This window comes from Strix uralensis, chromosome 7 (genome assembly GCF_047716275.1).
Source record: "Strix uralensis isolate ZFMK-TIS-50842 chromosome 7, bStrUra1, whole genome shotgun sequence".
Taxonomy (NCBI): Eukaryota; Metazoa; Chordata; class Aves; order Strigiformes; family Strigidae; genus Strix; species Strix uralensis.
Window position 1 is genome coordinate 9,536,752 of NC_133978.1, and position 144,179 is coordinate 9,680,930.

Here is a 144,179-nt window from a genome sequence, read left to right on the forward strand (position 1 = left end):
GGTAGTGCAGTTAGAGATAATGAAATCCTTACTTGCCATTAACAGAAAAATTACTGTTGTTAAAAGTCCCCTTCATAAATAATTGAGAAACCAATTATACAGTCTTGGTGACTAATTTATCCAGGAGCAATACGGACCACATTATGCCATATAATGAATGGTGCGTACGCTCCGTTACATCTCACTACAACTCGTGCCTTTATTCAGCTGCTCAACAAAGAATTAATAAAAAAGAAGAAACTAATGCACATACTAATCAGAAAATACATTATCTGGAATGAGAGATGGGCGTTAATATATCTTAATATGAAGTGGTTTTACAGACGTGTGGAGGCCTGAATTCACGTGCCATTTCGTCTCTGCGCTGTAGAGTGGGGCTGCGGGGCCAGGGCTGGGGCACCGCCACGCTCGCCCTGCCTCGGTGGGTAGGGTGACCCAAGCCCTGTCTGCCCTGTGCCCAAAACCGGGGCGATGTGAGCGGCTCCCTAAGCGTGGACAGCGAAGGGGCCTGTGGAGCCGGGAGGTACAACTCCAGGCACCGGCCTGGGGCCTCTCCTGCCCCATGCACTCCCTGCGCTCACCAGGCAGCGCTGCCCTGTGTCCAGACGTCACTTGAGAGATAGATTCTTTTAAAAACCAAGGTTTTCAGTTGTCTGAAATGCGTGTAAATGAACTCCTGGGGCTCTAGCCTTGTGCCGTGATCTGGGCGAGCCCAGGGTTTCCCCACACGGGTCACAGGTTTGAGCGACGAGCGGTTTCTCCTATATACTGAGGTAAAAAATCCAGGGTTTGCGTGCGAGCTGTTTGCCATGGATAATTTAATATTTAAACGAAGTCTTCCAGGCAGAAGCCGTGCCTTCGGGGCGTCCGAGCCGGCGCTGCAGCAGCACGAAGCGATTTTTTCCACTCTGCTGCCATGACCGGCGGCGCGGCGGCCGGCTGGCGGCGGCGCCGGCGCAGGCCGCCAGGCGGCGCTGTGGGCGGGCGGCGCGGGCGGGCGGCCCCTCTTGGCGCGCGGGGAGGCCGCGGCGCCGGCGCGCGGCGGGCGCCGCCCCCTGCTCGCCTGGCGGCGCGGCGGCGGCGGCGGGCGGGAGCGGCGGCGGCGATGGCGGACAGCGCCAGCGAGAGCGACACGGACGGCGCCGGCGGCAGCGGCGGGGGCGGCGGCCCGGCGGGGCCGCTGACGGCGGGCGGCCCGGCGGCAGGGCCCGGCTCGGGGGTGGCGGGCGGCGGCTCGGGGGGCAAGGCGGGCGGGATCGTGATCTCGCCGTTCCGGCTGGAGGAGCTGACGAACCGCTTGGCCTCGCTGCAGCAGGAGAACAAGGTGCTGAAGATCGAGCTGGAGACCTACAAGCTCAAGTGCAAGGCGCTGCAGGAGGAGAACCGCGACCTGCGCAAGGCCAGCGTCACCATCGTGAGTGCGGGCGGCGCCGCGCCGGGCCCGGCGGCGGGCGGGGGTGTGGGGGTGCCCCGCCGCGGGGGTGTCCGCGCAGGGCGGGCCCGGCCGCCGCCGCCCTCCCCTCAGCCCTGCCCCGGCCGCGGCCTTCCCGCCCCGCCGTCGGCGGGCCCCCGTTTCCCCCCGCCCCGGGGGCGGTGGTTGAGGCGAGTTTATCTCAGGCGGGCTCGGCTGTCACCGCGGGCCGTCCGGGGGGGGGGCAGGCGGGGTCACCCCGCGCCCTTCGCGCTCTCCCTGGGCCCTCAGTGGGGACGGACCGGGGGGGGTGGAAACCGGCGAGGAACCGAGGTGATTCCCCCGCCGGCCCGGAGCCGCGTGGCCAGGCCGGCTGCCCGCGGGGAAGCAGCCCGGCGCCCCGGGCGGCCAGGGCTCGGGAAGGGGCGGCGCGGCGGGGTTTTGAGGTAAGGAGCGGCAGGGGCCGTGCAGAGGAAGGGCGATGCTGGATGTTCCCTGAAGTTTCTCAAAGTCGAGATTTTCTTGAAGTAATCTGCGGAGATTACGGATTATCTCTTCAGCCACTGCGGGAGCAGCCAGTTGGAGGATAGCGTTTTAGTCATGAAGAAGCGTTTGATTTATTTGTACAGTTTTGTTAACTGTGGTATTTCAAAATATTATTTAAAAACTCATTTAAAATAAAACCCTTAAAAACAACGTGAGTAACACACACCACTCTGTCCCGGGAAGAGCTCAGCTACTGGTTTATGAGCACTGCGAGGATGATTTAGAATAACGTCATTTTATGTGATGCTGTTTGGCATCAGTCCTCAGTAAAGTACATATGAATATACAATGAATATGACGTTGTTTTCTTCGCTGTGAGTTGGGAGTTCAGGAGTTTAGATTAGGGGTGTTTTTGCTAATTCGGTGGTTAGAGTGGTGTTTAGATGCTGTAATGATCATGGCTTGCATGCAAACAAAGTAGGTGACACGTTAAAGACACTAAAGGTAACCCTGATACTTGTATATGCTTTCCTGTACATCCTTGCCAGTGCAGATAGAGGTGCCTCGAGAGGGGCTGATCCCACCTGCATGTGCTCTTTCTCTTCTTACCTGATTTTTCACAGGGGTTACTTTATTACAAGCATAATGGCTACTTTATTGATAATCATTTTTTTCATTGTTGATATATCTAGCAAAGAAATGGAGCTCGTCTGGGCAAACCTCTCATCTGTTCCCAGTCGTAAGCAGCCAGTGTCTAGCAGGATGTGGGCCGGAAGAGTGCATGAAATACAATACAGAAGTAATTTATTCAAGGATGACAAATATAGTCCTAGATGGGGAAACGTGTTCTTTGTTAATACTTTACGAGAAGAGAATGTGTCTTAATTAGGTAGCAGCGTAGTGCCTTCTAATGTTGAAAGGGGCTAAGACATCTTGTCAGTCAGACATTTTCTCTTTGCCTGTTAGAAAGGCACAGCATCTTTCTGAACCCCTGGTAGGGGTATTGTTTGTAAACAACTTGAGAAAATGTTTGTGTGCATTAAAGTTTTTAGGCGCTGTCTCAAGGGACTGATTATCTTATATTTTCATCAGATTTTAATTTACAGAAGGGAAGTAGTTTTCTTAAATCTAAAACTCAGTCTGTATGTTTTTGACATCTTGGATAGAGAAAAAGGTGTTAGACTTTTATAGCAACCTGTAGGCTGTCTGGAAAACCGGCACCTTCAGCAGACGCCCTGTCTTTGGTATGCTAAACTGTGTGCACAACTGAGTAAACCACTTCTAATTCAGCAAGCGGCGAAACAATGAATGCAAAACATAACTTTTTTTTCAGGCCACTGAGACTTTGTGCTGTGGTTTACATAGCCGGTAATGTAAACACATTTGCAGTCAAAATACTTTCTTGTGTTGCTCTAGTATACAAGTGACTGGAGATGAACTTTACTGGAACGTTGAAATGTGTGCCATTTGCATGTAAATGTAATTAAATAGAAAATTTTCTGATTTTCTCCATTGTGATTCTAAACCTTAGTCAGTTAACTCCTCCACCAGCCAGCTCAAGCTCCTCGCCGTGTTGCTGTGCTGGCAGACGGGCGCTGCATACTGGTTTCCTGTTGTAGACATTGTCACAAATCAGCTTTGATTTTTATCAAGTGTTGAGGATGAGCTGTGAAGTGCAAATTAAACTGACAGGTAGCCAAAATAGCAGGTGAAATGACTAAACCTGTGTGCTGTAGGTGAAGGTGACTCCTCGAACCACATGGCTCTTCATCTACCAGCCTTTCGCTGTCCTGTCCTTTGAGCTCTGTTGTGCGGGTGCCACAGAGACTCTTCACTTTCTCTAGCTCCACTATTGTCTTTAATGGTTTTGAATATTTTCCCTTCAAGGTGCACCAGGTAGAAAGCGGTCGTCTTCCTCCTTCCTCTTGTGTGTGTGCTGGTGTAAGTGTTAATATGACATCTTCTTCTTTGTTTCTGTGTTTGTGCGTAGTATTATTGGTGTCTGCATGGATGGGTACAGTTTGGGAGTTACTTAAACAGCTTGCCGTGTAGGATGTATTAGTCCTATTTTGTAGTTAACCCTTGTGTCATAGGGTTAAAAATAAGCATTAATTAAGCATAGGAGACCTGTGTTAATTAAGCGTAAGAGACCTATGTTAAGTTAGTTGCACTTGGAAAACTGACTGAGAAAAGGTGTTGACTTGGCAGGCTTGTATGCTCTCTAAGTTTGGATGAACTCTCATCTGAAACATGTAAAAACAGATGCTGTTTTAATACTGAAATTGGTAAAAGTAGCTTGGACTCAGTGTACGTCCAAAAAGATGTGCAAACTCTACTCCTTCCAGTAGCCTGAAATGCAACAGAATTTATGCTGTGGCTCATGTGCAGGACTGTGAAATTAAGTAAATATAAACATGATAACTTTATCTCACCTGCTATTATTGGTAACAAACTGGGAGGGAGGGAGCAAAAGCAGGGAGAAAGCTAGGTAAATTGGAAGTGTTATCTGGCAGTGCAAGAGCATTACCTTACAAGATGCAAAGTTTCAGATCAAGTGTTAGGAAGAAACAACTAAGACCATTTGACCCATTTGCAGAGAGGTAATTAATATGCATTTAGCAATCTTTAATTGTATGATCTCATGGTATGTTTCTGCAAGGGTTTTTTTAGGAAATGGAACGGATGGTGCCTAGGTTGGGAAGAATCACACATCTGAAGATCTGAGATGCTGTGTATTTGAGATGCAAAGTAGTGAGTTTGGGTTATAGTGCTGCATTACCAGAAGTGGATTTTCTGTGTGAACTTCCTTAATTTTTTGGTGGGAAAAGGTCTGCCAAGGAGATGTCATATTTAATGGACTAAGTCTGGGACAGCACAACTTCTCTAGTTAACTAGAGTACCTTCAAAACTGGGTGGTGGTGATGGGTTGACTGCTTTTCAAAAGATTGAATTGTTGCATGTGACAAAAGCTGAAGTACTTCAGCCAGGTGTAGGTATGTCTTGGCCAGGAAGTTTCTTTTGAAGTTGGTAGAACTTGGATTTCTAACTTCTTTTTTCTACTTTTCAGTGTTTGATGTAACAAAGTCATTCTATTTCAGTGAAAGCCATGTAACCTTTAACTGATACTGAAGTATTTTGATTTTCTTTGTTATTGTTTTGAACTCACAGGCCTCATACAGAGTACTTAATAACAAAAAGAGTTTTAGTCCCTGACTGTTACAAGTACATACATGCTTACTCTTGGATGTTAGATTCAGTAATTTAACTCGTGTGAATTGGCATACTATAGTCAGGCATCTTCTGTAGTGTTAGAAAATTAAAGTATAATAAGCTTTATTCTGTTGGGTTTTTTTAATCTGAGATGAAGAAAGTGTATTTGAGAAGCCTTAATTTAAAAATGTTCCTGCTCCAGAATGCTTGATGTAGCAGTTTTAATGCTTTGTAACATGGATTTCACAAGAATAGCTTCTCTGGTTTTTTTCCCCTCAGTTCCCCCTGTAGGCAAGGGAATTACCCTAGAAATCCCAATTTGTGGTGCTGTGTGGATCCCCAACAGGATCATCAATTCAGATGAGAGTGATCCAAAACACTAATGGCACAAGTAGCACTTGGATGCTGGTTTTTGTGGGCGCGCCGTGGGTTATCACTGCCTGGTAGTGACTGTATGGCACTTGCTGGCAAAGGGCGCTGGGCCGTGGGGCTGCTGTACGCTGCTGTGGGTTGCCAGTGGCAGTGTTTGACGGTGAGACCTGTGCTACCCTTGTCTCTGTAGCTACACCCTGCACCTCGGCTCTAAGCTTGACTTTTTACTCCCTGAGTGCTAGCAGAGGGCAGTTCTATCTCCTGGATTCTCGGTCTCCTCTGCGTTTCTGCGGAGCAATGCGAACAGCCTCCCACCAGTTGGGAGAAACAACGGAGGAAGAAGCCTTACTCAGCTCCTGTTTCCTCGCCCCTGCTTGCAAATCCTGGAGAAATTTGTTGCTTTTGATAACAGCCATCTCCTGAAAACAAACAGGCTTTCTGGGATTTGCAGATCGGAAAAATCCTGTGTGGTATTGTAGACTTGTTACAGTTTTCTCAGTAAACAACTAGATTTAGATGCTGGAAATAAATATGATTTTAGCATTTTGTTCTCAGGGAAGCGTGCGGTGGGATTTGTGTGTGTGAGCATGAGATTGGCTGTCATGGGTCTTCATGGAAAATGTCAGCCTGGATAGGTAGTTTCCCTGGATAGGGAAGTGAATGGGTGTGCTATATTGTCGAAAATCCACTGCAAAAATGCTTTTTAACAGCTTTTTTCTATCCTGGACTTTGCACCAGTATTTCAAAGCAGAACACCTGTTTCAGTACAGAATATGTCTATTAATAGTAGAAGAAAGGGCAGGACAGGCTAACTGAATTGAAATACGAACCTTTAAAAGGTACTCACTTAAGGGCACGGGGATGAATGAAAGAAATCGGTTAGTAGCAGCTGGAGGTAAAAAGCAAACCAAGAAGGCAAAGAGATTAATGTTTTTAAAGAGGTATCTGTAAGTCTGTTATTTACTCTTTATTTTAAAGTAGGTCTTGCTTGTGTGAAAGAGGCTGACTTGCTGTTTCGTGATGTCTTCTGTAGGTGTGGAAACTTGCTTGGGGCTTTTGTATCCAGCTGCGTTATTTGTAACTAGTTTGTAGATGGACTAAACTAAAAGTCTAACTCAAAAATAACTTATTTTAGAAATGCTTTGCTTACCTGCTTTTTAGAGTAAAGACAACATTGTTGCTAAGATTAGCAAATTCATGCACAATGAAACTCCATCCAAAATTTTTCAGGAAGAGCAGGCACATAGGAAATGAGTGTCTTGTATTTCAGTTTTACATTTGCCTTAGATTCTCAGGAAGTTTGAGCTTCTACAAAATGCCTAAAGGAAAAAGGAAACTTAGTGATGCACTTTAGTGGTAACTGTTTTGGCCCTCAGGTTGACATGGTAAAAGCAATGTTACTTGCTGCTCGGCTGGTGAACTAGTAGTAGAAAGGTATGTTATCATCTGCTTCCATTTGGTAGTTACATGCAGCCACTGGCCTGTGGAGTTCCCAGGGAAAAACATTGTTGATGTGGTGGTAACAGCACATTACCTTTTGTCTGTGTTGTAGGCCTTCTTCAATGCTTGTTAAAAAGAAAACAAAAAAACCACAGAAAAAGTGGCAATGTTTCTGAACTTGATTCAAATAGTAAACAGGAACACTTGTACTTTCAGGGATTTTGAGGCTTTGGAGGGTTACTAAATCATCTGCTTTGATTTGTGTCACATCTTCATGTTTTTCTGAGTTGTTCCTGCATTCAATCACGTAACTTGCCTTGAAATGTGTCTTTGAGGAAGGTATCCAGTTTTAATTTGAAGACTCAGAGAGGTGAACCACCATTGTGCTTGGAAGGGCTCTGTTGTCCTGCCTCTGGTTCTTCCCATCAGCTTTGTCAAGGCTAGCCGCTGGTCTCTGCTGTGCCTTTTGCCCAGGTTAATGAGCCTTCTGGATCCTCTGTTTTCTCCTTATGAGGGCACAGGCTGTAACAGGCATCTTCTAGTTTACTTTGCCAAACTGAACTAAGCTCTCAGGCTCTGAGACGCTGGAAATCTTATGTGCTGGATGAGAAATGCTGTGGGTATATGATGCACTGATCTAGTCTAAACACCCTTTCCTGCTTCAAATTTGCGCAAATGTTTCTGATAGCTTAATTTGGAACTGACTCATCCAGTGTTGTCAGTTGTCTTCCCTTGTCTTACTGGTGTGTGCTCTGGCTAATTTGACAGAAATGCAGTAGCACACATGTGCCTCTTCCAGGTCTGATTTGTACTTCTGGGCTCTCCAGAAGCACTTGATTTGGTGCTAATAATTGTGGAGCCATAGTCTCAGGAAGGGTATTTTTCCCTTTTTCTGGGATTTTTTTTGAGGCTCTCTTCTGTAAGCCCTCTGTTTTTCTTTACAAAGAGGTACCAACACCTTAAGTTTCTCTCCCCGCACCCCATTTCACCAGTGCTGTGTACAGAAGTGAAGGTGAGCTGTCGCTCTGTGGGACCTTGGGTAGCAGTCTGTGTTACAGCAACACATGTGAAGGTAGTATGGTGATGTTTGTTCCTTCTCTCCACCTCTGCTCTCTGAAAAGAATCCCGTGGTTTGTGGGGTTGGTCTTTTTTCTCAGTCGCGCAGCTTTGGTAGAATGATTTGTTTCAGATGAAACAAAATGTGAAGGTGTCTGTTCTCTATTATTTTTTTATGGTCTTGCTAATCTCAGTCTCCTGGAGTTTATCAGAAGTGACTTACTGAAGAATAATGTGCAATGAATATTTTGAACAACATCATGCTTAGTACATGTTTGTGTGAAATTTCTAATAAAATTTCCCACTGACTAGTATTTCTGAGGTCGGTAAGCCACTTTGGAAATCCTGCTGTATACTTTGATTATTTTATAACCATTTTAAAAAAATGCATGGCATGTATTACTAAATCAAAAAGTCGTATGGTTGCCATATACACATCCTACACCTTTGCGGTTATCTTTACTACAAATAGTCCTTGGTTGAAAGATGAATCTTTGCTTATCTGCCACAACTTGTTCTCTATAAAACCATGCTGAATGACCCTTTTTATGTTTCTGTCCTTTATCTAGTAAATTAATTTGTTTCCACTATTGCCATTGGGTTGATACCAAACTGTGATAACCATCTATGTCTTGCTTGCCTTTAAATATTACACAACAGCTCTACTTTTTGTATCTGTTACTTTATTGATGTTCCCATGTACAATAATGGCAGAGTGTCTTCAATCAGTAGGAATACTGGTATATTGTGCTGAATTACTTTGGGAATGAAACTGAACTAAGAACTGAGATTTTTAGAGTACATTTGGGAATTTTTAATAATACAAAGTTCTTGGTGTTTCTGTGGCTTGCTATTCAGCATAGAAAGTAATTTTGCTTTTCTCTTAAGAGAACTTTCTCACTGACGTTGTATCTTGAATTGTATGTCAGAACTGGTTTGTAGTCAGCTTTTATTTAAGAACACTGTTCAATGTCAAGTTTGAACATTTACTGAGACTAATGGCCATTCTTAGTGTATTTCCAGCGACTTAAAAACGTTTTGAAGGAGAGAGTTTTTTCTGCATGATACACCTAACAACAGGTTTGTTTCCACTGAAGAAAAAAAGTATTTGTGTATGCTACTGCTGTATATCTGCTACAAAATTTTTTATGATTTTTTTTTTCCCCACTAGTACAGTACAGGTCACTTGCCCGAATGGGTATTTCCAATACCGAGAGTTCTGCATCGTTCACATCTGCTGATTTAGATGGTAGAATAAACTGGTAAGCTTTTTAGAGGTTCTAGCACAGTTGCTAATCCCAGTATTGGAAGGCTAGTATAGCCAAGACTTCAGAATAATTTTAAAATCCTGGAAGTTCTGTATTTCATTTTAGTTGTGGTTTTGACTGTAATGGAGTTTGAATTTTATTGCTGATTTCTAAGGATGAAGGAAAGTGATTATTTATTTTTTTTCCCCCAGAGTAGGTGCATGGTCTGTGGTTTTCTTGCACTTGTTAATTCTGTTTACTTGCCCTCATTGCTTATTTCCTTCTACTGCTGATATTGTCTTCAGTTAATATTGAAGTTGTTATTTTCAAACTCCTTAGTTTTAGGTGTTGGTATACATGGGGTGTATTTTCATCTATAGACTTCAGTGCTAAAGCGCCTTACAGTAAGGAAATTATACTGGTGTGTGGCACACAGCTGTGGTGAGCAAGTTTACACATCTGCTAGGGACTTCAAGAAAAGGTTTTGTTTTTACACTGCACCTCATAAGGTGTGCTTGGGTGGGGTTTCAGGCGGGGGCTGGAAGAGCAGAAAGCGCTTGGAATGGTGACTCCACGGTGGCTGCCGCCTATGAGGCTGGTCAGGCAGCTGGACTGATGGGGAGCTGCAGGAGGATGGATTGCAGGTTCTCACAAACAGATCTTGAAATGCGATTGGAATGAAGAAACAAGACAGTGCTCTCCTCCAAAGGAGTGAAAACTGTCAGCAGTCGATATCTGATGTGTTTCAGCATAGCCTGGTAAAAGTAGTGAGAGAAAGTTGCTTTACTGCTCTTTTTTAGGCTGGAGGTTAGGAGGAAGTTGCTGAGTTTAGCAGCAGAGCAAGAGATGAATCCTTTCTGTCTTTCTCTTAAAGAAAAAAACAAAACAAAAATCAAAACTGAAGGAGGAGAATCATAGGGCCAAATATACAGATTGACTTATGCACAGGATTTGGGATCTAAACAGAGACAAAGACATGCTTTAGAAGAGAGGCAAATAAAACAGTGAAAAGCAAGTTCCCATGGATCCATAACAGAAAACATTCCTGTGATGTCTTGCTTTCAGCACAGCAGCCTGGGGACATCCAGAAGGGAACATCTCACAGAATCGTCTAGGTTGGAAAAGACCTTGAAGATCATCTATACCAACTGTCTCAAGTTCCACTTCTTCAGTTAAGTCCTTCTGTCTGACTGAAGAGGTGTCATAGTTTTAATTAGGTGGATCGTTATTGTCTGATTTCGATACATAGGATGAGAGAATGAAGTAAAAATGAAGTCAAGATACTTGAGGTGAACTATTCCACAGTAAAAATGCGTCTAAGTAGGAAACTCCATAGCACAAATTACAGATGTGCAGGTAACACATCTCTCTGTGGGGTGCAAGGAGTCCTTGATGAAAGCTAAAGCAAAATATTTACAGAAACATTGAAGCAATTTTTAATCCAGACACTTGAGTTTGTAATTTTTCCAACTTTTCAGTTAAAATACAGACATCATAGGGTAACTGTTGTCTATGGGGCCAGTCCTTTCAGGTCCTGAGCATTCTCTGTCCCTTCGTGCCTTCCATTGCAGTGATTTTGTTCTGGAAAAGAGGGTATTCCATCAGCTTATCAGCTGATATTCTCATAGACAGAGAAGCTCGTAGGATAAGGTCTTTCCTTCCCCTCTCAACTCTTAATTTGACTTTGAAATTTCATCTTCTGTGCATTAATATTACACACAATCTGTTTTTCAGTTTTGGGTGGGCTTAGTTGAAGTAGGTGAGTATGTCATCAACTTTGCTGTAGATCGAAACGGCCTAGCAGTGTTTTAGCTATCTATAAAGTTTCCTCGGATGTTTTAATTCTTTAAACTGCCTAAAAATGTGATGTTTCTGCTATTACTCTTAGTTCCTGTATTGTTGTTGATGCTAATTATATTTAAAACTCCTACCACATAGATAATTCTCACAGTGGGTCCTGAATAAAAGTATAAATGTTTCTTAACAAGTCAGACGTGATAAACCCAACAATATTTAATGGGTTGTAGTATGAACTTATGCTTCTTTCTGGGCCTTACAGTTTAATTTCTACTTTCAACAGAGGATGTTGGGAAGTTTTTTGGGTTTTTTTGGTAGTGGTAGGATTTCCACTTTGTTTCCCTTCACTTTCAAATAAATAGCAAAAGCAGTTACTACGCAAAACATACAGTTGTTTAATCACCATTTTTCCAAGAGCTTTAAATGATACGTGTTTTTCACATCTGTTAAAAATGAAGAGTAGAAATTTTGTCCTCGATAGTACTGGCAGGAATTGATTAATTAGACAAAAGCCCTGTCCTTAAGACCCTGAAATCCTGTTTTAGTCAAGAGGAGGGACACCTCCAGAGTCCTTTGTGAGAGTAGATGTAACCTGAGATGTAGATATTCAAAAAACTCTCCCTTTTCTCTGAAAATTGAGACATGCAACTGAAAGTTCTTGTTCCATGAGTGGAAAGGTGGGTAGGCATTTCCTAAAAGTTTCTCTGTATTAGACCTACTTCTCCAGTTCTGTATGGGGTGAATATTTAAGGATGGTTGTATTTCCCACACATCCTGCAAACCTCTGTTTGTAGAGATGAGAGACAGAGGGTACAGAGCAAAGGATGTGTTTTTTTCACATTCCTCATCAGATGTTCAGACACTAGATTGATAGACTCGTTTCTTGTCTTGAAAGCCTGAAAAGAGATTGCTTTTCAGAATACTGTGGTATGTACTGTAAGATGTCCAAACTGTAGAAAAGGAAAAAACAGAATACTGCTCCACTTACTGACTCCTAGGAGGGATAAGTAGAAACATTCGTTTGCTGTGATGAAGTTAGAGCTATGGTGTCTTAACAGTGGGATGAACAGTGTGGTGTTTACTTCATGAATGTGTTGGTTTGGAACAAGGTATGATTATAATCGATTACAAGCTTTGTCTCCAGCACTTGTGGATCGCTGAGAAAATGTTTCTTTAGAAAACCAATGTGTGTAAGAGGACATCAGGGGAGATTTTAAAAGGAGCGCTCTTAAGAAGTTAGTTACATTGACTAGGGACACTTTGCTACTGGGGGGAAGAACATTGCCATCCCTAATGGTTATCTAAGTTGTATTTAAACTAGTCATTTAAAATGAACAAACAAAAACTCAACCAGAAAACCAGAAGGTTTTAAAGAAAGTGAATCAAGAAATTACATGGTCGGCATCTCATGCTATAGTTTGGAAACCCCAGAACTGGATTTTGATATGGTAATCCTCCTCTCTAGTTTTAATAAATTTAAAGGAAGGCAGGTTGATCAATGTAGATATACCACAGGTTATGCACACCTGAAGGAAGGATGTACAAGTGCTGGAGGCCACTTGGTACTAGAAGAGAAGGATGATGAGTATGCAGGGTGTTTGAGCTCAGGACCCAGTCTAGAAGTGAGGAAACTTGTGGTCTTCTGCCTGGGAACAGGGAGAGCTGCTGATACTGTGGTGTGCTAGTGGCACTGCATGTGGGGTGCCATGCAGCAGCGGTCTGGCACCTTCTACCTGGAAAAGCTGGAGATAGCAGAATTATTCTTGGACTTATATACTCTGATGAAGAAAAACAACTGTTCCTTATTTGCATACTTGCAATGATTTACCTGAGCTACATAAAGTGAAGCAGGATTTTCATTAAGGTTGTTTGGTGGGGGTGACTATTAAATCTGCTCCCTGCTTTTGTTTGTGCTCTTTTGTCTTTGAACAGAGAAACAGTTGTGGCAGCAAAGCTACTTTTAACAATAGCTTGCTGTGGTTGCATTTTGAGCAGAGGTTTGTTATTTTAAAACGCAGCTTACTGCCTGTTAGCACCAACATACACATCTGAACAGAAGCTGTGTAGTAAATTAGTCACCTAATAGTCTATTTGTCTGCTGAATCTTTTGCTTTTCCTGCTCTGAAATTTTGGGAGTGTGCAGTACTGAGTTTGCTAATTGGTCAGTCCAGCAAAGTGGGCTAATTAATGGGGGGTACATCAGAGAGAAATGGGGCAGAAATCAGTGGGCAGAAAGCAGACCAAAAAAGTATTTAAAATACGTTAGCTTAAGAAGCTTTTTTGCATTAGAAATTGATATTACAGAATAATTTGGACTGATTTGCGGCAGTACTACATTCCTTGTAGGTTCTAGTACCGAGTAGTGGTGTTGCTGAGATTTAAGCTGTTGTTGATTATTAGTTTCTAAGTAGCACAACACAACCAGATTATGTTAAACTTGACTATTTTAGATACAAGTCAAACAAAACCACAGCATTTTAAAAGGATGATAATTCTAATGAACATGCAGGGTATGGAAAATAAGTTTTGGGGTTTTTTTTTGTTTTAAAAAGCCAACGAGAAAACAGTATATATTGCAACAGTAACTATAAGCAATTTGATATCTTTTTTTTCTATCTTTCATGTCCAGAAACCTGCACGTTCAAAAATTCAGGCAAACTAAATATAAAACTACAAATCTAGTTATGTGTATGTGTGCATCCTTATGGCGTTTTTCAGCAGCTTTTATACTGAGGCTGAACAAAAGCAAAACCTGTTCCATGTGCTTCTGTATACTATTTGTTTTACACTTACTGATTAACTAGCAAACAATTTACAGTACAAAAATTGACCAGTAAACCAGCATTGTCACCGGCAGTCAAAGAGTAAAGCCCAAACTTCTCTCAAGTCATCAGTAAAGGATTAATACAGAGAGGTATTTCAAACTTTGGTTCAGTGTTTGACACGACAGTGTTGTTTTATTTTCCATATTGGCTATCTTTGTCAATGTAAATCTTCAGTCAGGTACAAATTTAACAAAAATGGGGAAGACCCTAGCAAAGCACGAGTATCTTTTGCTGGAGCGATGTTGCCTCGCCTTTGTGCCGGGAATGTTCACTGGCCTCTGTGGGGCTGAGAGGGGAGCTGTGTAATATGGCGCCATTCTTAAAGCCTTCCTGGCCATGTTTGCACATGTGGTCATTACGATCCTTCTGAGGAACATTTAATGTGTATTTTGAAGAAATATTTTGCTTGTATGCAGGGAATTTGAGGACTCAGGGGAGCTGGGCTTGTTGCTTCTATGCGCTTTACTCCTTTTACACACGCATCAGAAATCTACTGCTACTGAAAATGCAAGAAGTGCAGGAAATGTATACTTTATGTGCATGTGCCGTGATGAGGTGGAGAAATGGCCTCATGAAATAGAGCCATTTGGAAAGGTCTGTGGGCTAGATTTAATTTTCCTGCTAGGTCATTCCTGCCTTGGCCTGTAACTTCTGTTGGCTCAGGTTACAGCTCTCGTGTACTGGAAGCAAAGACTCTGGCCCTGATAACCGTCTGAGAGCTTGTTCTACATGATGATGTTTAAGTGACTGAAAAATAAGTGCTATAAAGCATGTGTCTAATGAATAGTCAGATTGTTAAGGTTGTAACATCAAGTGCTCAAAATAGGAAATGTTTAATGTTTGCCTGTACAGCCTTGCTACCTTTCCTTTGTGGTGCTTTATTACCATATAGTCTTTAATTATATTAAGACTTGCATAACAGCGTGTGGTCGTGGTTAAACTGCTAATTAAAATTATTTGAGGTTTGATACATTTTTCTAGACCCTGTCTTGACATTTTCTTTGTCACAGAAAAGGTAACTTTTTCATGTGCTGCATTTGTATTGGCTATTTAATGCCAGTATTTTGATATAATAAAAACCCTTGAAGAGAATACATTCTTAATTTTTTATCTGTTTTGAAGAAAGGCATTTAAATTATTTTTTTAGTTATTTAAGCAAATTCAGGAACTGATCGTATTAATTATGAATTTCATATAGCTTGTTATACCTTGTGTGCAGTGAACCAAATGCATTAATTTTGTAAGTATTTGTGTTTGTGAAATGAGCCTGTTTTCATAACTTGCTTATTTTTCACCACTTGCGTGTTTCACTTGTGCAAGAGTCTTGCAGGTCGGCATCAAAATGCAGAGAGAGAAGCTATTTTAAGTGTTTACAAATCTGAAGTGAAATTGAATTGCATACCACCAATTTATTTCATTGCTGATGCTAAGAGATTATTTAGCATGCATGAATACTACTGAACTTCTGTGTTTAGGAAGCTGGTCAATTCTGAGGGTTCTTTCCTTGTGTGGCTTTCCAAACCACAAGGTGTATGAACCCATGTCTTGAAGGTAACTGATTTTTGAAAGAAGGTCTCATAAGGCTGCACGAGTGATGTTGCGCTGAAAACATCATGGTTAAAAGTGACTTGGGAGAAAATTGTATGTCTTGCATTGTTTGACTCAGCTCATTTCTGTAGTCCACCTGTGCCCGTTGCGGATTCATCTGGCAATATGCTGAATCACTTGGTAGACATCGAGTAAAAAACTTACTGGGACTGGAGTTAGCAGTAGGAGTGTTGTGACAGAAGCATTTTGACATGTCCAGCCAAAACCTAACTGTCCTTTTAAAAAGGAGGGGAGTGGGGGGATGAAGGGGAGAGAGAATTTCCAACTGTAAATGGAGATTAAAAGGAACTTTAACACTTTAAATAATTGCTTATCATACAGATATTCCTTCGTTATTTGAATAAAAAAGGTGTGGGCTTTTTTCCCCTCTTACAGCAGAACTCATCTACTGAATAGCTGAAATGTAATAGGAACTGTGTTTAGAGGCAGTTCTGCATTTGGCTTTAATGTTAGATGATAGGTAACATTTGGAGTAGTTGAAGTTATCAGGCTGAGGTTCAATACTGATTTTTTTTTTTTCCCTCCCTTACTGTGTTTTGGCAATAACATCTGGTAAGCATGTAAGTTGGATTTTTTTTTTAAACAAACAAAAATCCCCTTTCCTCATCTGCCAGGTTTGTGTTTAAAAAAAAAAAAAAGCATCCAACAGCTTAGGGTTCTGAAGGAAACATACCGAGGTTTTACTGCTAGTTTGTTTGTTTTCAAAAGTATAGGGCTTCTAGGAGATACTGTATACCCAAAGATAAAAACGCAGAGCTCTGCTATTTGTGTAGCTCTGCTACCCGTGAAAATGCATCTTAAAGAAGGGAAAAGGGAAAAAAAAAAAAGAAAGAAAAGAAAAAATGAAAAAAGTACTTTTAGGACAGAACTGAGGAAGTGACCCTGGGGGTTGCTGTAGATTAAACAGGAAATCATGCTACAAATCGAACCCAGAACTTTAATTCCAGCTCGCCACTTTAACCGCAAGAGCGTTCACCACTCTCTTTTCTCTGCAGACAGGCCACCCAGTTGAAAAAAGTACCTTTGCCTGGGGGGGGGAAGCTGCGCCCACGTCATACCAGGACTTCGGTGGAACTTCCATGTCCTTCAGCCCTTACAGATAGAAGTGTGCTGCTGGGCAGTCAGGACAGTTGGCAGTAGTGTGAGCCGTTACTCTGGGTTACTACTGACTTCTGTTCCTGAGCTGGTTCATGTGGTTCATGTTTCTCCTTGTCTGAAATGCACATGGCATGTGGTGTGCTCATTTCAGGTGTGACTGGAAGGTTTGAGGGAAAAAATAGCTCCAGCCTGGGAGAGCTGCAGTGTAAAAGTTCCTCCTGTAAGGGAATAGTATCAGCTCACTGGAATATTTATTGCATTTGTAGACCAGTAGTTTTCCATACCGTTTTAAACTGGTGCCAGAAAGTACAGCCAGAGCAGTAACTTGACTTAGTACTACTAGAGGAGTGTGTACTTCAGGAGAACTAGGAAACTTAGATTTTATTTTGTCCGAGAAGTGCATGTTCTAAAATCATGTCATTGCAAATTTCTGCACTTCACACCCTTTTTACGTCATCATATTTTTTTAGTAGGACTTTTGCAAAGCCTGCTTTCTGACCTGACAGCTTTAGTTTAGTGTAACATGTGCAGCAACTGAGATCATCTCTTCCCAAAGCTGCTCCAGCCTTTCGGTCTATATTCAGTAGCAAAGATTGAGTTTCTTGTGTGCAGCAACCAGAATAAACTGCTCTTCAGCTCCATCTGCAGGTTTATATTGTCCATAGGGTTCTGTCAACAGAAATTGCACCTTAAAAAGATGGATGAATGGTAAAGAGGTCATGGTAGCTACTGTCTTAAAGATGAGGGACCTTCAAGAGTGGATTAGATCAAAACAGTGCTTGGTAGGCTGTTTCCAACAAGATCCCCTGAAATTTAATGTCACCTCTACTCTGGATGCTACTGGAGATGAGTGATGCTTTGTCAGCATGGAAGCCAGGCATGCTTGGCATCTGGCTTTCAGGCGGTTGAGTGTAGGTGACTGGAGCAGTTTGTGAAACACTTCTTACTGAAATTGTGTCTGAAGTGAGAGCTGAAACTAAAACGCAGGAACTTGTTCATGTCTGATCACTGATAATATTGTATTGATAGTGATTAAGGAGTAGGTATTAATTGTGATTGTTGAACCTGCTTACTGTACAGTATCAGAAAGGTTTGTGAGCCTTTTAGAAGAACTAACTGGGGGAGAAGGGAGCATAGAGAGCAGTGATTTTATTATTATTTGACTGTTCAAGCTGATGCCTCATTGGAAATAGTGAGTTTTGCTGCTTCATAAAATAGTGCCACTAGAGCAGTGTGGTTGGGGTATGGTCCAGTGATAAAGAGAGCATCCCACTGTAAGCAGAAGCTGCTGCATGTACCAGAAGCAAGAGGACAGAGGAAAATCCAGCAGTGTGAACTTGGTCTGCTAAAGGCATATTTACAGAAGAACTGGGAGCAGGAAAAGAGTTTAACACTAAACTTTCCACAGTTTATGCTAGTATATGCAGCATGTGGAAAAATAACTTCTAATGAGATTCACTTCCTAATATGATACTCAGTTACTATATAAAGTTTAGGAGAAATGTGTTTCTTAATTCTTTTAAAATTAGCTAATTTGGATTATAAACTCACAAGGACAGGTTTTTACAATGCTTCACGTGTCAGCTCTACTAGTGATCAGGATTTCGCGTACTCCTGCAACAGAAATAATAGGATTTTTCTTCCTAGAATATATAAGAGGTTTATGTGTGTTTTATGTGCATGAGGTGCTTTTCCCCCCCTTTTCTTTCTTGATTTCTTCCAAAGTAACATGATCGTCTTTGCCATGTATGGTCTTGACCATAATAATTACAAATTTTTCTTAGTGGATGTGTCCGTGAAATGCTCTGAGTTAGCTATACGTGGAATTTTGAGACACTGGAGACAGGTAGATGTGATGTGGTTATGCAAAAAAATCTGTGATGGAAGTAGGTTGCTTGTTTCAGGTTTCCAGAGATTGACTGATCAGGTGTTATCATTTCATATCGCTCAATGCCTTAGCAATTTATTTTGTAATATGGTACACAGAACAGAGTGAATTGCTGTTAGTGGTTTTGGATGTTGAATGTGATATGGATAACAGAGAAACCCCAAGAACTCTACCCTCCTAGAAGACCTACTGTCTCTGATTTACATGCTCTGTTTCTCTTTCTTGCTGATCATATCAGAGCCTCTTTTCAAATGCAGATACTTAATAAAAAGGCAGATTATCCATATGGAAACACAATGTATAAGCATCCAGAAAAATATTGCAGTGACAGAGTCTGTGCAGGAAACACAAATTCAAAACTGATTTTTTTAATGACTGTTTTACAACATCAGTAGTTTGATTATGGGCTAAATGAATAACAGATTTCAAGCTTGTAGGCAATATTAAGGTAAACAAGAATGATTTTATTACTTAAGATAATTGAACTATCTCCAAGTAATGAGTAACAGGATGAAAGTTTCAGAAGAAATGTGAATTTAGAAGAAATATGGTCACGTGCTTTTGCACCCAGTCTTAAAAGCCGTATGATGTTTTTTGACAAAAAGTCTGTGTTGAAATTGCTGACCCTTGGGTAATTTAAGGGGACATTCACTGTATTAAATATGATGTGTGGACATCTGGAACTTACAGTTCATACTTAGATTTATAGGGTGCCTGTTGTGTGTTCAGTTGGGAAGTATATTCTTTGTGTAATGGAGGCAGATGTAACCAAAGTCAGCTTTTCCTTTGAGCCAGTTGACTGCAAGCTGGTGTCCTGTATGGTGCAGGCAGAGGGGGTTGTTGCAGAGCAGTTTAAACAGGTCTAAATTGTGGCTGTTCATTCTTAGTTTCCATGTGCCAGCACTCTGCCTGTGTGGTCGCCAGTTTAGGAAGCGGATCCAGGAAAGAAAAATGGGAGGAGGAAGGGAAAGGATTAGTTTTTGGGTGTCTCCTTCTGCCTGTGCTGGCCTGCTGCCTGGCCGCGTGAACACCCACGTGAGCACAAAGGAGGGGCATTGCAGTTTGGCTAGAAGTGGGCTGGGATCTTGGCAGCCCATGTTCACGTTGGCCTAAGGACCCATCATTAATGTAACACCAGGATCTGGCTATGAAGTGTTGTGCAGGCTCGGTGCTGTAATAATGTGATTTTAGAGCTTTTGGTGCAAAGCATGAGCAGAACAAATCTGTGCAAGTTAGAGATGAAATAAAATCAAAGTAGAAGCACCCTGATTCTTTTCTTTTTTAGAACCAAGTCCTTTGCAATTTTATTTTAGGTAAGCTTGGTCTGTGTTACTGTCTTTTATTGTCTGAACCATTGAAAAGCAGACACCAGTAGAAATTCTGTGTAGTGAAGGCGATGGAAGAGTTGATTTTGGAACAGGATGCATGAATTTTAACGATTTGAGGACAGTGAACCCTTGCAATATGACTTTACTCTGTTCCAAAATGTCTCTGAAGATATAAGATTGTTAGTAGTTCTAAGTAAAGCCACATTTATAAAGTGATAGATGATGTTATTGAGATCAGTTAGATTCCTTGGGTTTAAATCCTCTGAGATGTGAGCTGACAATTTAGCATTTCTTTAGAGCTCTTGGACAACTCTACATTGTCTTGATGTGACAGGTCATAATACCAGTGCTGAACATGCTGGTGCTGGAGTAGCAGTTCCTGCCGTTGAGATGCACAAATGTTAGAGAGGAGGTGCTGTGCAGGACCTAATAAACTGTGCCAGACCTTTCTTTTTGTTACCCTTTTTTTTTTTCAGACTGGGTTTGTGCCAGCTCTGCTGGTGACAGGGATAAGGGAGCTAGTGGCAGATAGTAAGAAAGGGCCAGGAAAGAAAGCTGTAGAGATGGGAGAAGACACACGAAGGCAGAGATAAAGATGTGAAGAGAAGGACTTGATGGAAGAAGGACTCAACTGAGAAGTTTCCAAACCACTGCTTTAGATTTTATGACACTGGGGATATCATGAGAAAAGTTTACAATTGTCCTATTGTTCCACTGAATTTAGACATTTATGTTCTTTAAGTAACTTTTCTTACAGGCCTGGAAGGTGTCTCCGTTTAAGTAATTGTCTCTTGGACTACTAGACAATTTATCATTCCAGTTAAAAGATCACTGACATAATGAAGTCTCTTGAGCATTTTCCAGTGTACAATATGTATAAAGAGATGGTTATTTTGGCACATTTTGGGCAGAAGATTATGGAAGCTAAGCTTTCAGTAAAACTGTAGTTATGCTTCTGTTTCAGTTCTTAAATTTTTCTCTACTAAATTTTACTGAAATAAAACTTACTGAATCTTTACATATTGTAAGCTGTACGCTGGTATAATTTTATTAGAATCAGGGCAGATCACAAATCTGAAGTTCAAGTGATGTGGATTTTATTGCATAGGATCAAAACACTCCTCAACACTATATTGTCTCATTTGTTAAAGGTGGTGGCTTGGGAATTCTGTGTTTCTGTCACTCTGTTGTTCCGGGCTCTGTTTGTGAAATTAAGAGTTGGCTCTACCAGTCTGTAGCTGCGATCTTTCATTTGCCCATATGAAATAGCCTTCGTGGCCTTTTAGAGCAGACTTGCAAAAGATAACTTCTGTGTTCCATTTATCAAGTTTCTAATACGTACATTAAACATGGGAACATCGGAACTGTAGGGAATGCGAGGGAGTGAACTCAGTCTAGCTTTCTGTGGAGCAGTGCCTAGGTGCTAGAGGAGAGCTGAAACTGAAATTGTCATCTTTAGTGATTCTTCATGGGGAAGATTTCCAGAGTAGCTCTCCTCTTGTGATATTTGGAAATCCTCAGAGTAAAACTACTGCATGGCATTTTTTAAAGTTGATGTATGTAGTGCAGTAACAGTTTTGAGAAGTAATATGTTTTCCTGGGCAGGTGGTTGGGTAGAAATCCTTGCGAGGAGATCTGTGCTGCCTGCAGCTCAGAAGCAGGGCATATCTGGGTGAAAGAATAAACATATTATTTGACTCCTAGACAGCAGGGCTGCAGTCTGGAAAGAAGGCAGGTGCTGAGTGCAGCAGTCTCAGAGCTGTGCTTCAGCTTGTAATGGAGAACGTTTAAGAGAGGGAGTTTGTTTTCAGGAATAGAGAAGGTAAAAGTAGGTATCTGTGAATCAGTAATGCTTTTATAAAGTTTAAAAGGTTGGGGAATTCATGCATTTGGTTGGGGGGAGGCCACTTTAAAGCACCAGTGTAGTTTCCCAAGTTGAAAGATGGGGAACAAAAGAGGAACAAAGGTGCTATAATGTCAGAAAAGGGGCTGGTAACAGCACTTAGATCCAGCCTACTGTTCTCCAGGATGATGGGCAAGATTAAAAAGAAAAGAGGTGGGGGACATTTAAAGGGGAATGGAATAATTGCAGTGTTTAATGTGGAAACTTGCTCCCTTCTTAAAAAGTATGTCTTTACTTCACAGCAAGCAAGGGCAGAGCAGGAAGAGGAATTCATCAGTAATACTCTATTTAAGAAGATTCAAGCTCTGCAGAAAGAAAAAGAAACACTTGCGGTAAACTATGAAAAGGAAGAGGAATTTCTCACTAATGAGCTCTCAAGAAAATTGATGCAGGTAATCGGTGCCTTTACTTATGTTTCTACCAGGAGCTTCAGGACCAACTGCTGGCTGAACTTTTTGTTAGTGTGACTGCAGTCAGGGGGATGTGGTCAAGTTGTAGCTGTTGTAAAGCTGACACTTGATAAAAGCGACGTGCAAGAAGTTTAGAGAGTAAGTGCTTTTTAATATGTTGCTTTAAAGTTTGCATCTGCAAACTCACAGTGAGAATCTGAAAGATTCTAGAGATCTAGAGATGCAAAGAAATGGATGTATCTTAAAGTAAATGTTAACTGTCTTACAGAAGAGAGTTACTGATTAATTTAAAATGTTAGTGAAACAGACACTTTTCTGGAGTATTTGATATTTAACAGGAGTTCTGAAATATTAAATTTATGTACAAGAATGTGCAGTGACACTTGAAGGAGACTTTTAAGTTTATCTATACTTTTAATGAAACAATTGTCTCTCTTGAATTAAAACACTTAGTCAGGTGCTAAAAGTAAAAAGTTGAAGATGCTGGGACAGTTTATGGCAGAGAAATTTCTTTTCATTATCCAAGTTGCTAATTTTTGGAAAGTGGGTAAGTATTTGTTGGAAGTGTTGCCCCTGCTTGCCCTGTTCTGATAGACTTGCCTAAATACCTGCTTTTGGCCTCTGTAGGAGACAAGGTACTAAGTTAGGTGAATGTTTGGCATGGTCCACTATGGCTTTTTTCATGCCATAAGGTTTTTCATGAAAAACTAGTCCATTTTAAGTGTCCTAATTTATATGTTGTAAGCATTTCTTATGTTCTGCAGCTTAAGACTTAAGGCCTGTTTAGCCTTGCAGTTAGGAAATAACACTGTTTGGAAACAACATTAGAGCTAATCCCATCTGATGTTTTTGTTACTGAAAACTGGGACTTCTATGGCTGTCTATTTTGGTGCCTATTATCACATAGTAAGTTAAGTATCAAGATAAACTATCCTCAATCTAGTATTACTATCTCCCTTTGCTGTTCTTGAAGACTGACAAGAATGTTTCTGAATAAGACGTATGTTTGCTTTTGAAGCGTTACATTTTTATGCAAAATAGAGAAGCAGATGGCAGTAAAATAGGGGTATTGAGTGTTCTTTTCTAATTGAAGATGTAAATATCACTATAGAGAAAGCTTTCCACTAAAGTGTCTTTGAGTAAAGGGAGAAATGGTATGTTGAGCAATGCTGTGTAATTGAAAGGGTTATGTAGAAATCGGTTACAGAACCGAGTTACCTGGGACTGTACCATACATTGTGTAGAGCAAAGTAAAACTTACATTAAAAGTAAAAGCATGAATTATACTTGATTTGGCTGAAGGGTTTTGAACTCATATAATGACCTCGCACACAAATTTTGTGCTGTCCAAGTTCTGCAGCAACTAAATTGCTGTATCTAATAATTGTTTAAAATATGCTTAGCCTTTTTCCTAGAATTCAGCTGAGATTACTTTAAACCTGTATCTTTAACAGTTCTTAAATTACTAATATTATGCAAAATAGGCTCAGACATTACAAAGAGAAATATAAGCTTCTTGTCAGCCTAAACCTTCAATTAATTTTTATTCTTTTCTGCTATGGACTTTCAGAAAGTATCCTTTGACTGTTGCCACAAATTAAGGAAAAAGGTAACAATCTGCTGTTCTCAAAATGGCCTAGGGGGTGCCTCGTTGAAGTGTATGAAATAATGCCAGGGGCAGTATGCTGTTTATCCATTGGAAACCCTTGAAGGGTGTCACTTCATTCTCACTGGTGAGAGAAAGATTCAGAGAAGCACGTCTGTCTGAAACAGAATGCAGGCATAAAACTGGTGAAGTTTTTCTCGCCTTTTGTATGGCATGTGGAGAAAATCCTGTTTTGAATTCAACATCATCATAAGTATTATCCAGCTTTCAGTAGGCAAGCTGCAAGTTTCTGCTGAAAGTAACTAACTACATAGCCATAACTGCAATAATATGAAGGTGAAATCCTGACCGCTGCCTACTTTTATTAAACAGTATCTGAGCCTGTAGCCTTACACTTCATTTCATGTGGCTTTCCTGTAAGCCTCATTTAGCATTTGCTAAACGTGGTCACATCAACCAGAAGATTGTAAAAGGTGACAATTCTTAAATGCGCCTCTGTTCCAAATTGTTAGTCCTAAAACTGTGTAATTTCTCTCAGCATCATTAGGTAGCAGTTTTTGGAAGTAAATTGTGAATTTGTCCTCTATCTAAATATTAACCTATCTTACTTGAAAAAGCAAACAGCTGTCAACATCCTGTCGATGTTGGTAGCGGTTGTGCCTGTGAAGGCCAAGTGGCATGGAATATCTTGCTTACAGGTTCACCTGTTCCCTGCAGTGCACAGAGGGTAAGGTGGTCAGGGATATATCAGAGCTCTAGTGCGAATCATATTTTAAGCTGTGGCAGAGGAATCTGCCTGGTCAGCAGCTTTTGTAGTCCAGACATCTGGATGACTTTTCATACCTTTATAGTGGCTCAAGAGTTGCAGTACAGGTGGAGGACTTGTTTGTTTTAAAGCAAACAGTTTAATATTAAAACTATTATTCTGTTTGTGTGTATGCTGAGTGCAGATCTCATTTCATAGCTCGATTATGTCTTTGATGTGATAAACTTGCTGTGAAGTGTGAAAAATGCATATTGATATAATCTCCTAAACACTAGTAACATGCTCAGCAGCTTATAAATTATACAAAGGAAATGGTCCCTTCCCCTAAAGACCTTACATGTAGAATTAGGAAACATTTGGATATTATGGTATGTTTCCATGAAATAATTTTCTATCTTTATAGTGATCATGGATTTAGTAAGTTGCTATTAGAATATTGGTGAGTTGCAGGCAGTTTTCTTAAGTAGCAAAGAACTGAAAACGAGATTGATTTTTGTTTTCCGAAAGCTTATCTGTTGTTTGGAAGTTTTGATTCTTCAATTATCAATCCTGGAAATTACACCCATGTAGACTGTCAGGTAAAAGTCTGAGAGGAGAAACTCCTGATATAACAAACTCATTTTGTGGAAAAGAGGGCATTATTAGCACACATCACATTCAACTTAGTATTTATTACAATATCTTTTCTAGTTCGGGATACTCTTCCTGCTACACAGGTGTAGTGCTGAATTCCTGACTAATGTTTTTCAGACACAAAGATAATTACAATGTACATTTTTGTTTCTTCCTGAGATTTGTGAGTACCAATACTTACAATTACCTACTAGAATGTAGCAGTTCTGTCCTTTAGAGGATGCAAGACTGATGAGACAGTTATAAGGCTAATAATGATTTGATAAATGCCCACTTCCGTTTTCGGTGTCTTTGCTCTGGAGAGAATTCCGGCTAAATTAGATGCAGACTATGGATGATGACTTAACCAGAAATACAGTAGTCTCCAGTGGAAGTGTGGGCAGTAATTGATTGCTCCACTGTTCTTTGCTATTTGGGGTTAAACTCTAAATCTCTGTGTTTGCCAGGCAACACTGGTCTGACCTGGAACTAGACTGAAAATTCATGCTGTCAGACATTGTACATCAAATTGCTTCCTGCTTTTTGTATGACTAAAGAAAAAAAAAAAAGGCATATGAATCTGTTTTGTCTTAAGACTTTGCCTTTTGGAACAGAAGGAGCAGTGTACTTCTGGTAAACTGTATATGATTTGTAGACTCTTCATTTTTCAAGTATTAACTAGTCTGTGGCTGTGTCGAAATTACTGTCATATTATTCAGTTGAAAGCCATCTAGCAGAGGGACTTTTTTCATAGTGCCTCTGTGTGTTTTGCTTTGTCAAACCTTTGTTTGTCACAGTTGTAGGGGCTTATGCATCTCATTCAGAGTGGCATCTGAAATGAGCTCCCAGAACGTTAAAATGTTTTAAATGTGAAAGCTGTCTGCCAGAGCAGGAGCTGCAGCGCTCTTCGCTAACAGACTAATAAGAATTTCTCAGTTCAGCATGATGTGCGTTAGTATTATAAAACACAGTTACATCAGGTTTTCAGTATTGTAAGAAATTAATTTTGAAACATTTTACTATATGCCAGATTGATTCCAAGCATACACAGTAGCACGTAAAAGGTGTTTTCACTGGATTAATACTGTTCCTGTTGCCAGGCTTTCTGGTGCCATACCATTGCTTGATAATACCTGTTTATAACTGTGTGGCACTAGCTTTTACTGCCTGTACAACCCAGTAAATAAGTGTATGCCTTTACTAGTTAAATTTCCTTTGTTTAGTATAATGTTTAATTTTCTAGGCTGAATGCTGCAGAGATGGAGTAGTACAGGCATCTCAACAGAGGTTCTGGAGTAAACAAAAGCTTTTCATCACATACATCCCTGACAAAGTTCTTATAATCCTTATATACATTCTCTACTTTCCCATATACTCACTCTAAGTGTTTTTTTGTCTACCTGACTACGTCTCTGGAAAGTTTGGAACAATATTTTTATACAGTCCTTGATCCTTAGTTATTATAGAATAGTAGTAATATTTTGCCGAGTATTATTTAGAAGTGCGGGCTCTGTTCTTGCAGCTGTGTGCATGGACTTGTTGAGTTAGTATTTTGAAATAAAAAGTGGTAAATCTTGAAAATTTATCTTTTGTGAAACAAGTCTGCTCAAAAGAAATTAATTTTTAATATTGTTTGAACTTAAAGTCAATTATTCCTTAAATTGTGCAGCAGTCCTTCTCAAAATCAAATACAGATTATTTTTCAGTACCCTTACATTTCTGGAAGTGCAGATTGGTCCAAGGATCTGTCCTTGAAATTAAAATGTTAGGACATACCAAGATAATAGCATGATGTGTAGTCAGGCAGATTAAGTAATTGAGAGGCTATACAGAACTGTTTCTTATGCAAGTCTGATTCTTGACAATTCTTTCAAAAATTATAAGTCTGTAAACATAAGCTATTACCCTTCCTGCTCTCCAAAATACGATGTGTCAGCTCAAGGATGCAAATGGAATTGTGCGGAGTAAACAGTCAGCTCATCTATCATTTATTTGATGAACATCTGGATATAAAGAGGAGACAAACTGCTGATACAAATTTATTAATAAATAGGACTTCCAGGATGCAGCAGAGGACGAATTGGACAACTTTTGAGGGCTGGAGTACTTAAAATAGACTGTTCAGTGCAGTGTACAAGGCCATAGTCTGGGGGATAAATGAGGGTTGTTTTTATAAGGGGAACTTCATTAGGTCCATTATTTCATAAAAACACTTTCCAATGTTTCAGAATAAGCCAGTACAGTAAGGAAGGTAAATGTTGTCCTACATTGTATCCGGAAACTTATTTCTGTAGAGAGAGGATATTACTGTAGCTGTATAGGACTTACCTGAACTAATGCATGCAGTCTTTCTGCTGCTAAGCTTTGTATTTGATAGCCCTGTTCTCACTTAAAGTATTAGCTGCCTCTCTTGCACCAAACCTGTCCCTGATCTTATGTAGCTGAAAATTCCCCCAGTACCTTTCCTACAGTTTTCATATGCAGTTCAAGGTCTATAAGACATTGTCATCAAGGTGACACATTCTAACACATTTTTTCTTCTCTTTAGCTGACAGCCATAGGTGTATCTGTAAACAGTTGTTACTATAATTGCATTTAATTAAAACCAGTTTGAAAATACTCTTACTTTACTAAATAAAGTAAACACTACCCACCAGTGTTTTTACCAGTGGATATTCTCTTATTGTTAGCAATTCTGTTCTTCGGTGTTAGGGTTTCAGCATTAACTGGTTTTTGTTTGTTTTGGATTGTTTTTGTAATCAAAGTCAACAAAATAGAAAAATTATGAGTGAAGACACCATTAAGTGTGTATTTTGGGATGTGTTATTGGTATTTTTCTCCCACTTTGAATAATGGAGTCGAAAGGATGAAGGGGAGTAGCACAATAAAGTAGGCTCATCAGAATGTCTGAGAGGGCTTTTGTATTATAATCCCTTTTAACACTCTAGGAGAAAGTGTTTGTGGGTTTCTTTTTATTCTCAGTCACTTTGCTTTCTGGTGTATTTGTTAAAATCGGAATAGAAGTTATTTCTATAACAGATCTCTCCTGGCTTCACTTGGTAGTTTTCTAATCAGCTGGAATGGTCCTTTGGCTGCAGTATGTTCACTCTCGCAAGTAAGCCTCATCAGTTCCTGTGTGATGGGAAGTCCAGCAAGCATTAAAAGGAATGATTTGACAAGCAAGATTATGCTATTGCAGCTCACTTTGTTTTAAATAATACGGTAGTTGATTTACATGAACCACACAAGATCAAGAAACAGTATTTGTTGTTAAGTTGGTTTGATGATCAGCCTGACTCACTGGACTGTCTGCAAATGCTGGCAGTCCCCAACCACACGCTTTCCATTACCAGCATCTGGCTTTAGGCTGAGTAAGAGATTCTGGCTATGTGCCTTTTCGCACAGTTTAATTTGCTAACTAAATATAAGCAGATTACAGCAACTGGCTTTGGTCTCAATTTTTAGTTAGGTGAAAAAAAAGCAAAACGAAGATCGATGAAAGTGCAGCAAATAACTTGAGCTAGGTCGTAATCCATGTGCTGCCTGCTCCTTGGGCTCTTCATCTGTCTTCAGTCTTAAACTGTAGCTGCTGTGTGGGGGTGGGGAAAGAAAGAAGAGGGGCTTATGGAGTTGTAAGACTAAATAATGGCATTTTCGTATTAAGCCTGTTTTTTTCCAACCAAGCTTTACCGCAGTACTGAAGTAAGAAACTTCAAATTTTTGATTATCAAACAACAACAGTATTTTGATTTAAAAGTGTGAATGTAAATTTCAGCCCTGTGTATTCTCACACAAGAAATGAAGCAGCTTTATTTCCAACTAGACAGTTTAACAAAATTTCCTAACCATTTGATCAAGAGCTGCTGTGCTGTCTTGGCAATTATGTTGGAGTCTAGATGGCTTCCTCAAGTGCATGGGAATTTCCATGAGCATCAGGGGGTTTAGAAAATACATTGTAATTTAGTAAGTGAAAGGAATAAATCTCGCTTTTAGTTATTATTTTGATGTTTAATTTGTGACAAATAAAATCTCAGAGTTGATAAACCCTGAAAACACAGTTAAACTGCTGACTTCTCCTGTGTGTATATTGCCAACTAGTTACTGTCTGCCTGGTGCTCTCTCCGCCCGAGCCTTTCTGTTCTGAACTCTCTTGTCAGGCTGCACTTCACAGACCATTTTGTGTCTAAATAGCAGCAAAAGGAACTGAATTAATGAACTAGCAATTTTAGCAGGTTTTAAAATCAAAGTGTTTTTCTTCACCGTGGATATCCAGCAACCTGGACTCGTGTCCATGACTGTGAGGTGTGTCTCCATTTCCTCAGATTTTCCTCACGCATTTAAACACTATGATCTTACATATTGTTATGTGATAGCCAGAAGAACTGGCATAGAAAATAAACAGGTGGAAAAAAGCGCCTGCAACTTTCAGTGGATGGCCAGAGCATGGTGTAGTTACACCATTGTCTTTTGGTGACATTTGCTTTTCCCCAAGTCAAATACACATGTTTGTACCATGGTGCCAGTCCCACTGTTTTATCCACAGGAAGACTTGGATCCCTGTCTCAGAGGAAATCCATTGTGATTTTGACTTTAATGTTATAAGTGACTCTACTTCAAGCCATAATTTGTGTTTAAAATGTGGGGTTCTTTTTGGTTTCCATCTGCTTGAGAGCTTTGAGAGTAAAGATTTTTTTCATTTGAAATATTAAGTGAAAAAGAAATTCCCTTGAGTGTTAAGAAAATTTATAACATTGATTTGAAATAACCAGTGCCATCAAAATCTTTGTATTCTTGATAGCATAGGAATAGAAATCAGATTTTTTAAAAATTTTTTTTACTATTTTGTTGCACAGCAATTTCAGTAGTATGACTTCAGTCATGATTTTAAGCTTTCAGCTGCCTGGGAGAAGAACGTGCTAAGACCTGGATCTTATTGTTTGGGTACCTCTGAGATTATGTATTTAGATTAAAATTAATGCTTTTGTGAACATTATGATAGACTTTTGACTTTTGAAATGGCTATAATTATTTTATATGAAATATGTATCCTTTGATTTGACTTTATTAAATATTTGGAAATGTGGGTTAGTTCTATCTGCTTTGTAAGTGGAACAGTTTAAAATGTTGCTCTTTGAAGGGCTGTTGGGTGGTTTCTGCATTTTGAAGTCTTTTGAGAAGAATTATCAGTAGAGAATTTAACGTGCAGTAAGAATAAATGTGTAAATAAATGTATAAGATGCACAATGTTTCATGCTTTTATTTGTGTGTTTAAAATACAATTTTTAGCTGCAACATGAGAAAGCTGAACTGGAGCAGCATTTAGAACAGGAACAGGAATTTCAAGTGAACAAACTGATGAAGAAGATTAAAAAACTGGAAAATGATACAATTTCAAAGCAGCTCACCCTGGAGCAGGTAATTTGTTATTTTCAGAAATATATAAGTGTAAGACGAGGGATTCTGAAAAAAATACTTGTTTTGTATTAGATTTGACTTGATTTTTTTAAGTATGTAAGAAACTGGCCCATATCACGAATATGGAAAAGTCAGTTTTGTTTTCAAAGCAATAAATTGTTAGCATAACTTATGAGAAACTTTGATTAATTTTTTTCATGGCCAATATAACTTTTAGTAGCCTTACTGCAGGCGTTCATGTCAGCTGGACATGACAGCCCTGAGTTTTGCCAACACAATTTATTTGTAAGTAATGCTTCTTGTTGCTGTTCATCAGCTTCCACTCTCACACTGGTAGTGAGAAAGACTGTCACTTTCTGGTAGTGGTTGAGCAGAACAGTAAACAGTATGTACCTGGTCTGCTTGTGCTCTGGGTCACCCTTTTGTGGCAGCTTGAATAGCACAGGACTCAAACTGAGTTGTCAGCTGTGTGGATGCTTAAAAAGATCTGAGATTTGGCTACATCCAAATCCCTTGCTCCCTAGACAGTTGTGAAGATTGCAGAGATAAAACACCACTTGTTTTGGTCATGTTTCCACTGGAAGTTTAGACATTGGGACAGCTCTTGTGTCTAATTTTAGGCATGTGTTTCAAAGGATCTCAGTGGTGGCATTAGTAGGACTACTTTTGACTTAAAAGGCAAACTGATGAAACATGTAGGCTTGTTAAAGATCTTCAGTTTTTCTGGCTTATGGAAGGCCAATAATTTGGATGGTATAAACATAGTACGTTATTTCTGTGATTCCCCCCCCCCCCCCCCCCCCGTTCTCATCAGATGTGGAACTTGTTGCTAGTAATCTGAATTTCTACCAGTTTTGTATAACTCTCCTATGTCTGTTGACATTCTGGATGTCTCAATGATGAAATGGGTTTTCTTGATTCTTATGCTAACATTCTATATGGAGAGCTCTGTGGAACAAACTGGAAAAAGGTAGGAAGATGTAGTTGCCAGCAGATCCTGCAGATCCTTAACCAGCATGGAAATTAACATGAGCTTGAAATAACTCTCTTAGCCACAAGGTGGTGGTGGTGGCCACTTAATCAAAATGCAAAGTAAGTTTACATAATAAGCTGGTTTAGTCTGTGAAATGTTAGCACAAGCTGTGGCTGAAATCTTAATGGTATTTATTTTCATATCATTGTTCTGGGCAGACAGACTTGTGAAATCATAAAATTTGAAACTTGTTGCTACATTTGAATATCAACAATAGATTGTTCAAAAAGCATGGATGCTCAAAGGTCTTTCTCTCAAATACCTGACCTTGAAAATTTACTTTGTTTATGAAGATGTTAAATTTGGCTGTCAGTCTTAGAAATTCCGTCTGTATTTACATGTACTGCAATGTATACCTTTGTTTTATCTTACAGTAAGGTATAGTAAATCTCAAGTTACTTTGAACTTCAGCATGCTTTTTTTCTCTTACACAAAGTTTAAAAAAAGCTTATTGTGCTAATCAGCCAGCTGAAGCAACAGCCTTTGGGGCATGTGCCATACCTAGTAAGAAGGAGCCAAAAGTTGTGAGTAGAGCAATGATACCTTTATTGTACACATAGGGAATTAAGGGAGAGATATTGTCACTACACTCAACATAACCTTTGGGAGACCTGTTAAACAGGGCTTGGAAGGAGTACTTCAGCAATGCTTTGAGCATAATCTAGGTCTGCGTTACTAGATCTATCACTGTAATCAATGAGCAGATAGTTGCACCAATATGTTCACTAAACTATTCTTTTTAAAATATGGAACATGAATTATCTATGCTTTGTGTCCTTCCTCCTTTGCTTTCTCTCATCTGAGCTGCTTATACCACAGGAGATCAATAGGTAGCCAGTTTGTATTAGTGACGGTTGCGTTATTCCTACATAAAATATCAGGTTGGATCTGAGGGTTCAAATGTGGCCTGATTTAATTTTCTTAAGTCAGCTTGAAGTGGCAGAACATTCTTCTCTGAAGGCTAATGGTGAAGAAATTTGCAACATGTGACTATTTCATTAACTGAATGTCTCAGTTAAAATGAGCAATAATGTTCTGTGTTATAGTTCAATGGTTTGATAGGAAATAAATAGCTGTCAGTTTTGTCCTACAGAGGCCAAGTTTGCGTAGTCTTGCTGTTATTTTTAATTGCTTTTCTATTTCGTACAGTACAGTGAGAAACTAGAATTGATGCAGTTAGAAGATGAGAAATAAGAACTAAACCACTAATAATCATCTCCTGTCTCCTGTTTTGAAAGGAGAAGAACATGAAATATATAAAATCTTTTGGAAATATATTCTTGAATGCAGCAAAGAATTAAAGCTACAAAGGATGAGGGACAGATGAGAGGCAGCGAAGTGAAATTTGGGATAGTGGGTTTAGGCAGAGATCATATTCAACTTTCATTGATTTGGAAGATCTCTATTTCAGGAGGGAACAGTTATTTTTGTTAGTAAGTTGGCAAGAAGACTGAAGAAGCAGTAGTCCAGGAATACACAGACAATGGATATTTTAGCTGCACTTGAAGTAAAGTAAGTGTATGCATGAAAGAGAGATAGACAGACAAGAAGAAGCACAATTGGATGGTGAGGAAGGTTAAAAGAGTTTTTTGTCTTCCTCTAAAGGGAACATTATGGTCCAAAAAAGCAAGCAATACTTCCTCATTTCCCTGTTGTGGTGGTAAAAATTAAATGATGTTTAATTGGAGTGTAAGTTTGAACCCATACAGAATGACACTAGTATTGACAGAGCTGCTGGTTTGTTCTTGAGATGTAATCCCATCCTGCTTATTTTAGTTCAGAATATTATTATGTTCCTCATAAACTCATTGACTAGAGTTAGACTACATTTCAAAGTACACCTGCAACTACCTAGTACAAAACAAATATACCTGTTCTCTGAATTCACAGCTCTGGTCAGGATGCTGCAGTCGCTTCTCCTGTAGGTTCAATTCAAGGTGTTCTTCCTCAGAACTTTAATATCCTTTCGCTGGGAGGAACTGGGACAACACTCAAGATCAGCACAGGAAGATACTTGTTTCCATTGTGTTTTCATATTGCTGAAAATGTGGAGTTTTAGATCTCTGTTTCACAACCCTGTTTTCTTTGGTGTTTCATCAGAGCATGTCTGTCAGCCTTCAGGGCACAACACAAGGCTCATTTGTGTATTGTTGCAGATGATTTGACCTTGCCATTGTGCATGCTCACCTACTTGGAGACTTGTAATTAATGGACTCTGCTGCCTTGGTGATGGTTGCTATATTACTAAATGTAATCTTAGATTTTTCAAATCCAAGGTTATAAATAATTTACTCTGTATTCAAATTCCAGTGTGCTCTTCTTCCTACCATTAAATGAAATAGATTTATTTTCAACAGTATGTTTTTGTGGGTTGATTTGGTGCTAGATCAATAATATAGTTGTAAAAAGACTATGTCAGAGCAGGTGAGTCTAAACCGTGCTGCACTGAAGTGATGCAAAAACCACAGCTGCAGAAGTAGCAATCTGCAGTCAAACCTTTTTCATCATGTGTTTATAGATAGTTATGCAGTGTAGCGAAGATCTGTGTGTTAGTAATGTAGAAGCACAGTGTGCGGATTCCCAGGGCGTTTTGTGTATTTCCTTCCCTCTGAAGGCTGTCAGCCCCAAGCACTGGCCAAACTGGCTAATGAGCAGTGCTCTAAGGCAAAGTGCCTTCTATCTCCCCGGTCTGAGCCCCTTGCCTTTGTACCACTACAGCTGCTGCTGGTGTGGGGAACTAAGTGCTGGTCAGGATCCAAATTCTCACCCCTTCTGTGAGGCTGAAGCATGTTGCTCCTGGCTTCTCTTCTATTAAAGTGTAATATACAACTGTTAATGTACATCTGGAAACTCAGGCATGGAAAGATTTACTAGAGAGTGTTTCTTCTAATTATGTTCCCTATTACTCATCAGTATATATATTTTTACTTAAAATAACTAATTCCTCTTAGCTTTAAAGAAGAACATTATAAATTCATTACATTCATTAAACTTGCACAGTTACCTGAAGTGCGTAAGTTTACATATTGTTTGGGTATCTCAATATTAATTTAGTGGTTAGCACACAGCCCTTACAGATTTAAATGCTGTAATAGCACTTCACCCAGTGATACAGTAAACGTGTGTCATTCCATTTTGTAATGTAGGATTATTTGCCCATCAGGAAAGTGATGAGTGTTAACTAGGGCTTGGCTGGGAAAAATACCTCCATGCTATTTTCCACCTTAAAGGTGTTGTTCTATTCACATATGTTTAATTACTGCTTACTTCTGGAGTTCAGCTGCCAGTGTTACTGAATAAAATCAGCTGAGCCTCTTAGTATTCTAGTGTATTTTTATTAAAATTTGCATTGTACCAAAATACTAATAGTAGACTTCCTTATATGTGGTTCTACATTGTATCTGCTTTCATTAGCTTATAGTAGAATCAAGAATGTTTGTTCACACAGTCAATGGGAATAATGTCAAGTTAAGCATTTACTTTTATAATGCCTTTGCTAAGATAAAAATAGATCTGTTTCTGCTAGAGGTGGTGGGGTGGTGCTGTATGTCAGGGACAGTTACGATTGCTTTGAGTACAAGTGTAGTGAAGACAGGATGGAGTGTCTTTGCGTTAGAATCAGGGGAAGGCCAACAGGGCAGATGTTGTAGTAGGAGTCTACTATAGGCCACCCACCCAGGACAGAGAGGTGGATGAAATATTCTATAGGCATTTAGGTGAAATCTCACGATCGCTTGCCCTTGTTCTTGTGGGAGACTTTAACTTCCCAGACATCTGCTGGAAATACAACACAGCAGAGTGGGACCGGTCCCGGAGATTCCTGGAATGCGTGGGAGATAAATTCCTGACGCAGCTGGTGAGTGAACTGACCAGAGAAGGTGCCCTGCTGGACCTCCTATTTGTGAACAAAGAAAGACTGGTGGATGATGTGGTGGTTGGAGGCTGAGTAGGGCACAACGATCATGAAATAATAGAGTTCTCTATTCTTAGAGAGGCCAGGAGAGGGGACAGCAGAACTGACATCCTGGACTTCCAAAGGGCTGACTTTGTCTTGTTTGGCACCTGCTTGACAGGATCCCTTGGGAGACAGTCCTGAAGGGTATAGAGGTCCAGGAAGGCTGGACACTCTTCAAGAAGGAAGTGTTAATGGCTCAGGAGCAGGTGGTCCCCAGGTGCTGTAAGAGAAGCTGGTGACAGAGAAGACCACCCTGGCTAAACAGGGAGCTTTGGCTGCAAGTCAGGGAGAAAAGGGGAGTTTACAGCTTTTGGAACAAGGGGCTAGCAACTCACAATGATTGCAAAGATTCTGTGAGGCTATGCAGGGCGGAAATCAGGAGGTCTAAAGCCCAGCTGGAAATTAATCTGGCTTCAGCAATCAAGGACAACAAGAAATGTTTCTATAAGTATGTGAGCAGCAAAAGAAAGACCAGGGAGAGCCTCCATCCCCTGCTAGATGCGGGAGGAAACACGGTAACAAGTGATGAGGAAAAGGCTGAGGTGCTTAATGCCTTCTTTGCCTCAGTCTTTAATAACAAGACTAGTTGTATTGAGGGAATCCAGCCTCCTCAGCCAGAAGACAGAGACTGGGAGAATGACCACCTCACATTCCAGGAGGAGATAGTCAGTGACCTACTGCATCACATAGACATACACAAGTCTATGGGACCGGATGGGATACACCCGAGGGTGCTGAAGGAGCTGGCTGGGGTGCTCGCCAAGCTGCTTTCCATCATTTACCAGCAGTCCTGGCTGACCGGGGAGGTCCTAACAGATTGGAAATTGGCCAATGTGATGCCCATCTATAAGAAGAGTCAGAAGGATGATCCAGGAAATTCAGGCCTGTCAGCTTGACTTCGGTGCCCAGGAAGCTGATGGAGCAGCTCATCCTGAGTACCATCACACAACACATGCGGGACAACCAGATGATCAGGCCCAGTCAGCACGGGTTTATGAAAGGCAGGTCCTGCTTGACAAACCTGATCTCCTTCTACGACAGGGCGACCTGCTTATTGGAAGAGGAAAAGGCTGTGGATGTTGTTTACCTTGACTTTAGTAAGGCCTTTGACACCGTTTCTCACAGCATTCTCCTGGCGAAACTGGCTGCTCACAGCTTGGATGGGCACACGCTTCGCTGGGTAAAAAACTGGCTGGATGGCCGGGCCCAAAGAGTTGTGGTGAACAGAGTTAAATCCAGTTGGCGGCCGGTCACGAGTGGTGTCCCCCAGGGCTCGGTTTTGGGGCCACTCCTGTTTAACATCTTTATTGATGACCTAGATGAGGGGATCGAGTGCACCCTCAGTAAGGTTGCAGATGGCACCAAGTTGGGTGGGAGTGTTGATCTGCTCGAGGGTAGGGAGGCTCTGCAGAGAGATCTGGACAGGCTGGAGCGATGGGCTAAGGCCAACTGCATGAGTTTCATACTCATATGTGCACTTGGGCCACAACAACCCCCAGCAGCGCTACAGGCTTGGGGAGGAGTGGCTGGAGAGCTGCCAGTCAGAGAGGGACCTGAGGGTGTTGATTGACAGCCGGCTGAACATGAGCCAGCAGTGTGCCCAGATGGCCAAGAAGGCCAATGGCATCCTGGCTTGTATCAGAAATAGCGTGGCCAGCAGGGACAGGGAAGTGATCTTGCCCCTGTACTCGGCACTGGTGAGGCCGCACCTCGATGACTGTGTTCAGTTTTGGGCCCCTCACTACAAAAAGGACATTGAATGACTCGAGCGTGTCCAGAGAAGGGCAACGAAGCTGATGAAGGGTCTGGAGCATATGTCCTACGAGGAGCGGCTGAGGGAACTGGGGTTGTTTAGTTTGGAGAAGAGGAGGCTGAGGGGAGACCTCATCGCCCTCTACAATTACCTGAAAGGAGGTTGCAGAGAGCTGGGGATGAGCCTCTTTAACCAAGTAATAAGCAATAGGACAAGAGGGAATGGCCTCAAGTTGCACCGGGGAAGGTTTAGACTGGATATTAGGAAGCATTTCTTTACAGAATGGGTTGTTAGGCGTTGGAATGGGCTGCCCAGGGAGGTGGTGGAGTCCCCATCCCTGGAGGTGTTTAAGAGTCAGGTTGACATAGCTCTGAGGGATCTGGTGTAGTTGGGAACTGTTAATGTTGGGTTGATGGTTGGACTGGATGATCTTCAAGGTCTTTTCCAACCTAGACAATTCTGTGATTCTGTGACTTCATAAAAGCATAGAATGGTTTAGGTTGGAAGGGACCTTAAAGATCATCTAGTCTCAACCCCCCTGCCATGGGCAGGGACACCTTCCACTAGACCAGGTTCCTCAAAGCCCCATCCAACCTGCCCTTGAACACTTCCAGGGAGGAGGCAGCCACAGCCTCTCTGGGCAGCCTCACCACCCTCAGAGTAGAGAATTTCTTCCTTCTATCTAATCTAAATCTACCCTCTTTCAGTTGAAAACCATTACCCCATATCCTATCCCTATACACCCTGATAAAGAGTCCCTCCACAGCTTTCCTGTAGCCCCTTTAAGTACTGGAAGGCTGCTATAAGGTCTCCCCCAAGTCCTTCTCTGCAGGGCTGCTCTCAATTCACTCCTCGCCCAGCCTGTATTTGTGCTTGGGATTGCCCCGACCCATGTGCGGGACCTTGCACTTGGCCTTGTTGCACTTCATGAGGTTTTCAGGAGCCCACCTCTCCAGCCTGTCCAGGTCCCTCTGGATGGCACATCCCTTCCCTCCAGCGTGTCGACCCCACCACACAGCTTGGTGTCAATCCCACTCAATCCCACTGTCCGTGTTGCCAACAAAGATGTTAAACAGCGCCGATCCCAACACCCACCCCTGAGGAACAGCACTCGTCACTGCTCTCCACTGGGACATTGAGCTGTTGACCACAACTCTCTGAGTGCGACCATCCAGCCAATTCCTTATCCACTGAGTGGTCCATCCATCAGTCCAGGTCTCTCCAATTTAGAGACAAGGATGTCATGCAGGACAGTGTCAGATACTTTGCACAAGTCCAGGTAGACGATGTCAGTTGCTCTTCCAGATGATGTCAGTTGCTCCCCAACTTAAGGCAGTTCACACAGTTTTTTGTTTACTATTTTTGTTATGTTGCCTCTTTATTTAACAGAAGGCAAAGATGGCTTCTTTTCCATTTCTGGCTTATTTAACTATGATTATTCCACTAAAAAAGTCTTGATTTTTCAAATCATAAATGTTGTGCAGTGGACAGTAAATTCCATTTGAACTTCAGACATGCATGGAATAGGAGACGACTTTGAATAGGCTTGTTATGTCATCAGTGACCATGTGTCCAGATTTCAAACTCCTTATTGGCCAGAGAGAACAAGTTCCGTGAGAAAAAATTCTGTTAAGGAGATGACAACTGCATCTCTTTATTTTTCACTGGCTCTATCAGTGTGTTGTGCCTGATTTTTGTCTCTTCACCTTCTCCTTGCTGTCGTAGAGCACCATGTAAAATGGTATTGTTATGACAATGATCTTTCCTAGTGACAGTTCCTTGCAAAAAATATATTGCCATAATTTTCATTGATTGTTTTTCCTCTCCAGCTAAGACGTGAGAAGATTGACCTTGAAAATACTTTGGAACAAGAACAAGAAGCACTGGTGAATCGTCTCTGGAAGAGGATGGATAAGCTTGAAGCAGAAAAACGGTTTGTGTTGTTGCAGTGTGTTTGTTACTGTGGGAGAGATATCATTTAATACATAATGTTCTGGATTAAATATGTTCATCTCTTTTTCCATAAGAATTGTTTAATCTATGAAAATCTGAAAATCTGGAAGTTACAGCAGTTGTAAAGCTCCTTGTTTACATGATGCCACATCCTTGATTGCTTAAAGTAGATGAAACTAAATGATGTAAGAAATGATCTGGGAAAGCTTAAAGGAATTAGCTGAATTTTTTTCAACTGCTGATAGACTCTTTTTAAAGCTCTTCTGGTTTAGGGTCAGCTTTATATTCATGGCCCAGAAAAATAACATGGTATTTCAGTGTATTTGTTATATGAGAAGCTCTTGTTTTTTTCCTGTCTGCTTGAAGAAAACTTCGGCTTTTTCTCAGTGGTGTGCACTCATGTCGTTGAGGCTTCCTGCTGCTTCTTCAATAGAAGTTAAGACATTGAGACTTTATATTCCTGGGAAAGCTAAGATTAAAAATATGTATTAAAGTAGTATTTTCTTTAATGCCATATTAGCAGAACTCCGTTTTGGGGGGAGTAGGGGAGAAGAGATGATTAATACCTTATTTTCTTCTACATGTTTAAGGACAGTTATGTTGGTGTGACTCTGTGAATCTTGACTGGGGCCTCAGAAAACATCTGAGCCTAGGTGAACTGCAGGTTTTGTAGTTTCCTTTTACAGAGCCCTACTGTGTGGAAGGTGCTCTGAAGAGCTACATGTGATACTCAACAGTGGTAAATCCATAGCGGGATGGGCCTTTGGTAGGATTTCTGTGCATCTTAGATTTAAAGGCCTCTTTAAGCCAAACCATTTCTGGTTTGATTTATCTCAGACTGTGTGCTGCCTTATGAGGATCTATGGTGGAGTGAGACCATGCTTTGTACCACTTTGTATGGTACACGAATACTAGGCCATGCACAGAATTGTGCTTGCGTAGTGCTGTCCCTGCTCTTCAGGGAAGAGTTGAATCTGGCCAACCAACATGTTTCTAGTCAAGAACAGTTTTGTGTTATCAGGCTGAAAAATACTTCATATGTTACTGTAAAAATCACAATTTAGAACATTTAGTATCTATCATATGCTTATTTCGTTATAAGAGAAGTTCATTACTCCTGAATTTACAATCAGTTATTTGAAATCTTGACTATATGGAATACCTTTCTGTTTGGAGATTTTAAAAAAAAAAAAAAAGGAGAAAAAGGAGACTGTTTGACTATGCTTCAGAAAATGTCTATGAAGTTTTCTCATTCAGTAACAGTGAAATGCAGAAAAGTTTGTGTTTCACCATAGACATACTTTACTCATCTTTTCATCTTGAATATGTGTTCTTCCCCTAAGAACATAAATGTAAAAAACTCATAAGAGATTAATTGGTTTTCTTAGAAGTTATTTTATTATGGAAGTTATTGTGGAATAAATAGTGTTTGAGTATAAAACTGAGGTAAGCATATATAGTCCAGAATTTGTTTTTCCTGAACTGTATGCAGAAACATTTGGGAGTGTCAATGTCTGAATATTTTAGAATATACATCCATGCTTGGACAACAAGTTTTACCTGTTTTTATTTTGAGTTAAAAAAGAAGGCATTATAAATCCTCCCAAAATTCTCTCCCCAAAGACAGTAGTTAAAATAAATATTATATACCTGTCAGAATCCTTGCAGTGGCTTTGTGAGGGATTTAAGGGGTTCTCTTCTCATTAGAATTGAAGGTAAAGTTTGAACTATTTTTCATACAGAATTTTGCAGGAGAAATTAGACCAGCCAGTATCTGCTCCACCGTCACCCAGAGACATATCAATGGAGATAGATTCTCCGGAAAATATGATGAGACATATCAGATTTTTAAAGAATGAAGTGGAGAGATTAAAGAAACAACTGAGGGCTGCACAGTTACAGCGTGAGTAAACAACTTGTTTTAAATCTTTTTAAGTTTGTGTAATGTGAGATTTTTATATATACTTTCACAAATTTGAATTTACGGTAGAAGTGGAAAAATATAGGGCAAGTTTGTATTAAAACATTTTCATAATTGCAGCATTATTGCTCGTTGATGTATTTATACTGCAGTTGGGGTTTTTTAGCTTTACTAGAAGGATGTCTGGAAGAATCACCAAATATTTCTTGAATATTTTTGGCCAGAAAAAATGTTTCTTATCTATTTTTCTGTTTTTCAGAGACTTAGCAGTATTTCAACATAAAGATTTTTCAAAACATACTTATGGCCTACTTTGTAAGAGTCTTGAATAAATTAAGAATTGCTCAGAAGAATTAACAGCTAGCAAAATAAAGTTCAGTTGTATATAAGAATTTCATTTGTTAATGATTGCAGCTACCTTTAATTGTAGCTGTGTTCGACTGAACTGTTCAGGCAGTTATTTGACTTCATAATATAGCAGAAAAAGTAATCTTATTTTATTCTTACCTATGTAAGATTGCTTTGAAGGTGGACAGGATAAATAGTTGTGTAGAAGTCCTTGTGTTTCTGTTGTGTCATGGACCCTTGACCAGAAGTGGAAAGCTTGCTTTTTGCTCTGCCATTTCAAGAGAAGAGGCTACGGCTCTGAGCACATGGTCTCAGCTGGCGGGAAGGTTGCTTGTGCCTTCCTGTGATTTTTGTAATGCCAATCCTTGATTCCTTCATGCTGAATCTAAATTTTCTATCTGAGTTCCATCAGTTCTGCATAGTTCCTAGACAGTAGCATTATATTTCAATTGATAGGTAAGTAGACACCTAACCATATAGACAGAAAAATTTGGGTGAGTGGGAAACAGGCAATATTCTCCCTCTCTAATGTGCTGGTCTTGACAGGCTCACTGGAATATTTAGAGAAATAGCTTGCCAGGGGCAGTGGCCTTCCTTAAAGACAGAGATGATGGAAGAGTGTTCTTTTGCAGAGGCCTTGTGCGCAAGTTGGTGATATTAATAATTTGTGTCAGTTAAAAGAAGATAAGGACTGCTAATCTTTGTACTTGCTTATTCTGCACTGCAGCCTTCACTTACTCAACTTCAGAACGAGAGCAAGGCCTTAGATATAATGTAATATTTGTACAAATCTAGCCTAATTAATTTCAAGTATTCTTTATTATTTTTAAGTGGTTTCCTTTTGAATTATTATGATTTAGAAGCATTTAAAGTCAAAAAAGGAGATCTAGGTTTAAAAGTACTCTTTCCCTTCGAATGGATTAAACAGAACTGCAATATGAATAGCAGTATTGACAGAAATGGTGGATGTGCTAGTGTGCAAGCAGAAGATGGAACTGAAATACAGTTTTCAATTTGGTGTTTGCAATATGTTGTCATTAGAGAACCTCTAGTATTACTCACAAATAGTAAAATCTGCTTAATAAATTCTGATACTGATATTACATTTTGTATTCCTGAAGCACTTACTTCTAGTCTGGGAATGGTTTTGGTATAATAGTAGTTTTAAATAAGTGATACTGTTATATTTAGAAGCAATTTTTTCACAGAAAAGATAAATCACATATTGCTGATAGTTTGGGAACAGGCATCTGAAACAGGAATATTCTTTTGATTGAAGGGTGCTGCATAAAGAATTGGTCACAAAATATGATGAATGGTAGTTTGTTTCTTCTTTAATATCAAGGAATTACTGTAAAATTGATCAAACATTAGAAAACCTCACAAAATACCTTGTGTCATAAGTCTTCATGTGTTCCATTGTATTTAACCTGTAAAAATGCTTTGTAGCTTTCCATAATTTGATTTTATCACTTTAAATAGCCTGTGATACCAGACTGTTTAAGTGATGTTTGTTGAATTTGTTTAGAATTGCAAACTCAAATTGCCCTTTGATGTAAACAATAAACAACTTGTTGGCTTTTAATATCGGTACATGTTCTGCTGGCCAATCTGTGATAAAATGTGTAATTGAAAGAATGCTATAGAATACATATAAGGTAGCAATTTAATACAAGTTTGAGTTTTCTGGGTTTCAGAACTTGTTTTCTGCTTCCTCCTTCTAAATGGAAATATATCTTTAAAATAATTTCTTCTATGTGTTGGAGTAAAATCTTTGTAAACGTGCAATAACACTATCTTAATGGAGCAGGAGTCATTGTATTTCTTCTTTATAGTTTTGTTTTTATTATTCATGTCTTTTTTCCTTTCAAATACATTTAAGTAAATGCTTAAAACTTTTTTGATTTTTACCTTTTATTTCCAGAATTGCTGTCAACCATTAATTTATTATAGTATCTACTGTTCTGAATTAGGCTTTGAACTAATGACTTGGAGATGAGAACTTTAAATGATCCATCTTGAGCATTTTATTCTTGAAGTACCAGAATAAAACTAAGCACAACATATTTGCCTGTCTGTGAAATTGAATTTTAATAAACTTCAACAAAATTCTGAATTTCAGATTCGGAGAAGATGGCACAATATTTAGAAGAAGAGCGACATATGAGAGAAGAAAACTTGAGACTTCAGAGAAAATTACAGAGGGAAATGGAACGTAGGGAAGCACTCTGCAGGCAACTGTCAGAAAGTGAATCCAGCTTAGAAATGGACGATGAAAGGTTTGTATTTTCTAACCATCCAGATACATTGACATTGAGCTTATTAATCAATACTCATGCTACTTTTTGAATATTATAGAATAAGTATTTATAGAAATAACCTCTATATGGGTTTAATATACATACCAAATTTCAGCATGGTCCAAGAATATCTTCAATAGAATGATATCAAACTTGTGTAGAAATTGCATTAGTTTTAACAATGAGAAAATATTTGTATCTGAAGATTGTTTAGGGTTTTCATAATTTCCATTGTGGAGTTGAGATACAGGATAATTCAATCATAGTACCTTTGTTTTCCCCCTAACTTGGTAACTGCAAGGAATTCTGTGAGGTAGGAACAATTCCTTACTTGGGGCTAATTTGTCCTTTGCAGAAAATGGAATGTGTCAAGCCAAATACAAAGGGATACTGTGTAAAGCCTTAGAGAGAGGAAGCATTTCCAGATCTGTTGGGTTGTTCTTGATGTCCAAACCATAACATCCTTCATTATTTTTCTCCAGTGCAAGCTGCGTTGTTTGCATTGACCTTCCAGATAGACTTGAGTTTTTCATGGTTTTAAATGATGCCTTTTAGTGTTTTCTCACATCATAATCATATGACAGTGTTCTATCTTGAAAGAGGCTTTTAAGTATACTTTGAATAAAACATTCTTATTTATCAAATGCTCATTATTTTGTTGTACTGTTTTACATTACTTTAGATTTGGAGTGATCCTTTAAAAAAAATAAAAGGGTTACCTTGTACTGTGTATTCTTCAGATACTGAGATTTCTTCTTGGGTCATCAGTATATTTGTTATAAGCCATAATTTACCAGAAACAAAGTACCAGGTATTTTGTTTCAAGGAGCACCCTTAAAGTTCAAGGTAGTGTTTTCATTTTAATGAAATACTGGGCAACTGACATCTGGTATTAAGTTGTAGTGAATGCTATATAAATTAAAATGTTAGAAACACACAATTCTGGTGTTTGAATCTACTTTTATTAGCCTAGTCTTTTCTGCCAGTGTTTACATTGTAATGGAAATAAGAGTCAAAATCTAAATCTATGTGCATTACCAGTATTAATCCAAAAATGCAGAGTATTCTATTAATTTTTTTTGTCCACCAGTTATAGGAAGTGGTAATCAATAAAATGCAGGGGAATTTTATTAACTATTCCATACTACTAAGAAATTTCATTGTCATGTTGATTTTCTTGGTACTACAAAGGCATGACAGAATTGCTCCAAAACAGATATTTGCAGTGTAAGTAATACAAAGTAAAGGGAAGGAAGAAGCAGGTATTAGAGTGGTTGATCTTAGGAGAACTGTGTAGACAAAATAACTGTGAAACTACATGCAGTAATGATTTTAAAATGTAGATTTTTGTCAGCTTACGTTATTTTCCTAAAAATGGTGGTGGTGAGGGATCAGATACCCAGTTTCTTCAGGTGCGTTCTGTTAGCTGATGATACTTATTTTTTGCAGCTGGGGGTAGATGTAAATACTTTACTGAATGCCAAATACACAGCTCTCCCAAAACTTCCTCTTGACTAGCAATAGCTTTGTTTTCTCAATCCTCCATCCTGTTCTCTGGAGTAGTAGAGAAATGTCTGAAACCAGGAAGCATACTAACAGTGTGCTGCTATTCCATATCACCTGATCCAGGTGCTAGGATGAATTACAGAAAATTGTCTCTGTGTAAAATATAATACGATTAAATCACAAAGACTGCTGCCTTACTGCAATACACGTACTGTCTGCATTACAAGTTACTGTGTGTTGCAGAGGTAGCCTAGTCAGTTCAGTTTTGCTAACCTTGTCACTGATAGCTCTTTAGAAAACTTATATTTAATTAAACTTTAATTTGCCAGTTTCTTAACTTTCTGCTGTTCTCTATTGCAGCTACTTTTATTACCTGATCTACCCAGATTTAAACCAACTTTGGTATTACTACAGTGTACTGACTTTGTTAGGTGTTGTGGCTTAGTAACTCTGAATATCCTGGTGAAAAATCAATAAGATGCAGTATCAAAACACATTTCTAATAGTTTATGAACTGGCTCACAGACCTCAAAGTAGTCGTCATTGTGAGTTCCATCAAATAGGAATATTTTTAAAGCTGCTCAATGTTGTGGGTGTTTTCCTGTGATCTAGAAATAAATGTAGCTACTAAGAATTTCTGAGAAGACAGTGGTAGAAGGGGAGACAAGTAAGAGTCAAAGGGCTGTTAGCTAATTTTGCCTACTGCTTTGCTGTGTCCAGAAAAGAAACACAGCTAAAAGTAGTAATATAAACCCAGGTGCACTGATACACAACCATATGTGCAGGAGAAGGTGAGCAGGGGAACCTCTAATCTAGAGAATGTCTGAAAAATCTAAGTGGAGGTTGCGTAAGCAAGTCAACCTGAAAGCTGCCAGCCTAGTGCTGTGGAAAAAATACATAAAATTACTTTTGAGATATAAACAGTAAGTGGCAAGTAGGAGCAATTGGTATGATTTTTATCTCCTTTTGTATAGCACTTGATGGCTGTGAAGAAGCTTCACTGTATGCAGTGAGTAAAGTACAAATAAATACCACTAAAATTATTACAGGTGGGGAAAAACGCCTTTCCTGAGTTTCTAATCTGTTCGGTTTATCACACTGAAGTGTGTGAGGTGTCCTGCAACACAACCTAGAAGTATCTTTAGTGGGAGACAGTCCTGGGTTCAAAATGTCTCTCTGTTCCAGTGACAAAAGACATGATGGGCAAATGGCTAAACGTTGAGACCAGAGGGATTCAAGTAGAAAACAGGGCATGTTTTAAAATGTGAGGCTGATCAGCTGTTGGAACAAATTATCAATACTTTAATGATTCCCCACACACACATACTTTGGATGATTTCAGACTAGTTCTGAATGCCTTTCTGGAAGATACGCTCCGGCTAGACAAGCTGTTGAGTTCAATGGAGAAATAATGTGTAAAGTGTAAGAATGTAGTATAGGTCAGATTGGATGGCACGATTTATACCTCTGGCCTTTATATACTATTCTAATCGTATGCAACTTATACAGTTTTCCCTGTAAATGACTAAGATAAGTCCAGCTATTTCCATTGAAAGCTAAGCCAGTATCAGCCTTCAGCAATGATGAGAGTTCCTGTCATGACTTCCTAAAGGTGACTGGTCCTTCATTAATCTAATGTGATTCTTATGGGAATTGAAAAAAACACAGTGAAACATTTAAAACATGGCACATTTTAAAAGGTTTGATCTAATTATTCTTTACCTTTTTTTGTTAGATATTTTAATGAGATGTCTGCACAAGGATTAAGACCTCGCACTGTGTCCAGTCCTATCCCTTATACACCCTCACCAAGTTCTAGCAGACCTATATCACCTGGTAAATATTTAACCCAGTTTCTAAAGTTATTGTATGCATCACATAGTAACGTGCCCTATTAATATATTTAGTTCAGTAGGCTTTCAAAGCTAGTCTGGAGAAAAAAACTGCACTATAAATGTAAGAAGAGTTTTGCCTTAGCTGTCTTCTAGTGCAATATGGTTTTGGATGGTTTTGTTTTACACTGTGAATAGATATTAAAGGTCAGTTAAGCAGCTATCACTTGAACTTTTATTTTTATTTTCTTTTTTGCTCTTTTTCTCTCTTACTGTCTCTTTTTTTTCCCCCCCCTCCATAGAAGTTGCCCAACAGGATGCATAGTTCAAACAGATTACTAGAGTTTGATGATGAACTAGTAATGAGACTGCTGTTGTGCTCTGAATCAAAACTTCTTATAGAAGTCTAATCTCTTTAGTAGAGAAATGGCTTTTGTATTTCTGCTATTTTCTATTGTAAAACAATAACTATAAAATTAACAATTCCTTTCTCTAGTACTTTGTATGGAAAAGGTTGGTTTGCTTTTGAGTTTTTAATTATTGAATATATTTTTTTAATCAAAGGAAATGTATTTGTGTTACTAACAAATTTATTGAGTGAAATTTAAAATCCCTTAAAATTGCACTTGAACGTTCATTAAAAGTTAGTGGCCAAACATGTTGTTAGCCCAAAAGTTGTTGGATGTTATACAGTGATCACAAACTCACTTGTGCATAACGAAGCAAATTCTGCATGCTCTGCTTTCTCAAGTTCACCTTTAGAACCTGTCAGACAAAGTCCTACATCAGGGGCAAATGACATGTGCTCTATATTGACACATTCTGCAAGATAGAATTGAGACATTTTATTACACGGGTCTGCTAGAACATATGAAATGTCTTTAAACTCTTTAATTTTCAAGATTGACTTTAGTTTTTCAGAAGGACTCAGTTTTCATCCAGGTGTTGCAAAAGGAGTAAGTATGTGTGAAAACTAGCTATGGCCATAAGCCACCGTACAGTGTTAGAGATGAGCATTATGGTAGAGGGTTTTGGGCTTCTGAAATGAGGCAAATCATTTGACCTTCAGTGTTCTGCAAGGTACGTTACCAAGAAAACAATATATGTTTTCTTATCCTTTTCCTGTAGCGGAGTGTACAGAAATGTAGTTATGCTAACCACTGTTCTGGAGTAACTACTGTGGACATTCATGGTTATGCATGTGCAGCCTTCATAGCAATACAATATTCAACTGCACATTTTATCTGTAGTCGACACAGTGGTTATAACTAAAAGTATGTGTAGGAAAAATTATCTGGTAACTTACACACTTACATCCTAGATTACCTAGAAATGCACCTGATTTAGATGCTGATGTGTCTGTGCAGGAGTACCCCAGCAGTTTGTTCCTACACTGGGACTGAAGCACATTCCCTGTTCCCTGTGGACTTGTCTTCCCATCAGTAGTTGATACAAGAGTGCTGCGTTCTAGTGAGAATTATATCCCACAAACAGGAGATGCTGAAATGCAGTCTGAAGCAGAGTTAAAAATAGCACAGCTGAAATGATCGTTTCTAACAGAGTTCACAATTTTGGTAATGTTGGTACAGTAAATGTTCCAGACTATCACTTCTACACAGGCAGCTATGTTACTGTCCTTCACATCTGATAAATTAATATCCACAGTTGGGGAGTTTCAGACTTAAGAAAAATAGAATCAGCAGTTTGTTAGAGAACTAATAAGATCAACAGGGAATTTTGTACAGCTCTATGGGTTTTATGAATGCAGTAATGGATGAAAACAAACAGTTTTTGAGAGTACTTTGTATCTAAAGTAGTACAGTAAAACACTGTCAAAAGTACCAGCACAGAATAATACAACAGTTATATTTTGCATCAAGTAATTGTATGACTTGGTGTCCTGATTTCGACTCAACCTATGAGTCTCCTTGCCTTTACCCCTCCAACTCTCTCTCCCATGATCCAGAGGGGTGGAGCATGAGCAAGTGGCTGCATGGCGTTTGGCTGCCAGCAGGGTTTAAACCATGATGTTTGGCATGTTTTGTTTTGGAAATGATGTGCCTGAATTTGTAGAAACATAATTTGAAACCAGCTGGAAACGCTGTAATTTCATATGGATAGACAGGCAGGTTTAATGGGTCAGATTCTGGCTCCTGAATCCCAGAGCCTTTTATGCTTGCATGGCTTGAGATGCTGCTTTTGAGGACTCTTTCAGGCCAAGATCCTGCTGAGATTTCTAGCACAATGCATGGAACTTTGAAGATTGTGGAAGTATTGCTTCCTAGGCAGCTGGGGATTAGATACTCTAATTACCAATTAGTCTTTAGTGTAGATAAACTGTTACATGCTTTGCTTCTGCAACTAGGCTAGATAGAGATTTTGGGCTGTAGAGATGAGCTACCTTGGATGTACATGCACTGCTCTGTTACCACTTCTTTGACTGCCATGTAGACTTTATAAAACTTTTGGAGCTGGTTTATCCCAAAGCAGTCCAAGATTGTGATGTTGCAAATGTGGCTTAAAGCATATTTTTTGCATTTTATTGTTCTGGGCTCTTATCTCTGACTTGCAGCACATCGTCACCTACCTGAACACTGACTTGTTTCTGTCCTTGTGCTTACAAAAGCACTTAGTTATAAAACATGTGCTGTCATGCAGATTGATTTTGTTGATCTGCATTGTTTAACTACTCTAAAGTGACAGTGATTCTATTGGAGTCGCTCGTAATTTACACCGGACATACACTGGGGATGTAGGAAAATCAAACACAGAATTGAAGGAAGCAAGGGGAATATGTTTTCTTGTATAACTTTATTAGTTCCTAAGATCCTGTCTCATCAATTGTAGGCATAAACACAGATATATGCAGTTAAGGACAAAGCTGGGTGTTGGTGCATACTGTAGCTGCAGTGGCACTGGTTTGCATTGATTGTGTTGAAGTGTGAAAACTTAAATCCAGTGTGGTGTTATAAAAGTTTAATGGACCTTTAGAAATTTTTTTGATCATAATTCTCTAAAGCAGTTGCTAGTGGCTGATACTAAACAGCTAAGTCGTGTCTCCTACCTCACTGATATGTTGTCAGAAAGCAATAATGAGCTAAAGGTTTTGGAAAATGTGCTGTTTTGAGAAATACTCAGAACACTTCAAGGTCTGAGCTTTAAGCACTTGGCAGTGGCTGTTTCTGTTTACCTTGGTTAGCTATAAAGGTAGTTTGCATTTTTATAAATTAGTTTTTACAGAAAGGAAATATTTAAATGTAAGAATTAGATATTTGCACTTCTGAATATTAGGCTTTCATTAATGGGGATAAAACAAGTTGTAATTTTAAATGTTAGTTGCTAGCCTAGTCCAGCTAGCAACTAATGCCAGAATGTTTCCACTTCACAGCCCCAAAGATCTTTGGGTCCCTGCCTACAAACACTGGGGCAAAACCGGGGGAAGCCTGGGTGTGGATCTGGTATGCCCTGGAGGAGCCACCTACATCCAGTTCCTTTGTGGAAACTTGTAGTGGCCCAGTGCTAGATGGCTTCTCCAGGCACAACCTCTCTGCTTCTTCAGACTGTATTTTGTTCAGGGAGCCATTTTGTCCTAGAGAAATGGAAGACTGGATGGAAATACTTGTGGACTAAAACTAAACTGCCAGGGGAGCCTTACACCATCAATGTTAAGTGAAAAGTTGTGTTTAAATTGTGTAATGTATGTTTTGAAACATATGGTAGTTTGCTACAGGAAAAGAAATTAATTCTACATCACGCTTTTCAGTATAAGGAACATTTTTCAGATGTCAAATCTGGCGGCAGTTAACCATTTCTTAACCTATCATTGATTCAGAAGTAAAAAATTGTAAAAAACCTCACACTTTAGTTTGTAATATAAACAAGAATGTTGATGTTGCATTGTTTTAACAATTTTTAGGTCTGTCATATGCAAGTCACACAGTTGGTTTCACACCACCAACTTCACTGACTAGAGCTGGAATGTCTTACTACAATTCCCCAGGCCTTCATGTGCAACATATGGGGCCATCCCATGGTATTACAGTAAGTATTTAAAATAGTAAATACTTGTTACCAATGTGAGTTTGGTTTTTAAAAGTTACAATTGCTTGTCCTTAAGCTTTTTTACAAAACATTTTTGTAAATGTTTGTTTTTGTCTCCTTACTCCAAGATATCTATTGCTGCTTTCTTCAACCCTGATTTTCCTCTTCACCCTCAGAAACTGATTCTTTTTGGAGAACCTTATTTTCTGCAAAAGAGTAGGATGTATTGTCATCTTAAGGACAGTAATAGGTATCATCTTATGGATCAGCAGGCAGGATGTGAGAAGTGATGTTCTAAGGTACTAAGCCTATCCCAGGAAGTAAAAACATTGCTTTCATTTTTCTCCTAGTCTCCACCATCTGACGGATGAGTCATCTGAGGTTGCTCCAAGCTCAGGTTTTCTTCAGGATGACACAATGCTACCATCATGTCACTGTAACAGGCAGTTAACTCTTATTTTCTATTCTCATTGGCAAAGAAGAAAGTTAATATAAACATTTGTTAGGGCAATTTCTCATATCTTTCAACTGGATTTATTTCCTTTTTACCTGCAATGTTTGATGCATTTCTACTTAATCATATTTCTTCTAAGTATTTGTGGAGTTTAATGAGCAAACAGAGCCTAAATATTAACCATTTGGCAAAATACCTTATAGTTGTTGTATCATACAAGGTAATTTAGATTTTTCTCAACAGGTATGGTAGTATGTAAATATCCTGCAAGGTTTTTGTGTATACATGTCATTCTCAGATGTGAAAACATGTTTCAATAGAATTTTTAGTAGAATGATAAAATATGGTTGCTTCTAAAATAGTTTAGGTGAGTGTGCAAAGGTAATTGTTAATTTCATTGAGCAAAGATTGGTGGGAACACTGCAATGGTGGGTAGAACAGGAGGGAAGCTGGAGCTCAGCAGGAAAATAGTATCCTGGTCCGGGTTTAGCCCACTGCTGTGTGTCACGAGTTAGTCACAGGAAGGTCTCTGCTTCTGGAAAACCTGGAACCTAATTTTATAAATAAGTTTTTCAAGGAATTTGTTCTGTTCAGTCTCTGTGAAACACTACTCCTTCTGAAACTGTAAATAGATTGGCGTCACATTGGGTCACTATGAAAAAGATGGTCTTCAGGACAAAATACTCATTGTTTTGAGAAAGGTGTTGACAAGTAGCTCTTGACTTTGTCTCGATACTTAAACTAAGTCCTTTCATATTATTAGACGTTTTCAAATACGCTAAATTATTTTAAGAGTTTCAGAGACATCAGTCAGTTGTCAAGAATCCCTTGGCTTTTTGCATACAGCATTGATCTGTTGTACACTGTTGTGCAGAAGAATAGATACAATATATGTTATTTGACTAAACTGCAGTTTGATTCTTGACTCGTCATTTTTCATCTCCATTATGGAATAAATTGACTTTACCTGTAGTGCATTTGGTATAGTGCTGTAATCATGCTTCTCCTCAGAGTTCACCTGTGGTTGATTATGAATTGTGGGTGGGTGCTTCATCACGCCATAAGGTTCTTGATTAATGCTAATTGGATTGGTAAGTAGTGGGCATTTTGGTTTCAAAAGTGCAAAGTTAGTGTTGTGCAGCATAATTCATATTTTCACATTGCTAACATTAAAGAAGGTTTCCCACGCCTCCACTGGTTTGTAAAGATAAAGTGGGTTTTAAGTCATTATGTTTAAATGTGCAGGTTGTTGAAAATATGTGGTTTCTGTTGAGGGGAGCTCTCTAACAACTGCTTCACTCCTGCAGCTCAAAGGGTTGTAATCTTTTTTTGTTCTCCAAAGAACAACTTGTATTATGCTTTGGTCTTGCTCCGGTGTGCAGGCTAAGAGTCTTTCAGAAAGCTGGAGCTTCTGGGCAGACTCTCGGGCATTTGAAACTTTTTCACCCATGCTCAGGTACCACGGAGTTGGACTTCATACACCAGCAGCGTAAAGTTAAAGGTTCATCAGCACCTACTGGTTGGGCAAGCACAACGGGGAGGTGCTGTCTCTACAGCATCTCTCATTTCTTTTTAGGTTGCTGGTCGTCATAGCTAAACAAATCTGCAGGACATACTTCTTGGGTTCATTTCCTGCAAGCTGACAGGAGGGAATACGTGTTCTGTTTGATGTCAGAAGTACTTCCCTTTTCCTTTGCTACTCCATTGCAGAGTAATGTTTATTTTCTGTAAAAGTTGTATTGTAATTCTTGCAATGTTTTGAAATAGATTCTTCCCACATAAGTGTTCAGATTTTTTTGTGTGGTTTTTTTCTCTTTGCCAAGCTCAATAAATTGATTAGAGGACTTGTACCTAACGTTGTTCCAGGAGTGTGTTAAACATAATTTCAATATTTGTTCTGCAGAGGCCTTCACCACGAAGAAGTAACAGCCCCGACAAATTTAAACGTCCCACTCCTCCTCCTTCTCCAAACACGCAGACCCCAGTGCAGCCACCTCCGCCACCACCTCCGCCACCTGTGCAACCTACGGTCCAATCCGCAGCATCGCAGTCAGCCACTTTTCAACATTCAGTGCATCCCTCCTCTCAGCCTTAGTGCATGTGCTCAGCAGTCTGTATGTCAGAAGTGGACTCATAACATGGAGCAGTTTACTAAAAGCCAAAGGCTTACTTGGCATATTTGGATTTGACTTATTTGCACTGAGGTTATATAGGCTTCACTGTTAATTGTGTTGTAAACGTTTGTATAAAATGCAGCCAGTGTTGTGGGTCTACAACACTAACTTAACAAAGTTTTCCATCAGTGTTTACTTGAACTACATGTATGTCCATTCTCTGGCTGGAACATTTGCTACTCTGTTTGGTAATACGGCATTATGTCGTTTTGCTTGGCTCCAAAGCTTCATTTTCCTGGCTTTTAGGTTTGTACAATTAAAGGGATACCTTTTTATATTTTTTCATGACAATTTGCAGAAAAATTAAAGGCATGATGGGCTTTATGATAAATTCTGAAATATTACAGTGTTTACCAAGCTTATGGAAAATCAGCACTACGTTTCAGTCATTTGAAATAACAGCTTCTAGTGCAAAAGTGAGTCAGACACCCTAATCAGCGCCCAAGACACATACTCTGTTGTATTATGTAGTAAATAAGCTTAATTCAGCACACAGGACACATCCATACTTCTCCTGTTTAAAAGCACCTCAAACGTATGGTACAGTCTGCATTTTATAGTGAGGGAACTGGCTTGTTGGAGTCTGTGGAATGTACAATTCGTGGACCTTAAGATTTGATGATTTCACTTGACACTTAGGTTAACCTGTAAGTTGCCCATACTGTGTGATCTGTCACGATTAACTTCCCTAAGTGTGGTCCTGCCCACAGGTTACTGATAGCTGATTAAAGTGTGCTCTTTGATTTTTTTTTTTTTTTTCTGCAGAAGGCAACGTGATTGTAGAGAACAGCTGATGATAATTTTTTTCCTGTTAAAATATATAAATTGTGATTCCCCTGAAGCAAAGTATGAACAGGTATTCTAAATGTTCAAAAGTCTGTTAGAAAATAAGAGATAAGATGAGCATATAGGAATATATTGGTGTAACAGCCAAAATGTTGTATTGCTTGATAGAAACAGAGTACAAGAAAGTAGCACAACATGGCACTAATGAATGCGTATTTAGCAGCCTAAGCCGGTACAATGTATAAAGAAATGTGTTCTGAATACATTCTTTCCATTCATTTAGCACAAATAAATTCGTTTCACTTTGCAGTGGAACAAAGTGTCACTTCTTGATATTGACATCTTACTCAGCTATGTTTTTCCCGAGGTTCCTGTTGAGTACTGAGGTTTATATATTAGTGATGATTTTAAGTGGTTTACCTCATATATATGGATATGTGGGCCATGGAAAATGACAAGAGAATGTTTATTTTATGAGAATATGTATCTGGCTATAATCAAGCAGAACATGAGTAATTTATCTTTTGTTTACAAAAGTTTGTTTGACATGCCTAATGCTTTATTAAGGGCATTTTTAAGAGGGAAGGACAGCATTCTGGTAGTATACTAACACCTGTACATATATTTTCATGTTTGCTGCTCACCTATTCAGTAAGAATTGCAAACTGGAAATCTTTATAAAATTAGTGCTCTAAATCAAAATAGTAAGTAAAAATGATGTTGTAAAAGGTTTCGCTTAAGGCAAAACTAGAATTTCTTCACTGTAGCTATGTAGTTTCAGCTCTGAGAGAATTTAGAGAAATGCATATATAGTCTATTACACTTTGTAAACCAATATGGGATCAAGTGCATTATCAAATTACATTAGTTATAGTAGTGACTCTTCAGTCAACTGATTCTCAAGATTCTGGCAGACCTAAAATTTGGCCAGTGCTTCCATCTGAAAATAATTGGTTATAGCAGATGCTCACCTTTCCATAGAGGAAACTCGGCTGTGAGCATTGTGATTACAGAGCTCCTGAATCAGTGGTAGGATTGCATGTGAGAAAATTACAGGTGGTCAGAGGTGGGACTGAGGTCAAGATAGGATTGGTTTAGTTTGATGCTTGTCCTTTTGTAAACATAAGACGAAGAAAAAAATAAATTCTTTTATAAGTAGGATGCCAGCTCAAGTATACCACTATTTGAAATGGTGCCCTTCTTTCTGAAGTGCTTTGAGAATCTTGGACATGCGGCTCTACAGAGTGCGAGCTCATAGTGGTGGTAGTATAAATGCCGGGGGGAGGGGGGAAAGCCTTTGACAGTGTTGTTTTAAGATCTTAAAATGGAAAATTGCCTAGAGTAATTTGCGCTTGAAGCATACTCCAAAACTGAATTTATGTAACCCAAGTTCAGCTGCTGTTATAAAGTGTCTTAGGGAACTCTCCTTACTATTCCAGTGGGACTGTTACCAGAGGAAAGTAAAGAACTGACAAATGTATACTAAATCTTGAAATTGTAACAAGGCGCTAAATTGGCCTTACCTAAGAACGCTGAACAAACATTTGCTTGCAATCACAAGTGTTAAACTCTATTTGTAGACTTTTTGAATAAGATGAGAAATTGTGCACAACCATCTCCTAATAAATGTAAATGGATTTTCAGTTTTCCTTGTGAATTATAGTCATGAATTATGCTTCTGCAGCTGTGATTTTTATCAGATCTATAGACTGGGGAAACTCACGTGACAGTGAGGTCCAGCTTACTAGGAGGGCTTAAGTGCTTGGCTTCTTTATCTCAGAAGCACCTGGGTGGGTTTCTATTGCCATTTTCGTTACTAATTTCTGTCAGTTGCACACTGCATCATTGCTAGTTGTATAAGGCCACGGAAGTAATTTTTAGCTGTGATGAGCATTTTGTGAGTGTACCCCTTTACAGCTAAAGGTTTAAAAAAATGTGTTTCTTCTAGCTGTTCCAGCAGTGCTTTCCTCTCTGACAATCAAGCAGCTTTCTTCTTACTTTTTCTCTCAAGGGATCTGGCTTGGATGCTGGAATGCAGCTGACACTCTGTAGAGCATTAAGAGTTTATTTTATCCGTGATTTGTTCCAGAGAAGTTCTTTGGAAGAAGAGGTGGGACTGTTCGGAGATAGTCTTCCAGCTAACAGCCAGATAAGATTGTTTTAATTACATGTACTCCTCTGAGACCATATTCCCAAGGGCAGAAAGGACTATCAAGAGTTGTTCAAGAAAGTGTCAGTGCTTTTCTGTTGGCAATCGCTGTACTAGAGCTGAACAGAACAGGATTCCTTTCCTGTTAAAATGTTCGTGTTCAGGAAACCATCTGCCTGGGTGGAATCCCTGTGCACTTCAGCTGAGTGAAAAATGTAGTCTTGGAAGCAGTGAAAATGAGAAAGCTTCCTGAGATCTGTGCGAGCTGCACTGCTGACAGGAGACAATATAGGCTCCGTATCTTTTGCTAAATAAATGGAAACGGATCATGGAGACAAAAAAAAGAGCCTTGAATACTTTGTCAATCAAAGAATGCAGTTTCTCATCCTCATCATTGATTATTGCTTACTAAGAGGATGCATCTGGGGCCTTGTTTAAGTCTTGTAGTGCTTTTTCTAATCCTAATGCTTAGTTTTACAAGCAGTATGAATTCTAATAGTGTTCAACTCTTTTTGATGTTTCCTTTTTGTTTCAGTCATGCCAGTCTATTTCTTTTTGATCCTTGGGAGTCTACAGATCATGGACTATGCAGAGCATATTTCTCCAGATCAAGCCATCTCATAAGAAACCAGAAGGTTTATGAGTGTAAGCTATAAAATTATAATACATACATGTGTTACAACAGCCTCCTTGAGGGGAAAGATCTGTCCTCTTGAAGAGAGAGAAAACAGAGCCCCTAATTACCAAATGGACTGTATGCATAGAGACAATCTGGTTTCCTCAGTTCCCTGAGGAGCTGAATTCCTCTCCCAGCCCTTTTTGGATTCAGACTAGAGTTCGTAATCTTTTAATTTTTTTTAAATTCTACATTTCACTGTAACAAGTACTCAGGATATCCTTCATACTCCTTTTGGATAATAACCACTAGTCCAGAACAAAGAGAGTTAAGTCATTGCCACTTTGTGGACTGGAGGAAGTCAGTGAACATGCCAAACCATGGCCTTTATGATGCAGTTGTAGTTCAAGCAGGAATGTGTGGTCATACCATGATTTTTTTTTTTAAGCAGCTGTTGCTGGTCTTGCATTAGTAGTGTGCCCTGAAGAGGAGATGAAACTATGGAGTTTGGCACTGCATTAACAGACAGCTGCTACATTAGGGAGAACAGTGCTTATTCCTGTTCAACTGGTTAGGCTCCAAAGAAAAGTACTACCTCATCTTTAGGTTGGGATCATGTGGCCACAGGGTCAGGAGAAACGTCGGAGCTGTGCTAGGTTTTGTTCTGCACATATTACCTGGATTAGGAGTCTTTCCTCACTGGAACTGGGCTCTGGAGGTTATAAAGCTTTTGTAGAGGAGGAGTGGGGAGTTAAGACAGATGGTTGAGGGCTGAGTTTGAGAAAACTGTGTGTCCCTGTAGTAAATTGCTGCTCAGAGTACTCTTTGGCTAGGCCTGGGAATTGCCTGTACTAAAACTACAATTTTTTTCTGTGTGGTTTTTTTTCAAAAAGTGCAGTGTTGCAGTTCTTTAAGTTCCTGGCATTGGTATCTAATTAGAAAAACAAAAAAAGCAATTGTCCTTTCCACAAAAACATTGGAAGTAGTCTATGTGCAAAGGTACAATATACAATATACATTAATACTGTATCTATAAATGAAAGTGTTTTATTCTAGTGGTAAAACCTAAGCTGTCCAAGGCACTTTAGTTTGTGATTGCTGACTTTTGTTTTGGCAGGTGTTTCAGATGAAATCTAAGCCTCCTGTGGAGGAAGAAAAAAATCACCTGACAGCTGTAGACTGTTCCTTTCCTGCAGAAATACAGCAATTTCCTCAAATGCAAGTAAAAATGGAACAAATATCCTTGAGCTTTTCTGAACCTTATATTTAATTTCAGTACCTTGGTGATTGCTCTTGTGTATTTAGAGAATCTACAAAGCCTCATTATAGGTTGGTTGGGTGTCTAGCTGGTTATTCCTGTGTTTTTCTGATCCTAGTGAAGGAAGCCTGTTCAGATGCGAATCAAATTTATAAATCCACTGGTTAACAACAATGGTCAAAGTGCAGATTTGTTGAGCATGAATCCAAGTGATGACTTTAAAAGTGTTACACTGCATTGGTGTGAATCGGAGCTTATCGTTGAAAGAACCTCAGATACAAAGAAGTGGTTTTTTAGCAGGTTACATTTTATTCCTGTATTAGCTGTATTATTGCTTTGTTGTATATCTCAAGGTGTTTACATATATTTGTAATTGTTACGATGTGTCTGTAATCAAGCTCATCTGTGCCTTCATGCAGACTTACAATAAACACTTGATTTTTTTTTGTATTTACTTGTATGGAAGACTGTGGGGTGGATGTATATTTCCTTCTATCTGTCAGCCTGTCATCACTGGGAAAAAGAGGAAGAAAATGAGAGCTAGGAATCAGAGAAAGATATGTGCTTGTCTTTATTTTTTCTGTCTCTGATACTAGGTGGGCCATTTCTGATATTTTCATTTAAATGGCCGAGTGGGGAATCTGGGTATTATCCTGTTTGCATAATAAAGTTTGCATAGGAGATGATCCTTGCTTTGGATTAGGTGAATATTCAAAGTACAGTCATGCATGCTTGACTCCATCAGTTTTGCTTCTGTCTTGGAAGAATGTAGCTATATTTCTTGAGCTATTATTGTGGGAAAATTCGAGTGTCTTTCTCTCCCTGAATTAAACATGTATGTTTAACCTTTTATAGCTGCCTTCCAGTGAGAGTTCAGGCTTTTTTTGCCACAGCAAGAACTGCAGTGTCTTAGTAGGCCTGTTTATTTTGAGGGTACTTTCTGATGATTTGGGATGTAGGAAAAGAACAAAGTTTCATCTTTTTTCCAGTTTTTCTAAGCTCACAGGGACAGAGATGTATATTTGTACAAAGTTATAAGAAAACTCATCTTAATGTGTTTTAAGTCAAAAGCAGTATACAGCAGTAAAGCTACTTTTCTAATCTGGTATTAAGTATGAGAGGAAGAGAAGGGAAAGAAATGTTCTTGCCTGTGTTAAGGGGTATATTTTGTGGTTCAGAAAAGAGTGCTTTTGCTATTTCTTTGTAGTAGTAAAGGTTATGGTATCTGGTGGTCTACTTCAGCTTTTCTTGATTTTCTTGTAATCAAACCTGATTACAGTTAAGTAGTTCTACTGCTGATGGATTCAGGTATTTTCTAATGGAGATTTGTTTTGAGAATCCACCATGATTTCTACTGTTTTGTCATCTTATTAAAACATTAATCAATTATTATATTTAATAATCAATACTGAAGCTTTAACCAATTTGAATTTATGGATATCTTTGTTAATTGTAGTGAGTGCTTTCTTGATGCTGAGACATATTAACTATCTTTGCATAGAAACAGAGGGGAGAAAAGCAGGCATAGTGTACTGTAAGGGCAGTGCTATAATTGAGTTGTAAACTATATTTACAGTTGAATTGTAAACTTTAGATGCCTAGAGACAGTGCTATGCATTTGTGAAAATTCTGTGCGTACTTTGTTGTGTCATCCCTCATGAAATCTCTGGTTTTGTCACCTTTTTATTGTATGCATTCATCACTTTAGCACAAAGCTCACCTACGTGGCATACTCAATAGCTTCTGTAAGAATTATTTGCTGTATCTGGCTGTATCGTCAAGTTTCTGGGCCTAGATCCTAAAGTGTCAGTAGCACTTTCATATGCTTGTCCTGTGTTCAGTGTCTGACTCTTGCTAAACTCATTGGTTGAATCCACTTGTCTCTGTCTCGTTGTTCAGCTGCCACTCAGGCATATCGCTGTGTCTCCACACCCTGCTCGAGTCGGCACAGGCCTCTGCATGCAATATAAAGCATGCTATTCCATCCTGACCAGTAAAATCCCTGTATTATGATGGCTGCAAGTGTCTGGGCACCAGGCCGTGAAAGTGCTTCAGTGAATGCTAATCTAGCTGATCCATGATGTTATTCTCTGTTCCTGGAACACATGCAGTTTTTCTTTAAATGCCTTTATTCTCCTGTCTCCACCGCTCCAAATGCTGAGCAATTGGTAGTTCTGCCTGTCTCCCTGTGCCTGACACTGACACAGCCGGTGGGTCTGTGAAGTGGATGAGTGAGCTGTCATTTGCTTTCTCTCCAACCTTTGTCTGAACAGAAATTAGTTGCTTAAGTATTTTCAGAAGACTGGATGAAAAGGGAGAGATGATCCATGTGATTGGTTTAATTTCAGGTTGCTTTGTCCAGGTGATCTCCCCCTTAGATGGTTCTTCTGTATTTCTTCTGGTGCCTGTACCCCTTATAAAGGAAAGCAAGTTCCCAGCATTGCAGGAGTTAACTTAGAAATTCTAGTAAACTGCTGAGAGGAGAATGCATTGCAAAGCAAGCAATTTTAATAAGTCTAATCCTTCCTGTATGTAAAGATGCTGGCTTGGATGTCAGTCGGTTTCACATGCTTTCGAGGCCATACCATACCTTTCAAGGTATATGGTATATCCTTCAGCTCAGAAGCAAGAAGAGGTTGAAGTCAGTCCTGCATTTCCCAGCTAGAGACTGAAGGTATGTATAAAGACCATTAGTTCACTTGAATGTAGAAAACACTAAATATAAGTTTTGGGGAGACTGAGATGAAAACCTTACTTTTGAGCCTCGGGGCTCTTCATGAAAACCAGCTGTGGCTTTTCTCTACTCCTGCATGGGGAAGAGCCTCTTCCTGCTCACCAGTGAACTGGTGGTGATGCCTGCTGCAACAAACCTTTTTCCTTTGGGTGTTATGGAGCAAGAGTTGGAGTATTTACAGTGAAAAATAAAAAGTGGAAGCTAGATACGGCTTGTGTTTGCAGGGTGGAACAAGATTAGTTCCAAATTCTTTGTATTAGTGAAAATGCTGTACAGTATGCCCCATATTTTTTTCTCTGAGGCTTGAACAAAATCTGTCATGTGAATTTAATGAAACTAGAACTGATCTGTGGGAGTCTCAAGTATCTTTTGTGCGACCATCTCCATCCTTCCTAACAAGGAGGGAAATACTCATGTCTAGTGGAACTGATTTAAACTTCACAGCATGAATGCTTTTCTTTGTCATACTGGGGATGAGTTGGAGACATTACAGGAACCTCACAGAACACCTGGGTGTAGCCATCTGTGTCCAGGGATCACAGCATGGTAGAGAGCATTTTCATAGCTTGAGATCCCCTCTCTAAAACATTACATGTCGCAGTGTGGAATGTATTTTTGGGGCTGAACTTCAGAAGTATACCACTCCTCACTCCTTTCTTACTCAGGCCTTATAGTCACACTCTGGCTTTTCTCCTGAAACTGAAGGCCCCTTCGATCCAGTGTGGAAAAGTAGCGTTGCAAACTGGACTCTGCCATTCTGGCTCTGAGTACATGTTGACAGTTACTGCTGAGTAAAACAGATTGTAACTCCATAGTGAATCTTAACACTGTACTGGCTGTCAACAGCAAAAAATAAGTGGAGTAGTAATAATGAGTACTTTATCTTTCTGTCTGGAGATGGAAATTTAAGATCTGCTGTGACCTGTCTTTTTTCATGCTTCCTAAAAATCATCCTGATTTTTCTCTGGCTCTTCAACATGTGCTATCTACTTTTGCTTATTTTCTAGTGAGGGAAAGAAGGAAGGTTAGTAATACGAAGTAATTTTGCAGTTCAGCTGAGATTGGTACCTGACCAATTCTTTGGAATATGCAGATTTGCTAATCTGCATCACCAAATAAGGCAAATTGTTTTGGACCACTTGTATAGGAATTTTTGCAGTCTTTGTGATATGAAAAGGGTTGGATGGTTACTTTTTTTTTTTTGTAGTGACTGCTGTCTAGGTATTGTTATTCCCCTTTCTGTACACCCGCCTGCACTGGGACAGTTGCACCATGCTTAGTTACCCCAAGGTAGACTGATGTGCTCAGGACCTTCTGAACCTTCAGGTGTCTCATGCCCCATGGGCTGGATCCAAAGCTGCGGAGGTGGCTGGGAGAGCCATGGAAGAGAGCCTTCCTCCACCCTTGTAGCTACGTGCAGAATAAGGTGGAAACTGGACTGTGCAGGAAGCACGGGCTGAGGTTGCTTTGCAGCTTTCAGCTCTGCAAACAAGCGTGCTGTTGGCCCACCAGGTTGGGTACTGTAAGGGTTGTAGCCTGCCACCCCCCTGGCTATTGGCAGCTTTATGTCTCTCCAGAACCTGAAACAGCAGGAATTTGCAGGTAAAAGGCCAGCTCAGCAGCCCTTTTCCATGGGCTGTGTTCTGCAGCTCTCTGCCGCAGCACAGTCTTGCCTGATGATCCTAAATTCTAAGAACAAACCAAAATGCCATAATGGTCAAAGAAAGCGCCTGGTGATTTCAAAATGGCACTAGACTCAATCCTATATCTAAAAGTGTGCCTAATACAGATGTGTGACACTGATAAACAACTGCAGAAGGATGTTGGGATGTCGTGCTGCCATGATAAGCAGGAGAATAGATGGACCTGGTTGAAAGGGAAGAGTGGTATTTGAGACTAATGAAGGGGCAGAGAGAAAATAGGACAGGTATTCAGATATCTTTTGTCTAGCCCTTTCTTCTCTCCCTAGCTAGGACTACAAAGCCAACTCTACTGGCTGTGAACAGCCCTAAGCTGCATAACAGTACTAGAGTCTGTTGCACTTACACAGCAGTGCTGGCACCAGAAAGAATCAGAGCAAACTCCAGTTAGATGAGAGAACTGAGAGCTGGATGAACTTTGGAGAGACTTACTTTCTGGAAAGCTAAGAGCAGACAGGAAAGTAGAGGGCAATGCCAGACAGAAAAGTGTAGAAGTACTTACCAGTAGGGAAAAGGAGGGAAGGAACCCTGTGGGAATTGCTGAGATGGTCGATTACCCTGAAAGGTCCTGAAAGTGGCAATGCAGGAGCCAGGACATTGTTCCTGAGATGTTAAAGGTTGCATATGACCCTCGGCAATGAAACAGCCTTCTTTACCTGAAATAGGTTATAATTTATGTATTGATGTATACTTGCTCAAATGGGGGAAAAAAAGATTGACAGTGAATTTTGGGGTTACTCTTTTGCTGTTGCATGTCTTGTAGATCTAGATCTACCTCTTGAGCTAATCTGTCAATTATCTAGGCCCCAAAGTAAGTAAAAAATATAGCACAACCTTGGAAGTAGAGAAATTAAAGTTCCTAAATATGATCAAATCCATAGCTGCAGTGTTACATATTGGCAAAATCTTGATTTTTCACAGAAATTGTAGCTAGAAGTGAGTTTCTGTGGATGGGTGGTTAAAATGATTAAGGCTTTTAAAGTTAATACACTCTTGTGTTGCTGTTGCTTGTCAGGACATACTTCTGTATAATTTTGAAATCATCTATTCACTTTCCCTGCACAGAGGTTTTGCAGCAGATTTAGTGAACTGTGTCATAAGTTTTATTTAAATTTATTTTCCTGGGTTTTCTTTCCAAAACAAGTGTTAGCCATGACAACATACATTTAATTCCTTAGAATTAAACCTGCTAAAACTTACTGCATTCCTCATGCTATTAAGGAACTCTAGGATTAGTCTGGCTGTTGTCTTGAGTGTTTAATTAAGGACGATTTTTATGTTGTTAGTTCCTGAAGATAATTAAATGTTTTCAAGTTAACTGTTTCATATTGTGAAAAGTCATTACATTTCTTTTAAAAGCTTCTGTGTAGACTAAAGCATCTCCTAATATTAAGTGGATATATTAGCTCTGTGTAACTGAAATTAATAACTGAATTAAGAGGGGAACCTATCTTTTTAGCTGAAACACCCCAAGAACTTCCCAGAGCTGCTCTGGGAATACTGTGCCCTTTTCCAGCAGTCTCCCTGATTTAAGGGATGATGTATTGTGAGAACAATTTGTGTGAGTCAAGATTGCACGATAAAGCTTTAACTTTTATTTTACGGTATATTTTAGAAAACCATTTAACTAAAATTATGGCCTTTTGCACTAAAATTCATGTTAACTATAATTTCAACCCAATTCTTACCTAGATTCTAGGGGAAACATGGTCTCTTGACACCAATAACCCTGATAAGCTTGTCTGGAGCATAATGATTTTTTTTTTCTAGAGAGAGATATTGCTAGGGAAATCTTCATGCATGTGCAAATGTGGTTAGAAATATTAATGTCCTGCCAGTTTTACCACCTATCTTAGCTCTATTCATCTGCCTGATCTGTAAGAGAAAGGCAAAACCAAACCCATTTTGGACTGAATACTATAGCACATTTTTAGCCCTGCCAGCGTGCAAGCTGGAGACCAGCATGGAAACTGCTCACGATAGGCTCTCGTTTCAGAGTTAAACTGGTTCAGGCTTGTTCCTATCTTTGTGTGCAAAGGGTCCGAGGGGAGAGACATACGGAAGGAAAACGGAAAGAAAAACATGAAGAAAATAATGGGCTTCTGTGAACACCATCTCCCATGTCTACAGAGAGCAAGAACCCCTGAAGGGTTTTTACACTTTGAACTTTTAACATTCAACATGGACCACTGTTTCAAGGGGAGGACTGTCAGGCAAGGAAAGAAAGACTTTGTTTCTGTTCTGGTGTTTAACAGCTTAACTACCCTACATTTTACAGAATGTTGATCTGAATAATGAAACAAGTCATTATGAGCAACACATGAAAACAGTTTGGATGTGCCAGGGGAATAACAAGGGCTAAGAGTGCACAAAGTGAACAGAATCTTGCCTTTGCGTTAGCTAATAACTGAGTGAGGGGGAAATCCAGCTTGTTTTTTAACAGGCAGTGGACCAGATTTCAGTACTCTTACTAGTTATATAGCTTGATTTTCCAAATACTTTCACTTTACTCAGTCTTTACAGAACTCTGTTCTTTTGAAGTATTCAGAATATTCTGATTCTGAAACTTTTGCTCAGTTTCAGGTTTCTGTTAAATGTAAGAAAGTATCTCCACTTTTCGTGGATAACCTCTTTGAAGAAAACTGTAAAAGTAAGCTACTTTCTTTCCTAATGAGTCCTAATGTTTAATTGATCAGAGTCAGGATGCCTCATGATAGTAATAAAATTTGCTCAAGATTTGCTAAAGATTTACTAGGTCAGGCCATTAAATGTTGAATAAACTATACACTGTTAGAACTGATTGTGACTGAGAGTGTCTTTCAGGCTACAAAATTCACATCCTGAATAGTTTATACTGGCACAAGCAGCCAAAATTGTAGCCCGGTATTTTTTTGTGTGTGTGTGCGGTATAATGAAAATATATTTAAACCTCTTACCTTCATTATTCGGTTTGGGTGGTTTCGGGTTTTTTTATTTTGGTTTGGTTTTCTTTCGGTTAATATGCTACCAGTTTTATTTGCCCGCTACTTGCTTCTCTTGCAAATCTTGCTCTTTGGTCCGTACTGCATTTTAGCAATCCTCTATAATTGCTGGGGCAGCTTTCCTTTACCACTGCAGAACTATATTTTAGAGTTTTTCCTTTAATGATACAAATGTCCTACAATTTACAGATGATAATGAACCTGCCAGGCTTAACTGTCATGCTATCATAGTCTCACCTGCTGCTGACAGTAAAACTTCCATGTTCTCACATGCTTTTCAGTTATTTCCTATCTTTCAAATGCTTTTCTTTTTTTACAGCACTGCCACTTCCATTTATGAGTTGCCACCTGATCTTATTTAAAATGTATTAATGCAAGAAATCTTTTAACATGTAATTGAGCAAACATCAATGAACCTTTGATCAGTTCCCCAAAATACTTGGATTTGTTGAGGGCTGAAATTGGCACTTACCTAGATATTGTGGGTCAGCTGTTGTTCTTGCTCACACTGATGAAATAACTAAAGTGAGGTTATTTTGAACTTAGACAAGCAGAAATGAGAACTGAGTTTCGTTGCAAATTCTAAATGGATGAGTGGGCTTTGAAATTAGCTTTGACGTCTTCTACACCTTCCTGAAAGTTTTAGAGTGGTTTCTAAACTGAACGCTTCCTCCAAGCCTCAGATCTCAGAGCTCGATGAAAGGCACAGCAACGTTATTCCCACAGGGGCAAAAGGAGCCAGGGCACTGTTCTCTTGACATTTATGCCCTAATATTAAAGTTGCTCACATGATGCTGAGGCTCCTCCACTTTCTTCCTCTGCAACAAATCCCAAAAAATAGAGCAGACAATAAAAGCCTGACACTTGCTACAGCTTTCCCATCCAAATTGGCCTAAGGCTGAGGTGGGGGGAAGTCTCAGCAAAGAGCAGAGGCTTTTTTGTTTGTTTTCCCCTCCCAAGTGCTCTGCTCAGAGGCAGGGTTCCTGGCTGCCCTCTTCTGTTTCCAGAGCAGTTACATAATTACTGCAGGACTTCAAAGATAGGTTAAAGGAAGCCATTAAGGATGTTTTCCATCTCTGGACTGGAGAAACTTAAGGTGGTTTGTCAGCCTACCCTAAAGCAGAAAACTTCCCTTTAAGCAAAATTATTTTCTGCAGATGCAGCTTTGATTCACTGTTGACCTGTTCAAATTTAAAATTAATCTCTTTTTACCTGTTTTACTTCAACTCTTTTAACTAGGGTAAATCTGCTCTAAGATTATTCTCCTTAGTGGTGGATATATAAAATAATATTTTTTTTAAAAATACTACTGCAGCTTGGAGCAATGGGATTTTTCTATGAAGACCCTGGCCCTGAATTTAAGATGCTGTCTAGTTGTATACAAAGTTTGTGCCAGTTGGCCTCTTGGGCAAATTATAGAGACTTCTTTTAATGACTGTTTGAGGTGAGGGGAACAAGAATGCGAAGGAAAATGGAAGAGGAAATTCATGTGTCAGTTTACACACCTATTAACTGTATAGGAATGCTTTGTGTGTTAAAAGGAAATTCCAAGCCTGGATAGAGATATTTAAAACAAACTTTCTCCAATGTCTCAACTATTTCCAAAATACAAAAATAAGTATAGCCAAATAAGGATAGCTTTTTTCTTTGTCAAATGGACACTTTTTTCTTTGTCCGACTCTCAAATCCTTTTAATATCCTTGCAGATACTATGTCTCTTCTGAGGGACTTCTCATTGCCTAAAAGCCGCATGAATCAATGGAGAAATAACCGTTCTCTGAGGCAAGACTCATCGCTAAGAGGAGAGAAGAATCTGAAGAGCTCACTCCAAGCCCATGCTACCCCTACCTAAATTACACCCCACTGCAGAACCTTGGCTTGGCTCTCAGTCTCATGTTGTAGTCATGGGTCTGACTTGTGCAATCCCACAGTTCAAGGTAGGACTGCTTCCTTCTTTCAGGAAGCATTCTAGATTCCTCTGAAAGTGGTTGTTCTTTGTGTTTAATACATGAATTTGCTTTGGGGAGAAAAAAAAAAAAAATCTCCAAAGCCTTGTGAATTCAAAGTAGAGACTTCTCTATGTACCTTAGATGTGAGATGTGATCTAATTTCGAACTGTTCAGGCAAAATCTTTTCAGGTTTTAATAGCTTTTGTAAGGGGCAAGAGGATCAAGGCAATCTCTACCCAGAAACTCTCCACATTAATTTAGTCTGGACGTGAACATGCTGCAAGATTTCCAAGGTAGACCTGTTTATGCCTGCTAGAGTGTACTTCAGTGTTCTCCAGTGACATTGTCTGAATGCCATCTAAATCAATCAATTGGAGCTCTATTTATGTATGTAATAGCATTGGGTTTTCTAAGATTGAGGTCAGTGAGCTGGTGGTTTAGCCTCTCTCTCTTGATCTCACTGTCAAAGTGGGATTGCCTAGTCTGAAACACACTGGTAGACATTTTGCCATTTGATGCTTTGCTCGTATGCATGATGCACAGGCAGTTTCACCCACTGTTTCAGAGCCCAGAAATTCTGTAGTTTAAAGGAAACTGACACACAATAGATGCATTCTGCCCTTTCTATCTTTAGAGGGGGGTGTTCTCTTGTGCCTCATTCATACGTATTTTTTTGGCCTGTCATACCAGTAAGTCTTACGAGCATCCCTTGTGAAATAAGGATAACACCAACTGTCCAAAACTCAAGTGCTATAAAGAAACTTCCTGCCGTGTTCAAAAGTGAATGAATGTTTCTAAACACTGACAGCAGTTACAGAGAGCCGATCATCTGAATGATTATGCCACTCCCACATGATTCTAGCTGCTGCTACAGTAAGCATCTGATGCCTGATTTGTAGTGGGCAGCAGGTACTCCATAAGACTGTCAAGGCGCCTCAGCCTGGCCATGTTGTGTAAGGAGCGTTATTTGCTACAGGTGCGGAGTCTTCCTCAAATGGGAAAAAGCCACAGACAATGGCAATGGAAAATAAATAAAACCCTGATGCTTACAAAATGATTGAGGAGTACTGTAGGGCTTTGGACAGGGCTTGCTGTGTGAATATGTTGCATTGGAAGAGTCATCTGCAGGGCAGAGAAGAAACCACCTTCCTTGGCCCGTTTTCAGGACATGAATGAGTATGTAACATAGAACCATAGAGTGGTTTGGGTTGGAAGGAACCTTGGAGATCATCTAGTCCCAACCCCGCTGCCATGGGCAGGGACACCTTCCACTAGACCAGGTTGCTCAAAGCCCCATCCAACCTGGCCTTGAACACTGCCAGGGAGGGGGCAGCCACAGCTTCTCTGGGCAACCTGTGCCAGTGTCTCACCATCCTCACAGTAAAGAATTTCTTCCTTCTGTCTAATCTAAATCTACCCTCTTTCAGTTTAAACCTGTTACCCCTCATCCTATCCCTACCCCCCCTGATCAAGAGTAGCCTGTATCCCCCTTTAAGTACTGGAAGGCCGCTATAAGGTCTCCCCGCAGCCTTCTCTTCTCCAGGCTGAACAACCCCAACTCTCTCAGCCTGTCCTCATATGCATATGTTCTACTGACCATTTGATTTTCTAATTTTTCTGCTTGTTCCACTACTTGTTGTAATGATTACTGGACACTTCAAAGTAGATTGCAAAGGTTTCAAAGGTAGATCTTGTTACATAATTTAGTTGGTAGGTGATGTGCGTCAGAGATGAAAGCTCATCTAGGTTCAACTATTACACTGAGGTTTGGAACCATATCAAATGCCGACCCACACAACTCTGACTCCGGGTCAGCACAAGAGCACAGCACTGGCAGATCTTGGGCTGCTAGCTTACTAAATACAGTGTCCTGATCCTTTCATTTGGCAATCTTTGCCATATACTCTGAGTAGCAAAGCCCAAAATCCAAATAAAGTTTAACACAGGTACAGTTACACATTTATGTCTGGTTTACAGGGAAGTTACAGAGGAGTCCCCAAGTTTTTTCAGGGAAGGCACCCTTTTTTGTATTTGTACTTTTTTGGTAAGGAAGCTCAAATGATTAGTAAACAGACAATGGTTTCCAATTCTCTTCACAGTCATTGGGAGGATGATTCACATAAACTTGGAGGGAGTATCACATTGCAGTGATAGAACACACCGGATATGTTTACATTGTAGTTGTCAGACCAAGTAAATTTTAAGCTAATTTATTGCTGGTAAATTGTCCAAGCTCTTTGCAGATGCAGTGAGATTACCAGTGCTTGAGATAGATGGTTTCAATATAACACAGCATTTATGCTGCAGAAAACAAGTATTGATGATTCGAAGGCAGAGCAAGCATTAACAAGTGGAGGACAGGAGTTAGCAGGAAAGCATGGTACAGATGCCAGGATTTCTGAGCGGCAGAACAATGACCCACACCTGCCCAACGCAGGCTGTTTCCTGCCTTGTCACATGTGAGCTGCTGCAGAAGCTCAAGGAACATGTCTGCGCAGCCCCTGCTTGCCTGTCCTTTGCAAATCATGGTGAGCTGAAGAGCTGAGCCTGAAAGCAACAGGCCCTTAGTGAGCTTGCTTCTCATCTTGAGAGCTTAGATGACAAAGGCATGATGCCAACAGGAGGAGGTAAGCTTTTCTTGGTTAATGTTTCTTTTTGGACGCAGAAACTCACTCACAAACTGTTTCTTCGGGAATCAGTTATGACAGAGTTATTGCGGGCCTGGGCATGAATGTAAAGCCTGCTTGCCATTGCTGAGTAACTCTGCGTGAGTCCGCACTAAATGCAGACTAAGGGTGTTTACAGTGGACAGATCTATATTTAGACAAGCCCTGGTGGCAGCTTAACATAGGCTTAAAATAAACCTCTTCCATTGTGGAATCTTCCTTTCCTTCTGTGCCTCCACTAACTGAGTTCGTCTTGGCAGTATGAAATTAAAATATGTAGGCTTTGTGGGACACTTTACAGACATTTGGAGATAACTTGTGAATTGCTTTAGCATGTGCTGTATCGCCAACAGATCAATGCATAAGCATAACTACAAAAAGGCAGTGTAATTTGGAATCGCAGTCTCAGCCTGTGAAAACCCAAGACTAGGCTAAGGGCAATACTGGAAATAACTGGCAGAACTGCATTATACAGGAAAAAATTGACAATATTTGCATTGAAATGAGATTGCACTGAGATGAATTTAGGTCTCTTGCTGTTTCATACTGCTACTATTAGCCTCTTCATTTCATTGACAGAAAATAAATGCCTTCCTCAGTATTTTAATGTAGTTAAATAAGTGAGGGAAAAGCTAACACAACTCTATTAAATGGACTTAATACTCAGGCAAGATGAAAAGTGTATGCCTGTACTCTGCAGAGTCTCACAGGAATGCATTATGCTACTTCCTGCCCTGATAAATGTGTGCCATTAAACTTTGGTATTCTCTACTGACAAGAAGTAGATGATTGTCAGTGGGTAATAAGCAAACAGCACTTCTGAGGAGCCGTCTCCAGTGTTCATGCTCTACCTGGTGACTACCTCAACAAAAATACTTGCCTTTGATATGCTGAGATTGTCATCTTGCTCTGGAGCTGAAGTCATCTACTTGGCCCGTGTTTGCAAAGGCTGTTTTACATAGTCTTTACAAAGACTAAATGCTATCCACCAGAGGGGAACTGAGGATTTCTAGAGCATCCGACTGACACAGTATTGAACGATCCAAGTCCCACTGGAAAATCAGCAGGCGTGTGATGTGGTTGGTAACAGCCTGCTCCGTGTCATGTGCTCAACAGGCAGAAGCTGGAGATAGTTCTGTGTAACAAATGAGTCATTATTTTCTTAAAGGACGTTCTTTATGCATTTTTGCCACCTCATCATGCCCTCTGCTACAGCTCTGATTACTGCAGCCATCACCCAGGAGTTTGTAGCATGGGACTAGAGGGGACATTCTGGTACTTGCTTTGTTGTAGTTCATGCTGCTTTTCAGCATTACTAAGGATCCAGTTCTCTATTTTCTGTCCACCCACTGCTGAAAGTAAAAATGTGCTTAACCAATTTGCATCATATTCTTTATTAAAGATTGTTATGCTAGCCTTTTAGGGCATGAAGGTAATAAAAAATAAAACTTAGAAAAGAGATCTGATATTCCTGATTAAGAACAAAAAACCAGAGGTAGCATAAACCAGTCTGCCTCCCTCTAGTTAAGCAAGCACTTTGTGCCCTATATACAATAGCTCAGAAAGAGGTGTGGCATCTAGAAAGGGAAATGGTGTTTTATTAAGTTATTTTCTGCAAAAGTGATTTGATTATGTATTGTGGTTTTTTTAATATGCAGGTATTTTCACTGACATCTGGTTCTCTAATGTAACCATACATACTTTTATATACAAGATTCGGTCCTATATGAGATGGCTGCCTTCTGTAAGGAATCTTCTTCCAATCTGTAAAGAAAATTGAATCCTTTCCCTAAAACATCGAGTGCATTCTGAGCTATCCCAGTATAACATGCACCAACTTAACTAGGTTTTAGCTTTACTCGAGGGACACTTATCAAGATCAATGCTACATGGGGAGATGGGGTTGAACAACAGAAAATTTCTATCTTGGTAAAAATAGCACTTTTGGTCTGTACTGGCATTGATCTTGGTGAATTTATGGCAAACTTAGAGGTCATGAGAGACTTATGCCATAATAAAAATGTACTACTTTATATTCCCTGAAAGTGGATGCTCTAGAGAAATGGAACTGATAAATTTCTTTGCTTGGAGATGCAGCACTAATTTTATTTCCATTTCACACTCTTAGCAGATGTGCTTCATGCTGCCAGCACTTATTTGTCATTTCATGTGCACTATTGTAGTTTAATTGAAGTATATGTGATTTTTTAGATAGCCTTAAATTATTGCGATTTTTCCTTAATGTTCTAATACATAAAGCATCATTATTTAACAAACCCAAGTAGTTCCTTTATCAGTTTAGAGAATGCAAATGTATGCAGCAGATTCAGAAGGTTACATTATGTAAAAATTGTCTTAGTTCCCTCGTTTGTTATAACAAACTTCCACTAAGCAAGTTTACTTCTGAAATCTTCAAAAAACATCCTTATAACTAAGATGAGTTGATTGTGTTGCATAGCAAGAGTATTTAAGTCAGAAGCAAGATGAAATTACTTTTCTTAGATAACTTTTTCCTGTAATCTTTCCATGTTCTCATTAACTATATGGGTAGTGTAAGAACAAAAAAAACCCTTTCAGTCATGTAAAGTAAAAAAATAGATTATAATTTTTCAATGTAAGTGACTGCTATATTTCTTTTGTTACAAGTTTTGCAGAATCATAGAATAGTTTGGGTTGGAAGGGACCTTAAAGACCATCTCGTTCCAACCCCCCTGCCACGGGCAAGGACACCTTCCACTAGACCGGGTTGCTCAAAGCCCCGTCCAACCTGGCAGAAGGTTTGCATGTGATGTTTATTTTGCATGTATATAGAGATTCAAAGACTAAATCAGAAAATTAATTTACAAATCAGCATTTGGAAGTATACAACTGAACAGTTTGTCAGATGGTGGTTAGATTGGTGATTCCGTTCACCTGAACACCTACTTCAGGTCTTGCCTGTGTTATGGGACCTCTTCAGAAGACGATGGTGTGGACACACTGCATTGTGTGCTGGCAGCGACAGACAGACAGACTGGGTGGGGGGAGGCAGTTCTGCCACTAGATCTGCATCTCCTCAAAGTAGGTTAAGTTCCCTGCCAGCATAGCTGTGATGACACCAGGGGTTTTTGTAGTACTTTACTGGCATCTTGGGGGGAAATCTGTATTCTTTGCAGCTTAAGCAATCTTATTCCTTTTCACACAAATCTGAGGGAAGGTATAATGATCCTGCTTAATGTGGTCAAACAGCACTTGACGAGCCTCACTCTTGCTGCCTCTCACATGAAGGGTTAAATTATAACTACTGAAGTATTGCCTTTTAAGGCTGCTGAAGACAAATGAGTGTCCTTTAGACTATGTAAGTGCACAGATATTTAATGCATCTGCTTAAATTAAACTCTAGTCAAACTAGTGATTGCTTTCCTCACCTTTTTCCCCTTCAATCATTAATGGACATTTTCCACAAGCAAGTTAACAAAACACCTAAGACAACAATGAACTTTGGACATACTAGCTTGGCCCTTTCATTCCAGAGTCTCTCCTATGCAGACTTTGTAAAGACTGCAAATGTACAAAAGGATGCTTCCCAATCTGGACCACAGGTTACAGGACAGTGGTTGATCGAATATTTGGAACTGGTTTATGTTTTGAGATTTTCCTCCATTGCGGATTATGTGCCTTGTTTTTAAAAAACCCATAAACAATCAAACAACAAAATGAAAACAAAAAAACCAACCAACCAACCAAAAAACCCCAAACATCCCCCCACTTTACCCAGGGTGATAATTCCTTTTTGGTCAGTTTAGGGGTGTTCAGCATTCCAGCTGCATTCTTTGCCGGGAAGGACCCCTTCCAGGATGGCTGTATGAATACCCTCTGAATTTCTTCTCTGTACCCTCAGGAGCTGCTGCTGCTGCACTGTCTGCAGAGTAGAGAATTTGTCTAGATCTGTATGCTGATAGAGCTGTGAGTGACCTAGAACTACACATCCTGCCACATGGATTCCCAAAAATAAGGTAACTTTTTAACTAGGTGCTGCTCTCCCCGCTGGCCATGCTACGTGAGTACCTTTATCCTTTGGATTCTTAAACCCCAGAGGCTGAGGGAGGGAGGGGTTTTATAGGCATTGTTCAATGTTTTACTTCATTTTCTATTTTAAAGTGAGGATTTAAGAATTCGTCTGGTTATGTGTGAGACAAAAGTGTGGTTATGAAAGATGTGGCTATGGCATCATTATAATTCACTTGCCTTTGAAGGCCCTGTAGGAAGGGTTTCTGAAGTGAAGATATGAGAAGATTAATCAGTGATTTGAAATCTAAGCCAAATGGCAGTTGCCAAAATACTGTAGGCCAAGTGAGCAGAAACCTAGAGTTGGAGGGAGCTGCATTGCTTGTTATGAAACCAAGGACAAAGGAGACATGGAGGAGGGACTCTCCTCCAGCCTTTTGTTTTTGTCCTTGTTTTCACAGGTCTGTCTCTTGCCAGCAAAGTTGCCTTCTCAAAATTATGGTATGAGCTTGACTGGCATGTTCATATGAAAAGTGAAGTTAATTAAAAGCGGAGCACTTGTCATCAGGAGGTCATCCAGAGAAGTTAAAGCAAAGCAATTGGGATCAATATGTATTCATTTAAAGTTTTATTCCCAAGTGGAGCTTCTCGTTCAGATCCAAAGCTGCCTGTGATCTAAAGTCAGTTTGCATCTGCATAAAGATCCAGTGTATTTCAGTGTACGCTCTTAACTGGTGTGCCTTAACTCTTCTGGATGTTCCTGTACAGATAAACCATTATGAACTCCAAGCTTCTTGTATGCAGGAGTCCAATGACTACTTGTGAATATACGAATATTCTTCGTCACCACTTTTTCTGATGCTCATGACCAGTTTTGCTAGAGTGAAATGTCCTGTGCTTAATTTTAGCCCACAACATTGGCTTTTAAGCTTCTGTAGAATTCAAAAAATAAAACACTTCTATCAAGCACTCTAACAGGAACTGGAGCTTTATATACACTTGTATGCAAAAAGGTTTTATTGTATTTATTAGTTTTGTACTGAAGTGTAGGAAAGAGCATATCTTGAACGGTTGTTTCAGAATTGTTATTTTCCAGTCATCTCTTGTGTGGCTGTGGAAGATTTCAGTTAGCCTTTCGATTTCAGCCTGCATCCTGGAGCCCAAGAAATGATCAAAGTAAACAGAGGCTGTTTACTATCTGGGCAGCTGTCTTCAGTCATTTGTTTCTGCAACCCAGTGCACGTGTGTTCCCAAAATGCTATGCTCTCCCAAAGAAATTGCAGCCGGTACCAAGTTAGCCTTGCTTTCCTAATATCTAAAGCAGTATCTCTTGATGGAGTTTAAGCCCACTCACCTCTTTTAGCTGTCTAATGTGTGTGCAGAACAATTCATTACTTTTTGCCATGACTTCTTGTATTTCTTGAAGAGTGTTTCCCCTCTGCCTTCTCTCTAGGTTAAATGCCATTTATTTCAGTTCTCCTCCCTGGACCAGTTTTCTAGAGCTCTGATTCTGGGTTTTTTGGTTTGTTTTTTTCTCTCTTTTTTTCTGTTTTTCCTTTCAGTTGGCTGCCCTTTTTGACATGAGATACCCAAAACTGAACCATGTGCCAGCTGAGGCCTTCTCACTTCAGAGCTGTCATTCTTCTGCCAGTCCTTCCAGTAGCAAGTATTAATTTTAATATTTACCTGGACACTCTGAGGTGGATCTAGGCACTTTAAAAGATACTTGAATTTCATAAACCTTTGTAAATATTGCACCGAGGAGTAAATCCGGAGTGCAGGTCTGAAAAGGAAGTTATGTCGTATCTGTAGGAACTGCACAGGCTCTAAATATCTGAGATTGCTTCAGAATTTCAGCTCTAGGAATATTTCAGCTCTTGGAATTTCACTCAACTCCGGGAATGTTTGTATTTCCACCTGCAGTTTGTGTGGGTACCTGAGCTGACCTAACAGGAGAGATCGCAGCAGCGCTGTCACGCTGAACACGGCCAGGGGTAGAGGCTGATAGCTGCTGAGTATTCAGTCAGCTTCTGCCACAGATTTCGCAGTCTGGAGGGTGAAAGGTGCAGGTGGCTGAGCTTGTGGGAGTCGGCAGCTGCCTTGTCATATGTCTAAGGGCGCTGTACGGGCCGCGCACGCCGCTCCGGGCTCGGGCTCTAACGCGGCTGCCTCCGAGGGCAGCGGCTGCGCGCCTGCAGCAGTGAGCCGCGCCTTGCCTGGGCTCGCAGGCTGGGGCAGCAGCGCCGTGTGTACGCTGCCTGCAGCGCCGTTTGCGGGGCAAGCTTGCGGCCTTTGGGCAACGATGGTGGCGGGGAGGCAGCGCCCTTCCCCGTCCTGCAGCGGCCGCGCTGCCTGTGGTACCCGAGCAGGTTCCGAGCCGCTGCGGGATGCCTGGAGGAGCGGCGGTCCTGCTCCTGCCTCCCGGGCTTCAGCCTGGGCGTGAGAGGGAAGGGAGCGGGGGATGGTGCTGGGGCTCGTCGTGCCGTGGAGCAGGGGCAGCCGGCGGGCGCAGCGGCCGGACACCACGGTGAGCGCCGCGGGGGCGGGTAGCGAGGGCGGCTCCTGGCCCGGGACCCTCAGCCGGGGACCGGTGTCCGCCTCTCCCCGGCGAGAGCGGGGCGGAGGGAGGCGGCGAGGCCGGCGTCCGCCCGCGGAGCGGGGCGGGAGGGAGGAGGAGGAGAGGGAGGAGGCGGAGGGCAGGGGCCCGCGGTGGAGGTGAGGCCGCCCCACGCCTGCCCGGAGGGGCGGGGGCCGGGCCGGGGCAGCCCCCCCGCCCCGGGGCTGGAGGCGCTGGCGGCCCCCGGCGGCTCCTCCCCCCCGCCCGAGTTACAACCGGTTCGTGCCGGCACCGGCCGCGGCCGCGCCCCGCCCCGCCGCGCCGCGCCGGGGATGCGGGGCTGCCCCGGCTCGCCGGGGGTGGCTCCTGCCCCCCGCCCGGCCGCCCCCGCCCCACGGGCCGCCCGCTGCTGCCGGCGCGGGGCGCAGGTAACGGGGACGGCGCCGCCTCGGGGGCACCCGGGCTTCGGGGGGGCCGCGGGGCGCCGCCGGGCTGCGGGTGAGGGGAGCGAGGGGGGCGGCCAGGCGGGTCCCCCCCCGGGGCCGCCGAGGCTGGGCTGGGCTGGGCGCCCCGGCGGGAGGCCCCGTGGGGCTGTTCCAGCGCCGGGTGTGGGTGCGGGGGGTGGCCGGGCCGGCCCGGCCCGAGGGGGCTCTGCCGGGGCTTCCGCAGCGTCTGCGCTTCGGGGGAGGAGCTGCCTCGGGACCTGCCGTCACCCCTGGGTGCCCGCCGGGGCGGCCGCATCCCTTGCGGCGCCCATCGACGTCCGCCCCCGGGTGCCCACTGGGAGCGCCCCGTGGTGTTGGCTGCCGGCACCTCCCGGGGTCTCTCCTGGGCGCCTGCTGGTGTCCTGCGGGCACCCGGTGCTGTCGCGGCATCCGCGCCCGCTGTGGGCGCTCGGCACCGGGCACCCCTCGGCACCGGGCACCCCTCGGCACCGGGCACCCCTCGGCACCGGCGCAGCTGCCCAGGAGCGGGGCGGCGGGGCGCGACCCTGTCTCGCCACGTGCGTGGCGTCGGGCCGGCGAGGGCGGCCTGTCCTCACACCCCGTGGTGCCTGGCGCTTCCCCTCGAAACGGGTCTGGAGGTGGAAGGCGTCAGCGAGTAACGCGGCCCTTTGGAGCGGGGGCGTGGGGAGAGGCGAGGCGAGGCCAGCCGGGGGCTATAAGAGCTCCTCCATCCCCACGGAGGGCCTGGCCACGGGCGCCGCGGGGAGCCCGCCCTCGCAGGCTGCGATGCGTGGGGCGCGCACGGCGCTACCGTTTCGCAGAGGAGTTCTCCTCGGGTAAAACAAGTTGGCTGGTGGTTTGCGGCAGCGCCGGCTGACATCTGTCTGCGTGGATGTGTGCTGGTGTCTGACAGGCGGTTACACTTGCAGGGGGTTTTCCATCCCCTCTGGGGCAGTGGGGCTCTGCAAACAGGTAGGACTGGTTCTGCTGAGCTGACAGATTTGTACAAGGCTGGCTGGTTTATGTGCTGCCCTGGTTGATGCTTCTTTATGTGAACTTATTTTGCACAATGGAAAAACATTATTAGGTCGTCGGTAAGTTTTGTTCTGGTATTTTGTTTTGTTTTGAACTCCGCGTTTCTTCCCTCATCGGGCAGAAATGGGAGAAAATATTTATGTTGATGAGCCTCTTGTATAGCTTACAAAAGGGGAAGTAGAGGAGCATGAGGAATAGGTAGATTTGAATGCTGAGAACTGAGAGGGAAATACGTGCATTCAGTGGGAGAGAACTTAAAGACAAATATTTAAACGTGGGAACTACTGTAGTTAGAACATTGGTTAAAGTCTGATGTCATCAGAGTACAGATGCATCCTTTTCAGTGCATTTAATACAGTGCTTACACTGTCATGTCAGTACACACGCAGGTGGACGTTAGAAACAACTAATGCATCACTGCTGCTCTAACACTCTAGGTGTTCCTCACAAGCTAAGGGTAGCAGGAGCTTCACCTGATAATTGCAGGAATGTTGCCTGAAAATAAATAGAAATTTACATGAAATCTAATTCAGCTTAAAATGAGGGATGTTGCTGTTCTGGCCGGTACCATCTTAATTTGTACCAGTGCCTTGCAAAACTGGAATAGCTGAGTGTTAATCACACAGTGATTCTGCTGACATCGGCTTTCTTTGCAGCCATGTGCTGCTCGCGGAAAGCAGCATACTTACCCAGACTCCGGTTGCACAAATAACAAGCTGGAGACAAGCGTATTGCTACTGTCTTTCTCAAGATTCCCTTTGCCACAGATTAATACAAGTTTCTATGCTGAGGGCTAACATTTCAGTCGTACATGTGTTCTTTAGACCAATTATTTTTTTGTGCTCCTCTGTCATCTGTGAGCCAAATTTTAAGATTTATAGGAGGAGTTCAATATTTTGATAAAGCTGCTTAGATAAAAGAAAATAGTTGCAGCCAGACACCTCTCTCTTTCCACATTAAAACTGTTGTTGTTCAGCTCATTCTCTAGGGTTTCTTTTTGTTGTTGTTGGTAAAGGCTTTCATCAAGCAGCTCTCTTCCTCTGATTCTTATTCGCAGTGAGTACAACTCACTGAAAAGCTTTTTCTGACCAAACTTCAAGTTACTGTTTAATTCTTCATGCTTGATTTCTCCATTTCAGTATTTTTGATGTAACTAGGTTTCCTGGAGTCTGAAACAACATCCTTCGGTTTTGTTAACAGTGAGGTTTGTAAAATGGTTCCCACCTGAATCTTAAACCCGTGGTTGTTCGTCTGTTTCCAGGATCACACGAGTCTTCCTGGTTGGTTCCAAAAGAAAACAAAACTATTGAGCGCTGTCTTCTGTGTAGGCTCCTGCTTTATTTTTGATGATCCTGTTTATCTGTACAGTATGTGTCCTCATTCTGCACAGATAGAAAACAGTAAAATGCACTTTGGATCCTTCCCGATCCCCCCTGTGTTGATGCACAGATTCGATGCCCAGGCAGGCAGTGTTGAGAGTAGCGAAAGTTTAGTTCCTACTATCCTCTTGTCTGTGCTCCTAAGCTTTTATACTACAACTTGTCATTTTCAGGGAAGCATTAAACAGCGTACCAATAAAAGGTGTATTGATATCCACGGTTCCAGCAGCGGCTTGGTTGACTGGGAGATCTTTAACTTATCTATTGTGGCAGAGGGCTGTGGGGAACAGGCTCCTTGCACAGGGCTCTCAGCTCACGTGCTCCCTTCAGGAGGACTTCGTGCCTTCAGGGAAGTTAGAAAATACGCCTTATTTTAGGTAGTAGGCACGCAGCGGTGTGAGACAAAGGAGCAACCTGCAAGAAAGGGAAAGAAAAGCCAGGTCATGCTGGCTTTTAAAAACAAACTCTGGGACTTTGTCTATCTGTTTTCACTTTGAGGATGATTTCTGGAGGGAAAAATGACAGTGGCTTTCACTTTTTGCTTGACAATTGCAGACTGTAAATGGCTTGAAGTGTTTAGGAAGTAGAGATGTTTTTGCTACCTGAAATTCTGTTATTTAGCTAAAAGATGCAAAAGAGATTTGTGGTGCAAAATAGGAGGCATCGGGATGTAGGTCTGCTCTCTTGCTGCCATAAGTTGGGAGCAATTGGTTAAAGTCAATAAAGCTGTGCAGACTTGCAGCAGGTGCGGAACTGATCCACAGTTTGGGGTTTTTTTAGTCTTTCTGTTAGAAAAGGCTACGTGACCTAGGACTACGAAAACTTTTTTGCTCTCCTGCCCTGCCCTCCCTTCCTCCCCATCATATGTTTAGAATAGTGGAACTGAACTCAGAGTTGTCTCTGTGCCAAATTTTAGGGCATCAATATAGTGGAAATCAATATAACAGTTAAAATGTGTTTGTTTTCTAAACATTGCTTTTTAAACAAATATGAGTTGGGCTTAGTCACTGTTTTATTTCCATTATTTTAGTTGTTTTCTGAAAACTTCCTTGCTTTGTCTCAGTGGAAGTGTCTTTTCTTGAAGCTGTTACTTATTTCCACCATTTTTACTCCAGTTAGGGACAAAACAAGCCAAGTGATACTTACTTACCATACAGAGAGATGCATATGTCAGCCCGTTTGGTGACTACATACAAATAGTTTAAATATTTTGTGTATAAATATGGGGATCTCCTTTTGTGTAAAGGTTATTGGCGTAGGAAAGTACCTATAAGCAGCTTTTTAATGCTTTGCTACCTTATGGTATGGTTTCTGTCTATCGCAGCTGTCGCCCTTGCATCTCGTGTAATCAGGGACACTTAACAGACATTTGGAGAAATAAATCAGAGCTGACATTTATAACTGAAACATATAACTTTGTAGCATTTGTAACTGGGAATACTGTATGTTGAAGGACTGTCAGTATGTTAAAACCCTAAATCACTTCTAAAGGACCTCGAATGTCAAAGTTCATTTTACATTAGTAGACAATATTTTTGTTATTTTGGGGCTCAAGGCTGCTGTCAGGTGTTAATTAATTGAGGAGGGTTCAGTATTTCTCCACCAAGATAATTTAAATTCCTCTGAAGAGATATTAAAAAGAAGGAATCTAATGTGAAGGCACCAGTTCGGCTGAAAACTTGCTTTGCTGCTTTTTTTCTGCAGGTAGAGTTGCACATGAAGTTACATTTGTAGGAAGCTGAAGGACTTTTTTGTCATCACCTGTAAGTATCTACCCTCAAAGTAATATTTAAGTGCATCTGTAAACTAGAACTGGTCTTTTTCATGTCTCTCTAGTAATTATTCCTCAGAATTTTATACTGTAGCTTTTTTGTAAGTCTTCCATGCAAATTCTTTAAAATTGTCTGACCAAAGCATACAAGGAGCTTGAATGGACATTCTGTTATTGTCTACTTGTTTACACCACTGCTTTCATCAGCAGTAATTTTTTTCCATCTCCTCTGGGTTGTAAGTCCAAAAGGCAGTGCGACACGTTTATTTTTCTGCTTTGCCTCTTGGGGGTCTCCCAGAGCAGAACTGTTACTGTTACTGCAGCAGTCTTAATGTGTAAGCTGCAGGATGAAGATGGTCCTTGAGAATATTTCACAAAGAAAACAGCGTAAGATCTTATCTTTCTATCTTACAGGATAAAGGAAATAAAATTGTTGAGAATCACACGTCTGGTTAGTGACAGAGCCAGGAACAGAACATGGGTTTTGTGATCGTCACTTCGGCAGATCGCTCCTGTAGAGAGGGAGGGCAGGTTAGTTGTGTGCGCAGGGACTCACAATCCCATTGGAGGCATCCAAACTCCAAAGCAATTCAGCGAATTTTTAGAAAAAATTCTTTGCTAGATTTTAGAGGTATTGGTCCCTACATTCACAAACGAGTCTTAAGAAGGTCTGAGGACAGTAAGTTATTAAAGGCCATAGATGCACAGGTGGTGGATCTTGCTGTGCAAAGGAGTGAGGTGGCACTTACGGACTGCAAGAAGCGATTGCCAGTTTGGGGAAGGGTGTTGTGTGCAAACGGTGCGGAGGGCGGACGCTGTAACAGGAGATTTTTGTGTGCGTATTTAATACTGTCATGTCTTGGCGTATAAGCCACACCTGTACACAGTTTTAAAACTCACTTCACTTGTTAATACTTAGAAGGTGATTTTTGGATGCATCACTCATCTACACATCACCCTGTTGACAGAGCAGAGTACTGAACTGTTACTATTTCCAGAAGGTCAGTCTTCCTCTTGGCCTGCCTCTCCCAGAGTACACTATCTGGTGGCAAACACCTTGCTAAACTGCAAGGTACTATGCTGAGATTACAACGAAGTAGAGATTTTTATTTTTTTTTTTTTGGACCTTAACTAATATTTTTATACTTGTGATTGATTTTTTTTTTTCAATCCTAAGTTATTTATTGGGATTGTTTTATACTTGTAGCTTTTCTCGTCCTTCAAGCCTACATGCTTCACTCAGGATATCTGAGGTCTTAACAGCAGGTGGCCGCGTGGTGTTCTCGTTGAACTCTGGCAGATATTAATGCCTGGGGTCTTCACAAGGCCTATTTAACACTCAGAAAATGAAATGTTCCCCCTTTCTGTAGTACAGTGATGATGTATGTATGACTTATTAATTCTTTCTGTACTGTTCCTGTGTTATGCAGAAGAGGTAGAAGTACCAAATGGTAACTAACTCTCATTGCCTGCATGCTGTGTTGCATGTATTTCTTGAAGGATGGTTGAAATAAGCTTCTGCTTGAATGTGCGCTTCTCTGTACAGCTCACTTGTATTAGCAAATCAAGGGCAGTCACATTTCTAATGCTCTGTTCTGTTTGGTTTTTGTTTACACAGGTTCTGCCTGTACATCTGCGCTCATCAGAGAAGATGGTGTTTCGGAAACCACCAGATGGTGGCTGGGGCTGGGTGATTGTTGTTGTTTCCTTCTTTACTCAGTTCTTGTGTTATGGATCACCGCTGGCGGTGGGAGTCTTGTATTTAGAATGGCTGGATGTGTTTGGAGAAGGGAAAGGCAAGACTGCTTGGGTTGGATCACTAGCAAATGGAATCGGATTGCTTGCCAGTAAGTGTAGAAGCAGTATCTATCTTGAAATGTGTCTTCTAATAGATGCTTTCATCTGTGTGTGCTTTTGGAAGTAAAGAGAGCTGAAAATGATAGAATGAGGATGCTGCATTTTTGGTTTAGGTCAAGACAGGCAAGAATATGTTTATAGTTCCACTATACATAAACCAAAGCAATGTAATGGTAAAGAGCAATAAAAATATTACCCTTAGAAAATTCAAAATTACTGTATTTGAATAAACTAGAAAAAACAAACTCTGGGAAACTGAATGGTAATTTTGTCAGTAAGATTTTTATTTTTTTTTTAAATGAGTCTTTAAGACTAACATTTGCATTAGTCTCTTTTAAAATCAGAGCAGACTGTTAGTCTGAAATGGTTCAAGTGCTTTAAGAAAAAAAAGGTCAATTAATAGACCAGTTACTAACTTTTCAGCTCTAGAAGTAAACCCACCAGTTAGGGTGGGTGAGGGCTCTTTTCCACTGTTTGAGAAAAAACTCCCTTTGAAGCTTGCAAAGTTATGGATAACGGTGGCATTAAATAAAGCAAGCTTTTCTTTAGTAAGACATTGTCACTTGGAGAATAATAGCAGGGTTTTAGGGAAATAAAACACCACTTTGATAGTCCATAGGTCCATTTTGTTGTGGTTTTCTTTTTAACATTGAACCATAGGTATTGTACTGGGTAATATCACTAACTTCTGCTTTTCAAAGATTCACCATGGGAACTATTATCTTTTTGCTGAATCTGGAAAAAATTGCCTGTCAGCAGAGCAATTGCTACAGGCAAAAGCAATTAGTAGTAGCTTAATGGACAAAATGCAGCTCAGGATTCTGAGGAAATCTCTCCTTAAAAGAAAGTTGATGTTCAAATAGCAATACAGACTGAATAAAGACCACTGCTTTGTATAGCGCTATAGCTGGCCAAATACTGGTGTCACACTTGTGTTAGGGTTTTATATCACTAGGCAGAACAGAAATGGGCAAAGGAAGGTGGATCATTAACCACAAGACAACTATATTCAGTCCCAGGGTGTAAGTGGGCAAAGGACTGTAGACTGCTCTTCCATCATACTTTTTTATTTTCCTGTTTTAAGGGCATTAACTCTTACTATTAACAGAGCAAGACCTAAAGAAACTTGAGTGAGAGAATGAAGTGGGGAGAAAAGAAGGATAAACAAGACAGTTACTGAAGAAAAACTAGGCAGAAGGGGATTACAAGAGAAGGGGTGAAGAAAAGCCCTCTCCCTGGAGACCAGAAGTCTCTGGCTCGCTCTTCTGACCACAGCCTCAGCCCCCTTTCTTGTGTGTCAGCACCATGCCAGTTTCCAGATTTCTTAGTGCCCTCTGTCTTGCCACTGTGAGCAATTGTCAGTGGTATGCTTTATAGCAAATAGAAACTTCTGTGACTGAATAATGCAAATAAAAGCTGATATTGTAATTGATTTTGGTATGAAATTATTAAATTACTTGAAATTTTGACAGGTTAGGAGGAACATTATTTGTCAGTGTACTTCTGTTCTCTCAGTTTGGGATTTGGAAGCTTAATAATAATTCCTATTTTTAATGCCCTCAAAGAAAAGTACAGTGAGGGCCTTTTAATTGCATTGATGTTATCAGAGTGGGCTGAAAACAAAATACATGTTTCTTGCTTTACCTGAAATGGAAGATCCCACAGTGTTATCAAGCTGGGATCTGACCTTAATAATAAATCTACTTAAAGTAAACTTGTTGAAGAGGCAGTGTAAGTATCATAACCTCTACCTAAAACTAGAATGCTCTGGACAAGTTACAATTTTTCATGCAGTTTTCATAGTAGGCCTTTTTCAGACTAGTCACTAGTGTAAAGAACATACGTGTTTTCAGTGCAAAACCACTGATATAACACATTGCAAAGTTAGGCCCTTTTCATGAGTAAGGGAAAAGGAGGAAAAGAGAACTTGCTTCTGTTCTTATTCCTGCTATTGCAGGTTCCAGTATTATAGGCCAGGTGGGATTATTGTGTGTTGTAGCCTATGTTAAGTAGATGATCAGGCCAATTGAATTTTTCTACATTAGCATGTTTTCATGTATGTGAAAAGATATTATCTGTAATTTAATAATTTTAACAATCTCCCCAAGCAAGCTGATCTCAGCAGCAATATTGCCTGTGTGAATCCTAGTAACAGGACAGCTTTACCCCAAAGCTGTTTAGTCGCTTTGCCTTTTACTGTTCCTAACTTGACTCTTCTAGTATTTGTTGTTCTTTCCTTTCTCCTTCTTTATTTTGGTTTTCAGTCTCTGATCTAGTTATCCAATGACATATTTTCAAGTATTGGTAATCTTAAAGCAATCCATGCTACATGCAGAAGATGGAATTCTCATTTGATGTAGAACATATTTTAGTGCATTCTCTGTCTCTTGTAACTTTTCTCAGTAGTTAATTCCCTCCTTAAAAGTATGTAATCTTATGATACAAGTTGCTTAGTTTTAGTTTTCAGCTGATTAATAATGTTACCTTTAAGTGGTTTATTTCAAAGTGGCCCTGAATGTGTGGTGTATGTCTAGAGACTGCAATCAGATTACTTCTAAATTTTCTTTTAAGCCTGTACTTTGATACAGTCCTTTTGCCATTGATACAAGAGACTTCTCTTTTAATTAAGGCTCTTCTTGAGAGTCATTATGACTCTTCTGTGAGCCCTCTCCAACTTAATATCACCTTTCTGAAGCTGTAGATGCCAGACTGGAAAAAGAACGGCAGTTACAGTAGATTTGCAGCTACATACAGGAAATAAGTTAGTGTCCATTTTCTTAAGGAAGACTTTTCTCAGTGATAGCACTGGAAATCATATTAGCTAGCTTCTGTAACAGTGGAAGGTAGCTGCAGTGACTTAGCTATATTAGTACTGTAATTTCACCAAAAGAAGAAAATGTCCTTATATGTATGCCAGCTGGCACAGGAAAAGGTTCTGTGTGTCTTCTCCCCTTCCCTCTGTACATGTAGTCTTCAATGTTTTTTGAAGTAGCTGGTGCTGGTGAGTCCTTTCACATTTGCTGTATTGGTGTCCTTTCTACAGTGTTTACTTCTGACTTGTGTGAGAGCTAAACTTAGACTCGAGACATAGAAACCCAGTACAGCACCTTGTTTATTGAGATGAATTTCCTAGCCACCTGGTGTTCGATTTCTGCCCTCTTGCTCGCAGCACAGACAGTGTTGCTAAGGCCAGTGTTCAGCCCTGAGCTAGACTGTTCAGCCCACCAGCTGGAAACCGGAATGGCGCAGGGACCTGATTGATCTCTTCCTTGCAGGATGACTTGGGTTATAACTTTCTGTGATGTGACCTTACAGTGGATTGGAAGAAATACGCCTAAAAGAGTGAAAGAAAATCATCAGTACAGGGCACTGGTGAGACCTCCTCTCCAATCAATATTGGGTGTCATAATGCTGATCAGGCTATAGTAGATGCGGCACATGGCTGCAGGGATGATGTAGGGCTTGTTGCAGAGGAAGAGTTTGAAAGAGCTTAGCACGTTTCCCCTACTAAAACAGGCCAGAGGAGGATATTTATTACAGTGTTGAAGATTGTATGTTTCTCCTGCCCCAGATGTTCTTAATTTTACATCCATTTGGAGCCTGAAGTTAAATTTGGTCCATGTTACACTTGTTAAAAGCAAAACAGACAAAGACCTTGGCGCCTGTAATTGGCACCACAGCTGTTTATAGTAAGAGTTGACTTCACAGTATTTGGCATAGCAGGAGACACCAGCAATATGTCTCCCATTCCCATTCCCCTTTATTAATGGAGAAAGAACAAAGGGAAGATTCTTCCTTGAAAGGCACGTCTTGATAAATTAATGAATGGGGTGTTTCTGCTGGTCTGAGGCATTCAGTGTTAAATATTTTAAAAGCTCAATTTTGTGTTTTCAAACAATAATTTTACAACTCTAAAAAACACTTTGCAGCATCTACGTATTTTTGGACAAAAACCTCGCACATAGGTAGGCCTAGCTGTAAACTATGGAAGGTATACATAGTTTGTGGGGAGGGGAGAGGGTGTCCCAGAGATTCCTCCAAAGAGGAGACCAGTTCACTTAATAACTTCATCAGAAAGGAACAGTCTTTTCAATCGGTTGGAAGTGGGTTGTTCTCCAGTGTAAAAAGGCTTTTTCTGATCTATATTCTTATCCAAAATACAAACATTTGGAGATTATTGTATTTATTATGACCATGTTTTAGCAATGCCTTTAATATGCAAAAAATATTCTTGTCTTCTGTCCAGTGACTCTTTATGTACAGTCCACGAGCATTGCTTCTACTCTACAGTTTCAACAGGCTCAGACAGATGTCGACAAGTAGGGTGGGTCAGATTGATGCAGGCGATAAGAAAAATAACTCAGTTGTCCAGTATTGTTTGTTTAGCGAAATGTTTTGTGTGTGTATGAGGTGAAGGAGGGAGGACCCTCCCTCATGAGATGAGGAGATGAACGAGTGGAGGAAGAGAGTATTAGTTTGCAGAATTTTTCTCTTCATGTGAGAAGATTGAGGAAGAGAATGTTAGTTCTTGATGTCCATTAAAGAAAACAACTTTGTACTTGTCAGGAGGTCAGAAGACTGTCGCAGTTATAAAGTTTCTGTGTGAGCAGCAGATGGCTTGTTTTCACATCACAGGGAGGACTCACTGTCATGTCTGGGTCTCACTGAGGGTAGAGTCTTTTATTCAAAAAAAATCTTAATTAAAATGTCAATGTACAAATGATTCCTCCTAGAAGTTGTTCTTCTTTGGTCTCTCTGCATGAACATCTACTGTGAGAGCCCATTTTCTTTCTGCTGCTTCTTCCCCTTTTGTCTAGGCATCTTCTTGACTGCTCCCCTGCAGAGCCTGATAATTGTATTACTGGCTGCCGAGCCTTGACAGCTCATGTGCAGAAGAGCAGTGGCTAAGTGGCTTCTAAGTCTTTCTTCCTAGAGTTAGCTGCCATTCTTATAAACTGGGCTGGTATCTTTTTTTGATAGAGTTCAGTCTAGCTTTAAGATACATCTTGGTAGGAAAAAAGCACCAGGGATTTTATTTGTAAAAGAGGTAAATATTTATCAGTCTTCAAATATTATTCTAATACCAGTGCTAACCCCTGGAAATGCTTGTCAAAATGCTGGCTTAAAAGCCATTTTCCATGCTTACTATTGAGGATTGCCACTGGGATTTTATTTTTACGTTGTTCACGTTACAGTGAGAAATACGTTATCAGTGGAAGGATCTTTCTGAAAGAGAGTCAGCTAATGAAAACCCTTACGCTGCCTGAAGAGCTGTTTCCTATGCAGCTGTACGTAGACTCCTACATTCTTCAGAATATCCACTTTGAACAAAATCCACATGGCAGGAGTTCACAGAGCAAGCCTCAGTCCCATTCTGGGAAAGTTGGACATTTGACTAGAATTAACTGCCTTGAACCCATTGTACTTGAATTACTTGTAGAGAATAACATGTTTGTGTACAGTGAACTCCTGTGCAAATACCATGGTAATAACCAAAGGTACTGTGCCTGGTGGAAAAAAAATGCCAGCTCTTTGGGAAACAGAGAAAGAGAAGGAATGCAAGGAGACAGGGAAAAGAACAAAGATGCTGGCTGTCATAGGGGTTTTCTTTTGTGACTTTTATTTTCCAGCAGTATGATGAGGGGACTGTGAAAGTAGGGCGTAGAGTGAAGGGGACGATGGAGCTGTTTTTCTTCTCATCTCAGAGACCTATAATAACTATTTTAATACTTACACTGGCACTTCTTCTTACAAAAAGGGCCATTGCTGAGCTGCCAGATTTCTTGCTGTGTGAGATGACACATTAATATTGAGCTTATTGGAGCAGGTTCTTCAGTTTTGTGCAGGTTGTTTTCCATGTCGGAGCAAAAAGATCTCTTTGTACTTTCTGTTCTCCTTTGAGATTATTTTTTGAAAGTGGCAGAAGCTGGTAGAGCATTTCCTTGGGACCCTGTCAGAGATGCTTTTGATAGTGTTCCAGAGGAGAGTGTCCTTGTCGGAATATGAAGACGTGTTTTTCAGCCCCGTGTCTCCCTTGTTCTGACTTGGGATCAGAGCGTCCAGCTTCACCTTGCATCCACTAGTAGCAATCAGTGCAGTCTGTACTGGTACCACCCCCCCAGGCTGGACAGAGACCTTCTGAAAGTAGCTCTGTCAAAATATAGAGAGCAGGTGGAAGGCAAATACTGTTTGTTTTAGCAAGGTAGTGGGTCAGATGGAATAAAGAATGGAAAGAGTGCAAATTCCTCTGCTTAATTGAATTATGTTATCACTACCTAATTTTTTATGTAATACAGATTCAATCCTTTGTTTATTTTTAAATCCCATGGGTTTAGGAAACATACCAATCTTAATTTGCCAGTTCTAGTAATTAATTCTAAGAATCAGCAACAATCTAACACTCTCAGCTTTTGTTCTCAGCAAGTTACTCTGCCCAAGTTATTCTGGCCGACTTTCATTCCCACAGCATGCTGACTCTTGAGAAGCAGCAAGGACTTACATCTTCCTTTTTCATTGTTTCGAAAATCCAAATAAACCCTACTTCCCCAGAAGATTTTTCTCGATTCTTCTTCAACTCTGGCTCCTTGCCTGGATAAGCCCCAATTCAGACTTGCTTCCCTTTACGTTCCCTAGGCCGATAGCTCTTACGTAGGGCCAAAGTTCTGACCTGCCTTGCCTTTGAGGATCGTTTCACCTGCTAACGATTCTGTGCTCCTGCCTGCCAGAACAGCTTGTCCCATGGCTGGTAACCACACGAAAACCTTGCCTACATTCCCAGCTGCTAGCTCCTGTCTGCAAACCTAGGCAAGCACCATCCTCAGCTCCAACTGTTGTTCACCTCGTATCACCTCTCCGGGCTCACCTCGCATCTGCAGGGAATCTCAGTTATGTGTGAGTCAGGGAGGACCAACCTTAACAAATGGCAGACTCCAAAGTTAGTGCTTTTGCAGATTGTATCGGCCATGGAGTGTCTTTGTATCGCTGAGAATGAGATACAAAGGCACTGAGGGGTTTTTTTGTTGTTGGCTTTTAAATAATGTCATTCATCTGTGTATCTGACTTCTAATCTCAGAGTTGCTGAGTTTAGGATCTTGGGGCTAATATATAAGTCTCTGTGTGAATGTTTGGAGCTGCAGAGTTTCAGATGAGAGATTGTCTTTTGCAAGCCAAGCCCCTTGCTGGTTGCTTATTCATGCAGGGCTCCAAGCTTGCATGCTACTTCAGACTAAAAGGTGTATTCCAGGTCACACAACTGAAAATAAGTGCTTGTTCTACAGCTTCTGTGAGGGGAGAACTGGCTGACTAGAGGCAGAGTACGAATTTTGCCTGCACTTTGTTCTTGTTTTGAAGAACTAACCAACCAGGAAATACTGGGCGGGTAAAGAGAGGGAGAAACCTTTTCCGAACTTCATGAACATTGCTCTGGACATTCTCAATAAATGCCTTTATTTTCTGTAGTGTTACAGTAGAAATCAAGATAGGCGTTAAACAGTTATTTGGTAAAAAACTGGCTAGCAGATATTTAACTGCCTAGAAAATCAGGGAAGAGTGGTCTTTGTCTTTATCGGGTATATGAGCAGATATTTCCTCTGTGTAAGCACCAGGTGGCATTCTTACCATGATTATGATCAGAAGTTACTATTTTCCATTTCGGTTTTATAAATCTCATATCAAGATGAATACAGATATTGACTTTCTGAAACACAGTCTTTGGGCTCTGTCCAATACCTGCTTGGTTAAAGCCTGACTGATGGTCTAACTTGTTTTGGTACCTAAAAATAAAGACACTTTTGAGAACCTCTGTACAAGTCTTTGGGTGTGTAGTGACAGTGTTATAGTCCAGTACGTATGTATCATCCTGTGTTTAAAGAATGTTTTGTTTGCTCTCTCCCTCTTAGCTCTGGTACCATTTCATGGTCTTAATGTCAGTTTCTCCTCGAATAAAAACCTTGCAAGCTTGATCTTGTATGTTTTTATAACCGACTCTTTTAAAGAATACTGTAAAAATGAGTACTCTGAATTGTTGTTTCATATAATTATATATTTAAATAATTGTTGTAAGAAACATTTCCACAGACTGATATTTTTTTAGAAGTTCTTCCTGGTGCTGGTATTTACCAGAAATGTTTGTCCTGCTTTTCCTCTAGGTCCTGTCTGCAGTATATGTGTATCGTCTTTTGGAGCGAGACCAGTGGCAATCTTCAGTGGCTTTATGGTGGCTGGGGGCCTCATGATGAGCAGTTTTGCACCTAACATATACTTTCTATATATTTCATATGGGATTGTTGTTGGTAAGAAACACTTTCATACAGAGACTTAATCTTTATTATTTTGAGTCTTGGTTTATGAATCTGAAATGGGAAACTGATTCACAGAGGCAGTGGTAGTCTGGAACTTGCTTTATCAAGGAATACTTTGGGGAGGGGTGTTGCACAGGCAGGCTGTTATCATGTAGTGAAAGATGAAAGCAATGCATATGTTCATCAGGGTTTGAAAACACTTTGTCCTCTGTTGACACGATTGTTAGAGACAGAGAAGCTGGGGTTTTACCTAAGGTGTGGAATCAAGCAGGTCTTCTGCAGGCATGAAGTGCCAGTCTTAAGGGAATAACATCTCTTCTGGAATTTTGTCACGTACTCATTCTAATTTGATAAATTAGAGATCATTAGGGAGCGATGTTGTTCTCCCCATAACTGGGTTGAACCTAAAACGCTGTGCTAGAGGCATGAAAGTGCTGTTCTCCTAGCAGGTGGTGACCTGCCCCTCTGCGCTGCAGGGGGCTGCTGTGGGTGGTTGATCGAATTAACTGTGTCAGGAATCTGGGCGCCTGGCTGGCCATCAGGGACCCAGCAGCGTACTGGCTCGGTCACAGTGCCCCGTGGATGTGGCTCTGCTGTTTCCTGGGGCCAGCCCCTGGACTGAAAGCCATGTAACCCTTCCATGTAGCACAGAGCCTGAGCTGGTGAAGTGCCCAAGCCCAGCCTGCTCCACACAGGCTCTGCAGCCAGGGGTGGCCGGGGGGAGAGGGCGGTGGGACAGTGCAGGAGCCTGAGGGCCCTGTCAGCATGAGGCCAGTGTAGCTGGTGCTGAGCCAGACTTAAAAGGTACCTCTGTGCCCAGAGTACACTACTGTATCATCTGGGGAATAAAAGGGGGCATTCATTTCCCAGAGTGTGTTGCATGCTTTACTTCTACCTCTTTTTCTTAAGGGCTTGGATGTGGCCTTTTGTATACCGCAACAGTTACCATCACTTGCCACTATTTTGACAAACGCAGAGGCCTTGCACTTGGTCTGATTTCAACAGGTATGACTTTTAATTGTCGTACTCTCTAACTTTTCAACTCTGTACCATTACCCTGGCAATAAAACCCAGGAGATTATATTTTTCTCAGTTATTTCCTGAAGTACTTAAGTCAAAACAGTAGCAAAGAATGGATGAAATCAGGCTTCAGATAAAATAGTAACTACACTTGCAGGTGTATGGTATGGATTATCCCTATAGATGAGAAAAGGATATTTACTGACATGAAAGCAGACTCATGAGTAGCTTGGGCTGTGTGTTATGGGTAACAAGAGGGGAAACTTTCCATAGAGGTCTCTTCTCCCTCTTCCTTCTTACACGAGACCAGAGGGGAGAAAGAGATTGGGAATGCAGGATATGCATGCTGGATCACCATAACCTCACATTAGCTGTACCTTTAAAGGAGTACTTGAAGTTTGGGCTTACATTTTTAATATTTTCTCCTTTCCAATCTAAAAGGAGACTAAATTCTTAAATCTTCCAAAGGCTCATCCCAGCTTTTTGTCCATGTATGTTAAAGGGATCCTAGAAAAATGAACCTCTGATAATACAAGGAAAATTCTTTGAAGACTCCTGAGCAGTCTTCCTCATTCTCTCTCTGGGCCTTTAGGTTGTGTGGTGTTGTCCTTTACACCAAGGAATTGCTAAATTAATGGACCAAGTAGGAACTATTAAAGAAGGCTGTTGTCCCATGCCTTGCTTTCAGTATTGTACGATTCTCTCCTCTGATCTGTTTGCACAAGTGGCTGTTAGTGAAGAGAGACCTGGTCGGTACAGTCAATACTGTGAGATACTAATGCCAGATCCATGCCAGTGAAATAAAGGGGAACTTCTGCAGAAATGTTCCTTGGAATCATTTTCAGTGGCTTTTATTGGGATTCCAGGTAGTTTGCCTTAAGGCCTGATTTTGTTGAGCCCTGGTTAGTTTTAGTACCTGGAAGATGAAACAAGTCTGAATTTTATTATTTTTTCCTGTGTTTAGTACTGAAGTCTGTAAATGGCTTTAATATAACCTAGAGACTTCAGCAAATCATTTTAATTTGAAGTTTGTCTTTAAATTCCTCTGTATTTGTGAGTGGACATCCATTGATTACGATGGATCTGTGCTCACTTCAACCGAGAGCTTTTTCTTTAAACTGGTGGGATTGCATCAAATGCTTGTGTTCGTAGTAACTGCTTACTCTTCAGTGTATTGTTCTGAATAGCCACATTTCTCAAATGCATGTTTGGCCCTGCAGAGCTTCAGAAATGCCTTTGGAGTAAATTCACAGCATGTGAGCCCCTTCCTTAAACACCAAGCAGTCAAGGGTTGTCTCTAGGAGGGCTCTTGGTGAACCCCTGGTCTGTTCCTGCCTTAGAGGAGGAAAGTGGCAGCGAGGAGAAAAGGGAAAATGTTGGTGTCTGAAATTCTAACTGTGCTAACTCAAAGCAGTGCCTGAAGGGATACATGTATGTGAGTGCATGGCAGAAGGATGGCTTAATAGTTCTTTGATGTTTTTCATCAGATATAGTATTGATCCTACTTGTTTCTAAAGTGGCTGCTAGTGTTAATTGTCATAAATTGTTCAGGTATTTTGAAAGGCTTTTTATTTTATGGATACTCAATAAAGAAACTGTAACTTCAAGAGGGATGGTAGCTTACCAGTTCATTAGACTGGGGAGAGAGGAGCACAAATGACTTGCCATTCCTGTGACAGTATATTTGTAGCTGCTGAAATGTAGAAGTTTGCTTGTGTTGAAGAATGTTCTCAGTTCTTCAGTTTAAACTGATCTTATTTTCCTTTTATAGGCTCAAGTGTTGGACTCTTTATATACGCAGCATTGCAAAGAGAGCTTATTGATCTATATGGACTGGATGGTTGTCTGCTAATAGTTGGTGCACTGTCTCTAAATATATTAGCATGTGGCAGCCTAATGAGACCACTGGAGTCATCTGATTCTCCTCCACCAGAAAAAACGGGTGTAGACAAAGTCCCAGATCAATATTTTGTTTACCATGAAAAAGAAAAGACTGTTGAAGAAAATATAAGCATCCTTGAAAAGGGCTATGTTGATGAAAAATGTGTGAACAGTATGCCTGACAACAAACAGGATAGCATTTTAAATAAGAATGTATTAAACTCAATAAATGTAAATGAGAAAGACACTTATAAAAAGAAAGTTGTAGAACAGACAAACTTCTGCAAGCAACTCGCCAAAAGGAAGTGGCAGCTCTATTTGAACTACTGGGAGGAAACCATGGTTCTTTTTAAGAACAAAGTATTTTCAGCTCTCTTTGTTGCCATCTTGCTCTTTGATATTGGTGGATTTCCTCCTTCACTGCTCATGGAAGATGTAGCAAGAAGTGCAGACATTAATGAAGACGACTATCACATGCCCCTTATTTCTATTATAGGCATTATGACTGCTGTTGGCAAACTTACTTTAGGAATACTGGCAGATTTTAAGTGGGTTAACACTTTATATCTATACGTAACTACCTTACTAATGACAGGAGTGGCCTTGTTTGCAATTCCATTTGCCAAAAGTTACCTTACGTTAGCGATGCTTTCTGGGATTTTGGGTTTTCTGACTGGGAACTGGTCAATTTTTCCATATGTAACAACAAAGACTGTGGGAATTGAGAAACTGACTCACGCATATGGAATATTGATGTTCTTTGCTGGGCTTGGAAATAGCCTCGGACCACCAATTGTAGGTAAGGTCAAGATAGATACTATAAAATGAACATGAGCTTGTCAGGCCCCAGACAGAATTAATTTACATGCAAGTAGTTCTAGTTGGTCCTAATAACAATGAAGAGATGAAATCAAAATCTTCAACAAAAATTAAAGTCTGTTTTGCTTAAGCTGGCCAAGCTGATTGTGTTCTGGTTTTGGCTTTGATGGAAGCGCATTTCATGTCGAAGTCGTCAAACTGCATTTTAGATTTGGCCTTTTTTGGGTAGTTTGGTTTGTTTTTTGCCTTGATGTTTCTCTGACTTACAGTGCTGTGTTACATTTAACTCCTCACTGATGCGCTTCTCTCTTATTTTTGCCCTCAGGTTGGTTTTACGACTGGACACAGGAGTATGACACTGCATTCTATTTCAGTGGCTTTTGTGTCTTACTGGGTGGATTTCTTCTGCTGTTGGCAGCGTTACCCTGCTGGAATGCCTGTACCAATCAGAGCTCAAAGCTGCCTCCAAATACTTACTCCTACAAAGTTGCATCTAGTGCTTAGGTGACAACCGGAAAACACTTTGTGCTTTTTTATATTATATAGTGAAGTATTTTAGTAATTTTCCACTTATTTATGAAGCCCAAAAATCCTTTTCCACTAGAAAAAAATCCATTGTTGCTTGTTGTTCGGTTCCTTTTTCTTCTTTTATTTCTATTTTATTTTTAAGAACAGTCTTATTTTGTCTACTATGCACTGTATTTTCAGCCTTTGTCTACTGTAATTTCCTTTTACGCTGTAAGGGGTATATTCTGCTGTATTATCAGCTGTACTTTTTTTTTTTTTTTTAAGGGGGGGTGGTATGAAGGGGTGAAACCTTTGAAGCAAAAATGAAGGCCTGTTCCTTATAGGAGAAGGCTGGCATTTCTGTCACCTTTTATAGGTCTCCGAGTTGCACAATCAGACTTTACAAAAAAAAATTTGCCTTATTAGAATGTAATACCGTGGCAAGGTGCTTATAACATCATGCTTAGGTTAACTTGTTGTCTTTTTAAAGTTTCTCTGATTTACAATGAAGTGCCAATTGGGGGAGGGAGAAGAGGGGGGGTAAAAGCCAACCTTGTGTTACATAACTGAAGTGAACTTTATGATGAAAGTAAAGATTCTTACTACCACTGCAACTGAGAATTATGTTTATAAATATTGCACATTTTGTGAAGTCTGTTTATAAAACTGTTGAACCAAAACCTTTTAAACCAAGGAATAAATATGACTGTTGAAACCATGAAAAGAAATGCTTGGTGTTATGCAAGTTCATAATCTTTAGACTGATGTTGGAGATGTGCTCACAGAAGCCCACAGATGAGTGTTTCGGAGCAAGTCACCTGCAGTCTGGCAGTGCTGGGGACATCTCTTGTTGCACAACTACAGTTTAGTAGGTTGAACCTGCTGCGGAGAGCTTAGTAGTAGATCTTTCAACAAGATAGACCTGATGAAAAAAGGAAAAATGTGACAGCAACATCATCTTTGCTCTGTCGTTTTTGGAATGGACATAGCAAGGAGAAAATTTAGTAATGGGGAGCAAGAAAAAGCATGGGGGAGGGGTAGCAGAAGAGGTATAGGGGAAGATGAGGTGGAAAGAGTTGCAACACCTGAACACCAAACGGGTCAGTGAAGAGAGAGCCCCTGAAACCTGCTGCTTGGATACTCTCTAGCTGCAGGCTAGCTCTGTGTGTGTGTTGGCTTTTTGCTTGTTTAACCCAAGGCCCAAGGTTGACATGACTGGGGGGAATGCTGTGTGAGGCTGAAGTCTTTCCTGAGCCAGGCAGGTGCTACAGCAAAGGCAGGATGACTCTGCTAGCTCTGCACTGCCCTGCATGCCCTGTGTAGTAGCTTTTGCTTCTGTAGCTGCTCCCGTGCCAAAGGTGTGTCTGGTTGCTCTTGCGTAGTAGTCGCAGAAATCTGGTGCGCTTTGGCTTCTTGCTGTAGGTTTAAAGTTTAGTGGAGCATGCTGGGAAGCCTTGGGTGAGGTCGTTCTTAGTCCTGAGTTGCATCCTGTGTGGTTGCCTGCAAATGTCCAAGTAGTTCTCAGCAGTACTATGTGCCTCAAATGTCTGCTGTGATTCTAGCTCATAAATAATCTTTAAGATAAAAAAACAGGCATGTAATGAGCAACCTTTATTGTCAAAGTGCTATGCACAGAGTTACTGTGCTTGCACACCTCATTAAGCAAGAGCGATGTAACCTTTAAGTGGAGCAGACATAAGTGCAAGTAATGTTCCCTCTTCTGGTCCAAGGTAGGAAAATCCAGCTTGGCTTCAGACAGTTTTTGCTGACTTTCTGGGATTCACTTATGTTTGTTTGTATTAAAACTTGACAAAAATAAAGATGCAGTTAGTTTGTCTCCTTGGTTTTTTCCTCCATTTGTCAGCTGGGTGTAACTACTCTGTAGGTTTTTTTTCCTGGATTGCTTATTCAATGCATGTGGAAAAAATATTTGATATTGGCATAAATGCAACTTCAGTTCCAAATGGGAGCCCTGGGTAGCTGATGTGGATTTGCACCTGTTTTATGTGCTGTATGGCAGCTGTAGTCAGATTTCACCTCATGCATATAAAAGTAGTACCATGTTTTACACATCTTAAAGAAACTGCAGTGATATACTCGATATAATTAGGGTATGTGTGCCTTTGGATTAATATCTTTTAAAGTCTTTCACTTCCTGCCAGCAATACATTCTGAGTACTTTAAATATGAAACTGATGTTAAATTAGTTGTGAATCTGTTTGAGAAAATTCAGCTGGAATTAATGTTAATGATTGGGCAACATGTAGCACACTTTTGCAATGGAAATGGAGTCTATTATTAGGCAGTTTGGTATGTTTGGAAATATGACTAGTGACCTGTGATAGTTTCCTGATGTAATCCTACCCATCTGTGAGGAAAGAGCCCTGGCTGTTGAAGAATTTTATATTGCCACTGCAGGCAATTTATGTTAGGACTCCTAGTCCTAGCCAGTTAGTTGAGCAGTGTGACCTTACTAATCTTGACTCTGATAAACAAGGCCTAAGATTTAGTTCATTTTTTGCTTTTTACTTCTCTAGTTTTGCAGGGTTCCTTTCCAAGAAGAGATTTCCAGAAATGCTGCAACTTAAGTATTTTCCTGAGAGCCTTTCTTTCTTCTGTCTGGCATGCTTCATTCAAATCAGCTCATAGGTTCAAATGTTTTTTGGAAGGTGGCAGGGAAGGTACAACATGATTATCTGTGCCTCATTTGCTTGAAAAGTAGGTCATCAGCATTGACAGGGTGGTCGAGGTAGGTAGGTACAGTTCTGCCATGTAGAGTTAAATTCTGCGTCCTCTTGAGTTTTATAGTCCCTTACAAACAGATCTGAAACAGAAGGGATGAGGTGCTTAAATAATTACTCTTTATTGTAAAAGAAAAAGTTATTGTTTATTGAATGAACTAATTGGTTACTGTGGAGTCAGTCATGAATAGAACATTTATTTTATTTTCAGATCTTATGAAAATTTATTGTAGTTACCAAAATGGCAAGACAAATGAAACTGCTAAGTTTTATTAGATTTAAAGTCTATTCTGTGCCTTCCTCAATTGATGGTCTTTATGATTAGCTGCAAAAACAGATTACATTCCTTTGGTAGTTGTTAATTTGTCTACATTATGCTGATACTGGGTTCCTGCATCACATACTGAGACTGAACAATGTGCTGAGTAAGGGCTACAGATCATATGCTATAAAAATTGATTGAGATGTCTGCATAGCATTAAACTGACACTGAGGGGTTTTTTTATTGGAAAGATAATTTCACTTAAGGCCTTTAAGGAGGGCCTTTCACATGTATATGTGGTGAATATGTTGAGCTGAGCATGATACTGGTCAGATTAAAAATGGCAAAAATGATAAATGATACAGAAATTGGACAGAATTCCTCCAATTCAAAGGACTTATTTCAGTGATGTTTTGCTGTAGACTCAATTAGCCTGAAGAGACAAGTTAAAGACTTGTCAGTCTTCTTCCAAGAAATAGTTTTGAGAGGTGTCAGTATGCTCTGTTTACCAAAACCCATTTTACTTTTTACATTTTTTTGGAAGAAAGATATCTATGCTTTTAAATAATGGCTTTTAAACAATTGAAGCTGTTACACACATGCTCATCTTGTACCATGCTATATCATGTAATGATTTTGTTGCAGGAACTAAATCACAGAATGATTTGAGTTGGAGGGGATCATCTAGTTTAGCCCTACTGCCATGACGTAGTGATTTCAATTTTCTCTGAATAGCTGGTCTGTTTCTGGTTTGTCACCATTTTCATGGTCCTGTGGGGGAAGGCTTGACTCCTTTCTTTTATGTCCTCATTGTAAGGCCTCACATTTTCTGCAATAGCTGCTTATGTTACTTTTCTTTAGTGTGTCCATAGTTTTTTGCAACAACACTGTCAGTCAGCTTTAGCGATCTTCTTTCAATGTGTGGCGTATTTTCTTGCTTTAATTTTTCTCGTTAATATTAAACAATCACATCAGTCCACATTTACTTTCTTAGCCCTAAAATCATTTCATGTTGCCAGAACCTAAAGGCCAAGATGTCTGAAATGAGCAATTTGCTGAAATTCTTGGCCAGAGCTATAGAAAGAGAATAAAATATGACTGGTAGGAATGCAGAGCTCTCAACTTCTGTGCCTGCAGATGCTCAACTTTATTTAATGAGGAACTGGGAGTCTTGTGCACATGTGATAAGGAAGAGTAAAGGCAGGACAACTCTTCTGGCTCTGGGGTCTCACTGCTGTGCTTTTTCCCCTTTGGATCTCCTGCATCAGGTGCAGTTTTGTGAGCTAGCGTAAGGTGAGAGGTAGGAGAATCGCATACCCGGAGCATGAGATTTAACACTTCAGTACCTCCAGTTTCCTCACTTAGCATGCAACAAGGAGTATCATGCAATGTTCAGTCATCGAATAAGTCCTTGGGAATCTTCAAGGGAGCATCTCTGCACCCTTTCCTCGCTGATCCCTAGTGCCGCTGCAGAGGGATTAAGTACAGTGAGTTTTCCAGGCCCTGGTTTAAAGTTGTGTTGTTGTGTTTTCTGTCAGTGGAAGTGCTTGCTTAAAGCATCCAACAGTGCATCATTGTGGGTGCCGTGTTGCAAACCCACTCAGGGCACCTCTGGAAATGTTGGGGGTTTTTGTAAGTGAGATCAGCTCATTGTTTTTACAGTGCGGGCTCACGTGTAACTGCTAGCACAACATGCCGTAGTGTGTCGCAGCACACGGCTGGGAAGGAGCTTGGAGCAATTCCTCTGTGAGCTGCCCTTGCGGTCGTGCCCCTGTGTGGTGAGACTGCAACAAACGTTCCCAGCTGCCTTTGGCTCCAAGCTTAATCTTACTTGGTCACAGCTAGACTTGCAAAAACATTTTCTTTTAGTTCAAATTAATGTTGGTTTTTTCCCCTGTTTGTCTCATTGCAGGCTGAAAATCATCCAGCTAAACTCTTTCCTCCTTTCCTGGTGTCACAGCTCATGTTGAAAAGTAAACATGTTTTCAGTGATTAACAGCAATGACTAGGAGATGTTGCTGAGTAACAAGATTAATACCTATCCCCTCTGTTTTGTAAATGGCCAGTGCTCTGGCCAACTCTATATTTACAGATCATATCTAAATTGTGTGGGGTTTCTGTGGTTATAACTTTAAAATTTGATATATGACATGCATATCAATTTGTATTAGGTCACGCCATCTTCTGTTGGAATCAAATTACTTCGCTGTTTAATTAAAATGTCCCTGGGTTAGAGTGGCTGTCTCTCTGCTTTGCGTTACTTAGGGGACCATCTTTGCAAATCAGGATAAGTGAAATAATCTGGTGTGTCTTGAATTACAATAAATACTGCATATGAGGTTATGCAAGGGTTCATAAAAATGATTCAATTAATTAATATTTGCTTCAAATAAAGCAGGGTTATGTGGAGGTGCTCTCAGGGCGTAAGGGACAAAAAACTGCATTTATGAGACTGGGCTTGACAATCTGGTATCTCCCCAGGTATCAATTATAGGTAACAATTAAGTAGTCACTGTTTTGAGTATGTGGATGACCCTCTTGGCTACCAGAAAGATTCCTGGGAGAGTGAGATGGGGAAGAGGGAATTCCCACTGGGCACACCGTTTACCTTGTTGCTTCCGAAATAGGAGACTTGAATTTGCATATGACAGACTGAATTACTGAAAACAGGGTTTCATCACCTTGCCTGGAACTGCAAAGCTTGATGGAGCTGCTGCTGCCATCTCAGTTTCTCTGGAGGGAAGATTTCCCTTTGGAAGGTCTTCCACCTTTTTTGAGTTTTCTCTAATTTTGTTCAAGTAGCATCACGAGACTGAAGAAGGCAGAGTTAATTGAACATAATAGAAGGGAACAACTCATCTGAAACAATGTTGATTCAGTAAGGACCAAAGGTATTGAAATTCTTTTCCATTGGAGAAATACAAATAAAAACCTGCCTCTGCCTGACTTTTACGTGAGTTAGGGCAGTGTCCATGGTGCAAGAGGATGCTGATGCCTCCACTTACCATATTCCTCCTTTTTTTTTATCTCCACCTCAGGTGCTGGGCAAGCTAGAGGCAGAGAAGAGGCAAGGACTAATCTACATTTTATTTCTTTACAGCTTTTCAAAGATTTCTTCAAATAAGTAATATTGTGTTGGAACTGAATTATTTATGCAAAATGGCAGTGTGTGGTGCCAGAGATAATTGCTTCGGCTAGAGATTCATAGACCATGAGCTGTCTAGAGCTGAAGCTGGAAGCAAATTTTCCCATCAGCTGTGGGAAGTTGTCAGAAACTGGTGACCAGCTTGTGGATGGAGCCTCATGGGAGATCTGTCTTCCCGGGAGGATGACTGGGGCTGCTAAAACTACTTGTAGTTTTGCTAAAAGTAGTCCTACAGTTCAAATTGCCTATGAAAATGAGCAGGTAGGGAACAAACCATGATTACAAAAATTTTGTGTGGCTTTGTGTTTTGCTTTTCAGCTTCCTGTTTCTTGGAGAAATAAACCTGGGATCAGCCAAACTGAATGGAAATTCTCCTTATTTTCTGATTACATGCCCGTTCAGCAATTGCCAGTCAATCAACTGAATCTTATTGCTTAACTATGGCTGTGTGTCCTTAGCAGAAAATACAGGTACCCTTAACCTGCAGCAGAGGCCAAAGATTTTTTGAGTCAGTCTGCACTCCAGTGCAATTGCAATTTTAGAAATACTAAGTTCTAGTGCTGTAATCCACTTTGAAGGGGAGAAGGTGCTGCTTAAGAGATGTGTACAGTGGATTTCTCATTCAGACTGCAGAAAGTGAGATGAAGCAACAAATGTCAAGGAAATCTGCATGGAAAGAAGAATCAATTCTCTTCTCTTGCAAATACAAGTTTTCAGCCCAAACTGCTATTCCCATGACTTCTTTGTTTTGTGCAAACTGCACCAAGAAGCAGATTGAATATTTGCCTTTCTGGTAGGGATGATAAGACTCTGGGAAGGGACGATAGTTTTTCTTCCCATGATGTATTTATTTCTGTGTTTTTTCCAGTAAGCAATGCTGTATGCACTAGCATATGAACTCAAATAAGGAACAGTGGCCAGACTGTCTAGTTGCAGAATAGCCCTTATGCCTGTGCTTATTTTTTCACACACAGAGCCTTTACTGGGTACATTTATACCTCCAGCTACTTTGGATATATTTTTCCTCTCAAATTTACCCTATGTGTCAAAGTTTGGGATTTGCTTTCACTCGATTAATTCCTGCATAGAGAGTTCAGTTATCATCTTCATTCATGTGTAGTTTGAACTTCATGATATAGACTGAGATAGGTTTTAAATAATTTTTAAGGCCTGAAAAAGAGCTTAGCTTGTTTCATTACAATAGTTTTCAGCCCACAGCTATTTTTGCTGATGTTCTGCTCTTTAGCAGCAACAGCAAGATAGTGTCTTTAGATAACAAAGCAATACTAAATTTTGAATGCTGACTTGTTTTCCCTGGAACAGCATCAAGAAATTTAGGAGGTTTAGGTGCCAGGTGGAGATTAGAGGAAGAAAATAAAGTTTAAAACAGGAAACAGAGAGGCAGGCTCCAATTCAACCCTCATGACATTGCACTCCAAAAGGAGAAGAGTATTGACAGTTGACCTGTCACTTGCAAGCTACTTTCAGTTTTGCAAAACTGCCAAGGAAGAGTGCAGCTTTCTGCACGTTTTTCTAAAGAGAAAAAGTTATGCTAGAGAGTTTAATAGGCTGGGGAAAAAAAAGGGGGGGGGGGGCAAACAAGCAGTCTGAACATGTGCCTGCCACTGTTTCGTTGGGCAGTTCTCCACATGCCTGTAATTCAGCTCCCTGGAAATAGGCTTTGCTGAGCCACCACAGGACACCAACACATCCCTTGCCAGAGATGGGGGCAGATAGAGGGAAGCAACTCCAAGCTTGCCAGGTTGGTTAATGTAGTGCTGCATCCACAGTAACAAAGAGCCTTGCTGTGACTCAGGAGATATTTGCTCAGGCACAGCACTGACTAAGGCATGCCTGGCTGATGGAGAAGGGGGCAGCTGCCTTGCGCCTGCCTGGCGCTGGCCATGGAGACATACCCGTCTTTGCCCCTGGGCATCCGCATCCCGAGGAGTCCACCCAATCAGCTGTGAGCAGAAAAAAACCCCTAACGTTAGAGGGGAGGCTGCTGGCAGCTGACAAGAGCTTGCCTGGCAGGAGGGGCTGTGGCCTGTGTACTCTCTCCACAAGCACAGTGAAAAGCAGTGCATGTAGCAGCAGGGGAGAGCTGCTTTCTTGTCAGGACAGCAGCTCTTCCTTTCTGATAATTTAGCTTGGTGAGTAGACTTAGTTGGCACTCAAAATACTGTGATGAGGCATATGTGGCAACCATCCTATAATGCTGTACTATGGCTTTTAGCAGCTATGATGCAGGAAAATGTGTATAGATACAGTAGCAATTAAAACAGAAATACCATTTTTTCATACCACATTTCTTGCCAATGATTACCTAATGCTAGATGCATTTTTTCCTTATCTGTACTTCTGTCTTGGTTGTAGCTCATATTTCCATTTTTTCCTTTTGTTTGAGACTCACTATAGTTTTTCTACCAGCTCCATATACTTTAAAATGTGCGATTTTTGAGAACTTACTCATTTTTTTGTTTAAAGTGGCTCATGATGAATGGGAATAAAATATACAAATGTTGTATGTCTAGGGTGGCAATGAAAACCTGCTTCAAAAGCCGGTAAGGCAGGTTCACCTGATGGAAAGTCATCCGCATGTATCTGGCCCTGACTCTTTTTCATGACAATTCAGGGATGCTTTTATGGGGTAAGTGCACAAGGGTTGTCAAGGCTGAGATGGCGCAGCCGATGCATCATAGTGCATTTAGCAAATGATTATGCTGTTCCTAAAAGATTACATAGAGAAAGAAAAAAATACATTCCTGAATGGGGCAGTTTTGAGCATTTTAAGCCAAGGAGTAGACAATATAATTTTTCTGGTTTCCTTCTGTTCAGACAAATTGCTAGGGCTTTTTGGCATTTCCAGTCCTACTTGCTGAAGCTGTCAGCTCTGAAGTGTAAGAGGTCAGCACACACTTGCTTGGCATGGGTTTGTAGGGTTGTGGTGGTGTTTTATCCTATTTTTGAAAAGTCATATAAATTGCAAAGTCAGAGCAGTAGTGTTCCTACTTATGCCAGTGACTTCTCTGAGCTCCCCACCTAAAACAAACTGTCCTTTTCAAAACAGTTGTGAACAGTGGAGTCCTGTATCCCCTGCTACAACATCAGCTTCTTACCCTCTCTTGTCTCACAGTGCTTTCTCCTCCTCCCTCAGCTCCCACAGGGTCTGTCTGGCCCTTTCACCCAACACTGTCCCCAGCACCAGGGTAGGCCAGAGGCAGCGTACTAGCCGTGGGTCTCGCAGCTGGGGGGTGCTGACCAGCTGGCCGGGGCACATGTGCTCATTTGCCTGCTGGCAAGCTGCAAAAAGCAACATCATTAGCTGTGAGGTCCTGTGGGATGCTACCCCACGGCCTTCTCCTCCACCAGGCTGGTGTCTGTTTTGATATATAGGAGGAAAAGGGTTTTAAAGCAGCTGAAATGACCTAGAGGTCGATTATGTGAACTTGTGATGTCCAGTGTTCTGGATACAACACAGTTCATAATCTTCCTGTATCAACAGCATAATTTAGCAACTCCAGCAGAGTAATCGCAGAGGGTCTGAAGTGTTTACTACAGATGAGACAAATTTAGTGATGTTTTAATGAGCTGATTCACTTGTATTTATGGTGTTCTCTGACCTTCTGACGCACTCAAAGGGTTTTTCTTCTTTGCAGTTATCCACTTGAAAAAACAAGAAAAAAGACCCAAACACTCTAAATACATCAAAATCAAGGCATCACAAATTCTGTTTCAGGATAACATTAGATACCAGAAGACAAGCAGTGTGACTGAAACACAGCATTTATGGTGGACAATGCTTTAAATTAAAACCATATAGTATTGATATTTTGGTTTTAATCAGCATTGTATGCCTGCATATCCTTGAAAAGTTGCTTTTGAAGTTGTCACTGGTTAGCGAGGATCATGCCATGGAGGGGCCGGCTAACAGTTGCAATTGCATTGAATTTGTTTGCTTCAGGTCAAGCTTTATGCGTTTATTTATGAACCCCACAGTTCTACTCTGATCCTGAGCATCCAGTGCTCAAAGGCTGCAGCTGGGATCAGCGGGGCTGCTTTCCCTAGTGTTCACTTCTAATCCAGAGCCACCACGGCCTCTCCAGCTGGATCTGGGCCACAGCAGGGAACACGGCATGGCAGGACTGTCCACGCTGCATCCCCACCATGGCCTCCCCGCAGGACACGCACTCCAGCTGCTCAGCTCTTGCCCACCAAGAAGGGCTTCCTTTCCTATTTGGCTGGATGCTTGGAGCCTCCCGAAGCCAAGACACAGATCACTAGGTTAGCAGAACAGGCTGCTTACAGCTTTGAAGAGAAACTGAAATGAACCATGAAGCCGCGGTTAATTATTTTTCTTGCTGCTATATTTTTTTACTGCTGCTGACAGTGGATTTACCTCTGCCCTCTCTCATAGGGATCCTGTTGTTCCTAATGCTTCTGTAAAAAAACTTGTTTTCTAAGAAAGAAAACTAATCTTTTCTGTTTTCCTTTCATATTTATTCTTTATCTTTTTAAGACATCAGCAATCCTCAAAAGCAGCCCTTTCAGTAGCTGGAGGCCATGCCCCCAGTGAGAGAGTACAAAAGCAACCTACCCGCCAATGCTCCCCCAGCCCCTCACACCACCCAGGCCACAGCACTGCCTTTCCTCACAAGCCTTCCCCTGGGTGGCAAGCTCTTGGGAGAGCAAAAGTTTTGGTTTTAATTTAGATGTGGCCCTTCAAGTCAGGGTAGGGTGGCTGCTCCAAGTACCACATATCCTATTTGTATAGCTGAAGTCCTGCAGGGACTGACTTTGATCCGGAGGTTGTCAAGGAAGGGTTTGAATTGCAGCTACACAGTATGAGCAGTTACATGTTTAATTTGTGCTGCCTGCGGCTTTCTGCTCTCTGTACAACAGCGACGTGGGGAGAAATCATACCTCTGAACTGTGTTACTTCGTACGAAAAGAAAATCCGGTCCAGGGCTTGGCCCTCCTTGCTGTGTCTGAAGTGAGGTTTGCAGGACCACCTCTCTGGCAAGCCTCGTGTGCCCTCTAGCTGTTGCAGACTTTCTTGGGAACTGAAATGTCTTCTTTTTCTGTAAGCCTTGCTGAATTTCGCAGTCAGGTCTTGAAAACAATTTCTTCAATAATTGCAGCTCGAAGAGCAGTAGAGACCAAGAGGCTGACTGCAGTCTCTGCTGCCTTGTTTGCCCTGGGTCATCACCCAATAGGAAAAACCTGTGCTTGCTGCTCAAGCAGATAATTTGTTACTTAAAAGATACTTGCCTAGAATTTACATGTTTAGCTGAAGCAGGGGAGAGTGACATGTCAGCAGGATGATTCCTATGACATCTAGTCAGATGGATGGTGGAAATGTGCTGTGGGGTGGGCAGCGAAGAGTTGGCTGTTGATTTTTTATAAGTTTGGGATTTTTTTTTGCACAGGCCTTTTTGTGAGCTGTTTCTCTGCAGAGGGCAAACTGCTACCAGCCCACTGGTGGCTCTGGGTGCCTTGTACTTTTGTCTGTACCAAAGGGACCCAGCAAAGGTGGGGGAGCTGCTCCTGCTCCAGCTGCCTTGCAAACACAGTGATAAAGTATGTGAGGGCCTGAAGGGTGGGAAAACACTGTTTATGGTTGCTGGAGGGCAGTGGCAGGAGAGAGGATTTGAATGCAGCAGGGAGGGGATCTTACACACCAAAATGCCCCCTGTATTCTTTCAGATATGAGTACTGGACACCATACTGCTGTGACAGACGGCAGTCATGCCATGGGGTACAGGAGGCCCAACACATTTTCTTCTCTTTTTTAGAAGTCAATTTTATATGGAGCAGTGCTGTGGAGACAGCACCATCAGCCTTACTACCTACCACCTGTGGGCCCAACAGCTTTGAACAGGCATAGCTGTGAAGTGGCTAATGTCGTAGGACGGCAGTGCTGGAGGAGTCAGGGCAGGGGCCGGGCCCTTCAAACAGCTGCAGCTGTGGTGATGGACTCAGGTGGATCGTGTCTGCAGTGATGAGGCTAGGCTGCCCCTGCCCGTGATGCTGGGGAAGGCAGCTGGGCAGGCAGCAGCAGGTAGGCATGGCAGGGTTCCCTCTCTTGCTGTCTTGGGGGAGGCTGGGCTGCTGGGCAAGGTGGCATCTGCCCCCAGTTCAGCCCTTGGGCAGAGCAGGTGAGGGGGCTGTGGGGAGTGATGGTGTTGAGGAGAGGGCTGAGTTTTGAATGCCACTGGCCAAAATGGGCTTGGGGAGAGCCAGCTGTGCTGTGGGAATGGCCCATGCGCTGTGGAGAAAGGGATTCAATGCCCATTGGGCTGGCTAAGTCAGCTAGCCACTTCTGGTGCACAGCAGGATAAATGCATGATTTTCTGAGGGCTGCAGAGCCAGTGACCTGGAGGCAGCAGAGACGGCAGTGAGGAATTTTGGTCCAGACATGAACCCTGCTCACTAGGTATTTAGCTGCACCTGGGTGTTGGGGGTTGGTATGTCCTAATGTGAAAGTGAGGCCGTCACAAAAGTGAGGTCTCTTCTCATGCCAGGTGGGCAGGAAAGGCTCAAAATGTAGGGCAAGAAAGGCTTAAACCATAGCATTTCCAGACCTCATCGTGGGATCTTGTGGAGAGGTAAGTGAGCTAAAAATCCTTGCCATTTTTAAGCAGTATCCTCTCTACTAAGGAAGAGGGAATTATCTCTGCTGTCTGTACTAAATCAGCAGTCCAGCATGTTGACAGAGTAACTCCTGCTTTTCTGGTACTCCACCAGGGGGGTCTGACTCGGTGCCTGGTTTTGTTTTGGTTTGTTGCCTTGTGTGTTTTGTTTTTGTTTTGTACGTAACTACCAAATTTGTATTAGGAATCCACACCAATTAGATTTAACTACAACATTACTTGCTTCGCTGTGGCTTATTTCCTAGGAGAGGCTTTGTATCTGAAAGAATTTTAACAGAAGATGTTGGGCTTAACAGCATCTATATCTTCCATGTTTCAAAGGCTGGATGAATCCTTGCTCGTATGTTTACTAAAATGATTGTTATATAAAGGTGTATCTATAACATGTATATACTGTGGGCCATCTCAAAATATTTTACTTACTGCTGCTAGCAGGCAGAATGGACAGCAGGTGGTATAAATATCTGCAAGCCTGCATTGAAAAAACCCACTCAAAAGTAAATCTCAAGCACACAATCAGTGTGCTTCAGGAACCCCTGCCATTGTGTGTGTTAGGTGCCATGGAAACATCTCCTGACGGTAACACATCTATCAGCTTGTGCAGTGTGCCTCCCCAGGCAAGTGTTGGCTCCAAGGAATCCACTTCTACCGGCAGTTAATTTCTACCTTCAACAAAATCTGGAGTGAAACTACTGATTAAGATTATGCCTAGCAATTATGCTATGATAAGTTAATTACAGAGGAACAGCCCAACGGCTGCAGTTAGCGTTGGCCGGACTACATGGCTTTGTGAGGAGAAGAAAGGTGATGGTGTCTTCTGAGCAGCACAGCTGAAATACACTCTCCTGCAGTCTAATATGGGAGCAAGTGCCTCCCTTTCAATTTGTGTAAGTGAACTTAAATCTGGCTTCTTGAGTCCTTTCTTACATCCTTTCTTCTTTCTGAGAAGGCTGCATTCTTCTCCCAACCTCACTGCTGCATCTGAAGAGGGAAAGAGGAGTTATATAGAGAAATATATCGTAGACACTTTAGATTTTTTTTTAACCCCTCACTGCTTATATATAAAAGTGCTGTAAAATACATTTGGTACATGCTGATATTGGTTCCTTTTAGGTAATTATTAATGCTTTAGCATTAACATCACATTCTAAGCTTGCTTATGTACTGAAAGAGCAAAATAGTGTGTAGGTGTTTAAGCATGTGTTTGTGTGTGTTCGCCATGGCAGCATGGCTGGACGTGGCCTCCTCGAGTGCTGGCTTGCTGCTTTAGTGGTGGTGTGCGCTTTGTAAGCTGGAAAACAGCTTTTCTGTAGTGGTTCCGCTACAAATCCACAGGGAAGTATTTCCTTTTTGCTTCTGAAAACATAGTAGTAAAAACACTTAAGTAAAGGCTGGTTTTAGGATGTGTTGGGATAATGCTACAAAAAAGTAAAATGAAATGCAGATACTGTTTTGATGTTCCTGATGCAGAACTGGTAAATACGGGTGTTCCCAGTTTGGGCTGCTGCTCTCATTGTGTGGTGGAAATGGGTCCTCTCCTTTGTGACTGGGAGCGTAGCCTGCCTGACAGGACAATGAGGACAAAATGTAGCACAGGGCTTCTAAGGTAGGGGGTAGAAGAGGGGGGAAAGAGGATAAGGGAGCACGGGCTCCTTGTGGCTGAGCAGCATTTCCCCCTTTCTTAAATACACCCCCCGAGGCTCCCCTGGCGGAGCTGCTCCGCGGGCCCAGCTGCAGAACCGGCCAGAACCGGCCGTGCCCCGCCCGGCCCTCACAGAGACCCCTCAGCCCCGCTGCCGCCCCTGGGCACGGGCACCCAGTGCCATAGCCCACAAGCTTTTCAGCCCGCGTGCTGGGCAGTTCTTCTCATCCTAACAAGATGAAAAAGCAGCTCCCAAGTGCAGGTTGTTCATGATGTCTTACATATGTTTTTGCATCGGTTATTTGGGGTAAGAAATTCAGAACAACCAGACGAGCAGACAGGAACCCTTGCGGTTTGTACCGTGGCTGCTGCTTAAATTCCTCTTCTGGCTCCTCCATGAATCTTGCATTTTTTATCTCATGAATTTGGTAGAAATTCACAAATGTCATAGGGTTGGAAGGCTGTGCACCAGCACATGGTAAGCCTTTTTCCTGACTGTTGGGGCTCTTCTTGGGGAAGGGGTTTTTAGTGACACCTCCCTGTCCTAAACAGGGCCTCTGCCTTGACTCAGAATCCCATTTTCTCTGAATGTAGGTGTGAATGGGTTTTATTATGATTTACCCTATCGCAGGTCCTGTCTCAGCTCTATAGAAGAATGATATTAGTATTTTACGAACATGCAGTGGAAGTAAAATCTGTACTAAGATGCTATAATGAAGACAATAATTTTACCTAAGGTCCAAGGGTCTACATCTTAAAGTAATAAAAACCAGTTTCTGCTTATCACTTGCCTGTTTTTATTCCCCAGAAATCACTATCTTCTATTCAAGTCAGGGACACAACAAATAAAGTCTCACCAGATCTACAGTTTAGCAGAGAAGGAAGCACATTTGGTGTTCCTCTGGAAACCCTCATAGAGGATACAACGCAATGTGGAGTTCCTTTTCTTGTGACACAGATGGTCGAGTACCTAGAAGTATTTGGTAAATTCATGTTTTCTCTGTTTGGTCTCTGAAAACTGTTATTCCTTGTTTAAGCTGTACTTTTCAGCTGTAACTGCTGAAAAGTCTGTTTTTATAATTATCATGCTTTCTTAGAGAAGCTCCTGCTTTTTGAGATCCAGTTCTCATTGCACAGGTATGGTAATGCAACCATTGCTTACTGTTTCATATTTCTTCTTAAACAGGTCTGGAGCACATCGGTATATTTCGAATCAGTGGCTCAGTAAACAAAATCAAGGAATTGAAGCAGAAATACAATCAAGGAGAACAAGTAGATCTTGTTAACGATGGAGATGTTGATTCTGTGGCCAGTCTCCTAAAACTCTTTCTGAAAGAACTGCCAGTGGCTGTTTTTCCAGACAACATCTGTTCTGGCTTGCTAAAAACTTTCCAAGGTACAGAACAGGCACCTTCCAGGCTTCTGTCCTTTCTCTGACAGTGACAGATAATGTGTTCATTGCACCTTCCTCTAAGCAAGGATTTAAGTTTCCTTAACCTGAGACTGATGTTTAATTGCTTTTGATGGACCCGTCTTCCATGAACTTGCCAATGGTCTTTTTTTTTTTTTTTTTAATTCATTAAGGCTTTTGGACTCCCCAACATCCTGCCTCAAGGCATTCTGCAATCCAATCCTGTGTTCTTTGAGAAAGTACCTCTTCTGCATGCTTTCTTTTTAAAATGGATGCCTCACTTGTTACTGAGATAACATTTTTATTTTTAATCACCATCATAATGCTGCTTGTGTCTTTATATAGCCACTACCTTACTTATCTCTTTTCCAAACTGAAGCCTCTTTCTCTGTTTAACCTTCCCTTGTACAGGAGCCTTTTTGTACATCTCTGTTCCTATTTAGTACTTTTTACTAGTTTTCTTACAGTTTTCTTGGACAGCAGTGTGTGGAGCAGCATGAAGCATTCAAAAAGCAAAGCCAAGATGAATACCTACCGCAATAAACTGTCTAGTTTCCTATTCATGTCTGTAATGGCTGAGCTAATGCCTTCAGACGATTCTGCCCAGTGATTCTGAGTGATAGCTAATTCAGGTGTTTGCATACAAATAAGTGGGTTTTGTGAGTTAGATTGCAGGTTGCTTTTGTTCAAACTTCAACTGCTAAGTGCAAAGTTATGTACATGTTTACCAAAAAAAGGGGAAAAAAAGAGAAAGGAGTCACTTTCATGAACTATGAAAGTCTGTGCTGAAAGATCTACTTTTTTGCAAGCACCTTGTTTTGCCTACCCTGAATAGTCTTGCTGTTCTTTTTTATTTATACCTTTTTATCCCCCCCCCCCCCCCTTCCCATCCCCTTTTCCATCTCTCTCTCACTAATAGGTTGAGCACCATGGGTCTTGGCCTTTATGAAATGTATTTTTAGGACTAAAATTGCCCTTCAGGGCATAGTTTGATATTTACAGTGTCAAAGCTACACAGATGTGTCCTGGTGATCTATGGTAAATTTGAGCATCAGCTGCCAGTTATTGAGCAGTACTGTCATCTCAATTCTAATAACCAGGAGACTTTATCATACTAATTCTGAACTGCTGATCAAATAAAGTTGTTTGTGAACCCATTTTCTGTCCTGTAACTCTTATTTGAAGAATGATAACCAAGAAAATGCTAAGTATCCCCAATTTAGATTTTTAAGCATCTCTTGTGTAACTACAGTTGCGTATTTATAGAGCAAAAACGTTTTGAGACTGAGAGCTACCAATTAGTCAGGAAATGAAGATGATGTGGGGCTGAAAGGGTACAATTTTTTCTTTCTCTTAATGAGAATCATACGGCATGTGTAAAATCTCTGGGGAGAGTCAAGTCTGACAATCTTTTATCATCTTTAAAGTCAGCTTTAAGGATTCAGGCACATGACTACTGCCTGCAATGCCATTAAAAAAGCAGCAAGTGATAAATGATTCTGTCAACAGGAAGAAAAGTAGAAACAGTGTATATAAAACTCAGTACCTGGAAAATCCATGGTACTTAAATACTAATATGTAAAAATTGTTGTCAAAAGTTAGTGTACAAATTTTTTGCTTAGGACATATTTATTCTTTAATATATTTTAAAACCTTCCCTCCTTCTTAGATCTATAACAATGTCTATGATGAAACTGTGTTATTATTAGGAATATCTATATAATAACTTTTTTTTATCCCCCCAGAGCACAAAATCAATGCCACAGAATGCATAGAGAACCTGAAACAGTTGCTCAGCTGCCTGCCCAAAGCCCATCAAAACCTTTTTCAGTTCCTGTCTGCTTTCCTCTTAAAGGTAGCAACATACAGTGCCGTGAATTTCATGACTCTGGAAAACCTAGCCATTGTGTTTGGACCTGCTCTGTTCAAGTGAGTACTCTCTATTTGGCTACCTTAAATAGTACTACTAGATCACATTTCACAATGAGGCTTTCTGTCATAACTGTATGTCCAATAGTAGGTGGAACATTTTGAAAGTTAAGTGTTTATACAGTATATTATGGGCAGATGTGACAGATTCCGAGCTGGCTAACCACCTTCATCCTGTTAGGCACTGACTGTACAGGTCCAGGCTCAAGTAAGAAGCCATTTGAAGAGGCATTAGTAATGGAGAGCTGTTTAATGAGAACTACTCCTCTTTTTTTAGCCAAGCTACATGCTGGCTGTAGAGGCTACTTAGATGTTAGCCTTGATTCTGAAAAGCTAAGGTAGACTTTGACCTTGTAATAGCATTTGATATCAGAGAAAGGAATCTCTTCTACCAAGAAAGAGAAGTAACATGCAAGTTGACATCCAAGCAGAGGCCAGCTGAGCTTGCAAGCAATGAGTGCTTGGCTGAAGCTAGAGAAGATATGTTTAGGATGATAGTGAGCAGACATAACTGGATGCTGAAAAAGAAAAGTGGGAGAGTATATGTCATGCAAGTGAAGGTGGTGAGAAGGAACAGCCTAGAGTGATCTGGTAATGGAGGATTTTCGAGTGAAGCTGGAACAATTTAATTCTTTATCCTATCCTTCATGTTGACACTAGAGGACGTTAAAATGTTTATAGCTGTCTTAAGATTTGTAAACCTTTGTTTTAGTGGATCATAGCCATTCCAGCTTAATGTGAACTATAAGCCAATGTCACTTTGCAAAATGTATATGTTAACAATTAGTAGTTTCCATGTAGTAAAAAAAGCCTTGTTGTTTTTCACTTTTTTCATATGGCAAGCTAAGTAAATTATTAAAAAGATATATTTAGCACAATTGGTACCAAGCATATTAGAAATCAGTGACAGGCTTTGTTTTGGGGAACTGCACTCTTAAACCTTGTTGCTGTTCCCATAGGTCTTGTGCTTGTGTCTGTTTACTTGCTCTGTGGACCTATCACCAGATGTACCAGCATATAATCTTTGTATGTGATATAAGTAAAAGGACCCTTACTTCAGCAAAAGTACAGCTAGGGAGAAGAATAACAACATGTAGTGTGGTAGAAGCTATGCCGTTCACTCCTGTGAAAACAGGCTTCACCATAGATGATATTCAGTGATGGAACAAAGCAGTTCTGCAACCAAGGCCCAAGTTCCTTAATATCTGCATGCTAAAATTAGTAAATGAGTGTAGGCAGATGAGGTTTACTTCCCAGTGTCTGGATTAGTTGTGTGGTGATAATTAAAAACAGGTAAAGGGCTGATGCCAAAAGGCCTTCACCAAAAATCTATCCCTTGACCCCCACACTAAATAAGGACTGCACTGACTGTCACTCTTCTGCTGATCAGGCTCCCTTCACTATCACATGAGGCTTCTGTGCATAGAATCATAGCATGGTTTGGGTTGGAAAGGACCTTAAAGATCATCCAGTCCCAATCCCCCTGCCATGGGCAGGGACACCTTCCACTAGACCAGGTTGCTCAAAGCTCCGTCCAACCTGGCCTTGAACACTGCCAGGGAGGGGGCAGCCACAGCTTCTCTGGGCAACCTGTGCCAGTGTCTCACCACCCTCACAGTAAAGAATTTCTTCCTTCTATCTCATCTAAATCTACCCTCTTTCAATTGAAAACTGTTACCCCTCTTCCTATCCCTACACCACCTGATAAAGAGTCCCTCCCCACCTTTCCTGTAGCCCCTTTAAGTACTGGAAGGCCGCTATAAGGTCTCCCTGCAGCCTTCTCTTCTCCAGGCTGAACACCCCCAACTCTCTCAGCCTGCCCTCACAGGGGAGGTGCTCCAGCCCCCTGATGATCTTCATGGCCTCCTCTGGACCCACTCGAGCAGGTCCGTGTCCTTCTGATGTTGGGGGCCCCAGAGCTGGACACAGCACTGCAGGGGGGGTCTCATGAGAGCAGAGTAGAGGGGGAGAATACCCTTCCTCACCCTGCTGGCCACACTTCTCCTGATGCAGCCCAGGACATGATTGGCTTAAAGATGTTAAATAGCATTTGTCCCAATACCGACCCCTGAGGAGTGCCACTCACGATGCGTGCAAGAATACTTTAATCCTTTACCTCTGTTCCCAGAATGTTTGAATATGTGCCCACTGATTTCTGTATTTACACATAAGAATCCAGTAGGCTCACTTATTGATTGATGAGCTGTTTCAGTTTTTAAGCATCCTACTCTGTTTTGGGAGATGGTCCAGCTACTTCTGAACATGTCCCTGTGTCTGGTTTTTAAAGTACACTTAGTGCTAAACTAAATGCTTGTGGGAATGACCTGAGAAACCTTAAAAACGATCAGCATGGGGTTTCTCTGCCAGTGACTTGTCAAGACAACACAGCTACCATAAATAGAAGTATATCTGCTGTATGAATATTAACTCCAGTTTTTTACAGTCATTCTGATCTCACCAGCTCTGGGAGAGAAACCAGTAAGTCTGGAGCTCATTTGTTGTGAAGTGTGCAACTAGTGCTGTCCTTGGAGAGTTACCTCCTAAGATTAAGAAAAATCACCTATTTGGTAGTTTTGGTGGGGTGGAGAGGAGAGCCTTGTAACTGGCATTTTCTCTCAGTGTGATTGCTGTACCACTTTCTGCTGAGTGACCTGAGGCCTTGAATGAATCGGAATATACCATTTGTATTGTCCCATACAGCAGCAAAATTCAAGGTAGTCTAATGTGGCAAACCATATCTGCTGACGCAGGGAATAAAATCATAAATATCCTTTACATCTCTCAGAGCAAGTATTAGTGCAGTTAGCCACCACATTATGAAACATTTGGCAGCCAGAGTGTAGATTCACTGGAAAGTGAGACCTGCTGGGTGTAGTACTTGCTATAGTTGTTCAGTCAGAACGTGAAGGTTATGGAAAAAAGAACTCTGCATCTAATCTGCAGAAATGTATACCTCATGCAATTGTTGGAAATAACCTTCTGAATGTAATGTCAGCTCCACTTATGGCACTAATTCATTGCAGGTGTTAAAACTGTTCTGCATGTATTCTGACAATCTGTGTTTTTGTGCAGTTACTTTTTCCTTCTTTGACATAAACCAAGTCATTTTACTTTAAATTTTTGATCTATTTATATTCAAGTGCAAATTCTATCTATGATTATGACCTGTCTCAATCTGTTGACACTTTTATTTGTGGAGACCTGTCATGCTTATAGTTTCACTGAAGTGGCTGAGTTGGAACACAGAACACATATGAGCATTGGGAACAGAAAATTAGAATATAAAACTCGCTGCTCATTACATCTTGCAAGCCTAAACTGCATATATTTCACAATTAGTAATGATGGTAATTACAATGCAGAAAATACAAGCCTTAGCACAGGTATTATATTGAAAGTCTAGTTACAGTCACAGAAAACTCCTATTATCATGAATGCTAGGAAACTAATATCGCTGTTTGTGTGAAAACAATGTTAAACAAGCTGTTTCTTCTCTATTTTTAATCTGTTTCAGCCCCTTACTTTAATGCTGCTTATAGTAAATGTTTGACTAAAATCCTCTTCATATTGGAAGAATTCTGTTATATTATTAGTATATATGCTTCCTGTCCCTGTTCAGGGTCATGGGACCCAAAGTAGGAATAAGAAAAGAAAGTGTGTTTCAGAAAAAGCATAACTGAGTAAAATGTTTTAAATTTACCTTAATCTCCTTTGCAAATCAGCTCCTGATTTCTTCTACTGGCCTTCCTCCCTCATGCTATTTTTTTGCCTGTGAGACTGAGTTAAGCTATCTTCACTGCTGTTAAGTTGCTCCACCAGCACCTTTCACATTGCTTTTCTTTTAGATTTTTGACCCTGGCATCTGTTTCTTACCTTTTGAGACTTCAGTCTTAACATCTGCATGATGTAGCTTTCATGTCCTTACCTTCTTGTAGGTAAGGGAACCCAAACCATAATTTGTAGGTCAAGTATCAGGCTGGCTACGCCCTAGACTTTCTTTGCTAAGCTCCACTCTTCCATCAACTTCTACTGTTGATTTCTTTCTGCTCATCCTCTGAATTAGTTATTTCTGTTGCCATTCATCCTTCTTCTTGTGAGCTGTTTCATGTCCTGCTAGTCTCTGTAAATGTTGAGAAGAATGTGTTTCTTTGCTTTTACCAGAGATTCAACTGATACTACTTAAATCTCTATGGGTACTTTGTTATGCCTCATCTTGGTAAAGAGATTTCTGCTACTAACCTCAGTAAGTAACTCTTGCACAAGTGCACAAAGATGCTAGCCAACCATTTGCTTCTACTCATCTTGACTCACTCTTTCTGTAAATTTGCAGCAGGACTCTGCCAGCTGGGAACCTCGGCAGATCTCCTGAACAAAGCCAAGGCAAGGGACTGTATGGATTTTCTAGCTTGCAGTTTGTGGCAAAGCAACTTTGAAAGGTTTAGACTCAAAGAAACCAGTAGCTGATTCCTGATGATCAAATTTTAATTGTTTCTTATTTATAGTGGGTGTTCTCCTGTGTTTGATTTGCACTACAACTGATACAGGGCTTTTATGGTGAAGTTCAGAACATACTTCAGTATCTGTGCTCTTTCTAGGAACACATTTCTGGATTTGGCAGTGTGTGAACATGATACCCCTATTGTCAGCCAGATAATATAGTTTCTGCTAGCAGCAGAAGTATCTGAAGAGGCAGGAAGGGATCATTTTACAAAATTAATTGAAAGTCGTTGTGGAAGGTGGCTGCAGAGAAAACTGAAAATGTATTTTCTATATTTGGAATACGCATCTGTTGCCACCCATGAATATCTGTGGATGAGCAGGCATTAATATCTGGAGTCACCTGTAGGGTCACATCACAGAGTATAGCTTAGATTTGTTTTAAGATGAAATGAGAACTGGGCACCCAATACACAGGCTGCTAGTAAGGGAAAGTGGGACCCAGTAAGTAGGACAGCTGTTTATCTTCATGAACAACTTGTGGAGTGCTCCTTGCTAGTAAGGAGTTAACAGCTGGTAGAAATGGATTCAGGAACATATGTCTAAGCTAAAGAAAGAAGCTGAAAAAGAAGGCAAGGGACTAAAAAGGTTGCTTGTATAACCTGTGAGTTGAGGGTGTTATTGTTTGGACAAGTGATAATAATCTCTTAGAATTGTATGCAGGAAAGGCTATTGCTCAGTCAACCAGGTTTTACATGCAGGCTTTTGTGGAGCAACTGAGTCTGTCCTGAGAAGAATAGGATTCCAAGGAGAAATGTTAGCCAACCCTAAAGAAAGAAGTGATGGCAGTCGTTTATCCTGTAAATCTGTCTACATTGTACCTGGCTATAGCTCTGCTTAAACCATCTTCTTTCAAAAGGAGCCCAAACAAGTTCTTACAGAAACAACAGTAAATTTACCAAAGAATAACTCGAATGAAAGCAGTTGGACTGGGCCCAGTGTGTAGATTTGTACTTTAAAATCAGAAATGAATAATGAATGTACTGATTTGGCAAACAGAAGACTGGTGTGTGTATATCTCCACATTATCCTCCAGAGTTCATGAATTTCTTGTTTAAATATTAATATTGTGCTGGGTGGAACTGAGTTGGTGCAGCATGGCTGGAGAAGTTGGATTAAGGCAACAGAATTTATGTAAATATCCTGCAAGCTTTTAAGTAGGTGGGGGGAGGGGGAGGGATTACAGAGCTTCTTCAGGGAATGAGATAGTACAAGTTCAACTATTTATTTAAAAAAAAAAAGTGAGAAAGGAAAAAAAAAACCAAACAAAAAAAACCACAACAAAAAACCAAAGCCCCCAAAAAACTCCCCCCAACCCATTAATGGGAGCATCCAGAAGTTCCACTGCATGATATGCCTGATGTCTGTGAATTTATAAGTTATTACACTGAAACAGTTTCTTACCTATGTTTTTTTTTTCCAGGCAGTTCTGGTAATAAGACATTCTAACCATCAAGGTTCACTTTCATAAACTAAGCTAGAACAAAACTACACTCTTCCAGCCTCAATGGCAGTGAGTGATGGCAGATTTCTGGGGCACTTTTTTGTCATCTTCATCCTTGATTTTATGAACCTTATATCTTGAGTTACTGTCAGGTTCTCGCCATTTTGCTGTGCTGCCTCAAAGATTCACTGTGTTGTGAACCGTTGCAGCAAACTGGGACTCCATCACTGTGAGGCTCCCAGTGTTGTGAACCCTCCAAATTAAGTTGGTCTCTGTCCCAATGATTGCTTGTTGGAAATGAGGCTAAAACTCCACTTTCTCCAGTCACCCAGCTGGCTGCTTTGCTGAATAATCTTCTGTACTGGGGGGCTCCCTGTGTGACTCATCATTAGCTCCTGATCTGAGAATTCCTAAACTTAATCCATCTCCTCTTCCCTTAGGATCCCTGTCAGTCCCTTGGCTTGTGAAGAACAAAGGCTTTACAATGGCCTCCTGCTCTATTTGCTTCAACACCATGAGATGCTTTTTGTTGACCTGAACCCTTGTTTCTCACAGAGACAAGCAGATGGCCTTCAGGTAAGAAAGTTATATTAATTGATTCAGTGAGTAATCAAAAGTGCTTCATTAGGTTAGAACCTGCAAATGGAAAAATATTTGCTTATACATTGTGTAATTGATAACTATAGTTGTTTGCCAGCAATGTAAATATTTATGATACACCTAAGCTAAAGGGGGAATGTTAAATTTAAAATTCTGATTTTTGAAAAAAATGCAAGTGCAGAAGTAAAAGGTTGAGACTAAAATACCAAGTTGTTCCACTTTAAATATCTTAATGCCAAGCTTTGTTAGATCAAAACCACTGGATTTTTCCTCAAGCACTTTTTATTTTATGTATGTGTTTGGCTATACATTGGTGATGCAGGAAAGCAAAACCAGAAAGGTAAAACCCCTCTCGCCTTTCCAGAACTCACTGTGTACGTTTCAGCCTCTCCTTGGGCATATTATTTTCTAAAACACTGTTAGAACTTTGATTCCTTTTTTGCCTTTTTTGTAAGAAACGTCTTGGTGGAAGAAACATGATAGACAAATGCTGGTTTGGGAACAGGGTCAATATAAGTCTTGTTTTCAGTTTGTGATGTGATGTATCATTGCTGCTTACCTTGAAATCGATTTTTAGAAAAAGACGTGAAGGAAATGTTGTAGCAAAACCTACAGTTCATTTCTGCACCATGTGTGTTACCACACGTCCTTGCGGTTCATGACTAGATTGATAGCAATGTGCCAGATCAGTTGAAAGATTATGAAAGAGATTTGCATTGCATGTAACTGTAGAACAAGGCTGCTCATATTTGTGACTCCTTAATCTCCTGGCTTCATTCTCCCCAGTATTTCTGTTAAGGAAAACCAGCAGACTTCTAACACAAAGTCAAATTCAGTATTTAGAGCATATTATATATCCCAAACTGAATATTGAGACTGTAATGCTCCTTGGAGCCACTCTTAAAATAAATCCTATACAGCTGTAGGTACAGAGAACAGAATACACTGATACAAGAATGTTTCTGAAATATTCCTGCTATGTCAGAGGGCATGGCCCCAGATCTAAAACTAGGATTGTTCCACACAAAGGCAGTGTTGGAGCCAACACCTCCAGGTCCCCTTACTCTCTGAAGATGTCCCATGTCACTACCATCTTTGAGAATTCCTGCAACTTGTACTCAAATGAGTATGCAAGATCAAAATATTAGCTATCCTATTATATCTGCTTCTGCTTGCAAAACTAGAAGAAGCATCAGCACCTAAAGGAAATTGGGAAGGTATTAGAGAAGCCAGGAAACCTGGCTTTCTATTGCAGTGCTTTTGTCATAGAAGCAACTTCACTCCCAGTAATTCTGCAAAATGTCACAGTCTGTCTGGGATTGTGATGTGGGAGAGAATTCTGCTGAAAAGGTCCTTTCAAGTTCTTTAATAAAACCTCAGACAAGGCCTAGCCATGAGGCACTCGCCTGCTCTGAGGTAAGCTTATGAAAGAAATCCCAGCTGTGGGTGAGAAGGGAATTCAGTATTCTGTGGTTGATCTTGTTTTTGTAATTTCTGGCAGGAAACCCAGCATATTGGATATGTACCCTTCATCTTTCATAATATAACAATTCCTCAAAGTCCACTAAACTGGAAACGTCAAAGTTAGGTTTACAAACTAAACATATTAAAAGTACATGTTCTAGTTCCAGCAAAGCAAGCGAAAATTGAAATGGCAAACCTGGCTCAGATCCCTTGTTGCTTCCTGGAAATGAAACTTGCTTTTATTGGCTGTTTCTCATGAAATAACTTAAAGCATTTACACAGATACTTGCATTTGGACTACATAATTCCTGTGATTTTGTTGTTGTGTTAGAATACCTCTTTTTTTTTTTTTTCCCCCTCCCAATTCAACATTGTTACCCTAATTAATTGAGCTTTAACAAATTAAAGCCATACCATTCTGGTAAACATGCTATACAGCTGACATAGGCTTAACCTTCAGTTGTGTTGTTTGTAGGCTGAGATGGGCAAGACTGATTGTTCCTGAGCAGAGCTCTCAGTATCTTGAAGTGCCAGGAGTCATCCCACTTACTCTATGTCTGCAGGCTGATTCAGATAGACAGACTGGGAGAAGAACTTGCAAGTTTTTGAAAGGCATCAGTCTAATAGTTCAGAACTATTACCCTGATCTGGATAGTAGACTATTCACAGCCACCTATTCCATCTAAAGATAGTGGTTTAAAAGATATATCCAAGCTACCATGTATTTTTAGCTTGTCCTTTTACCTGGCCATTGTATGTTGTAGAGTTTATTTTTTTTTTTTTTTTTAATGGAGTTGGAATGCTGTAAAGTCCTGCCAGTTTGGGTTGGAGTTTTATTAGTGTTTTGTATTTTAATTTTCCCCCCTGAGAGCCCACTAGCATTTGAAGCTATCTTATAACCTTCTGTCCTAACTCACAAACTGTACTGGTACTAAACTGATTTTCCTGTTTGGCTTAAATCATTCTTTCAAAAGAGGTTAGACACTGTGGTGTTTGTTTTGACCTGAGGCCTCTCTAGATAACAGTGTTTAACCTGAAGGATATCACTAGATGTGTTGGAGGTGTACAAGATTAGCTGAATTTCTATAGTGTAATTAAATTATGAACCAAACCTTGCAAATAGCAATTAGTCATGCTGTTTGCCCTCATCATTTCTGAATCTGACATTCTAGATGAAAGTTGACTATGGAAGTTTTTTTTCATCTAGTCCAAGAGTGTTTTTTTCATCTCCTTTTTCTACAGAAGTCATAGGTAAATCCTTCCTGAATTATGCACACTACCTTTGTCTTGCAAGCAAACAGAAGCATGACTTTGTGGGTACCTGCAAGCCCCTGCATGTATCTCCATTAACATATGAGATTCCTTAGAAGAAAAGCCTACACCCTGAGGAAATGAGTCTCATTTCTTGATTTCTTTTCTTCCTTTGTCCTTTTATGCAGCAGTATGGGACTGTCTATTGAGTGGATCCCATGTAGCTGCTCCCTACAATTGTGGAACCCCATTATAAAGGGATTGCAGATATCGGGGTGGGGGGCTGGTAAAGTGGAGCTGGATGGTAACCTGGACCTACAGGTTGACCACAGACACTTCAGGGTGAATTTCTGAAACTGCAGTGTGGTTTGGAGTCGGTCGGAACAGTACAACTAAATATTTCATGGAGACTTTATCTATTCAAATTATGGTTTTGTTGGGAAGGCATTTGTGGTCTGGAGAGTTTTGTCAACCTCAGGTTTTTAGCCTTTTTCAAAGAGGAAATGAATGTTTCGGCATTAACCCTGTTCTGTGAAAAAATGTGGTGTCTCAGTCTCATCTGAAGTTGCCATAAAAAAGAATTGTGGTCTCCCAAATGCACTGTCCACAATTTGGAGGACAGCAATAATTTAACTGATGCTTTCATTTGCTAATCCCATGACAGTGGTTGTGGAATTAGCTGAAACCTTTTAGAACAAACTACCAACCAAACAAGCAGACATCATCTCATGATCTAGTAAACTGAAATTTTCAGGTTAGACTAATTTGTCTTGTCAAAACAATTTTTCTTGGATAGGGGAACATAGTTCCAACTCCTATTTGTGGCTCATAACAATTTTCCTAAATTTAAACTGGTAAAGGTCTTGATTTACTTTCTTTCATTTAAGTTCTTTGCTTAGCAGTGATAACTTTTAGTTGGGTTTAGTTGTGAACATAGCAAATCCTTTGTGTACCATGTGAAGTGCCAGAAGATTTGTCGATGTTTCTGTAGGGATTGCTGTCATATTATAGAAAGACTTCTTCATATTATGTCCCATTCCACAAAAAACCCTATTTTCCTTAACTTTTGTAAATTTAGCAAAACGTGGACTTGTTAAACACTGTTTTAGTTTTGTATTTGAGTACTGCCCAAACCAGAAGACTGGATAAAAACCAGCATACATTGAGGATCAAAGTAGGACCTAGATCTCCACAAAAATTGTGGCCAATAGATTGTAGGGATGTGTTGTTTGTGGTTTTTTTTTTTTCCTTCTAGATAATATTCTAGATAATTTTTTATTCTTCTAGATAATATTCTAGAGAATATTTTACTGACTGTAGGCATAGGGATTTAATAAAAACTGCTGTAGCCTAGGCAAGCGTGACTTAAAACCACCAAAGTGAATGTGACTAGAGTACTCCTTGCTCCTTCTGGGTCTTCAGTGCCAGAGCCTTTCTGCCTGTTGGTGGAGGGAATAGGGCATGGAAACAGCGAGGTGTTTTGTCTGTGCTGTGCCTGTGATCTGCAGCAGACTATCCTTTGTACTGCAGATCTGTAACTTGGAAACAACAAGTGTGCCTGGTCTCCGTTTTTAGTGAACTGCAGGGTGTGCAGGGAATGTCACTGATTGAATGTTTGCTCCAGCATTGCTGGGTGTTCTTCTTGACTTGCTGTATGAATGCTGTGGGACACTGCTGTCACACTTCAACCCCTTTCTATGACTTAGTGGTTTTGCTACTGTCTACTTCTATCTCTTCACCCTTCCCCCAATATGTAGATTTTTTTTTTTTTTTTTTTTTTTTGCTCTGGGGAAGGCTGCACTAGGAGAGAATATTGACAGGAAAGGGTGTGCTCTGTGTGACACGAAGCACACCATCGGCTGTGCTTTACTATAACAAGCAGCTTGAGCACAGAAGAGGGAAGCTGGTCAAACTGAAATCCTGAGATTCTTTACGGCAAACAATAATACAAGAACAGAGCTCAGGCAATCACACTAGCTGATGAAGCTGATCACTGTCTGCCATTCAATAATGATATAAAGTATGTGAGAGGGGAAGGTCTTTCTAAAACTGGTCACAGATACAGGCCTTTCCTGGCTTCAAAAATATATTTTGAAGGCACTATGCTGTACAGAAACCAACTAATTGGAGACTTGTCTTTGTTACTTCTCAGTCTGTGAATGCCGGTTTTCAGTTTTGCTGTGAACAGAGCATATCAAAAGCTCCTACCATAGTCAGACTCATAGAACTGATGTAGACTACAAATTAAGGAGTTTTATCTACAATTTGTGGAGGAGAGTCATACCTGATGTGTTCAGAGCGGCATCTGGTTGCTTTGCTTACTAAGAACAGCTACACTCTAAGGAAGAGGATTGTAATTAATCAGCTAGTGTACACATTAGGATAACACAGACTTCTGTTTTCAGAGGATCTGTGTGGTCTTCCTCTGATGTTTAAAAAATTTACCACAACATCTAAACCTAAGATTTGCGGCTTTGAGATTTTCAGGCGTCTCAAGGTTGCAATAGAGGATGGAGTCGGCAGCGTTTTCTTCCACTTGGTGTCAGCATTGTTCTCTTTCACTCCAGAGCTGTTACTTGCTTTGAACAAAACCCTTTAATATGTTCTGAGTACCTATCTTAAAATTAGGTATTATATTTCTATTTTTGTAATGTATCAGAACATCAGCCTGTTCCTTCCTCAGATAATTAATTGATATCAGAGAGGCATGAAGGAAGGGTATGAATTCACCTCCAGACCATTATGAAATGCAAGCCTTTTTTATTTTATGCTCATGTCACCTTCCTTACCTCAGCAGGGCTACCAATAAAATCTCTTACCACTTTTCCTTTTCTTTGGTGTACACGAGCAATTTGATTTGTTTGCTGATGATCAGGGCTTTTTGAAAAAACATCAGAAGTGAAGTCTTTGATAGGAAAATCTTCCCTTGGGAAATTAGAAGTATTTTTACTGAAAGGCTTCTGATATGTAAGCATCAAAATATTTCAGCCTTTTTATTTGTTATTGGCTGTAATAGGGGGAAAAAAAGGCATTATTTTAAACCCTTAGTGGCTTTTCATTTCATGCAAGGTTAGGGATGGGAGTGGGAAATGTTTTCAGAAAAGCAGGCAAGAAATGTAGAGTAAAATACAAATCTGGGAAAAAAAATTTCACTGTCAGAAAAAAATAAAAATAAGAAAGTCTGATTTTTCATTTAACTGTAGTTAATGGTATTTCATTTAATTGTAGTTAGTTGCAGAGCTGTGCAACAGTGAATTTAATAGGCATATTCTGAATGCACAGACTCCCCTCAGGCCGCCTCTTCCCCCATCCCCCCCTCCCTCGCCAATTCAGACAGCTTTGTTCCTTTTAATTAGTTTATTTCACCTATTCTAGCAAATATGCAAACATACTTAAGTACTTAAACAACACGAATTGAGAGAAGAATAGGGCTAGCACTTGTAGTTGCATGCAGAAAGGCTTGGCTGAATCTTGAAAGCATATTAGTATGGTACAGCCTAATGCAGTTTCACTCTCACAGTTTATTTGGGGTTTTGCTGTAGAGCAGACTCTGCAGTATTTAATTTCTTTGCTTCAAGTAAAAAAGGAAATGTATGTTCATGAGTCAGCACTTCCGCCTAATAGTTTCCAGAACTATCAAACTAAATACAGGGTACCTTCTTATTTTGCTATGAAAAAAAGGAAAGGGATGAAATATGCCTGTAATAAAAAGACAAATGCAATTGAGCCAAAAACATGAGAAAGAAAAGGAAATGTATGGCAAAGTTGCGTGCTACACCTGTTCCCCAGGGTTCATGGTTAGAAAAGTTAGTCCAAGTCGTCCGTTTTGGGGTTTTTTTTTTGAGAAAGATGTATCAGTAAAAGGAGAAAAAAAAATAAAAGAGAAAAGAAAAAAAAAAAATTTGTGGAAAAAATGGGGAGAAATGTGGAAAAATCCTGTAAGAGTATTATGGAAAAAGCAACGTGATACTTCAGAAAGTTTTAATAAGAGCAAATAAACACAACACCTCCATATGTGCTTTTTTCCCAGATGCATGTCTAGTCAGTTCAAAGACCGTTTTTAATTTAAACAAATGTTACTGCAGTTTGGTTTTGCACGCACCACTTGGGTTGTGTGGCTGGTAATTTAGGTGGACGCTTGAAGCTGAGGTTCTGTCATCAACCTTAATTCTGACCTTTGAATTTTCAGTGACCATCTGCTTTAATTAGATGTTGCCCCACTCCTGGAGGACTGCGGATGCACATACAGGGATTCTGGCTAGTAAAGAAGTAATAGTGGGGGTCTTAGGCCAAGTGGTGGGGTAGTCAGCTGTACCTGGAGATGATCATGTTAAAGGATGCTGATCAGGACTGAATTTTTCTGTAAGCTGTTAGGACAAGGAAATACTTGAGGGGCTGCTGCTGTTTGATCCAACATTGCTTCCAGTATGCAACTGGCACTTTGCCTGGGAGTTGCTTGTGTCACTGGGCCGCATGCGAGAGCAGCGTAGGAGCTCAACTTTGGATTGCTTCAGGAGACTCCTCATGCCAGCATTCATGCGTGGGGAGCTGGGCAGAGGGGGGAGCCAAATCCACAGGTTAAAACCGACCTCCCCTCCATCTTGCCCATGCGGTGGCTGCAAGACGGAGAGGATTGCCAGGCAGAGGGCTGCTGCGATCTCTGCCGGGCATCGGCAGGAGAGGGGCCTGGGTGCTGGGTCGGGGAAAGGCTGATCCCTGTGTCAACCCTGCAGGCAGGGGAACGGTGAAGGCACACAAGAGAAGTATGTGGGTGTAAGTAGAGGACGACAGGAGATGACAGGGGGACTTCTTTATAGATCCTAAGCTCTGTAGCTTCAGGATTTGTGTGTGTTTTGTTTGTATTATTTTTCCCCCCTCCCAAGACATTAAGCTGAATGGGACTGCATTGGAAGAAAAAATATATTACTTTAAAAAAAAAAAAACAAAAAAAAACCAAAACAAAAAGCAACCTTTTTGGTCTACCAGAGTGTCTACACAGTGGCTTTAGTATTTTCATAGAGTTGTGGTGGAGATCAAATGAAGAAATTATGATTTAGAACTCTTTATCTGATATTTTAGTTCTTTACTTTCTAATTTAATTTTATTTTCAAACTCTCTGGGAATTACATGGATATCTTTGAGCTTCATGATCCTTCATCAGTCAATAAATAGGACCATGCAGCAATAATAAACAGGGAGCTGAATTTGAATATATGCAGCACGCTGTAACTCAAAACCACACAGTACTTCTAAAAATATGTTTCTTTTGCATATTTTCACTAGGAAAGTATAGCAAGCAATCTACTGCTTAATTGCAAGGAATGATGGATGAACAGAATCTTTACTTGATTAAATATCTGATCTGCTGCTTTACTTTTCTTCCAATTCTTGCTTTCATGTCCTTAATGTTTAGTCTAACCAAATTCCTAGCTATTTTGCTAATCGCTTATATTCCATAATGCTTTCCATGCTTAACCAAAATGCTGGTTGGGGTGGGGGATGGGAGAAGAGGAAGATAAGCTGTGTTCAAAATTACTATTAAATGGGCTGTAGAACAGTAAAGAGCTGTATCTATTTAATTACCCTTTGCAGCTATTAAGCACGTTTCATGTTAGAAGCTTAAGCAACTTGTGAGTACTGCTGTTGACAGACCAGCAAGCTGCTGTATTCTAGATAATCAGTGAGCTCTGCATGCCTTTCTTTTCACCTGCCCTTGGTAATTTGTGTGCTACAAAGAAAATAGACTTTTCTTCTTGCAAGCTGTAGAATAAAGATGCTCCTAGCAACTTTATAGCTTCAGGTAAACTTGTCAACTAAAACAAAATCTCCTTCTGGATCTGCTTGGAGCATGAGTTATTTATTAGCAGCAGCAAACAGTGGTGACTTCTTTTCCAGTGTTGCTTATCCCCTGTATTCACGTGGTAACAAAGTCATTGTGCTTTCTGACTAGAGAGAGCCTAAGTAGATGAAATCTAAATCCAGATCCGTGTAAATGCCATTCCTCATAAAGTCTGTTTCTAATGTCTATAGTAAATCCAGATCCATGTAATTGTCATTCTTTATGAAGTCTGTTTCTAAAGTCTATTGCAAAACCGGGAGAAGATGAATTAATTCATTTGTATGCTTAAAATTCACAGATATGCTGTTTCTGAAAAGTCTGCTTGGGGATCTCCTAAACCATGATTTAAAAACCCAAACAAACAACTTTACAAAGCTTTGCTCTGATTTCTGTTTTTAAACCCTTTGCTAATACCCAAGATACGCATTTCTAGATGTGGTTACCATATTTTCCTCCAGTGAAGCCTACTTTATTTCTTTAAAGGAGAGAAATTCATATTGAGTCAAAATCAAAGAAAAAATATAAAAACCTTCATGTGCAGAAGAAGGGGGCAGCATTTTTTATATTCTTATTAAGCTGTCTCTCTTGAGAAGCTTGGCACTACCACAGCCACTCTAGAAAAGAAAAAGAAACTCTTCAAAGTGAGATATGGTAACTTCAGTTAAAGGACAGGTCAGCTCCTAAGAATACTGAGGGGAATGATGGATCCCTTCAATTTCTTCCCACTTAATATATTCTACAATATGTAATGTTCCCTTTTTTGAAATTTTTATATAGCATGAGATTTTTTAATCAAAATTAACTTCAGAGTTGAAGGGCTGCTGCTGTCACTGCACGGTCTTCAATTGTGGCTTTTCAATTAGTTGAAAGAGAGAAAAAAATCAGTAGTAGAAAATAGAAGAATAAATTAATTCTTTGGTATCAACTTACAAATCACTTCAGTGAAGAAGGTGAGAGTGGTGTCCTCATCTCACCCTGTTGCAGCTCTTCTACTCAGAACAAAATATTAATTCTGGAAACTGCTATGAGGTCTTTAGGTATTCCCTTTACCCTTTTCACCCTCTCTACCAACCTTTTTTTCTTGAAAGTAAAAGTGTTGTATACTTCTTTGAAACTGTTGTTGTAAAACAAACACTTGTCATTAGAGAGATTCTTTATTTTTATTTCTTGTTCCTTGATAAATTATAACAAATAGGAGGAAATTTTCACTACTCTGACTCACTTCACACCTGTTAAACTATTGGCTCTGTGTCTAATATGACACTAAAGCAAGGAGAAATCACCTATCTATAAATTGGGTATTGTACTGGTAGAGGTGATGTAAATCTCTTGTAGAGAGGGGTGGCAAAGTTTCTTCCCTACCTCAGTGCATCTCAGCCTGGTTCTGCAGCTCTTGTTGCAGAGGTTTTTTTCTGAGGAAGAGAAAATGTTGGAGAATCCTAGTGTATTTCATGCTTTTCATTGCCTGTCAGTTGCTTTGGGTAGAGATTGAAGGCCTTGGTCTATATGTTAGAAGCCCTCAATGGATCAGTGCCCAGCTATGCTGCTAAAAAGGTTATTCCTGTATCACCTCTACTCTGATTTGTGTAGCAGATGTGGTGGAGCTCCCTGGGTAAAGCCGCTTTTGACTCTGGAATGATCTCGTGGAGAAGAGAGTACTGTTCCTGAACTGGCATACTTTCACGGCATTTTACAAGACAAAATATTTTATGTATAGCAGAGAATGTAGTATGCCTTGACAAAAAATATCAGCTTATTTTTTTCTTGTGCTCTCCACAGCAGGCAACCTCCCACCATAGCAGAAGCAGAGAACATCTTCCATTACGATCAATGCTATGCCAGTCTCATTGCTCTAGGTGGTGCTTAGATATTATCATGGGCAGGTTGGAATATCTTCAGTGAAGTGGAACAAATATTTGGTATTACATAACAGCAACTTCTTGAAATTTTCACAGGGTATCTGCACTTTTTTCTTCAAATAGGCAACAAGTCAACAAAGTCCAACCAAAAAAGCTCATCGTGCAAGTAAAACCACACGTGAGGGTTTGAAGGCTGGATGAGCCCGAGAGGTTTGTGTTATCTGAGGCAGGTATTCCACAGTTATCCTTGGAGCACATTGCAAATTAACCATTTACTTGGTTAATTCACCAATTAGTAGGGAAGCAAGGGGGTAGTGATATTTTCCTTTCATTAGTCTGATGCTAACAGATACTGTGCAGGACAACCCAGTGCTGTGCAGAGGTGCTAGTGCTAGTTCTACGTTACTCGACAGACTGGATCGGGTAGATAAGTTTGGACTAGCTATTTAGCTAATGTAACTGCTTTCAGTACCTGTGGTAGTGTTGTTGCTACATGTTTGTTTCCTGGATACATACGTGTTCCTGAATGTCTTATGCATGTATCAGTTGTTTTTAAATGGTAAAGTAAAACAAGTTCAGAGCAACTGGTTGCACTAGGGATATGGCCAGGGAATCTCTTTCATGGACTATTTTTTTCATTTGTATGTAAGGTGGACAGGAGTTCAAAAGGGTGACTGCAGGCTCAACTGAACCTTTGAATAAAAGCTCTTAAGTGCCAGGAAAAATATTGGATGAGGTTTCTTCAATATTGTTTTCCTTACTGAAGAAAGTATTAAAAAAAAAAAAAAAAAAAAAAAAAAAAAAAAAAAGAAAAACAGTCTGTAGTGGTTACAAAAATTCTTCTTTATCTTGCCCTTGTTGTTTTGAAGACTTAAAACCTGATCTGAAGCATAATCCAGAAAAAGACCTCAAGAGGATTTGCTCATAAGCGTACTGTGTGTTGACATCAGCAAACTCTTATTATGACTGTCATGTTCCCTATCCTGAAGCCTCACTCTAATCTTCTGGCAGCATTCAAGTTCAGTGCTTTCCATTTTGATTGAATTAATTAGTGAAGTTTGGATGATTCCCTGATTTTTGAAATTATCAGAATTATTTTAACATGATGTCTTTAAAGGTTATTTTTGCCCCAGTTAATAGCAAGTAGAACATCTGACTGCATTTCTGTATTGTTTAAATTGAAAATACATTGCCCCTTTGGAAGCAGAGAAATGGTAAATGAGAGCTATATTTATGTACTTATCTTGCCTTTAAGTTAATCTCCCATTACTAGTCTTGAGCCTTTCAGGTTGCTATAGAAACTGCCACAGCCTCCAACTGTGCTTCCTCCAAGACTTAATTGCATTCTGAGTTTCATATGCTCTCTATTAACCACAGCACTGGCAGACACAAGCACATTGCAGAATGAGTTGAATTAATGGTTCAATATGATGTATGCATTTTTTAATATCATGTTTCCATATCCCTTTTCAAATTTTCCTTTATCAGCTGGTTAAACTCTTCTGTAACATGTAGTGATATCACAGGGATGGATTCTCTCTCTTTGGTGCCACTATATTTGATGTTTTCCAGTCTTTGATGCCATCAGAGTAGCAGCAAGAGTCATCAGTCTTAGGGACTTTTTTTTTTTTCCTTAGATAAATCAAATTATTCATGAACTACCTTAGGTCTGCTGAAGTTTGTCTGAGAATTCTCCTTCACCTCTGTGAAGGCAGACATGGAAGTGCATACTGCTATCTCAGTAGCTCTGCTAAGCTTGTGCTGACTCAGTGCTCTTTACCACATGATTTTTGCTTGATCAGTGTGGGTCAAAGATAGGCAGTTTTTCAGCCAGGCCTGTTTTTAGGTGGGAAATATCAATTAATCAAAGAAGAAACTGAGTGTGGCTGCATGCAAGGGTCGATAAAGCTTTTCTGGGAAGTATTTATTACAACCTTGGTGGAATTTCTCACCAAAACTGGACTGAGAACATCTCATTCAACTAGTACAACCAAATCTCAGATATTTGCTTTCCCACTCAGTTCTCAACATGATGATTCTGTCAGTGCAAATACACTGTTCTTACCAATCCCGTTCTGCTTTCGGTGAAGAGGAACATCAGGAACTGATGGTTGACATCACTTTCCTTTGTGTTCAATGGATGTAAGTTCAGAACTTCATAATAAAAAAAGCAATCCCCACTGTTCTCTTTTTGCACAAAAAGAGGAGAGAAAATGTATCACAACAGCAATGTATGTATTTCCATCTCCTGTTGAGCCCTCTGTCTCAGCTCTGCTTTGCTTGTGCTTAGTGGGTAAGAGATGGGAAAGAGAACAGACACCCTCTGTGCACTGTTGCTCTCGGACCTGGGGTGTTTCCATATTTGTGTTAATGCTGGCCCAAAGATGTATTTCTATCCTCATTAGAAGCCTTAGAGACTCCCCGCAACTGGTGAATGCACAAAGTCAGACTGATGCTGAGAAACAGGGCAAAGTGAGAATTTCACCAACATGTCACTTTACAATATTCATGCACATTAAGTCATGCTTTTAGATACTGAACATGTGAAGACAGCTAAAATATACTCATTACAACTTTTAAACTTTTCAAATATCCTTTAAAATCTGATTTGTGCTAATGTTTTTCATGTGTTTCACTTTCTTTTTCCCGCCCTTTTTGTCGTTCTCTGTATGTGCTACATTGCTTGAATTGTGTATTGATGGTCCCCTATAAAAATCTTTGTAATTAAGTCAAGTAATCCATGGTAGCTTTTCTGGCTTCAGCCTTACTGCTAGTATCTCTTTGTGAATTTGTGTGGAAATTTTTGTTCTTTTTTATCTCTTTCAACAAAAAAAGATCAATTAGGAAAAGAAGAAATTTTTACAATACTGTCAGGATTAATCTGAAAGGGTGTAGACAGTTTTGCAGCACTTTTTGTTTCCCCACTCTCTCTCTTTTTCCTCAGATCGTTTTTCATTAGCTACCTATTTTACACTTCTTAACACAGTGCACTTCCTGTCTCAGAACTTAAATCTCTTCCACAATATCTCAGCTTTCCTTTTTAGCTACCCTGTGAGCTTGCATTTCAAAGAGAGCTGGGTTTCCCTGCCAGCTCCGGCTCATGTTACATTTCCTGGATTGCCCTACAGGATGTCAACATATATTCCAAAAATCTGTGTGTGTTCAAGACCTTCCTCAGACATTCTAAGAATACTTACTTTGGGATGGGATTCATTTGGATTTGAATATAAAAGTATTGTTTGTTGGCTCTTTGTCGTTCCTGAGAAGCCATATAGTTGCCATGTCTCCAGGCTGTCTGTCTGCATGAGCTATTTTCCAGGCAGTGACAGCGCTGCATTTACAGAAAGCTTGCTATGTCTTTGTAGGCGTTCAGAACAAAGACCTTGCCTATCAGCTGGACAGCCCCATGTGTGAGCACGTGGAGGGCTTGACACCGGTTACGTATAGTAATCTTAGAAAAGAGAAAAGACTCATTAAAAGCAGGTTGTTTTACTCTACGGTAGAATGTATTGCAAAAGCTTTTTTTCACAAGCCACAATTTCTTACGATTTCTGTAGCTTACAGTATTTTTAGGCTGTTCTTATAGTTGATGATATGTTGATGGTAGGCACATGGCATCTTTAGAGTATAGGTGTCTGGATGTGTAGGGTATCTCTGGGGCCACATTAGTTGATGCAGTTCTGGTTAGGGAATGCAACACTGTTGCAGAAGCACTTACCCTTGTACTTTGCTTCTCATGCCTTGCCAAAACCTGTCTTCAGGTACCTATTGTTCTTACTTCCTTCCATTCCCCATTCTGTGGGAGAAAACTGACCCACATCTACCCAGAGGTGAGCAAAAAGTAGGGTTGCCTCTCCTTTACAGCTTTTGTGCTTTCCCTCTTGTTTGTCAGACCAGATGTAAGCCTACTCTAGGTTGTTTATGTTGGAAGTTGTGCAGTTTCTGGGATCAGGGAAGGTAAGCCATGCAAGCTGCTGGCAGAAGTCAGGGAGAGAGATTTGAGCCAGGTGGACAGTGGAAAGACTAAACCTTGTAATTGACTTTAAGCTTTGATTTCTTCTTCCCTTATTCCTCAGTATAAGCAAAGAAAAGGGGGAGTGAAACGTGAAAGTTGACCAAAGAGTTTTGGATAAGCAGGGATACTGCTGAAATGGTTCATGTGTATCTCAGGCAAATATCCCCATTGAAATAAGGAGCACTGAGAATGAGGTGCACAGGGACAGGCCATTCTGCAGATCTGCTCTTGAGTTCTGTATCACTTTTTTTGTGTAGTGCACTAAAACCAGCTTTCCTCTAGCACACGTTGAACAAGATGGAAGATAACACTGAATTAAAGTGGGTGGAATGTAGGTTCTGCAGGGCTAAACTTTTTAAATTCTTGAAATATAGACCTAGAATTACTTTCAATGTGATTTCTGTCTCTTGACCCCCTACTTGCACCTCCAGAATCAGTCCCCAGTGAAATTTCTATTTTCTGTCTTAACCCTAGTGACCTCAGTGGCCACTTAGCTAACAAATCAGTGAAATCCTTCTGCTAAATTGGTCATTTTGTATGTCCTTGCGTGGCGTGCAACAGAAATGAACATGCACTATTAATATCTGTTCTTACGTAAACAGAACCAATTTTATCCAGTTCTTCAGCTAATGAAGCACTGTGGGAACAAGACAGAAGCTTGGGAATTACTCTACAAGGAAGAATCTCAGTGTTTCTTGGCAAAAGCTGCTTTATGCTCTAGGCTTGCTTGGTAAGAGCCAACAGTAACAAGGTCTTATTCTGGACAGGAGTTTAAATAAATAGACACTGAATGTTTCTGCCTGTCTTTGAAAGCTGACACACAGAAATCCCAAAGTTTATTTTAAAGAAGGCTTAATTTTTATCTAGTTATAGCCAAATACTCAATTTTGGGGAGAGAGTCTAATGAAAGAAAAGAGGAGTTGGAATCCCAGTTGGGGACTTATGGAAAATTCTCTTTTCTTTCTTTACTTCAAATACTGACAGAATGGAAATATATTTTTTTTCAATTTTTGTCTGTCAATTTCCTTAAAATACAAAGACAAAACCAAAGGGCATAAGGTGACTGAGGTGTCTTACTCAGCAAAACTTGGATTTCTAGCATCAGTTGCTAGCAAATTTTTATTAAAATAGCCATAGGAGCAACTGAATTGTCGTATATGGTCATATATAGACTACCTTTTTGGGGGGGTTGTTAGAGAAGGCTGTAATGGAGGCATTAGATGGCATTAGATTTACAATGTCAAAACTTTAAAAATGCCCTTTAAAGTTTTTCTTGCATGCTTATATTGAATGAGTGTTTAAAATGAGGATTTGTGGCTGGAAGGTCAATATCTCCAATGCTGTGTCACGTGCAAGTGAGTCCACACCCTTATGCAGCAATCTATCTAGTAATTCCCTGATCTACACTGATGGAGGAAAGTGGGGAGCTCTCTTCCCCAATGGCTTCTTAGCTGGGCTGAACACTGATAGCTCTGTAAATGTGATATTAGCACCTTAGTTTCTGTACGTTAAACTGAAAGCCGCTTATATACCATACGATGCTGTTGCTTTGTCTCAGGAGGTGCTACTTTAAAGGTCTGTTCAGTTTCTTAAGACTGCCTTTGGCTGAATATTATTTCAGTATAAAGATAACATCATCAGAGATACACATAAGGAAAAGATGAATGATCCTGCTTATTCTTGGGTTATTGTTGTTTGTTTTCCCTAGACTGGAAGATATAGTTAAGAATTTCAGAACGTAATCTTGCATACTAAAACCAGCTGCAGATCTGGCAGGAACTAATGCAAGAGAGAGCAGGACTCTGCCTTTCATCATTCTCCTGTATGAGTTATTCTTTTCCTTCCTTCATGAAATCCTATCTTCAGCCCTCTTTATCTTTCTGTTTTAATGGAATTATGAACTATGAATTTCAAACTCACAGGAAAAATGTCACCCAATGTATCTTTGCAGTGCAGATGAAGTAGCAGCCTGTTTCTCTTGGCCTATGTTTTCTAACTGCCAGTTCACAATATGTTTTTTTCTTATCAGCAGAAATGTTAATAGGAAACCAAGGAATCACTACTTAATGCATTGACCTGCACAATAGTCTTCATATAAATCAGGATAGCTACTCAATCTTTTGTATTCAGTACACAGTGCAACAGTTGATGTGGAACAAGGTCATTTGCTATGATCTATATACAAATGCAACAGTAAAGGAGATATCAATCTCCAGAACAAAACTGAAGGAAATTAGTACCATATGTGCAGCACCAGTAACAAAAATGAGTCATTTATTCCCAAATCTGAAAGTAAATTTATAATTCTCTGTATGAACTGTTTTTCCCCAAACATAATAAAATGCAACCCATATTTTGTTAACTGCTTAGAATTGCACCTGGCCACCTGAAAGACATTTCTAAGGTCTTGGAAAAGCCTATAGGAATCTGGAAAGGGTCAAAAAAGCAGAGAGAACATCTCAATAATAAAACAATTAATACGCAATAAATTTTAAAATAATTGAGAAAGTATTTAAATGAAGAAATAGTCTCAAATCCCATTTCCTGGGAATGTGCACTGCACAAGGAAATAAAAGGTAATTATGCTAAGAACACCTGTGGTAAAATCTTTAATTATAATCATTCAGATAGAAGTTAATTAAAAGCACATCTTTAATGTAGCAGTATGGTTTTCCCTACATGCCACCATCTGGGACTGACTCTCTTCTGCCCTCTGTTATTTAACTTAAATAGTAATAAATAGCTGTGAAACTAGTTCTAATTTTCTCTTATCTGCTGAGCAATGGTATGTGCAGAAGGGTTTAGTCTTTCGTTTTTGCACAAAAAGAAATCACTCTCACTCTTTACTGCTGTGGAAAGAAGTTACAAAAGTAACTGTAATATTTGAATTTATATGCTTCTTGGGAGCTGATTTTAGCCATGTTCCCTTTTTCCTCCTGTTTTCCACCACCAAGCAGGTCAAGTGTGCTGGGAAGTATCGATATCCCTGTTGATCGTCAATCTGCTGAGACAACTTGCTCTATAAGTTGCTGGTCTGGCACTGCACTCACAACAGCTGCCACGTTGCCTGAGCTCTGCGTGGTGTGATGTTTGACCGTAGAAATATGTAAGGAAATAGGAGGTGGAGAGAGAGATGTAAATGCAGCCGTGCAGTTGAAGTCTACTGATGCAAGGTGATGTTTAAAATGCCCAGCAGGTTAAAACTGCTTTTCTTTAAAAAGGGAACTCTGGTAGCATTGCCTACCTGCATGGAGAGCACTGACAGGCTCCCACGGCACTCTGATAATTAGCTGTGGCATACGAAGGAGAGCAGAGAGGACTTTTCTTGGATTTTTTTCCAGAAGTAGTTTAAGAGTTTCTCAAAGGTGGAAAAGTTGACAGACACTGAAATGCCTGGCAAAATCTGTGGGGTTGGAGCATGCTCCTATCACAGACTCTTTTCTGTATGTGATGTCCACTCCCAAATACTGTGATTTTTTTTTTTTTTTTAACAATGAAATTCGTTTCCAAAGCATTTCTATGTCTATTTCCTGAACTAGGCTGCACTAGATTATTGCTAACAGGCTTAATTTTTCATTTAGATGCAGGCTTCCCAAATTAGAGTTTGGTTTATGATGCTCAAAAACGTATCAGTCTTGGCACTATTGCAGTTGCCCATGTTCACAAAAACCAGACTAGTAATGAAATGTATCCTTTTTCTACTCCTTGCCCTCAAAAAGTCAGTTACATTGTGCTAATGAGCACAATAAGACAAATCAGTTCTGAAGCTTATAGGTGAAATATTAACAATAACTTTTGAAAAGAGGCTAAAAGGGAAGTGTTAGAACTCCTGCGTCTTCAAAATATTTGTCTATCTTGCATGCAGTGTGCCAAAACAATTGTGCCCTGTGGGGCGATGTGTCAGTTGAAATTTGAGATAGGTACTAAGCTGACTTTCAGGCTAGCTTGAACAGTAACTGAGCGGGACAAACACTTCCTCCCTGTACAGGTTTTATTATAAAGCTGTTGTGCAGAAGGCATTTGAAAACTTCTCATTACAAGTCTATGAAGAGCTAGAGGTGCTAGGATGATACAAGCAATGAATCTTATTGGGGAAAGTAAACCCTCAAAAGATGCTCTCTGGGCACTACAATGAAGTGGCATTGCAGTGTTTCATATTGCAGGTCTGATGGGCGGGGAGGAAGGAACCAGGCCAGAGTAGTAAGGTAACATATATCTAAACTGAGTTTTTAATATGCATCAAACTGAACAAGAAAGAATCAGAAAAGTTATTATAGACATATTTAATCAGGGTACCTATAAAGCCCTTTTTAGGAGTTTAGCATGTATCATCCTGCTTGCATGCATCAGTGTGGCAAAAAGCTGAATTTACAGTTAAGACGTTTCAAGAGCTACTTGATAATGCAATGGATGATGCCTGTTTTTTACCAACTCTCTGAGTGAGGGTTTTAAAGTTGAAAATGACTGTTTCTGTTAAATGAATAAACATTTTAAAATTTTGGCATGTGTGTATTTCCACAAACCATCCGCCTAATTAAAAATAACAATATGCCATTAAATTTTTATCAACTGAGATAAACTCAGGCTGCAGCAAATTGGTATTCAATTATAATTCCAGAAAAGCTAGACTTATCTGTTCTGGCCTTAGAATGAGAGAGAAAATACAGTCAAAACCGAAAATCTCTGCGTCTACTAATTTCTAGTATTCTGTACAGAATAAATTTTGAGATTAAAGACTTAACTGATTGTGATAGTGACTACTTAAATATCTTCCACTTCAAGATATATTTGTACTAATATGTTTCTTTCATAGTTTTATTTTTGTAAAATTCTATTTTTCAAGATTAATTATATATTCCTTAGGGGTAAAATCATGGATATCTCCACTCAGAATCTCCTAGATTCTGTTAAAAAGGTAAATTCTCAATAGCAAATGGCACACTAATATTGCATCCTGATTAAAATGCAGATGGAATATTGCAATTGAGTAGAAAAGTATATAGGCTACAGTTGTAAGATATACTTCACTTTCTTTCATACTAAAATAATTTAGTTCAAAAAAATCTTGTTGGTGAAGCAAGTTATTATTACCGTGGCTGATTTATTTACAACGTTTCTTGAGGTTATGCAACCTCAGGTTATTAAACGGCTATAAACATAATAATGAAATAGCTTTGAAAGAGAGTACTAAAACTAAACACCTGTAACAGTGTTACTGGGCATTACAGTATAATTTCTATAAAAGAAAAAGGAAAATTAAGTTTATAATGATTCTTGTATGTTACATACTTGGACAAGATGCATATATTAAAAATATGTAAAAGATTACATATATTGTTGAGCTCTGTTTATATTTTTGAATGCAAATTCTAATGCCTTGTTCTTGGAAGTGTTAAGATAGCTGAAGAGTAGCTGAACCAAGCAATGCCAGATATTGCCACCTCTTCTCACAGGTGATTAGTGACAGAATAAGGGGGAATGGCTTTAAACTCCAACAGGGAGGTTTAGACTGGACATTATGAAAAAATTTTTCACAGAAAGAGTGGTCAGACAGTGGAATAGGCTGCCCAGGGAGGTGGTGGAGTCACCATCCCTGGGTGTGTTGAAGGGTCGTTTAGATGAGATGCTGGGGGATGTGGTGTAGGGGAGAACTTTGTAGAGTAGGGCTGATGGTTGGACTCGATGATCCCAAGGGTCTTTTCCATCCTGAATGATTCTGTGATTCTATATTGACTCAGGTTTACTGCACCTACGAGAAGCCCATTTTGTTTTCTTCCTGTAGCAGGTGATCTCTCAAAAGTTATGTTTTAATAAATTATCACATGGGTTTGCTCACAGCAGCTCATTCTCCCGTGAATTTTGAGATACACTATTCAGTGGTGTGTGCAACTTTTCTTTGAGACTTTGCATTATACCTTCTCTCCCAACAGTGCTCTTGATTACTTTCTTTTAATAGGAAGCCAGGAAAATATTTGTCATAGCAAAGTTTAGCAAAACAAATTCAAGACACTGTGGGGAAGATGATGTGTAATAAGGGTGTGAATTTTTGAAAAGTACCGCCTTATGTTTAAATATTCCTGCCGCTGGAGAGGATGAGTTTGGGGCTACCTTTTGGGTTTTTTGTATTAGTAGATTCTGGAGAAATGTGTCCTCAATGGTAACATTCAAAGGAGTAGCATGTTCTCCGCTGGCCTTCTGTTGCATCATCAGAAAAGGGGAAAGGTGCGTGGGTGAAGAACGCTTTTACATATATATGGCCAGTGGTCAGAAACATGCAGAACTGCTGAAGAGAGACCCTTTAATTTACAGTAGACTCCCCATAACTTCTCCAAAATTAAAACTCCTGACATCTTTTAATATTTCTTTCTTTGTGATTGGATTGGGGTAGGTAAAGTCAATTAGTATACAACCTTCAGATCAAAAATTACCCCTTAGTACTTACTCAATGACTTGCATTTTCAAAGGAGCTTGGACATTTCACTTGTATTAGAAAATCTGTGGTTATAGAAAGTGTGAAAGTTTTATTATGTATTGCCTCAGTGTACGGATTGAAATTAACCTTTTGCATGGCAGTTTTTTACTGAAAGTAGCCTAAGGTACTGTCAAACAAATGGCTTCTCTTTGGCATATTTTACCCTCTACTCAGATACCAGCTTGGTCAAATCCAATATCCAGTAGCTTTGTGAACCATCCTGCAGTGGTTTAGTTATTAGTGGAAGAAGTCCAAAAACCTAGAGCCAAACCATAACTTTAAAATGGAAAGAAAAAAATATAATTCAATGTGTTTGTGTGTCTTTGTCAGATACACAATGTTATTTATTTTACAGCCCTGTTCTCCTCCAGGTGCCTTGGTTGCAAGGCATGCATTTTTAAATTGTTGAAAGATTTGTTAATTAGAGCAATTTCTTACACTGACTGCAAAGATCCCTAGAGAAATCCTTGTTCTTATGCAGAAATCCATATGCAATTACAAAACAGTTATGTATGCTTAAGGTATAGTGGAGTAAACAGTGAAGCTGTGTGTGCTGTGCATTGTTCATAGCTGTGCTGTTTCTAGAGAGAGTTTATTTTCTTTGCCCATATTGTAGAGTTCAGGAAGAAAACAGTACCCCTTGATGAAAAGGTTCCAGTGAAGACCATGCAATAATTAAAAAGCCAATCATCCTATAAGGGAGTTTGAACAAAAATAATGCCGATTATTTAACCTAGGGGAACTCTAGTCACTGCAGAGGAAGACCTACATTCAGTCCCCGGATGTTTAACAAAACATTGAAGCAACGCCAGAATAAAATAAGGCAGCTGCATTGGGTGGGATGAAATGCACTCATCCACTGGAGTTTGCAGTGGTTAGGTACGCTCCTGGGGAGATGAGGGAATTGAACCTAGCTTTCCCATCCTGAGCAAGTACTGCAGCCACAGAGCTATGGGAACTGATTGCTTTAGGATTGTAGAATAACTCAGGATAGAAGAGACCTCAGGAGGTCTTAACCATCTGCCCAGCAGTAGTTTCCCCTGTTCCAGAGTGTCTGGGATGTTCAGACAGGTATAACTGGTTGGTAAATCCAGCACACTGCGGTGCTGAAAAACGAGAACCAGTACATTTGGGGTCAAGATTAAAAAAACCTTCAATTCCTTATTCAATGTCAGGGAAATCTATAGTGAAACTGGAAACGACATGTGTGTATTAGGAGAGGAGAGCAAAGACAAAGAAAGTGAAAAACCTTGGAGCTCCAGGAAGCCATTCTCTTGTGCTAAACCATTGATCTAAGGGCTGTTGATCTCTCTTTTTCACCTGAGCATTATTAGTGTTAGTAATGTAAATTAATGGAAATTGTGTAGTTCAGTTCTATGCCTGAAATTCCTCTTGGCAGGCACTAACTGCTCTGTGTGTGCCTGTGTGTGTGTGTGTGTAAGATTTAGGTCTTGCTTTATTTAACGAGGCAGTTCAGTGCTTGCCAACCTACTTAGCAAGTGCTTAGCATATTTAAATTCTTAAAGTTAAGCACATGCATAAGTGTTTGCCTGACTTGGGGCCTAAATCAGAGGGTTTCCATTTTTATGGTAATTATTGTAAGGTCGCTTGAGGCTTGAGTTAATAGAAGGTTACTTGATCGCTCTTTGTGCATGACAAGCTCTTCCTGAGCAGCTCTGATTAGGTATGTAGTGGCTGTTTCCTTACTACATGATAACTACATGACAGATGTAATTACAATAACACTTTTCTGTCTATACTACAAACTGGTGAATATTTGTCATGTCCCAGTTTTCTAGATTAGGATATAGCACTGAGGCAGGAAAAATCTCAAGGGATGAAAGGATAAAAAGTGAAAGGGTAGCAAAGCCAGAATAGTTTCTCCAGCTTCCAATTACATTGCTGTCTGGGGTCCAGATAACACAAGATCAGATTCAAAACTCTATTATCTCTTAAAATAAATTAAAATAGTACCACTGAGGTCCTTCAAAGCTGAAACTCAAGTTCAGTCTTAAATGGCAAAAAATCCAGCTGGCTTGGGGAGCATCTTTTAAAATACTTCCCATTTGACTACTTTGATGTTTCTTATAGATGCCTCTCCTATTCAACTAAGAGCTCTTACTGTTTTAAATCTGTGTCTTCTGTTTGCCACAATATTTACCAGGATTATCAAAGCTCTTAAACTGTGTAAATTGCAGGTACCCTGAGCAGAAGAGAATTTAATATATGGAATACATGACAACAATGTGAAAAGCTGCAGAGCCAATTTTTCTCAGGGAGTAGGGATGACTGCACTCAGGCTACAGAAAGTTTGGGCTTGAGACATTATTCTTCTGAATCCAAGCTGAGGTCTTCTTGTTGACTTGGATTTATTACCATTGCATAATAATAAACAGAAAATAAAAACCAAGACCTTCTATTGTCCAAACAGGCTTCTTTTTTTTTCCCTCTTCTTTTTTTTTGTTTTTCTCTTTTTGAAAGAAGTACTGTGTACTGATATGCTTTATGGTCCGGGTATTTTTTTAGTACACTTTTCCTTTATTTGTGTTCCTACTGAGTTACTGCTTTATCATATCTAGAAAGTGCCCCTAATTTAGTGGTCATTAAAAATAATAATTTAATATTTTAAAGGTTATGTTTTCTCCAGCTGTTTGCTAGAACTGTGTTAGTTTCCTGCTCCCTCATATGGGCTGCTAGCTAGAAGATGATAGGGTGCCATCTTGACTATGACAAGAAAATTACAAACACTTAAATGAGTAAGAAGTGTCTATCCTCCTGAAAATAGAGAAGAGCAGTACAACTGAATAAT

At 40.5% G+C, this 144,179-nt stretch overlaps 2 protein-coding genes and 1 long non-coding RNA gene across 5 annotated transcripts; all 3 read left to right on the forward strand.

Moving 5' to 3' along the window:
* The first annotated feature begins 1,105 nt into the window (after nucleotides 1-1,105).
* CCDC6 (coiled-coil domain containing 6) lies at nucleotides 1,106-59,015 on the forward strand. Its single transcript, XM_074874378.1, has 9 exons — nucleotides 1,106-1,414; nucleotides 21,912-22,061; nucleotides 30,350-30,478; nucleotides 39,049-39,152; nucleotides 40,915-41,075; nucleotides 43,564-43,720; nucleotides 46,983-47,083; nucleotides 50,996-51,120; nucleotides 53,478-59,015. Exons 1-9 carry the CDS (start codon nucleotides 1,106-1,108, stop codon nucleotides 53,667-53,669), a joined length of 1,428 nt encoding a protein of 475 aa, XP_074730479.1. The 3' UTR covers nucleotides 53,670-59,015.
* An 8,676-nt stretch (nucleotides 59,016-67,691) lies between these two features.
* On the forward strand, nucleotides 67,692-76,467 carry LOC141945788 (uncharacterized). The gene is made up of 3 exons (XR_012629612.1): nucleotides 67,692-67,909; nucleotides 74,468-74,582; nucleotides 76,137-76,467. It is a non-coding gene; the product is annotated as an uncharacterized LOC141945788 (long non-coding RNA).
* Nucleotides 76,468-77,102: 635 nt separating this feature from the next.
* On the forward strand, nucleotides 77,103-96,874 carry SLC16A9 (solute carrier family 16 member 9). 3 transcript variants are annotated; one of them, XM_074874384.1, is made up of 7 exons: nucleotides 77,103-77,120; nucleotides 81,714-81,754; nucleotides 83,381-83,609; nucleotides 91,767-91,910; nucleotides 92,829-92,924; nucleotides 94,711-95,619; nucleotides 95,965-96,874. In XM_074874384.1, exons 3-7 carry the CDS (start codon nucleotides 83,414-83,416, stop codon nucleotides 96,141-96,143), a joined length of 1,524 nt encoding a protein of 507 aa, XP_074730485.1. In that variant the 5' UTR covers nucleotides 77,103-77,120; nucleotides 81,714-81,754; nucleotides 83,381-83,413; the 3' UTR covers nucleotides 96,144-96,874. The 3 variants fall into 3 exon arrangements, with proteins under 3 accessions (XP_074730485.1, XP_074730484.1, XP_074730486.1); XM_074874383.1 differs by lacking the exon at nucleotides 77,103-77,120 and adding an exon at nucleotides 82,177-82,293 and having other exon boundaries at nucleotides 81,717-81,754; XM_074874385.1 differs by lacking the exons at nucleotides 77,103-77,120; nucleotides 81,714-81,754 and adding an exon at nucleotides 86,895-86,991 and having other exon boundaries at nucleotides 83,538-83,609.
* The last annotated feature ends 47,305 nt before the right edge of the window (nucleotides 96,875-144,179 follow it).

Excerpts from the sequence above, each read along its gene's own strand:
- CCDC6 (XM_074874378.1), top strand. The coding sequence starts at position 1,106 with ATGGCGGACAGCGCCAGCGAGAGCGACACGGACGGCGCCGGCGGCAGC. Across the intron at positions 47,084-50,995 it reads TAGCAGACCTATATCACCTG|GTCTGTCATATGCAAGTCAC; the intron begins GTAAATATTTAA and ends AACAATTTTTAG. Across the intron at positions 51,121-53,477 it reads GGCCATCCCATGGTATTACA|AGGCCTTCACCACGAAGAAG; the intron begins GTAAGTATTTAA and ends TTTGTTCTGCAG.
- SLC16A9 (XM_074874383.1), top strand. The coding sequence starts at position 82,240 with ATGGGTTTTGTGATCGTCACTTCGGCAGATCGCTCCTGTAGAGAGGGA. Across the intron at positions 83,610-91,766 it reads TGGAATCGGATTGCTTGCCA|GTCCTGTCTGCAGTATATGT; the intron begins GTAAGTGTAGAA and ends CTTTTCCTCTAG. Across the intron at positions 91,911-92,828 it reads TTCATATGGGATTGTTGTTG|GGCTTGGATGTGGCCTTTTG; the intron begins GTAAGAAACACT and ends CTTTTTCTTAAG.